Source organism: Borostomias antarcticus (genome assembly GCF_949987555.1).
Source record: "Borostomias antarcticus genome assembly, chromosome: 6".
NCBI lineage: Eukaryota > Metazoa > Chordata > Actinopteri > Stomiiformes > Stomiidae > Borostomias > Borostomias antarcticus.
This window is the reverse complement of record NC_140239.1, coordinates 21967706-22099361: the sequence shown is the minus strand read 5'-3', so window position 1 is coordinate 22099361 and position 131656 is coordinate 21967706. Positions and strand designations below refer to the sequence as shown.

Here is a 131656-nt window from a genome sequence, read left to right as displayed (position 1 = left end):
ATATTCAAAGCTGATAAGAATGAGAACCAGTCAAGACCCCACCACAAAATGAGGACCCAAGCCCTCAGCCCCCTCCCCGTCATGAGGTTTACCAGCGGGGCCAAAGGGCCCACACTGAGGTCATGCGCCAGCTATGAAGACACAAACAAGTAAGGTTCACATTTCTACCATTTTATTGTCTGTTGGTGGGTGACTGTGTGAGGTGTGTGAGTGCGTTTGTGAGTGAATGTTTGAGGTCCGTGAGTGTGGTAGTGAGTGACTGTGTGAGGTCCTTGAGTGTGGTAGTGAGTGACTGTGTGAGGTCCGTGAGTGTGGTAGTGAGTGACAGTGTGAGGTCCGTGACAGCATGTGTGAGGGAATGAAGTGCAGTAAGGATGTCCTGTTGGCTCTGGTGGTGTAGTGTGGTGACCTCCACCAACTGCTGCACAACTGCCCCACAACTGCCCCAATCCCTTCTGCCATTTCCCTCTGGGCCTCTAGGGTCATGAGCCTCCAGCACAGCGTCTGAGAGGAAGCCCAGCCCTCAGGGACCCTTGAGGCCTTGAGGCAGGGACGCTGGCAGCCGGAGGTGGAGGCGTGGGCGGTGGAGACAGAGACGGAGGCGCTGGAGATGGCACTGGAGGTGGAGGCCGGTGCGCTGGAGGTGGAGGCACTGGAGGTCGTGGCGCTGGTTGTAGAGGCTGCAACCGGCGGGGGCACGACCGTCAGGTCAAGGACCACTGCAGACTCCCCCTCCTCTGAGTCCCACCCCACGTCAGAGTCTGGAGAAACAATTTCAGTCATTTTCTTTGAGTTTGTCTGTTAACTTGATTATGCATTAAACATTTCATTGTGTAGCCATATTCAATTGATATGTTTTTCTGTTGGCAGCCAAATAAATGCTTAAGTGTGATTTACCGGGTAATTTAGATGAGAGTCTTAATTTCCCAGAGGGGAAAATGTTTAATGTGGTCTAACATTATGAAGTGGTCATCTGTGTTATCGTTCCCTGTTTTTGGTCCTAAATCAATCATAGCCTACCACAGAATGTGTGGAATGTTTGCTTTCCTCACAGCCACATAATACAGCATGTCCGTGTAGCCTACGCCAAATACAGGATGCACGAAACGTACAGTAGGCTACCTAAACTGTAGGAGCAATCAGACAAATGTAGGCTCGTACAAATAGCTTACCTTCCGAAGATGATTTTCTTTCCTCGCGTGGACCTCACCAACAAGCACATGCACCTCCGTCTCCGAAAAGTTTCTCTTCTTTCCGCGTTTTTCCATAAACGTATTTGTCTTTCCTATGCTCCACGCTATATTATGTTGGTTCCTTCCGGGTAACCACGTTGTGCACTGTCATAGTTTTGACCATATATGGTTGAATTTGGGCGTGGAGAGGGCGGAACACGAGGCGCGTGCACGTCCGCTGTCTTCTACGACACCGTGGGATCAAGGTTATTATAGTTAACGAAAACTAACTAAAAAACGAAAACTAGGTGTGAAAAACATTTTAGTTAACTGAAATAAAAATAAAAACTAGGCTTTACAAAAAAACGATAACTAACTAAAACTGTATTGTGTGTTTACAAAACTAACTAAAATAAACTAAAATTGTAGAGAAAATGTCCTTAGTTTTAGTCTTTTTCATTCCATACATAAGCCTAGTATTTTGGGTGGATATGAAATCTATCCTCCATTATTTCTTTAGCTGTGCCCCTGCGCAGAGTTAATCTGACGTTCGCCAGCTGGTTTGTTTTGCACAGTGTGAAACAACATGAGTTTACAAGATCAGGATGGTCTCACGAGGCTAGCGCAGAAAAAAACAAACTAAAACTAATACTGAAACTAATAAATACTAAACTAAAACTAAGCATTATCAAAAAATAAAAACTAAACTAGCAAATCTGCTTTAAAAACTAATTAAAACTAAACTGAAATTGAACACAAAGTTAAAACGATATAAAAATAAAAACTAATGAAAAAAGCAAAACTATTATAACCCTGCGTGGGATTTATCCATTGAGAAATCGGCACAGCAGCGTGTACGCCATGTTTGATAGATCCGAAAAGCGTGTAAATATTCTCGTCGTACGCGGCAGTCCGCCCTTTTCTCGTTTTCGTCGTACGCCCTCTTTTACACCTGAATTTACACGCTCTTTGATAAATGAGGCCCCAGTGCTCTAACCACTGAGCTAAAGTTGGGGGACAATAGAGTCGGGGGGGGGGGGTTTATGGCTTCATCCTCCATCACCAAAGTGTTTACATGTTGATGTATATCAAATAATTTAAAAAACATTATACTTCTATTTTTACATACATTTATGTGACAGGTAGGGCGCTAGGACCCAGTAGGGAGCGCTGGTTAGGAGAGGCTAGCGCCCTACTGGTCACATTTATGAGAGAAATCCCAGGTTCCCGGTTCGAGTCCCACCGATGCCAGAAATTTGTTTACACTTAACTGATTATTAACATTATATTAGTTATGTATTAATACTTATATAATTATGACTTATGTCCAGTGCTACACGTAGAATTCTGGTCTAGCATCTGTCCAACAACCTCTGCAAGGAGTGGCTCTGGGTCCAGCACTCGCAGCCATACAGGAGAACGGCCTCCATGGTGGATCACACACATAGGAATCACCGACTAATCACACACATAGGAATATCACCGATTAAATTCTTCCTCTGCATTTTCCCAAACCTAAACTGTCCTTCCACCCATAAAAGTTTGGAGGATGCAGCAGCACTCTACCATTTGAGCTAATCCCCCTGGATGTGGATGGAGCCCCACTCCACTCAACAGTGTTAAGAGGGTAGTTCTCCTTTTCACAGGGAGAGAGGGAGGGATGAGGAACACACATCACATACAAATGCAGGACTATTGCAGATGAAATTCTTCCTCTGCATTTCTTCCTCACAATCCTAAACTGTCCTTCCTCCTCAAAAAGCTTGGAGGATGCGGGCATCGATCCCGCTACCTCTCGCATGCTAAGCGAGCGCTCTACCATTTGAGCTAATCCCCCTGGATGAAGCCCGTCTCCCCTCAGCAGTGCTAAGAGGGTAGCTCTTTTCAACGTCTAAACTTGAATTTCTCCTTTTCACCGGAAGAGAGGGAGGGGGGGAGGTGTGGTACACACATCACATACAAATGCAGGACTATTACAGATGGAATTCTTCCTTTCTTCCTCCCAATACCAAACCGTCCTTCCTCCTCAAAAACCTTGGAGGATGCGGGCATCGATCCCGCTACCTCTCGCATGCTAAGCGAGCGCTCTACCATTTGAGCTAATCCCCCTGGATGGCGTCACACTCTCCTCAGCAGTATTAAGGGAGAAGTAAAGGGGAAAATCATGTTTAGCTCTGTTTTAAGGTTACTTATGATCATGTACAATGATTCAGATCAAAACGTTGACACAACTAGCACTTTTGAGAAAGTTGATATTTGCTCTACGACCGTTTAGGTCATACAATGGATGTGGGTGGGCACCTTAAAAAATCATTCAAAAACATGTTAAACTCTCGATTTCAAAGACAAGAAGCTCACCGAGGGGGTAATTGGTGTCCGTTGGTGTTCTGACATCAAATTCGCCGGAAAGTATGAATCCTGTAGGGTTTTATTGATCATTTTATGAAATCCATTGACTTGTATTGACGCGACCGTTGTAGATGTGTAGATCAATCCGCATAGGGGATTCAGGAAGCGGAACTACTTACGGTAGCTATTGTTATTGTTTATGTTGCTAGGCTTCCTAGTTTGCGGAAGTTTACACACGTATGTGCTGCGACTAAATAGTTCTATGCTAAATATGTTAAAAAGCCTTTCCAGATGAACTAGAATCTTACTTTATGGCGAATTATATGTCAGTACGCTAACTAACACCTTGGTGAGTTTCTTTACATTACATTACATTATCAATCAATCAATCAATCAAAGCTTTATTTGTATAGCACATTTCATACCCAGAGGCAACACAATGCGCTTTACAGAGAACAAGGGAGGTGGGCATATGACCCACTCTCTACATACAGTATTCCAGAGGGAAGCAAAAAAAACAGTAATCACCCGGGGGCCAGATAAGTGAGCTGTAAACATTCTTCCCTGACCCTTCTCAACAAGGCGATCGAGCAAGCTCCAGGAGTATGTTTGTCTACCGGCTAAGAACATTTATAAAGCAATACATTACATTAAATTAAATTTCAGAGTAAGAGAGGCTAAAAAAGCATTATAGGAGCATCTTCTCTCTAAAACAAGTGACTAAGAGCATAATCTAGTGCTGAAGGCAAAGTGCAAGAATAGCAATCTAAAGTACAATGCAATACAATACAATACAATACAATACAATACAATAAGTGCTTAGGAGGGAGGATTGTTGTAGTACTTCTTGAAGAGATGAGTTTTGAGCCTGCGACGAAAGATGGGCAGCGACTCTGCTGTCCTGACACCAGTGGGCAGTTCATTCCACCACTGCGGGGCCAAGACAGAGAAGAGCCGTGACCGTGTCGATCGACCGCAGGGGCCTCGGAGTGACGGGGCAACCAGTCGCCCCGAGATAGCAGAGCGTAGCGGTCGGGAGGGGGTGTAGGGTTTGACCATGGCCTGGAGGTAGGAGGGGGCTGTTCCTTTCATTGCCCTGTAGGTTAGCGCCAGTTTTAAACTGGATGCGAGCCGCTACAGGGAGCCAGTGTACGGAACGGAGGAGGGAAGTTGTGTGGGAGAACTTGGGGTGGTTGAACACCAGGCGAGCAGCGGCTTTCTAGACAAGTTCCAGAGGTTTAATGGCTGAAGCTGGGGCCCCAGCGAGGAGGGAGTTGCAGTAGTCCAGGCGGGAGATGACCAGGGCCTGGATGAGTACCTGCGCCATTCCCGGGAGGAACAGCAGCTCAGTCTTGTCCAGATTGATCTTGAGGTGATGTGTCGTCATCCACTCCGAGATGTCAGCCAAGCACCCAGCTATGCGTGTCTCCACTTGTGTATCAGAAGGGGGAAATGACAGGACCAGTTGGGTGTCATCAGCATAGCAGTGATAGGAGAAGCCATGCGAGCGAATGACAGAGCCCAGAGATGTAATGTAGAGGGAAAAGGAGAGGACCTAGGACAGACCCTTGTGGAACCCCCATAGTCAGACTACGCGGTTCCGACATCGACCCTCTCCATGTCACCTGGTAGGAGCGGCCCGTCAGGTAGGATGCAAACAGGGAGTGTGCAGAGCCAGCGACGCCTTTCTCCTCGAGGGTGGAGAGGAGGATCTGGTGGTCTACCGTATCAAATGCTGCTGACAGGTCTAGGAGTATCAGGACAGAGGAGAGAGAGTTCGCTCTTGCGGCATGGAGTGACTCCGTCACTGCAAGGAGGGCGGACTCTGTCGAGTGGCCAGCCTTGAACCCGGACTGGTGGGGATCTAGGAGGTTGTTCTGGTGGAGGTACGAAGACAGTTGGTTAAAGATAGCACATTCAAGTGTTTTGGATAGAAAGGATAGAAGGGAAACTGGTCTGTAGTTTTTGACATCAAAGGGGTCGAGGGATGGTTTCTTTAGGAGGGGGGTGACTCTGGCAGTCTTGAAAGCGGAGGGAAAGCATCCTGATACAAGAGATGCGTTGATGAGTTGGGTTAGGAAGAGAAGGAGTTCGGATGCAACAGACTGAAGGAGAGTCGAGGGAACAGGGTCTAGGGAGCATGTGGTGGGGCGGTTAGATGTTACAAGGTTGAGGGCCTCGTTGGGGGAGAGGGGAGAAAAGTGGGATAAGGTGGGGCGTGGAGAGGAGGGGGGGAGCGGAGAGGGGAGAGAGGGTGAGGGTGAGGGTGGGGGGGTGAGGTTTGTGCACGGAGCGTTGACAGGGGGAGGGGGGAAAGAGGATCTGATATCGTTAACTTTCTTGTCAAAGAAGTTGGCGAAATCATCAGGGAGAAGGGAGGAGTCGGGAGTAGGAGGTGGGGGCTGTAGTAGTGAAGAGACGGTTTGTCTTTGAAATTGAGAGTTTAACATGTTTTTTGAATGATTTTTCACGGTGCCCACCCACATCCATTGTATGACCAAAACGGTGGTAGAGCAATTATCAGACTTTCTCAAAAGTGCTAGTTTTGTCAACTTTTTGATCTGAACCATTGTATATGATCATAAGTAACCTTAAAACAGGGCTAAACATGATTTTTCCCTTTACTACTCCTTTAAGAGGGTAGTTCTCTTCAACGTCTAAACTTGAATTTCTCCTTTTCACAGGAAGAGAGGGAGGGAGGGATGAGGAACACACATCACATACAAATGCAGGACTATTGCAGATGGAATTTTTCCTCTGCATTTCTTCCTCCCAATCCTAAACTGTCCTTCCTCCTCAAAAAGCTACCTCTCGCATGCTAAGCGAGCGCTCTACAATTTGAGCTAATCCCCCAGAATGGAGCCCTGCGTCACTCAGCAGTATGAAGAGGGTAGTTCTCAATGTCTGTAAACTTCCTTTGTTCCTTTTCACAGGGAGGGATGGGGAAAGGGAGAGAGGAACACATCACACACATAGGACTATAACTGATCAAATTCTTCCTCTGCATTTACTAAATTCAAAACTGTCTTTCCTCCCCAAAATGCTTGGAGGATGCGGGCATCGATCCCGCTACCTCTCGCATGCTAAGCGAGCGCTCTACCATTTGAGCTAATCCCCCTGGATAGAGCCCTGTGCCACTCAGCAGCTTGAACAGGGTAGTTCCTTCACAAAGTTGTAAAGTTCCTCTTCATAGAAAGCGAGGTGGGCGAACACTATGGAATACCAAATGTGCCAATATTAAATAAATAAATATCCCTTCATTATATAAATAATCATATGTATAAATACAGGAATATAAATAAATAAATAGGTAAATTGTGAAATCGCTAAATAATTAAATAAAATACAAACAATTAATATGAAATATTATTTCATAATGTATGTTTTATTTCATATTTCACATTTTATTTTCAAATTGCACTTTTTATTTATTTCATAATGGTACTTTTCCAAAGGACACTTTATTTCATAATGTCACATTTATTTATTTCATGTTGACTCTTTTCATAATGACTGCTTATTTATTTCATGTTGACTCTTTTCATAATGACTGCTTATTTATTTCATGTTGACTCTTTTCATAATGACACTCTTTTCATAATGACGTGCTTATCTGTCAATCAACGCGAATAGGGCTGGACCTATTTGCTGATTGGCTAATCCTCTGCAATTGATTACTCAGCCTGGGGCCTCATATATCACTGAGGTACGCCTTCTTTTACACGGTCTTTTCCGCGATTTCAGGCGTACGCCATTTTCCCCCTCCACAGCGCGACCTATCAAGCCAAAAGGGTGGATATTTAGTCGCCTTTCTACGCGCTTTTGTAGGACACCTCTCAACTTGTCGTACCGATTTACACGGGTTTCTACACCCTTTTTGAACACAGGGGGAACTGGCGACGCAGGTGGTGCGTCGGTGAATTAGCATACACCTCCCAAGCCCCCAGGATCAGCTTGGCGCATTGAAGCCACCATGGGCTTTCAGGCCAAGCCCGGTATTGCAAGTCATGTCACGGCATGCGGCCCAAGAACCCTTATTTCCCATGTTAGTGGATGATGATAGATAGGGCTAGAAAAGGAAAACAAAATTTTTCTGGGTATCATTCAGCATCAGAGACCAATCTTATCAATATAAACTTTTAATTCAAAAAGTTTTGGGGTTTTTGAAGCCACCAATACCTGTATCGAGCCATTTAAACATGTGCTGTGCACGAGCCTCGGGGACGCGCTGGTCGCGCGTTCGTGAGTCCTGCGAACTCGGGAAAGCACGTGACCATAGGAAGACCCGCCCTACTCTGCCTCTGATTGGATAGGAAGTCATGTAATGACGTCGCTAACATTTGCTATGCTTTAGCAATGAAGCTTATGATCATGCTAATCAGAACGTATGTCTATGATGCAAATGATCATGACATGTGGTTACTTTAGGACATCGTTGGAAAAGATCTAGAGGGTAAGTGGGTCAATGTTGAATAACTTAGCTAACATTATCTAATGTTACATTTCTTTATATTAACATCAACTATATTGATAGGCTAGGGAGCTATGCTAACGGTAGCTAATGCTAACGGCTTAGGGTTAACGTTAGTGAATGCTAACGTTACGTTCGGAGGTCTCAGATGTATTTCAATTTTAACAATGTTGAGCATGATCAATGTGACATTGTTCATACATTGATTACAGTCTGTAATCTTGTCTGGCATTATTTAGCTATAGTGGGCTGATGCTTGCTGCTGCTACTATAGCATTTGCCACATTATACATCAAATTAATCAAGCATAGTGTTATTACCTGAAGGCATTATTACCATTGCAAGTAAGCATGCCATGTATATGCCATGCCTGGAAATCAAATTAATAGTGTAATTATTCCCCATCATAGCTCATTGTACACTGATATAATCATTCTCCTTGCCTTTGCTAATACTCATCTCTTTTATCAAACTTTGTGCTAGGAAAGAAATCTGGCTGTGATTCGTCACTAGTGCTCATCCAGGCTGTTGTCATCTCCCGCCTGGACTCCTGCAACTCCCTACTTGCTGCCATCCTGCAGCGTTGGCCATCAGACTCCTGGAGAAAGCTGCTGCTGACCTGGTGTTCAACGGCCCCATGCTCTTCCACACAACTTCCCTACTCCTATATGTATAGTCTATATGTTTTTACGTGTTTCTTTACATGTCTTTACATGTGTATTTGTCAGGGTTTGTCTGTTAGTGATTGTCGTGTCCCCACTCTTGGCCTGCACCTTGACGTGGTGAGTGGGCTTTAAACCAAGCCAGGCCTTTTATAGTTGTGTTTTGTGTTTTTCTGTTTGCTTAAGTGTCTAATATTGAAGGTACAAAACCTTTAAAAAAAGAAAGAAAAAAGAAGCCCCTTCCTTCCCATAAAATTCCTGCGATTGTAACAGGTGTATTGATTCCACCACACTTGCCCACACTGGGTTCAAACCCGGGTCCTCTGACTTAGGAACGCACATGACCACCTTTCTAGAACACTGCCACCAGCTATCCCAATGAAAAGCTAGCGAATCAATTGTGCACATGGGCAGTACTAATACTGAGGACAGAGTTTAAACCAGTTCAACCAGATATTCACTGAGCCTGACGGGCACCTGCCAGCTAAAAAACCTAGTACTGTCACCCTCGACTTCTGCTGCGCCTGTATCCAGCCATAGGGGCTGATTATTTATAATGATGTTGATGAAGTTTAAAACCTTATTTACACATAGTGTTTGCTGTTTTAAAAGATAAATGCAGTGATATGAGGCGCCACCTATTGGTGAGGACAAAATCATTTTTTGACTGACTAGATGAGATAATGAATTCCTGATGTGCATAATGATGTCACTAAATCCCACTGTGATTGCTTTTTCAGTCAGTGAACAGGAAGCAGAGCAACCCCTCTCTGTTCGATCACCTGATAGAAGAACCTCCTAGGTGAGACCACACTACAGTACGTTGCTCCAGTAAACATATGAAGACCCAGCCGTATTTAAGCTGTCTTGTCTAATTTGAGCTGTCTTGTGAAGTCCCTGTTTTTCACATACTCCCCCCAACCCCCCCCCCCCACCTACAGATGTGTAGTGCTCTGATCTACAGTCCCCCAAGTACAGGCAAGACCCCAGTGGCGCGGGTGCAGACTAACGAGTGTAGGCAGGGAAACACAAAGGTGTCTATAAGGAAAGGAGCTGACGGCCTTAGCAAGTGGGTTGGTGAATCAGAACACATAATCAGCTCTGCCTTCTCTTTGACCAGGTTAGCCAATGGGGCAACTGTGGCGGTGGGGGGAGGGGGGTATAATTATTGGACAGGACACCTGACCATCATCCTCAGTGTTGACTGAGAGCTTGTGATGGCTGTTTGTTGGTCTCTCCCAAGGTCAACCTAATGAGACCCTCCTTCATCTTCTTCCACAAGATAGACCGGCTGGCCCCAGTATGCTCCAGCAGACAGGACCAGATACACAGGTGAGGCCTGTCTGTCACGGAGCCACCGCCTCGCTCCGCCTCTGATGTAACTCGGTTCTTCAGCTTGGCTGCGTACTTGATTGATGTTGCACATGGGCGATTGGAACTAAACTAACCTTGCGTTGCATTTGTCTCTCTCTCTCTGGCTCTATCGTGTCCACTCTGCTGGCGCTGATGGATGGGTTGGACAGTCAAGGGGAGCCAGTGGTCCAGTTCCTGTTCATGCTTGGTTGTTGCCTACTCACCTTCCCATCTCCTGCATCACCTGCCACCTGTCTCCACTCTGCCCAGCTGCACCTCATCCCTCATTACTCTTAGCATTAATACCAGTCAATTTCCCTTGGTTCTCTGTAAGATCATCCAGTCATCTACCAAGTCTGCTCAGCTCTTCTGTCTGCCATATTTTGGAGTTGTTTATTGAAATTGAGTTAAAGTAGTTTGTATGGGTCAAGCATCCTCCAGTTTGTATGACTCAAGATCTGTTTACTGCCATGTATATGGTTCACACATACTAGAAATTTGACTAGGGTTAAGGCATACACTGGTGACATGTTTTTAATTGTTTTGTGATCACTGTCTTTGTGATATTTTCTGATGACCAAGCCTTTGATCTAAGCAGAGCCTTAGCACATTATGGAGGAACCATGTCCCTTTCTTTTACCGATCCCTGAGAGCAAGACCTGTGAATGTCCTGAACAGTGTGGTGGCCACATTTGTTGGGAATTTGGGTGGAAACAGTGTGGAACATCATTGCATAGTTTGACTGCCATTTCATACCAACATTAAGAGAAAGTGGAGAAGTAGGCTATACCTAGAAAATACTATAGTTGTGCAATTCGTTTGTACAGTCTAGTAGTTACATGGTTAAAAATGGGCAAGCAATAACATTGGAGGGAAATGTATACTGACACTGATGATTGTTTCAGAAATGGTCTGAGACAAAATAATGAAATGTTATACATCAGTATTGTGAAACACTGAACATATTTTAATGACTGACAAGGAGAGAGGAAACAGTCCAAGTTAATCAATAATAACTAGGCTCACTATGAACAGTGTGTATTATTGGCTCTGTTCTGACATCAGTGCACAGTTCATTCCACCACTGTGAGGCCAGGACAGAAAAAAGCCATGGCCGTTACAATCTGCCGTAGGGGGGCTTGGAGCAACTGGGGAACCAATCACCTCAAGGCAGCAGAGCTTGACCACAGCCTGGAGGTCGGAGGGAGCTGTTCATTTGCCCTGTAGGCTTGAACCACAGTCCTAAACTGGATGGGACAGCGCAGGGAGCCAGTGCAGAGAACAGAGTAGGGAAGTTTTGTGGAAGAGCATGGGGCTGTTGAACACCAGGTCAGCAGCAGCTTTCTCCAGGAGTCTGATGGCCAACGCTGCAGGATGGCAGCAAGTAGGGAGTTGCAGGAGTCCAGGCGGGAGATGACAACAGCCTGGATGAGCACTAGCGACGAATCACAGCCAGATTTCTTTCCTAGCACAAAGTTTGATAAAAGAGATGAGTATTAGCAAAGGCAAGGAGAATGATTATATCAGTGTACAATGAGCTATGATGGGGAATAATTACACTATTAATTTGATTTCCAGGCATGGCATATACATGGCATGCTTACTTGCAATGGTAATAATGCCTTCAGGTAATAACACTATGCTTGATTAATTTGATGTATAATGTGGCAAATGCTATAGTAGCAGCAGCAAGCATCAGCCCACTATAGCTAAATAATGCCAGACAAGATTACAGACTGTAATCAATGTATGAACAATGTCACATTGATCATGCTCAACATTGTTAAAATTGAAATACATCTGAGACCTCCGAACGTAACGTTAGCATTCACTAACGTTAACCCTAAGCCGTTAGCATTAGCTACCGTTAGCATAGCTCCCTAGCCTATCAATATAGTTGATGTTAATATAAAGAAATGTAACATTAGATAATGTTAGCTAAGTTATTCAACATTGACCCACTTACCCTCTAGATCTTTTCCAACGATGTCCTAAAGTAACCACATGTCATGATCATTTGCATCATAGACATACGTTCTGATTAGCATGATCATAAGCTTCATTGCTAAAGCATAGCAAATGTTAGCGACGTCATTACATGACTTCCTATCCAATCAGAGGCAGAGTAGGGCGGGTCTTCCTATGGTCACGTGCTTTCCCGAGTTCGCAGGACTCACGAACGCGCGACCAGCGCGTCCCCGAGGCTCGTGCACAGCACATGTTTAAATGGCTCGATACAGGTATTGGTGGCTTCAAAAACCCCAAAACTTTTTGAATTAAAAGTTTATATTGATAAGATTGGTCTCTGATGCTGAATGATACCCAGAAAAATTTTGTTTTCCTTTTCTAGCCCTATCTATCATCATCCACTAACATGGGAAATAAGGGTTCTTGGGCCGCATGCCGTGACATGACTTGCAATACCGGGCTTTGGCCACTACGTCAAATGGCTTCATGCGCCGGTGAGCAACTTTCATTGAAATGAATAGGCAGCCATTTTCAATGCCGTCTCCAGTTATATTATACCTCCATGGCATACACTGTTTGATGGAGAGAAGAAGAGCGAGAGTTTATGGACGCACAATCATGTAAGCTAACAGCCCAATTCAGCACAAACATATATCGCAATGCAAGATCGTATCCTCTAACCGGCTCATTAATGGTCCGATATGGATTTGTTCCCCAAAATTAACCTATGCGCACACCTAATGCAGGCACTCCATCAAACGGCAATAATTGACCAATTAGATTGTCATTAATATGTGATCATGTGGACCTGTTTACTGTTTGGTAAGCATATAAATGACAGTCCTCCTGTGCGTAATGCGAGCCTAAATGAATTCGGCGCTACTCGGCCTGCTGGCCGAGATAGAACTCCAAAGAGGTGACGGCGATGGCGACTGCACCCACATATTGATAAGGGCACCATCAGTGAATGAATACGTCTATGTGAATCGCAAAAATGTGCACACTATAAATACCCAAATCATATGTGACGCCGACATGCTCATCACAAGTGTAGTGGCACGGTGGCCTGGCTCCACGCATGACTCATCCATCCTGGCGCACAGCAGGGTAGGGGCTAGACTGGAGGCAGGCGCTGCGCGTGACGGCTGGCTTGTTGGTGTGTGCATAGCCAAGATACATATTCTTTTTCTTCTTTACTTTAATCTTTATTAGCATTTTCCATCCATACAACGACAATACAATAAAACATAAAAACTTACAATAACAGCTTATGGGTACTTCCATCCATGCAGCTTTTTTCTCTTAATCAAATATTACAATTTCAATATAAGTGGTATCATCACACTTCCTTCTATAATCCATCCATTTTTCCCATCTCCCTTCAAACTTTCCTTCCTGCATCCTCAATGCATGCGTGAACTTCTCCCTAACATAAATCTCTTCCACAACACCCAGCCACTGCTCCTTGGTTGGGGGTTCCACCTTATACCAAGCCCTCGTTATTGTCTTTTTACTAGCAACCAATAGTACTTTCACTAGGTATCTGTCCCCTCCTTGTACATCATCCTGTGTTATGTTTGCCAAGATATATATTCGAAATGGAGAGTCAAGGGGTAGTGTTACTGTTAATTTGACACCCTCAGGAATCAGGATGACACTAGCCCTAAATGGCATCGTCAAAATCAAGAGGTAGGGCTAGTGTTAAGTCTAAGGGAAGAATTGGGATTCAGCCATTCTTACATTCAGTTCAATAACCATTCGGGATTATAAACGTTTTTTAAACTAAACTAATCAAAACATGCAACTATACAACAAACAATGTTTTACCTTGAAATGAGATTCTTTTCTCCCCCAGACCAGCTGCTCCAAGTTGGATTTTAACAGCTTTGCTGGTTATTTTGTCTGTTAAATGATCACTTAAACAAAAGAATACATGGGTGTAGCTGATTCGTGGAGCCTTTGGAGCTGGTGGCCTGATAGACGACAGCGGCGTAGAGGGCCTTCTATTGTACGGAGCAAACAGCCTCGCCACTTCAGCTTCAAAATGTGGGGGAAAAGACATTACAAGTTGTTATGATGATGTATTGGAGAAAAGGTGCAACATCTGTACAGTACTACTGGAGTTATGCATGGATACATTAGCCTAAATAGTGGCATGTAAAGATCCCATTTGAAAAGTGTTAGCTAGCGAGCCAAAGGTCCACACATCACAGCCTCACGTCAAACTCGTCTCCAAAAGCCAGACCTATCTAATGCTGCCACAGTGTAGACAGGGCTATGCAAAACTAACTTTCTAAAAAGTACATGATACGAATGTTCAATGAACAGGTCTAGACCAACCATTATATTGCTATGATGTAGTAGTATTTGTTGCTAGACTGTACCTTGAACAGGGGTTCTCGGGCTTGGAGCTGCAGCGGCCGTCGGACTACGGACAGCAGCAGAGGTCGTCTGTTCCAAGCGGTTGGCTAATTCCCGCAGTAAGTCTGGGGTTGATTTCTCAGCAGCCATACCCCCTCTTTCTTCTTCTGGTAATGGTGGATCGCAAAGTACACATTTATTAACATTTGTACATTCTAGAAATTAGATCATAATTAGCTAACGTTAGAGGCTGTGACCCCCTTAACTCCATGCTAGTCTCGCCTCCCAAACGTCAGTGACGTTAGCCTAGCTAGCTAACGTTAGCTCTCTAACCCCATGCACCATCCAGTCAAAATACAACATTTGATGCAACATATTGAACACGATGTTATATTATTTACCATTGGATTTCACAGGATGCTGCTTGTTAACCGAGTTATGTTAGACCGACACAGTTCACTTGCTTATTCGACAAGCGGGCCACGCAGGGTGGGGGGGGGGGCTTACCAGAAGTCGACTCGTCTCGGTGAGCTGTTGCTTTGGTCTGTACCATAGGTAACCATGACGACATTATGAAATGTCCTGTCATTATGAAAAGAGTCAACATGAAATAAATAAGCAGTCATTATGAAAAGAGTCAACATGAAATAAATAAGCAGTCATTATGAAAAGAGTCAACATGAAATAAATAAGCAGTCATTATGAAAAGAGTCAACATGAAATAAATAAGCAGTCATTATGAAAAGAGTCAACATGAAATAAATAAGCAGTCATTATGAAAAGAGTCAACATGAAATAAATAAGCAGTTGTTATGAAAAGAGTCAACATGAAATAAATAAATGTGACATTATGAAATAAAGTGTCCTTTGGAAAAGTACCATTATGAAATAAATAAAAAGTGCAATTTGAAAATAAAATGTGAAATATGAACTAAAACATACATTATGAAATAATATTTCATATTAATTGTTTGTATTTTATTTAATTATTTAGCGATTTCACAATTTACCTATTTATTTATTTATATTCCTGTATTTATACATATGATTATTTATATAATGAAGGGATATTTATTTATTTAATATTGGCACATTTGGTATTCCATAGAACACACATCACACACGCAGGAGCATGGATATATCGCAGGAGTCACTAAATTTCTCCTCTGCTTTTTCACAATACTAAAGTGTCCCTTCTTCCCAAAAAAGCTTGGAGGATGCGGGCATCGATCCCGCTACTTCTCGCATGCTAAGCGAGCGCTCTACCATTTGAGCTAATCCCCCAGATAACCTACTCCGATGCTCAGCAGTCTGAAAAGGTTGAGTGTGGCATGTGTTGCGCCTTTCTTTGCTATTGAAGTAAATGTCTTATTTAAAAAAAATAATATAGCCTGTAGAATATTTGGAATATTAGTAAATCTTATTGAATCATTTCCTGGGGACAAAACACAAAACACTTAAATAAAATTACAATAAATAGCCTACAGTCTCTTAAAGGCCATTGGCCATTTGTTAAAAATATATATTCTGAAGGTGGCCCCATCCCTTCACAGAATTTCATAAAAATCGGTTTGGTAGTGTTTGCGTAATAATAGCCAAAAAAAATGAATGGAGGTGAATGGCTGGCCATGTTTGGGCGGCCCGTGGACCCGACCTGTGCTTCGAATCTGCTCCAAAATGTAATGCGTTCCAAGTTGCAGTAGTGAATACATTCCAAGTTGCGTTCCAGTAGCTTTTGCGTAATCCTGCTGACAAACACACGCCACTGAAAACATTTATCTCGCCCTGTGCTGTCACGGAGGTAAATATTTAAAAAAAGTTACTACCGTGGGACGGGAAACCACAGCCGGAAAAAAGTAACCCGCCCAACGTGGGGCTCGAACCCACGACCCTGAGATTAAGAGTCTCATGCTCTACCGACTGAGCTAGCCGGGCGCTTCGAAAACAAGATTCTCAGGAATGTCAAATACTGAAATGACCAACAATGTTGGTTTACAATTCTATATCAATAGGACTTTAGGTTTATGGGGGTTTAGCCCCAAGGAAGTATTACTTGTGCGCTTGCTAATTTTGAGTTATACAACACCATTTTTGAGAGCATACAGTATACACTTGCCGATCATGCTAATGTGCCATATCCTCTCTCTATAAGATACATTAGGAAATTCCAAAGAATGTTATTTAATTACATAAATGATTATACTATACTGTAGATTGCTTCAATCAGAAAGTCTATTTTTTTCTGTAGTTTTGCTTTCAGTATACAATATAAGAACCTAAAAGAGAATTTCAAAGTCATAGTTAGGGATATAACAATAACCGGTATAATGATAAACCGTGATTAAATTTGATAAAATGTATCTCGATAAAATGATCATTAAAACTGTGTTTGATTGCCCCGCTTTTGAAAAACTCACTGTAAATACTGTCCAGCATCAGCCAAAGCTAGTCTCAAAGACACATTATTTTAGTGTTAATGCAAAAAAAGTGCAGTGCTAATTTTATACAAAAATTATTTCAGCGTGTGTATTGGTAGTTTTAGAAAATTTTCAGCACATTCTACATTACCGCGATAATAATACTGATAACCGTGATCATTTTGGTCACTATAATTATGATATGGATTTTTCACACCGTTACATTTCTACTCAGTGAAATTTGACTAACACAAATATGAACTTTTAGAAACTGCACTCCTGGCTGCATAAAAAAATGGGCCAGAAAAGGCTTCACAGTCTTGCAGTCATGTCAATTGAAAATGACATGCTCTGGCAGCTGAGTCACACAGTGATAGACCGATTTGCCACCCTTAAAAACAGAAGGTATTCTTTGATGCTTCCACCCACTAAGTACTCATCTCTCTCTCTCTCTCTCTCTCTCTCTCATGTACACAATTCCCAACACACTTATGAGGGATAACGATTTCCAAATTGACTATCTTTGATTTTAGTCTGGGCAGTTTGAAATTGATATTTGCATACAATACATGAGAGCTTTTGATGACTAGGAATTCTCTAGAGGCAAATTTGTAAAATCAGTGACAAAAAAAGCAAACACTAGGTTTGTTCTCCCTCTATCTCTGGATCAGTTTGCTCTTCCTCTCTATAGTATCTATTATCTCCAGCTCTGTCTCTGGGTCCGCTTGCTCTCTCCGACTCGAACACCTTCTGCCTCAGCCTCTCCTGCCCCAGTCTCTCCTTCTGCAGTCATTTAAGATAAATTCCAACATTGAATCATTATAACTGATCAAAACCCTGACGATTTATACCAAAATAAAATAAAAATCCACTCATTAGCTCCTAAGACCTATAGACCACTATATTCCTTCAGAATCTGCCGTCAGTCTCCTGCACTTCTCTCTCACCTGACTGTGGAATGGTGGAGCTGTCACCTCTCTGGAAGAATCTTCGTATATCCATCTGGTCAATATGAATTGATGGATATACCGGTAAAGTAGCGTTATGAGGGGCACTATGACATTTAGTTTTCACTGACATTAACTGTCTAAAATCAACAACATTCTATGGAGACAGACATTATTGTTTCGAAACACAAGCTTAGTCAAGGAAGACTCATCAAGCTTTTGTACCATTCTTGCTAATTCATCTAGCTAGCTGGCTATAACGTTAACTAGCTGTCATAACCTTTTGAGTTTAGGCATGCATCTCGACATTGCTAGCGTTATGTAGCCAGCTAACTGACCCCAGTCAACAGTGTTAACATAGCTTACAACAATATCCCCTACTATAACTACTTACAAACTCACTCTGTGTAAAGTTAGCATTAACTTTCACGGCTAAACTCGTGTGTGTGTCGTGTCACAATGCCGAGTGTTACGTTATTTGACAGAGCTAGAAGCGAGTAGAATACATGGATGTATTAATAGAACAGCAGAAAATATAGATAGATATATGGAGCAGCCTCTTCGCGAGCAGGGTCCTAGTGCCCCCGGGATTTACCTTCTGACGATAGGCTATTGTATGGGTCGAGACCATGGCCGTGTCCGAATTGCATACTACTTGCTATATAGTAGGCGAGATGCAGCATGCTGCATCAAAACTGTGCATACTGTATTTCGCCTACTATATAGTAGGTACTATATAGTAGGCGAAATCGGCGAAAAAATGGGCGTAAATGTAGCATAGTCCAGAGCATACTGTTCCGGAAGTCGAGAGGTGAAACGTCACTGGGCTGTGAGAAAAATAAAAAAAGATGGCGAACGAAGAGATCTCCGGGACCGCAGCGGGAGTTTTCAAATGTAAGTATTGACTTAATTTGTCGATGGAAAAATTATTTTTCCGGACAGATATCTTAGTTATAACGACACAGAGCTACAAATGCAGTTTTGTGTATATAGGTGGGGTAGAAATGACATTTCGAAAAAGAACGTCATGATAGCTAGCTGCTTGCATTGATCTCTGTGGTGGACGTTACGTTAGCTAGCTAGCCCAGTTAATGTTAATAGGCTGCTAACGTTACAGGTGTTCAGACGGCTCTTGCTCAAAACGTATTCATGTCAAATCTTAGATGTTTCTATAGCTAGAATCGAGAGAAACAGAGTAACATTTCCATGTAATATGACCATGATCGCTTAAGAAATGTGCAAGAAATGTCGAAATTGTGATGAGTTGTTAAATGGCTAACCTAAGCCACCGAGCCTAACGTTACTTGAAGTTGTTTAAACAATTGTCTGTTCATTCCATGATTTAAACGAGTTCAACTGTTCATATATCATATATTAATATTCATTGTCCCATAATACTTCTGGATGTATTACAGGGACCAACGACCACACCAGGGACGATGATCCTCTGGAGGACGGCTGCATGGGTGGCCCCCATCGCCTCTTCCAAGACCCCGTACCACTTCCACGAAGCGGCTGTGGCCTCCCCTCCCTCTGTGCTGACCCCAGTTCTGGGGCTCTTTAGGTCCTATGAGGTTAGATAACAGTTTTCTAGTGTCATACAAACTGTGAGTCCCTATCAATATCTTTGCTATCATGTAGCCTGTAGATCAAAATCACCTTGTACATGGCTACAAGGTTCTCTGCGTGCTTTATCCAGGCTGTCTCCGTCGTCCCCTGCAGCCCAGCTTCTAAGATGTAGGTCCTACATAAATCAATATCCAAAGTAAACAGGCCGCTGGATTGCTTCTGAACAACAATGCATACGTTAGTTAACTTACTCCAAGCCTTTCAGCGTGGTTTCTCTTCCCCGTAAACAGGGAAGAGTTGGCCGTCCTCCAGAGGGATGACCGGCTGATGTTGAATGGGGGAGAGAGAAGGCAGAGATGAAGGCTGAGTGGAGGGAGGAAAGGGGGTTGTTTAAGGAGAGGGAGGACCGGCTGATGTTGCTTCTAGAAGCCTCAGTCAAAAAAAACTGTTTTATCTTGTTCCATTATTGTTTTTGTTATTTTTTATTAAATGTATTTTCTTGAATTAAATTGGTGTTTGTGTGTCATTCCTTGTAATGTCTTCCCAGTCAAAGAACAAATGTCACTATACCTAAAACCAGTCATTAGAGTAAAAGAACATTCCTAATGGACATTGTAGTTTGCAATTAGGCATAAAAGACGGAACACATGTTGGTTCACAATGCTTCATTGGAATTATTCAGAGACGGTTATGAAAGCTTCAGTTTAATGTGTCTGACTAACGACTACTTGATAAGGGAGTTACATGTCCAAAGCGCTCTGCGTGTTGTAAGACCTTCCAAGTTACTGTACATGACCTGTAGACATATCAAGACAATGTGTCTGATGTGTAGATATTACACTTTGTTGAAATGTTAATACATCAAGAAGTAACCTTTACATGTATAATGGAAGAAACAACCATAAACATTTCTTGGATATTTTTATTACACAATGGTCTTCAAATATACTTTTGACTTGTTTATATTTGGTCAGATCATTAGCTTTCCTTGCAAAAGGTACTGACAGGAGAACGCTGATCTGTTGTCTCCCCCCCAAAAAATTAAACTGATTACTATGTACAGTGTTACACATACATTTAAACAAATGCCTCAAGGCTGCCTATAACCAACTGATCAGTGTTTAAAGCCTCAAGGCTGTCTATAAGGAACAAGGTAAAGCACACTCATGAACTGATAGACTGACTACTTATGGCAGGATGTGGGTAGTCGTGCTCACCAAGAGCTGGGATCCAGGCAGCTTGTGCTGGTGCTGCCGCTGCGAGACACTTTCTGAGGCCATCTCCAGGGTTGGGATGATCTGCAGCAGCAGGACCATGGCCCCCATCAAGGTCTTCAACCTTTAAATGGTTAAATGCAATTAGGCCTACTGTAAGTCGCTTAGCAGACACACAAAAGTGTCTGCTAAATAAATGACTAAGGTAATGCTGGCAAGATGACAAGACCATTGTAAAGGGTGAGTACTGAGAAAAGCTCTAAATGCAATGAATTATTATTATTGTTATTGCTATTATTAGCACCTCCATGGTCTTGCCCCATCCTCCTGACCATCACCAAGGTTCCTCTGTGTCGATTTTGACAATCTGAAGTCCCTCCTTGTGTCCAGCCGTCAAAATAGGTCCTCAGCAGGGACGTGGAGGTTGACTTGGTGAGGACCTCTGTCTTCCATGTGAGCCTACAGGGGGAATATTATTAGGGCAAACTTGAACTCATTTGTGCGTATGGCATATACTTGTCTTTACAATGTGATAATAGATAGATGTCATTATCTGTAGAGCTAAAATGTAACATTACAAAGCAGGCGTGTAGTGATGAGTAAACCCAGGTAAACTTAGTTACCCACCTCTTTAAAATGAGTTGAGTTTTATTGTTTTGCTTACCTGCCTCTCAGAATCTATTTAATATAACATCCCTGGTACAGATGTAACAGTATAGCTAGCCCCAAGCCAGCACATGCGGGGCTATCAACTAACCTAGCTAACTAGCGTAGCTAGCAAGCTAATGTTCAATATTTACCTCAACTACAAGCATGTCGAGAAGACCTCATGACGGCTCTTCTCCTTGCAGCGTTAACACGACTTCTCCTGGCGGCAGCAGCAGCCGCACATCCCATGACAGGAAAAGGCTACATTTTTGTGGATAATACACAAAATGATCACAGAAAACACCGGATAATTGTACCACAGCTTCGCGGGAGTAAACAGTATCGTATCCCGTCACTTCCGCTGGATGACTCGAGTAGCATGCTGTATTTTCTCGCATACTACACGCGTTTTGTGGAACAGTAGGTACTATATAGTATGCAGTATGCATACTATATAGTGCCTACTATATAGCATGTAGCAGGTAGTATGCAATTCGGACACGGCCCATGGATGTATTAACTGAACTGGATGCGGTGACTACGTTGACGCCTCGTTCTTGAGTGAAGCTTTTTTTTTTCCATCGACCCCTTTTGACATGCGCAGTTGTGTTTTTTTGCGTCACAGGCCTGCGCAGTTGTGCTTTTTAACCACGTGATTTGTTGACCCGGCCGTGTCCACGAAGTTTACACATTCATGTGGATGTTTAATGCGCGTTCACCGCTCCTCTCCCCACTGTATTGCGTGTCCCTGCATTAGCATTGTTAATGTTCCTGTAGGTGATGGTGCATGCATTTCGCAGCTTGGGCAGGGAAGCAGGGATTGAGAAAAGGACAGCATGGTGGTCAGCTAGGTCAAGACACTGTAGATCTGATGGGGTTGTACCAGTGGAGCACACAAGATCTAGTGTGTGGCCTTTGGTGTGGGTGGGACCTTTGATGTGCTGTGAGATGTTGAAGCAGTCCAATAATGACAGGAAACCAATGGCTGTGGAGCAGCTGGTATGTCCACATGGATATTGAAGTCCCCAAGCAGGAGTGTGGATGAGCACATAGTGCAGACAGTAATACAGACTAGTGCAGACAGTAAGACAAATTGTAGGGTACATCGTATGTTCACTAGAAATCAACGTGAATTGTGGGTATACGTGGGTTTGTAGTGGACTATATAGTGAATGCCTGTGTCCGAAATGCCTGCTACCTGCTATATAGCAGACGAGAAGTAGCATGCTACTTCAAAACTGTGCCTGCTACCTCTTGCCTGCTATTCTCGCCTGCTACCTCGCCTGCTATATTGGTGAAAAAAAACTGCGAAAAATGTAGCATAGTTCACAGAATGCTATTCCGGAACTACATCACTGTTCAGCTAAATTTTCATGGCCGACGCCGGTGACTGTCAGGCGGGGCAGAGCAAAGGAGTGTTTAAATGCAAGTATTGACTTAATTAGTCGATTAAATTTTTTTTTCTGTCAGATATCTTAGTTATAACGACACAGAGCTACAAATGCAGTTTCGTGTATATGTGGGGTAGAAATTAGATTTCGAGAACTAACAATGTTGTAGCTAACTAGTAGCCCTGTAGCCATGGAAACGCAACTTTACCGGCTAAGTTAGCCAGCCAGTGGAGCGGTCGTGTACGTAACGACGTAACCCACGCATTCCCGTCACCTGACTCGAGTAGCATGCTACATTTTCTCGCTTGCTATATCATTTTCGTGGAGTAGTAGGTACTAAGTAGCATGCTACTTCTCGCCTGCTATATAGCAGGTAGCAGGCATTTCGGACACGGCCAATGAAATTAACCGTTGAGAATTCGAACACTACAAAAAAAATGGCGGATGCCCTATATAGTGCACTATATAGGGAATAGGGAACGGTTTCAAACACAGCTAAAGTGAATGAGAAGCGTCAATGTTGAAGCCTGAAATACGTGTGAGTCGAGGGCTGTGTGACGTCAGAGAGCGCAACTGGGAGTACATCGATCTGGTATGAGTCAGTGGCGGTTCTAGAAAGTTTTACCTGGGGTGGCAAAAGGGTGGCATGCGGTTCCAGCAGGGGGGCAGAGGTTATCTCCTCCCCAAACACATTTCAACTTCAGAGATTTCAATTTCTGCATTCTCTGGTGACTTTTACGATATGAATCACATAATAAGATTGTAAAATCACCTTATCGAGCACTTAACCCAGTCCTTGCATGCAATAAAAACTTACAACAATTACAGTTTTATAGTTTTTAATAGAAATGATTTTCAGCTCCCATCATTCCCAGGACAGATGTGTTGTTTTCAGCCATTCTTTTGTATTCACCCCATGAAATCATTGCATCCACATGTGTCTGACTTAGCATGTACATTAAACCCACTATCCCTAAAAGTGGCCTTTTTCCAATTGGAATATCCATTTTCAGATGCGCAAATACTTTTAGGGGCATTTGAAGAGGCAAAATGTCTGCATACAAAGCAGTATGCTGCATCCTTGGATTGAGAATATTCCAGCCAGGGATGCTCTTTATACCACTCACTGTGGAAAGATGTTCTTGCCCCTCCTCATAAGGTTTGTGGAAAGGCGTTCAGATTTGGCTGCATCGGTCCATCAGGTCAGGTTTATATTTCGATACTTCTAAAATGAGAGAAAAGAAGCAATTAGGGCAATTAATTTACTACTGTATCAGTACTTACTAAACAATTCAACTGTCCTACTCAAATCCCATTCGCCCACTCACAGCCTAGTGTGAAGCACCTTGCATTAACTTCAACATCAGCCTAAACCATGCACAATTCTGAACATGTAGGCTACAGTAAGAACCAACACCACAGGCTACACTAGCCAATATCCGAGAACATGAAAGCCATGTTGTTATATAGAAATCTGTTAACAGTGAACTAATATACTGTACCATGAAGTCCAGCTGGACTTGTAGTATGGATCTGAGTGCCACTGCTCCTGTCGGTCTGTCCATCATTGTCCCTCTCTTCATCACTGTTCTGCTCTCCCCCTCTTTCTGAGTCACTTTCTTCTCTCTCAATGGCTCTGTCTCGGTCTCTGGTGTTTTGTTCTTCACAGTCATCACTCAGTTCTTCTTCATTGCTCATTCCTCCCTTACTCATGCTTTTCTCTTCCTTGACTGTTCTCCTGTCCCTTACTCTGCTCTTCACCTTTGTCTGACTCCCCTCCTCTCTTTGTTTTTTGGGGTTGAAAAAAGCTGGCTATATGTCACCACTTTTCAACTTCCTTTTCATTTTTGCATCTGCTGGACCTATAGTATTCAAGAAAGGGGGGGTTAAAGCCATGCCATACATTGTACTGGGTACTCGATTTATGAGCTAAGCTAGCAAGCTATGGCTGTAGCTTGGCAATAAGCAGTCAACTTTTGCTGTTGTAGATTTCGTGATTTTCTCTAAACACAGCACGCACACAGCGTCCTACCTATCCCCATCTCACTATGACAGCCTCATTATTGTCTCACTTGCTAACGTAACACCGGTACTGTGCTACTGACTGTAGCTAGCTACACAACTTTGTGTTGCAACTTGTTTCTGTGAGTTCCTACATCCCTTTTGTAACGTTTATTGACAAGAGCGCGCTGAGGACTGTGTCTCATTTGGTGCGCTAGCTAATAATTTAGTAGCCTACCATTTGACAACAGCGCACGCTGAGGGAAACGGTTGTCTCATTTCACTAGTGGTGCTAGCTAGCAAACGTTGATGTGAAGCTAGATACCCCCCGCCTCAGTATGTACACCAAAGAGTTTAGAATAACTACACCAGTCATGTGGTTGAGCACTTACATTTAACATTGTCAAACTTGACAGAACATTTGAATATTTTAAACATAGCAACAACAAACAAAGTATAGCTTGCTTACCTGTCACTCTGGAAATATCCTGTGGTAGTGAGGATCGCTCCCGTCACCGCGAAACGTTACGTTAGCCTAGTATTGTTGTGGTTTCGGCAGGTCAGTCAGGTGGGCGGGTACGGGTGCAACCAATTTTTTCTTTATTTAGGAGGGGGGGGGGGAAGTTAATTCTAAACTGGTGAGTAAAACGTTTACACGAACTACGGAGAAATATCACCAACATTTATAAGCTACATTTAAAAAAAGAAAGAAAAAAAAAGAAGATTCATTGCCTACAGTTAGGGTGTCAACTGGGGTGGCACACACCATTCCGTGCCACCCCGTAGAACCGCCACTGGTACGAGTTCACGGGTGGGAAGCATCCATGGTGGGAAGTTACGGGTTTTACTGCCATCCCAGTGCATTTTCACTTGTTGGAAAAACACGGGTTACGGGTTGCCTGGAACGCGCCATGACTATGAGACTGACGCTTGTAATTCCTGTCTCGCCACACCCTCCGGGCGCCTCGGTGGCGAGATATAAAAATTGAATGCACTTCTATAATGTCACTCCATAATAATCATAGAAACTGGAAAAATATTTGCCCCGAAACTGGCAAAACATTTGCCCCGTGTGAGGCTCGAACTCACGACCTTCAGATTATGAGACTGACGCGCTGCCTACTGCGCCAACGAGGCCTGTTACAGTTGGTAACATAATGTAATTTTCAATGTGCAACATTGTCCAATCAGTCATACTGATCGGCACAACAAAAAGTAATGGTTTCATGGCAAAAGCCGTCGGGCGCTGGTCAGAGGAGAGAAGGACGAGAATGGATAATCCACTGCAGAAGTACATGATTACCACAGAACTAAAGGCGGCCATCGTGAAGTGGGAAACCATTGCAATACAACAATGTATGAAAGGGAGGGATGAAGCAATGCTGACACCCAGTGGCAGTGAGTAGAATTACATGTAGTTTTACTCACTGCCACTGGGTGTCAGCATTGCTTCATCCCTCTGTGTCATACTTGGAGTGCCAGGCCTATCTGAACCCACATTAACCAGAGGCCATGATAACTTTAGGTTACTTGCCTGACCCCGGTTCTCTGATAACATAAGTGAAATGTTTCACCTATGGGATGCGCTGCGCAGATTTCTTGTAGGCCCCTACTGACAAACCCTTGAACAGTGCCCAAGAGGCAGCCATTCCCCGAGTAGAATGCGCCCTGAGGCCAGCTGGGGGATATATGCCTTTACACCCATAAATCATAGAAATGGCATCCATAATCCAGTGCGATAACCTCTGACTAGAAATAGGCTTCTCCACCCGAGGAGGAGCCCACGAGACAAGGAGCTGGGAGCTCTGTTTAATGGCACTGGTCCTATCCACGTACGTGCGTAACGCTCGTACAGGATATAGGCAATTGAGCCTCCGGTTCTCAGGCGAGGAGAAAGGAGGAGGTGGAAAGCCTGTAGCTCCATACGGGAGCGGACATGACTTTGGGCATGAACGCAGGATAAGACGCAGGTTAACCCTTAATAACTCAGTACCAAAATGTATGCACATTGGGCTGACAGATAGCCTAGTGCGTGCAGCTCACTCACACGTTTAGCTGCCCAGCTGGCATTTCAACGTTGATTCACAGGTGATTCAACGTCATGTGGCTATGTGAATCAACGTTGGATTAGGTTTTGATTTTGAAAGGTGAATTAACGTTGATATCGCGACGTGGTTCCAACATCTTACTCTTCAACATGGGTGAATTAAGGTCTTAAAATCACTGCTGAATATGTGTTGAATTTGAAAGGTGAATCAACTTTGAAAACTTTGTTTCAACGGCTTACTTTTCAACATGGGTAAATTAAGGTATTTGAGTCAACTTTGCATCACTGTTGAAACTGCAACTTTGTTTCAACTTCTTACTTTTCAATCGTGTAGCCACAGAGAACAAAGGCGTGAACTTTTGACAATTTTATTTTACATTAGAATCAAGATGCCTACAACAGCAGGCCTACAACAGCAAATGGGGTTGAATGGGGTTGCAACACTGACAACTGTGCAAATAGCAACATCAATCATTACATTACAGTCATTTAGCAGACGCTTTTATCCAAAGCGACTAACAATAATTGCATTTAACGTAGGAAGAGCCAATGTACTACTACTTGCCAGAACTCACAAGTGCATCTTCTTACTAAAACAAGTGACTAAGAGCATAATCTAGTGCTTAAGGCAAAGTGCCAGAATCGCAATCTAAAGTACAGTGCAATATAATATAATAAGTGCTTTATAGGTGGGAGGATTGTTGTAGTACTTCTTGAAGAGATGAGTTTTGAGCCTGCGACGAAAGATGGGCAGCGACTCTGCTGTCCTGACATCAGTGGGCAGTTCATTCCACCACTGCGGGGCCAGGACAGAGAAGAGCCGTGACCGTGTCGATCGACCGCAGGAGCCTCGGAGTGACGGGGCAACCAGTCGCCCTGAGGTAGCAGAGCGTAGCGGTCGTGAGGGGGTGTAGCGTTTGACCATGGCCTGGAGGTAGGAGGGGGCTGTTCCTTTCATTGCCCTGTAGGTTAGCGCCAGAGTTTTAAACTGGATGCGAGCCGCTACAGGGAGCAAGTGTAGGGAACGGAGGAGGGAAGTTGTGTGGGAGAATTTGGGGTGGTTGAACACCAGGCGAGCAGCAGCTTTCTGGACAAGTTCCAGAGGTTTAATGGCTGACGCCGGTGCCCCAGCGAGGAGGGAGTTGCAGTAGTCCAGGCGGGAGACAAGAATGTGAAAAATAAGTGTTTGTGGCACTGGCATGCACACACACAAACACATTTTGTGACATACTTCTACAGTATACAGCAATGCTACAGAAAAAGGCATTCACAGTCAATCTGCCGGCTGGTAACAGCTTTTAGCTTTCTAAACATACAACCTCTGCAGCACAATACAACCCAGGATGTAGCCCATGTTAAAACGCGAAAGCAAAACCAACTTAGTTAGCAAGCTAAACAATATATTAACCTTACAATCTACAAGTAGAGGCAAAAGTTGGACAACAAGGGAATGACTGGCACATTGCTTAGCTTGTATATAAGTAGATACTTGCTACGTCCAGCTAGTGCGAGACAAACATTACACACGATGCACCGCAACAAAATTTCGAAAGAAACTACGGTGTCCATAATAGGACATCCTCGGATGTGCACGAAAGGAAATTCGAATCTCATTCTTCTTCTTCCTTGGGTTTATGGCGGATCGCAAACAGCTTAAAGGTGCATACCGCCACCTACTGTATAAGAGTGTGCATCACCATGTCATCATCCTAGTGCTTACAGACTACAGTCTGCCCCACAACCGTGTGTCACCCAAGAAAGTAAATAGAGCCTTCCTGCCGATTCCTACCCCTCTCCCCTCCGTGCCCAGTAAACCCCTCAAAGTCCATTCCCGTCCTGCTTCTCTGACCTTATCCCGGAGTCTCTCTCTCTCTTCTTCATAGTTGGGACAGTGCAATAGAACATGTTCAGTGTTTTCTGCAGCTCCACAGTGCCCACACGTATCACTCCCCCTTTTCCCCAGTACAAACAAGGTGCCGTTCAGTCCCGTGTGATCAAACCTGAGTCTAGCCATGACGATTTCCTCCCTCCTGTTCTGTGCAGTGTAGTTCTTCACCATAACTGACTTCTGCACCCTGTGATACCCCCTCCCCTTCTGGTCTTCATCCCACCTCTTCTGCCAGAACTCAAATCCCTTCCTTCTAATCACCGCTTTCCCCTCTCCCTTCCCGAGCGGAACAGGCACCGAGATTACCTTAGTCAGCGCACCTTTCGCCAGTCTGTCTGCAGTCTCATTCCCTGTCACCCCCTCATGTGCCGGAACCCAACAAAACTGCACGTCTATCCCACCCCTGTGAAGCCTAAACAAACTGTGATACAATTCAATAAGTAGATCCTCTCTGATGGTCTGGGTGGACTGTATACTGTCCAGCACTGATTTGGAGTCCGTGCACACCACCACTCTATCAGGTCTGACCTCCTCCACCCACTGCAACCCAAGGATGACCGCCACCATTTCAGCCGTGTACACAGATAACATATCAGACAGCCGCTTGGAGAGACCCACTTCGAACCCCGGGACATACACTCCAACTCCCACTCTATCCAGTTCATCCTTTTACCCGTCAGTGTAGATCTCCACACACCCGTAGTAACTCGCACGCAGATACATGCCCGTGTTCACACCCACTTCACCCGGCAGCCATCCACGTTTTCTCTCCAGAACGCGCCTGTCCACGGTCACTTCAGGGAAGAGCCAAGGGGGCACCCAACTAACTGGGGCGGATCTAGTGAACTCTATCCCCTCCAGCCCATAGTCCCTCACTGTGGCTTCAATAGTTCACCCAAACCCAGTCCCCTGGAACCTATTGAATTCCCAGCAATCCCGCAACGTGAGCTTAGCAAGGTGGTCGTCCCCACACCCTTGCAGCCTAACCCAGTAGGCCAGCGCCAGTTTCTCCCGCCTGAGCTCCAGTGGCATTTCTCCACCTTCAATGAGCACCACATTATTGGGGGTAGATCTAATAGCTCCTAAACAGATCCGCAGAGCCCTGTATTGCAACCGATCCACTTTAAGCAACGTAGACTTAGCTGCCGCTGCATACACCACACCCCCATAGTCCAGAGCTGACCTCATCAGTACCCTATAGATGTCCAGCATTGACTGCGTTCCTGCCCCCCAGTCACACCCAGCCACAGCACGCAGTAGATTGATAACCTTTTTGCACTTGGTTTCCAAGTGGCGAATGTGTACTGCTTCGAATCTCATTCTTGTGCAAGCGCAAAATAAGGATTTGTGACCAATAAAATTTATTTATTGCAAAGATATATAAAGCAAAACCTTTGTTGGGCCACTTTTTACCCATATTGTGCATTTAAGGGCTATAAGGCAGGTTGAAGACATCATGTTGACGTTGTTGTACATCAACGTACAGATCTTCAACAGAATTTCAACGTTGATTTCTAAGTATTTTATCAACCTTTTTCAACCATTGAGCATTCAATATTGTTTCAAGGCTTAAATGACGACTGACATTAATCCAACTATATTTCTAAGTTGAAGGTCGGTCGTGTGCCAGCTGGGTGAGGACAGAGCTAACAACAGTTCTGTTTTAAAGGATAAGGAAACTGAATTTCATGTTTAGCCCTATTCCTGGCTTCCCTGGCATGTATCTGACTAGTACAGGTTAAAATATTTCTGTTTTGTGCAGTACAGAGTTCTGTGTCAATAACGTTGGCGCGCGCACCCTGGCTCGTTGCTAGCTATGGGCACACTCTAAAAACTCTAAAAAGTATGATAAGTGGATTTCAAGTTCAGGAATTACATGGTTTATGCTTACCAAGCTCTGAAGTTGTCCTGTAAACCATCTCGCCCATCATCCCAAAACCTTTGCGCAACAATCTTAGCTGGGCCAGACAACAAACTATTATTGGTATTCATAATTAACACAATACAGCCTATAATTCAAAAACAATGATGAAAGGAAACTTATAATTAAAATCCACGGCAGGACATAAACAAAAGAATAACATTTAGAAAGAAACAAAGACACATTAAACACCTACGTAACTCACCCAGCAACCGGTGTCCTTCCTTTTCCCTCTGGCTGGATGGTGGATCAAGGGAGAGCAGAGTGTTGTTGTTGTTGGTTCTTTCATCTCCCAGACAACCGGCTACTGGAAATCTGGCAGTTACGATTTACGGCAGTCGAAAAACAGTAATAAGTAATAAGATAAACAATACCTACCTGGATAATAGGTGCGCTTAACAAAACATACAAGACAGAGCCGAAACTCAACAGTAAACGACAAAACGACGAACAACCCCGTGCAGAGACAAGGAACACAAAGGACAAACAAAGGCCTACGTTAAAACAAAAAGCATATGCCTGCCCGGCTGAAACACCAGCCCCTTGGCTGGAAACTTTTGTAACTTCTAGTTACCCCAACCACCCGGGATAATGGGAAAAGACGTTTCACCCAGAAACACGGGTTGGGAAACCCAACCACTCCCGTAGCTACCGTAGGGACACACCCAACTATGCGGTTTAAATTTCACCTGCGACTGGCCAAAGGGGAGCTCACTCTGTGCTAACCTTGGAACATTCAACTCAAACCAAACCCAAACGTTATAACTACAGCCGACAAACAATCTAAACTGTACATCAACTGCAAGGGAGAAAATGAGTCACAAGACCAAAATTCCACTTCTTTGGAGGATAGTCCCGGTAAATGAAACAAGGACGAAGTCAAAGAAAAATGCTATATCACCAATCATACACCGCTATTGATGAATTACAACTCCTTAGATCGCCACCAACTGCCCCAGGGGTTTTGTTCTCACAACAACCCAGACCAACACAATCCAAAATGAAAACAAGGCAAATAGCCTACCACTCAAAACCATAAGAGGATTTGTTCAAAACATACCTGTGAGTTCAGGAAGCCAGTGGAAGAACAGGGGAAATAATCTCATTGTGCGCTCTGGCGCAAGAGAGAAGATTGGTTTTCCAAAAACCCACTAAGGATCCAGCACGTCTGCCGACCCATTCATCCACTCGAACCCGAAACAGCACAGAGTTCTCCCTATCCCATCCCCGTCGCCAATTGTAGTGGAAATAAATCTGATTGAAAGTAAAGGATTTGCCAAGGTTCGCTCAAAGAGGTTAAGTCTGATTTATTAAGAAAACATACGAGCGCAAGGACTTCAGGATAACGCACGTGAGTGGTTCATCCAACAGAAGTGAAACAGAAGGGTGTTGCGGGGTCTTATATTCAAGCAATACACAGGTATGACGCTTCCAGGGATTTGATTGGCTAACCCATCTGTACACGTCATAATAAATGGCAGACATCATCAACAATGGTCAAGATTTTAGACATGTGATCTTAGAAAGAGCGGTAAATCTTGAATATGTTTCAGGTAGGGACAATGGAACAAAGAAAGGTTACCCTAGGCCAGACTGAAAGTCTGGGGTGTGTCGACCTCCTGGAGAGGTCATCCTGTTATAAATGAGGTTAGCACAGCTAGGGGTTTTGCATGTGAAAGGTTGATGGAGGTAGAGTGAAACTACAATTACCTTACAGTGATCATGGATATGACACTTATGTTACAGTGATCATGGATTTGCAGGCAAGCCATGCAGGCATACACACCAAATTGCCTCCACAAATCGGTGTTGTTATGAATGGAACACTGCTAGGCTGCTAGAATGGGCGAAAGAATAGGCTGCTAGAATAAGCTAACCAGTTAGCTTATGGCAACAGCCACTCCTCAGTGGCTAGGTTAGCTGTAAATATTAGGCTAGCTAGCCACAAGAGGCTATAGCCATAACCTCCCCCTACTCTCTTCATGTGAATTGAAACTTAAATCTGACTCCACTCTTTGTTGGGTGCGCACGTGGAGGGGCAGATCGACCTAACACCGAGCAACACTGGTAACACTGACAACTGCGACAAGCCTACTCCAAGGACAGGTCCTACAACCGGCGAACCTGCCCCCAGGGCAGCACATAAAACTGGTGCCATATGCTATTGCACTGCCAGCGAGTTGTCCTTAGGGCCCTCTTGCTTCCCAAGTGGAGTACTGACACACATGCACAGCTCATCTGTGGGTTGAAATAGGCCTGCTAAACCGCAAGGACAGAAGGCAACTCCCTCTTGCACTGACTCACGGTCTTGCCAGTCCCAGCTTGAGTACCGTTTAGATAAAAACACAGACCAGCAACCCCAACTACCCAGAGAGACAGTGTGGTGACGGTGGGTGCCCGGGAACCTCTCAAGTCTCCCTCGTTTTCAGACAACCTGTACACATTACTGGTTAAAGTGATGCACACATGGGGGGTATCAGCTGACTCCGCTCAGACTGAGATCCCCTCAGGCTTGTCCCAATCACGCTTCTCCCATGCCCAAAGGGTAAAATGGGAGGAGCAAGTGGAGTCCCCCAGGGTCCTGGACGCTACTAAAAGGGTACAGACTCTACAGTCAAGCCGGAATGTCTGCACACCTTTCATCTTCTCCACATTTTATTACGTTACAGACTTATTCTACAATTGATTGAGTTCATTTTTGTCTCAAAATTCTGCACAAAATATCCCATAATGACTAAGTGAAAACAGGTTTTTAGACATCTGTGCTAATTTATTTAAAATCAAAAAGTAAAATATAATATTTACACAAGTGTGGACACCCTTTGATATGACACCCAAATCCAAACCCATTAACTGCAGACCTCAGAAACCAGATTGTGTCAAGGCTTAGATCTGGAGAAGGGTACGGAAAAATGTCTGAAGCTTTACAGGTCCCAAAGAGAACAGTGGCCACCATCATTCGTAAGTTTGGAACCACCAAGAATCTTCCTAGACCTGGCTGCCCGGCCAAACTGAGCAATCAAGGAAAACGGGCCTTGGCCAGGGAGGTGAGCAGGAACCCGAGGGTCACTCTGACAGAGCTCCACTGTATCCTTGTGGAGATGGGAGAACCTTTCAGACGATCAACTATCCAGGCAGCATTCCACCAATCAGGCCTCTATGGTAGAGTGGCCAGACGGAAGCCACTCCTTAGTAAAAGGCACATGACAGCCCACTTGGAGTTTAACAAAAGGCATCTAGAGGACTCAAACCATGAGAATCAAGATTCTCTGGTCTGATGAAACCAAAATTGAACTTTTTGGCCTGAATAACAAGCGTCATATCTGGAGGAAACCAGGCACCGCTCATCACTGGGCTACTACCATCCCTACAGTGACGCATGGCTGTGGCAGCATCATGATGTGGGGATGTTTTTCAGCCGTGGCAGGGCTCAACAATAACAGTTGCCCAATGGCCTGGGGCCAGTAAACAGCTACGTTGGGCATGTAAAAATATAACTCACTGGCCCGATTGAGCCAGTGGCATTTTTTCAATACTCAGCGTGTTTTCAAAAAAAAAAAAAAGACGTGTACACAGCGTAGTTTACTTTGAACATAAAAAGGTTTTTTTGCCTGATTTGATTTGGATGTGCCATTCCGCCAATCAAGATTGAGTAGCGCCTACAGAGTAGGCTATGTGACGTGTAGTGGTGACAGTCTTTCTCACAGAGTCAGACAACATGCCAACATGGAGGAGAATGCGAAATATGAGTTTGGGCCAGTAAAAAATGACTTTGGGCCAGTAGATTGGCAAGTGAAAAAAAACCTTAGCGTTGAGCCCTGCGTGGGAAAGAGGCAACTAGTCATGATGAATGCAGCTAAGTACACCGGGATCCCTGAAGAAAACATGTGTAGTAGTCTAGTCCAAGTACCACCTTTAACCTGTGTCTCCTCGAAGTCATTTCACAATGGTTGATTGACATGGTGAATGTTAATCTAGAGAGATGGGTGCTGACTTGCTGCTCTCTGCCTCTCCATCGTCACAGCGTGCTCCTGGCTTGTGCTGATAGAGAGAGATAGCGTTCCTCTCGCGGTACCCTGCTGGTATCCTGCCGCCTGAAACATCGCGAAGTTTCCTGCTGTTTTGTTGTGTGGCAGATATGAGTTTTTCAGGCAAGTCCAAGAAAGGTGGAGACTTCGGGATAACTTCCTGCCACACTAAAGGCTGAAACGACTGCTAAAGATATCTACGTTTGTCTGGCTATTAATCAGGCAAAGTCGAATGGCTACAAGACGAGCATAACTTGATTATCGGTCTTTATTTAGCAAAAAAACAACAAAAACACCTTGGCTTAGTAAATACACATAGCTAGCCTTCAATCTGCTAACTGGATAACGTAAGCAGCCGGATAGCTAGCTAGGACATTCCAAACATCCGACAGCGATACGGTGGGGCTACATTGAAGGACATCATGGGTGAGTTTTTCATTGTGGTTTATGTATGTTATGTGGCACTTTTAGCTACTGCGATTCTTCGCTCGAAAGACAGAGAATGGGGGCCTTGTTTCGGCGAGGGCGGTCCGGGTTGGAGCCCAATCCAATCGCCCAAGCAGGTTATCCATCCGGACGAAACCGAGTTGCTAGTTTTGCTTGCTAGCCTTCTAGCCAGTTAGCATGTTGTGGAATGGATCAAGCAGCTAGCTAGCGTGCCAGCATCGATCAAGCGTCAAATGTCATAGCTTTATTGATAACTGTGTTTTATATAGACTATTGCAAGCAAGATGATCAGTTAGCTAACTGGCGAGGCTAGACAGACAGTCCAGCTAATGTTAGGATAGGATCCGTGTTGGAAATGAGCTGTCAAGTTTCAACCACTAACGTTAGTTTCGGAAAGCATCTGAAACTGTTGGTTTGTAGCTTGCCAGCTTGCACAGTTACCCCAGACTGCAACTTCCAGCATCTTGCAACTTCTCTGATCAATGCAAACATCGTTCCTTTGGGTTGTTTTCTGTTAGCTAGCTGATTGCAAATGTAACGTTACTGTAATGAGAATGGGCGTAGCATTACTGTTTTTGACATCTTAATAGCAGTCCACTGACTCAACTTGTATGCTGTAAATATGCTATTTGGTTAAGACTAGAAACTCCTTTCCCCTCGTCGTGGTGACGCGGTAAAGGTAACTTAATGGGTGTAAATCGCAGTTACAGAGCCTGCAGAACTGTGGTTGGAGTGGTCGTGCATGTATTAGATTATTGGTGTGGATTCCTGCTATGTTGAGAAACTGGTTCTGGCCTAAGATGTCACTTTTTTAAGTGCTGTTTCAGACCAATGTTTTACTGTGCCTAGTGAGTTGATCAGTGAGGTATGTCTCTGCTCTCAGCTAACGGAAGCCACTGTTGTGTTTCAACTTGTTTTGAAGCCCTCTCTCTCATTCTGTGGCATCCTCACTTTCCTCATAGTACTTACATCAGTGGTTTGTCTGGAAACCCTTTAGGTGTTTTTCACCTCATATTAGTGTGAAGTTCTAGCTTGTCAGACAGTCTTCCTGCTTTTACTGCAGTAATCTGAATTTAATTGCTGTTTTCATTTCTCTATCTCTCTCTCTCCCTCTCTCTCTCTCTCTCTCTCCACACACACACACACACACACACACACACACACACACACACACACACACTCACTGTGTGCTCTGATGTTCTCTCTCATATCAAGCGACTGTGATCAGTGTGAAAGAATGTAGTTTTGAGTTTCCTCTTTGCTGAGGTGTGTGTGTGTGCAGTTCTGTGTGTGATGACTTGTAGGTATGCCACTCACTGGCAGGCAAGCCGTCTGCGTGGCCTTGGAGTTTTCCCCTCCAGCTCTCTCCTCCTCCTCCAATACATCATGTTGTCACAGTGTTGCGTAACTCACACACAGAAATGCAGCTCCACCAGGAAGCAGGGGCGGTCCTCTCTGCACAGCTCTGTATCGCCCTACCCTGATACACGCTCAGCCTTCAGTGACTTCCCAATACACCGTAACCTGAGGCAGTGTTCTGGCCGTCTGTGAACAACTACTGTGTACAGCCCAGCTATGTGCATCACATAATCGACTAGTCTTGCACAGACAGATAGACACTAGAGATGTGCGGGATAGTCGTTTTACGGCTATACAGTGTTGCTTAGGAAATACCTACACTACCTGACGAAGATCCGCCTGGGATCAAAATGTTGTTTCTATAATATATTAATATAGGCCGTTTAAACATGTACACGGAAATGAAACCATAAACCCTATATCACCAACAGGCAGACCGCGATCCGGATTCGGACACAGAAGCCGTCCAATCCGGACCTCGTCTTTAACCCGATAAATCAATGAGAATTTCTCCCTTTTGACGGAGCGTAGGCAACTAGTTTGAGCCTGCACAGTCTTTGTAGTATTTTACGGCATTTGTTTACTATCTCATGCGTCGCTAGCCAATCGAATCTGCATGTTCATTGCCTGACGTCACCCAGTCTACATGTGACAGCCTAGCTATCGTTAAAGGAAAATGCTCGTTTTTGACAACCTGGACCTTATTTACGACATATTATAAGAAGTTTGACTCACCGAGATCACTTTTGTGTTGTTCGGAGGCCTGTAGAAGAAATTTAAAATCCAGCGCGAGCCAGTATATCCATGTAATGGCGTCCGACGGGGCAACGGGAATGCAGTTTCTCAAAATCCATTTTCGGCCGCTAAACGGTTGTTTTCATCAATCAGATTGCATGAATCGACAGTTGAGATTCCTCTACGCGAGCCATTGTTGTTTTGGTTTTCAAATACGTGGTCTTTAGCCTCTGTAATATGATCTTTACACGCCTCTCCCCCACTTGCTCCAGCACGCATGCGCACAGGCCAGCGCGCAGACTGGCTATTCTCCCTCACATTCTCTGCGCTACGATCGTTGTTGGTGCCGAGAATATTGTCGTCGTCATTCGTCAGCAACAATCCGATCGTAGCGCAGAGAATGTGAGCCGGAGAATAGCCAGTCTGCGCGCTGGCCTGTGCGCATGCGTGCTGGAGCAAGTGGGGGAGAGGCGTGTAAAGATCATATTACTGGCCTGGCCTGGCCGTTGCGAATAGAAGAGCTTCACTCCCCGCCAGCAGGAGCTTTGGCCGCTGCTACCGCATCTCGGATAACCCGCTGAGTTCGTGGCTGCTATTTCACATTCGCCCTTGATCAATCCCAATACCGATCCATGGTAATAAAGAATCAATCGTTCAGATCGGCAGTGCTGCATGCATGTTACAACATCATTGTTAGCTTTATTAACATAGCCTACATTTATCTCTCTATGGTTAACGTTAGGCTATCCATTTTACACCAGTCGGCCATTCGATAGCTAGAAGCGGTCAACGCCAACGTTGACTGAAAACACCCAAACTCAGTGTATCGTTTCATCTTTATGCCTACACATCAACTCCTTTCCATTGTATGTGAATAAATTCCTGTTATTCTAAAAATATCCCATTTCTGTCCATTCCTGGAAAAGGCTAATAATTGCTGTCAAATGATCACTCCAGTTTATCACCGTATCCCGCTACCATTTCAACTATGCACAGGAGGTTGTCTTGTGGTCATTTTCATTAAAAAATGATTAGCCTGATCAGTTTGTTGTATGTATTAAGCCCTTTTTGAGCGGTGTGCTTTGACTACTCTCCTTTTTTGTGGTCATTTTCATTAACACATTTGATTAAACATCCGCACTGGCCTATGAACGGCTAAAGATTCCCCAGGCAGAACTGGTTGATGCTGCTAGGGAAAGGGATGTCTGGGGCTCCCTGCTGGAACTGCTGCCTCCGCGACCCGACCCCGGATAAGCGGATGACGATGGATGGTATTAAAAGACTTTAGCCGGGACCCCGTTGATGTTAGAATTAATAGGCTACCTTTATTTGTGGTACTTGAACTTGTGTCTGCGTTTCTGGCTTGCCATCATGGATGTATTGTTCATAGGCTATGTTTATCGGATGAGATGCAGTTGTCCGGGCAGGTCAGCTAATGTGATTTACGAATGGAAATACATGCTTGGGAATATTTAGACATTTCAAACTTCCTCTGTTAAGGTGGTGCTGGGGACAGCGCAGACGGCCTGCATGGCAGTAAATTATCAAAAATTAGGCAAAATCTATCTATGAAAATAACCTCAGATTGAAACATATTTTGTGGTGAATAAGGCGATATAGGCTTAATGTGTATTTATACGGAGATAAGATTCGATTGATTAAGGGCGAATGTGAAATAGCAGCCACGAACTCAGCGGGTTATCCGAGATGCGGTAGCAGCGGCCAAAGCTCCTGCTGGCGGGGAGTGAAGCTCTTCAACTCGCCGGTCACTGGCTCCCTGGAGGAATTTAGCCTGGCTGCAATAACGTTATCGCGAACGGAATGAATACCATCTACTAGCAAACAAAACATGTTCAGTTATATTTAACCTGTTAAAACTAAGATGCCTGGATGAAAAAATAATTTCTCCAATGGATATATTTGACAAAAACAGGTTAATATGCAAGCCGGTTTTCATTGCTAAATCAAAGCGGGGAGAGCCGAGAGAGCCGGGAACGTGCGTCTACATTTCACATAAAGGTGAACTTTTTCGTGGACGCGCGTCGGACAGAAAAGCACAACTGCGCAAGTACAAAAGTCACCGGAAGGCCATAAAAGCACAACTGCGCAAGTACAAAAGTAACCGGAAATAGTCAAATGACTACAAATTTGCCAAGATGGCGCGGTTCAAAAGGGCTTCATTGTTGATAGCGGTCAGTGAATGGAGTGGCTGTATCCAGTTCTATTAATACATCCATGAGTTGGACACTGCATGACCGGAAACGACAAACAAAGAGGGAAAGTGGGAGGGTGGGATGCCACAGGTAGACAGAAAAAAAGGTGTTAAAGCAGTTCAATTCTTAAAATGTGTTGAGATTGTTAACACAAAAGGGAAACTCAAGCTAGATTTTGTTTTATTTTTCTAAATTTAAGTTTTAAGTTTTAAGTTTAATTTCAGATGCACATTTTGAAAAGCTACTTTGCTTTTAAATGTAGACCTCATTTTACTCAAGTTTATAGTAGCCTACAGTACTTTTTATTTATAATCCCTCCTAAATTTGAAATCCCTCCTAAATGTGAAGTGTCAATAAACAGGTTGAAATATTGTTGAAATGTAGCCTACTTTATTTGATTTTAAAGTATGTTGGGGACCATACAACTGAAGTGAACAATATTTTAACTTCACATATTGCAAAGTAACATACAACAAATAATTTGATAGGAATATGCAAAGAAACAAATGTGTTGAGGGCATAAAAAATGCATGCATCAACACCGGACCCTGACTTGAGGCAATTTTGTCAAACTGCACCTCTTAGAACTTTACTTGATTACCCCTGCCATAAACGTTTAGGAAAAATCCCTAAACGAAAAAAAGAATAAAAATTGTTTTCTAACATTATAGTCTAAGTGAAGGCATCATCATTCACACTATATCGTCTGTCTATTCTTCACACGTAGTCTTTTTTACATGTCTTGGATATTAACAGACAAAGCCAATACCACGATAGAGGGGAGACGCGAAAAAAGTGGACAGAAATTGCTGCAGCCCTCGAAATGTAGGCTAGTCTTGCAAATAAAGACCCTGCAATATCCCAGTCTTTGCAAAATAGTATAGTCTGTGACTAAAAATTTGACACATTTGTCTTTAGATTTGAGAGGGTGTCAGACCCATAGTCTTTTCAAAGTCTTCTAGTGTATGGTAGGTTAACAGGAAAGTTATGACCCCACTTCGATCGTCTTGAAGGCAAGCAAGTATGTTTTCCTTGCGCACAATCTGGGCAGAATAGGCAAGGGAGAGCAGCCTTGTTTTTCGGCCATGTTCCGACTTAAAATAAATATGTTTAGACATGAATAGGCTATAGCCTATGAACGTCCATATAAAGTATGCTATTTATTTAAGTTTGTCACATTGTGCCACATTGTGCTTTTCTTGGGCTATTTTTTTTTTTTTTTTTTAATTGCTTAACAAACAGCAAATAGCTTCATGAAACGGAGACATTCTGCTTTGCTTAATTCTGTTTCAATAAAAGGTTTAGTTTAGATGAGATATTACCTTTGATCAGGGTTCGAAATTAACACCCTCCAAGCGCCAAATGCGGGTATATTTTTCATTTGGCGTGTATATTTTGGAAGCCACCCGACACTTTGGCAGGTGATGTTTTTTGTACATCAGCTCATACAGCGCAGTGAGCGCACACATGAATGAATGTGCTTGATAAGAGCACTGGGTGGATCTGCTTGTTGTTGTGCATCAAAAATGTTTGGGGGCCTATCCCTAGCCTGCAAGGTAAAGCTACTAGCCTACTAATTGGCGAACATTTCTGTTGTGTTAACAGGTGAACCTATGTACGTAAACTATTCACAGCAAGCAAACTTGTTGTCATTTAAAGCTATGCTACGTTAGCTGACTGGGACTGTCTCGTGACTAGCTAACGTTAGCTAGCTAATGAAGCTAACCATATTGTGCCAGACAGCCAAAACAAGCGTCACATATATTTGACATTGCTGGCTAGAATAACCAGTGTTGTGAAATACGTTTTAACAACTGGTCAGTTGATATTTTGCACAGCAATCGAGCAGGACAATACCATTAGGGTTAGTTTAGGTAGCTAGCAAAGTCAGCTTGCCCAGCTGGTATGGTTATAGGCTCATTCCTATGGAATAGCTTAGTAGTTTGTTATTTAACAATGGGTTGGCTACTCACTAGATCAATATTTTCAGTGCGGGACAGGACTACAACACCACCTGTGCTGTGGAACTGAAGAATCTGCTCTGACCACTGTTTTTATTCACCACCATATCATGTTATTATCCAGATTAAATGTACTGTATGTCTACGCGACACAAAAAGGCTTTACATGTTATTTTTTGGCTGAAAAAAGGTTTGGCGGGTACAATTTTTCATCTACCAGACATTTGGCTGGTGAGCTAAAAAGTTAATTTCGACCCCTGCCTTTGATTAGGGTTGAGCGATGTGTACTCAAATATGACATGATCTATATGACATCATGATGTGCACATTAGGGCTGGGATAAATTATTATTTTGGTAATCGACTAATCTAACGATTATTTTTTCGATTAGTCATTTGTTCCGGTCATGCCTTGAATCTCTGCTTTCTGTAGGCACTTCTCCTCTTCTGGCCTCTAGCTAGAGTATTCCTTCAATAATTCTCTTAATTGGTTATCTTATCTACAATCTACACCATCCATGAATTATGTTTTTAACTTTTAACCATTAAATGCAATATAAATTATCCCTTTTTACTATTTTCAGTCATGATATTTGATATTTATCATAATATTTATTGAAGCCTAATCATTTATTGTGCACTGAGAACCTGTGCTACAATCTTCTTTTGTTTACTTGTACTAAAAATAGGGAAAGATAAAAACAGAAAAATGTATTCAATATCTAAGGTATGCTAGAGTATTCCTTCTATAATTCACTGTGCTGCACTGTACTCTCCTACAATTACTTATCATAGAGAGTCTACCTACGTATTTTCAGCTTATGTAGCCTATTTATTTAGTTTAGTTAAAAACGACCACAAATCATCACTAGGAATTATGTGAAGTGTCGCCCTGTAAATATTGCATAGCGATACCTTGAGAATTCCATATTACTGTACCAACGTTACTCTACAGTACATAGGAGTTGGTGGAATGGGAGTTAACACAGCCCTCCTCCAGGATTCCAAGTCACAGCGCTATAGTCAAAATTAGCAACCCAGTATAAAACCTACACAACGCCGCTAGATTTGAAAACAGGAATTGTTTAGAGGACACTTTGAGCTACAAAGTAAGCTAAATTGTTATCACCAAACGTTGTCTGGTTGTATACATTTACAGTTTTTGTGACATTGTCGCCTCAGAGTGGGTGTTAATGTAGCCGCTTCCTAGCGTTCTCTAGGAGGCACCACGAGATGTTTGTTTTGCAAGCTTTATCATACGCTACACTTCACTAACTTAGCCTACATGGCTGTCTCCCGGCTTTCAAACCAGAGTTGACTTTCAAGGAGTGTAACTAGTCTGTATGATATCTGGCTAAATAAAATTAATAATACACCTGACCAGACCATAATAATACACAACTAAAAGGCCTATGTATGTATGCGTTACGTTACGATACGTTAGTTAGTTAGCTACTCGTCTATGCTGCTGTAACGTTACTCTCTGCAGCTGGCTTGGAATGGACACTCAGCTGCTGAGCTACTGAGATATATAACAATGTAGCCTACTACCTGCAGCCTGTAGTATAGGACAGACTAAGCTAGTAATGTTTGAAAGATAAAGAGGCATATAACTAAACTCACCCGTCCTCCAAAGAAATTACCCCTGTATGTTTCCTGTTCAAGTGTTCCCGCATTGTGGTGGTGCTGATATCCAACTGGTTTTTACATAGTTTGCATTGCACCGTCTCTTGTTTTCACTGAAGTACTCCCACACTTTTAATACCTTAGGTCGCACCTTTTTCTCCACGTCTTCACCCTCATTTTCTGTCTGTTCGGCATTAACGTTAGTCGTTTTGTCACCACCAGCGTTCATCATTAACGTTAGGTAGTAGGGCTGCTCGATTAATCGGATTTTGACCCCTCCCCCACCCCCCAAAGCCCCAAAACAAACACTTTAGTTCAGAGTGAGACGAGTTGTCAAGCGAGGCGCACGCATGCTCCTCTCGAACAAAACACGACAAGAAGAAGATTATGGCAGCAGAAAGAGAGCTGCTGGTGGACAAGAGAGCTAAAACATTGTCAGTGGTGTGGAAACACTATGGGTTCGTGGAGACAGATTTGGACCAAGTTGACACGGTGTGTAAAACTTGCTATGCAGTCGTAGCCGCCCCTCAAAGCAACACGACAAATCTTTTTAATCACCTGAAGTCGTCTCACAAAGTGGTCTATGACCAAGCAAAAAAAGAGCAAAAGGAGAAAGCCCTCTCATCACTGCAAAACAGTAATCTATTCAGGAAACCCTTTATAACGCGACCACATATTCCACCAGCTCCCGTAGACATAAAGAAATAACGCACGTCATCACATTCTTTATCGGTAAAGACCAGTGCCCAATCAACACCGTCAACAACCCCGGATTCAAGAAAATGGTGAATACTTTGGACAAGCTTTAAGCCTTGCCATCTCGTCACCATTTCAGTAGAGTTGCACTGCCTGCTCTGTGTAAAGAGTGTCGTGAGGCCGTTGAAAATGATGTGGCTACAGCCGAATATTTTGCCACTACAAGGGACCTCTGGCCAAGCCGCACCATGTAGCCGTACATTAGCCTCACACTACATTTTATTGACGTGGATTTCAACATTAAGATGAAATATATATCCATCTTTATTTATCAATTTTGGCACTTTTATTTATTTATCAAGGTCAAGGTTCACTATTTGTCTCCCATGGGAGAAATGTATCTAATCCAAAGAACATTGTTAAAAAGAAAAGCCACTGTCAACATTTAATAAATTAATTGTTATCAAAGTCAACGTATAATTTGATTTGTTAAGAAAAATGTAAGACTTTTGATTAAAAAAAAAAATCTATGAATAATCGTGTTAAATAATCGTGATCTCATTATCAATCAAAATAATCGTGATTATGATTTTTGCCATAATTGAGCAGCCCTATTAGGTAGCCTGCCTATTTACCAAATTAAAACGGAAAAACGGAATTTGGGAAAGAATAACACTCAATTCATAGTCTTGCCCCTCGGACCAGCCATCTATTTTTCTGTAGCCTAATGCTGGGCTCACACTACAGGATATTTAAAATCCTAACCAATTTCTAAATCGGGTTACATCACGCACATAAGGAGAATCTTAACAGATATTCTTCTTGCGCATCTCAAACAAGCACAAACAGCAAGATTTGAAAATAACGGCTCAGCACACACTACAGGATCTTATCGTGCCCGAGGGAGCAACGAACCACTGGTCTCGCCGTCTCACTTGTAAAGTCGGGACATAATAATCTTAAATATCAAACATGTTTGATATTATCGGGGCCGCCCCGATGGGTCTTCAAGCCGACCAGGAAGAATAAGATTGGATCTGTAAAACCCTCACATTACAAGATCATCTGGGCCGATCATCGGCCCCGACCAACGTTCCAGACCAGATTTTTCCTCCGATTGTCGGGAGGGGTGAATCGGGGATAAATTGGCCCAAAAATCCTGTAGTCTGAGCCCGGCATTAGGTTGAGGTTATGTCTGTCATAATGGCTTTTTATTGCAATGAAACAAGTAATATTTCTGATCATCAGATGAACGACCTGTATTCTATGGTAGCTAACTGGACTTATTGATGAAAAGCCATGTGGCAGTTTGCGTGGAGGAGGGTTGCAGTGTCATATTTGGCATGGAAAAAAGATAAGAAACCACACCTAATAATCAGGCTAATGCTATATTATTGTAACAGCGCAGTATTTATTTTGTATTAGGCTAATCATGGTGGGCTAAGTTTGATAAAATCGTGTAGAAAGATGGTAGAATCCGAAGGCGTATGCCTAGTCTTAATATGCTAATGGGTTGCCTCTAGCTCCAATTCGCTGTTCTAATTCTTCAAGAGGGACACAATATGGAAAATAACTAACAGGGACTAATTAATTGCACAAATATAATACCTACTGTTAATTTTGACATCCTAAGTGTTTAAAAAGTGTCCTGCGATTATTTTAACATGATGTAGCCTAACAATGTTTTCTCAACCATCGTATTTGGCTATTAAACATCAGCGATGGACGATGACATCGTTCATTGGCCCAACCTACCTTTGATAGGGAAATTAGGAAAATAGTTTTCAACAAAGGGGTATTGACCTTGTGCTGTTTGTGAGCAATTGTCACAAAGTACCCCCTTTTTATATTGGCAAACAAGACAAAGACCGAGTTACTTGATTAGCCTACCCTGCACAGCAAGTGCAACTGGGCTGCCGCTTTTATTGCATACAGACAGGTCTGTATAAAAAAATACGATACGACCAGTGTTAGACTAGTCATATAGTCGGTTTCAGAACCACCATCTAGTCGTCATTGAAAATAGTCACTGCGCACATCCCTAATAGACACTATAGACACACAAGACCAGGGTATTAGGAGTTGTTAGGCAACATGGGAGACATAACCAAGAAGGGAAGCTGTACAGCTTGTAGCCTGCCTGCCCTGTGTTATTGAGCACTGTGGAACACATCCCAAAGCATTTGATCTTCTCTCTGGTAGGAATATGGTACATGCATCATGTATAATGTGGTGTATCTATGTACGGAATTGAACCTGAGGGGTTGTGGTGCTTTGATTTCTGAGAGTGAGGCTGATTACGGCTAGCTACCAGCAGCAGTGTAGCTACAGTAGTTCTCTTGACACAGCAGCAGAGAGTAGGCTATGTTGTCATGAGGGAGATGCTCTTATGGGGAACTACAGTAAGCTGTAGGCAGAGGCCTGGGGGCATGACGGAACCTCAGTGAGATGTCGAGATGCTGTGGTCAGCACCAGTTGGTTAGCAAGGCAACAACATGTCTCACCGATGACCTGCAGTCTTTCTCTACTGAGTCACGCAGGTTGTCATGTGGTTTGAAACAACACAGTTTAGAATCAGAATTTGTTTATTGCCATGCAGTTTTTCAACGTACTAGGAATTTGCTTTTAGTCGTGGTGCATAACACGGAGACAACATTGTACAGGGTGCAAGGACGAGACAGTGCAAAGAGCAAATGCTAGTGCAAAAAAGGATAAGCTAAGAAAAAGAACAATGTAGTGTGCAAAAAGTAGTGCAGTCAGTGTACAGTGAGTATGCAGAGTGTAGTGTTTAGAGTACAACAAAGCTTCCTATCAGGCCTCCCCAGAACCAGGGCCCAGTGTCCCTCTGTCCACTTAAGCAGAAAGCCCCGAGAGTGGGGATTAGAATCAACTTTTTATGTGTGTGTGTGTGTGTGTGTGTGTGTGTGTGTGTGTGTGTGTGTGTGTGTGTGTGTGTGTGTGTGTGTGTGTGTGTGTGTGTGTGTGTGTGTGTGTGTGTGTGTGTGAGTGAGAGAGAGAGAGAGAGAGAGAGAGAGATACCAGGAGATCCATCCCATTGTGTGTGACCTCCTATGATGTAGGGCAGGCCACCAACACTAGCCCAGCAGACCCACTGACCCGGTTCACCACACACGCGCACAGACATGTAGCGTGACACTATGGAATTCGGCATCACTGAATCTAAATGAGGTCAGGAAGCTTGCCAGGAGCTTGTCAGCTCAGTGTTTTAGGCCTACTGTGAGTGTCGGTGCAGCTCGGTGATACAATCACCTCACAGTGCAGTAAGTGTCTGATACTGTGTGTGAAAGTTCTTCATTGCTTCCTTCAGAGGTCCAAACCGGGAGCTTTGGGAACAGTCGGTCAGTCAGTCAGTCGGTCAGTCGGTCAGTCAGTCAGTCAGTCAGTCAGTCAGTGAGTGAGTGAGTGAGTGAGTGAGAGAGACACACAGACAGACAGACAGACAGACAGACACACACACACACACACACACACACACACACACACACACACACACACACACACACACACACACACTTACTTGCTCCATAGCCCCAGGCTACTCTGGGACTGTGGTGGAGCTGGATTGAGGGAGGGAGCTGCACGGTGGGTGGATGGATGGTGTGTGTGGGGGGCGGCACCATCCACCCACCCGCCCCTCTCTCCCTTTATCCTGCCATCTTTCCATCTCCATCCCTCTATCCACCTATCCCTCCACACACCCCTCTCTCCCTCCATCCCGCCATCAATCCATCCAAACCTCCACCCCTCCATCCATCCACCCCTCCTGTCTGTCTGAGCAGCAAGGGGTATAATGGGGTTGTCCTAGTGTAGTATTGATTACTATGGTGTGTGGTATCATTGTTATGGGATTTTTCTGTTTGTGTGTGTGTATGTGTGTGTGCATGCGTGTGTGTATGTATGTGTTAAAGGAGTAGTAAAGGGAAAAATCATGTTTAGCCCTGTTTTAAGGTTACTTATGATCATATACAATGGTCAGATCAAAAAGTTGAAAGTCTGATAATTGCTCTGCCACTGTTTAGGTCATACAATGGATGTGGGTGGGCACCGTTAAAAATAATTCAAAAACATGTTAAACTCTCAATTTCAAAGACGAGAAGCTCACCGAGGGGGTAATTGGTGTCCGTTGGTGTTCTGATATTAAATTTGCCGCAAAGTATCCTGTAGGGTTTTATTGATCATTTTATGAAATCCATTGACTTGTATTGACGCGACCGTTGTAGATGTGTAGATCAATCCACAGAGGGGATTCAGGAAGCAGAACTACTTACGGTAGCTATTGTTATTGTTTATGTTGCTAGGCTACCTAGATTGCGGACGTTTACACACGTATGTGCTGCGACTAAATAGTTCTATGCTAAATATTTTAAAAAGCCTTTCCAGCAGGGCTGTACATTGCGACATATATGTCGCACGTGCTATGAAAAAAAATGTCTGCGATTAATTTATTTGCCCTGTAGCACGCGTGCGACAGACAGCGAGTTGCAGCGTTTTTTTCCGTGTTGAAGCCGGGAGGACGAGTGAGGTGAAATAAAGTGAGACGAGTGAGGTGAAATAAAGTGAGAGCAGTCAGGTAGGCTAGCCTATAGCTTCCCCTGGACCAATAAACTCTTTTCGGGCAAGTTCCTCATGCAGTTGTCTGATCGGACAAGTAAAAAATAGCCTATAGTTGAAGTGTGATAAATATGTAACGTTATCTAAAAAAAAATACAGTGTAGAAACACGACGTGGAGCTACACCCAGTAGCCTAGCCTATGTTTGAGCCGAAGCGGAGCCTCCTACGTAGCTTACGCGCTGCTGTTTGTCAGTCAGCAAGCATCATTTGTCAATGAATCAAAGCTTTGAAAGCTTTGATTGATTGAATGAGACGGCCCACACCACAAGCGCGAGTACAACATGCGAATCAGAGGCGCTGCCCTGACTGACTGACTGACTGACTGATTGAGCGACCGTCTTTTTGGCAGGCTGAACCAAATGTTTAATGGGTATCAAACTTTTTTTATTTTTATTAAATAAAACATTCTATCTATTATTCTCACCCCATAACAAAAAATTAAAGAAAGCATATTTCATGTAGGCTAAACATGCTGTTTCAGTATACTTTTCAATTATATGTCACAATTTTGTTATTTTCAGTCTTTAAAAGTCATATAGGAATACAGGAAACTAGGTCTCTGAAACTTTTTGGGGGGAGGACGCCCAGACCCCCGCTTTGGTATATAAATCCTCCTTATTTTGTCTGTCTTCAGATTGGCACCACCACACCAAGAGATCAATTCCACAAGAAACACTGGTTCCTTGTTCAGATCATAGAGAAAAACCCAAACAAACGAGCAAAGGAAAAAGATGTTGAAATTATTAATGAAAAAGAATATAACCCAAATCATGAAGACACCGCAAAATCAAAAGCCGGGAAAACCTAAAGATGCTTGTCTGAAAACATTATTGTGTTATTATGTTATTATTTCATATTGTGTACAGTAACATCCCTTTCCCGGTGGTTTTAAGTGATGAACTGCATAACTTGTGTTCAGTAGAGGTGATAATGGACATTTTATACCTGTGCTACAACTTTTTGGCTTTGTGCTACAGAACTATCAACTCCTGTAGCACCAGTGCTATGTGCTAAAAAAGTTGATGTACAGCCCTGCTTTCCAGATTAACTAGAATGGTTAATCTGGTTAATCATTTAATTAACCCATTGACCTGGTTAATCATACGATTCAGTTCTGTTCTGTCCATTCGTACTGCGAGCATCTTGAATTCAGACGTAGTCGTGTATGTGTTGTGTGGGTGTCCATCTGTGCATGTAGTATTCAAGGCTAGGGTCAAGCCCTGCAGTAGTGCAGTTGATATTTCACTACTGGAGTTAGGGCTGTGCAATATGGACAAAATCTTATATCACGATATGGGTCATTTCATATCTCAATTACGATATATATCACAATATAGTATGTTTTCTGTATTCTATGACAGAATTGTCTATACAGAATAACCACATGCCCCATGACTACCTTTATCCTGTGAACTAAATACAAATGAAAGGCACTTTCTTTTTTCTCCTTTTATTTGGAAGTGATGTTGAGCAGAACTGTCACAGATGAGAAAAGACATACTGTTGTAGTGCAGCCAGTAAATCAAAATATTAAATCAAAGTATTTACCAATATCAATATAAAAAATAAAAAACAGATATAAAACACTTTTTCAAATGTCAGAAGTCTCCAATAGTCAACCAATATTAAACAACATAAGTACAATGAATATAAAATATCAGAAGTGTGTGCCAGTCAGTCTGGGCCAGAGACCACAGAAGAGGCAGAGGTAGATTTAACAATAGGAGCACAGAGCTTGATTTTAACATACAAGAGGAGTTGCTGTCTGGAAGATTGAATAATTCTCCTCATATGAGTCTATCAAAACCTAACTTTGGAATAAGACACATTTTTCCACTAGATGCACACTTTATCAAAAGTCAATCTCTGTTTCAAGTTTCGGAAATCTCTAGTAGTGCAGCCAAAATAAGCAATATACATTATCAAAAGTGAACATCAAAAGTAAACATAACACTCTGTTTCAAGTACTAATAAAAGTGCAAAAAAAATAAATCTCCACCAAAACAATTCTGCTCCACCAATTTGTTTCACAGGTTGAGAGCTAGGAAGACAAGTTGATCCACTCTTTCTGGCTTAAGACATGACCTCTTACATGATGTAACTATGTTCCCACTAGCACTGAAGGCCCGCTCAGATGAGGAACTAGTGGCGGGGATTTACAAGTGCTTTTTGGCTAGCATGGCCACAAGTGGGAAGTTCACCTCATGCTGCTTCCACCATTGTAGAGGCTCGGTCTCCGAATCAGGGTCAGCTGTCTGGAGATACATGTTGAGCTCCATTTCAATGGACGCTCTGCTTGGTTGGGAGGCTCCTTGACCAGCCAGTGCTGCTTTCTTAAAGCAGCTGGCCAAAGTCTTCTTTGCCTTCTTTGTTGCATGGGGAAGCTCTGGTTCATCTCCAGCAGCTGTAGCGGTAGATGGAATGGAGACTTCTGGTGCTGCCCATGCATGTTCAGACACCAGGCTCTCCAGTTCTGCAGCAGCTCTGGTCTTCATGAAGTCGATCCTCTCTTTCTTTATGTAGGTGGTTTTGAACCGAGGGTCCACAAGTGTAGCCATGTCAAGCAGCTTCTCAGTGGTGTCGTCGTCATATTTTTCATTGAGATACTTCAGAATGCCCCCTTTGATGTTTGTGGTGAGCGGTGTGTCATCATCCTGAGACTTGAGGACTTGATTGTTGAAGGGGTGCAGTACAGGTTTCAAGAAGGATACGTTTACGTACTTCTCCCCAGACAAGGCATCTGTAAACTCCATGAGAGGGCTCAATGCCTTGTTCATGGACTCCAAAACGTCCATGTCCTGCCAGCTTGGGACCAGATGTCTTGCCTGAATCAGAGGGGAGAGGAAAGGCCTTAGTTTTATGAAGGGGTGAATCTAGACTGCAGTTCAACAGAATCAAAATATAGGATCAAAAAGAGCAGTATCCTGTACTCTTTAACAGTTTGGCACCAGGTTGCGATCAGATGTCTCACCTTCTTGTCTGCATGGAGGACCTGTACTGAACCTTTCGATCATCTGTTGCCGTGAGCTCCATCTGGTGGGGGTCTCAGTGATGAGATGATGAGTGTGAAAACCCAGGTCTGCTTGAACCTTGGCCAGATCACGTCTTCTCTTAAATGAATTTGAGAAGGCACTCACCACCTTTTTGCAGACCCCCACTGAGCTTTCCACAGCCTGCTGAGTGGGTGTTTTCAGACCTTTCACACTGTTCTCTGTTTAGATAAAAGGGGAAAGTATATGTATAATGTATGTTTTGACAACAATTCATTTTGACATGTGTTTTATTTATTATATTAATCATTGTTATTATTGTTATTAATTATTGTTATTTTTACAATAATAATTAACATTGCAATGTATTTTACTCACCAATGGCTAGCTGAAGATGGTGGCCAAAACACTGTAGCTGTTTCCATTCATTCAGTTCCAGTGCAGTGATGTTGTTTGTGGCATTATCCGTGGTGACGCAGACTAGCCGATCTTCGTGCAGCCCCCATGACTGAAGCGCTTCCCTTAGACCTTTGGCTATCATCACTCCTGTGTGGTTTTCTGGGAAGTAGGCCGTCTGTAAACAGCGTCTAGTCTTCTTTGATGAAGTGTATCGTTAAGCTCATGTAGGGCTGTATTGTAACTGGTTACACCATTTAACATTTACTTTAAAAATCAAATTTGTCAGGCATTTACATGGACACCCATGAAAGCTACCTAGTTGACCTAGCTACTTTCAAACATACTTTTTAATGTAAATACTTGTTTTATGATAAAGATCAATAATCAATGTTTTTCACTGGTTACACCATTTTCCACTTCATACCTGACCATACCCTAAAATGTCAAATTATCTCAATATTTCTAAGAGTTACTAGCCTTGACATGCAGCCATGAAGAGCAGACAGGGGTCCTTCTCTGTGATACATTTCCCACCAAAATTGTCTTCTTGTAAAGAAAAAAAAAATCCTTATATGGTGGTTACACCATCTAGACACTTATGTAAATTGACCTGACTGACATGATTCCCCGGATTATTTATAATATCCAGAACAATATAGTTCCACTTATTTTATTAACTTTAAAATAGTTCTTATGTAAGATTATGCCAAACTATTTTTTTTTTTTTTTTTTACTTTCACCTCTTTTGAGCAATTTGAATTTTTCTGTACTTACACCACTTAGACATTTTTGCCATTTTTACTCAATAATTCTCTCGAAATGAATTAAAACCACAACTTTTTAGGGCAGGTTGTCACAAAAGAATGTGTGCAATTAATCTTTACGTTTATTTTCAATTTTTAACCTAAAAAATGTAAACTTAACCAAAGGGGCACAAAAAACAAGCGTCACGTCTTTGACCCAAATACAGATCCTGTTGGATATAACGTTGCTTGATCTCCAGTTGAATAAAGTCATGTCAACAGCATCCAACATCCATTCCAATTGCGCATATCTTCTCCCAGGATCTCCTCATACAGCCCAAATATGTCCAAAGCTGCTGCTGCTAATCACTTGTTAGCGAAATCTCTGATCATCTGTTTGGATATTTTTGCAGTTTAAAATTAGGATAGAGGACACTACTAGTTGACCCTCAAGCAGAAACAAAACTTATGGCCAGTAGCTTTCTTTCAAGGAATTCCAAAATAGAATTCACGGAAAACAATTACACAAAAAAAAAAACTTTTTTAATTTTTATTTTCAACTCACTTGGCATTGGTCCGAATGGTATACTGTATACTGAAGTATGAAGTCTACTGAATCTGATATACAGAATAATATTTGGAGGGCCTATTTATCAGTTAATAAGTGATAATAATGGGCAACCTTAATCTAAATCTATGCAAGCAAAGACAGTGTCATCATATCGATACAATAATATGGGTAAGACCATTCTAAGAGGAAGTTTGTGTGTTTTTTCTATAGCTGGCTGGCCTTGACTACCGTTCAGCCATTGTTTACAAGTCAGGTGGTGTCTCATCCTGTACTGTAGTTTCTCGCTACTGACAGAGGAAATTACAGCCCTAGGATTGGAACCAGCCTGGGTTGTGGTGAGGGTTAGCCTATAGCCTAGCCCAGGGACCAGCCTGGGTGAATGGTGAGGACTAGCTTAGCCCGGGGACCTGCCTGGGTGAATGGTGTTGTGGTGAGGACTAGCCTAGTCCGGGGACCAGCCTTGGTGAATGGTGTTGTGGTGAGGGCTTATCCTAACCTAGAGGTTAGCACTGACGGCAGACTAGGAGGAAGCAGCTTTATCTAGAGTTCAGGAGGTTTGTGGCTGCTAGCTGCAAGAACAGTCATTAGGGAGCTTGTGTCTGTAATCCACCACCCGAACAGCCAATGTCTTGAACAGAGCATGTTTTCCCTGTGGTCCTTCTCTGAATGCACCTGGGGGCTGAGAGAGGACAGGCTGGCGGGGATGGAGCTGGCAGTCTATCCCCCCTGCCCGAGAACTGATCTCAGCCCTGGGACTCCAGACTGTAGACTTTGGATCAGGGGTTAAGGCTAAGCTGATCTTAGATCTGTGATTAGAGGCCTGCTCTGGTGTGTTGATCTCTACTCAGCTGTGCTGTGGTGCTGGGTTGATGATGTCATGAGAACAGAGCCAGGGCTGGGCTGTGCTGAGGCTACCGCTGCCTGCTGCCCGGTGTGGTTTGGTGCTGAACAGAACTGCTGTTCACCAGCTGGCACCCAAGCTAGTTAAGAGTTCTAACTGCACACAACTGGTGTGTGTGTCTGTAGTGTGAGTTTATGTGCTGCATGGTGTAGAGCAGTTTGCTGCACCCAGGTCTGGCCTGCATGTGTCATTATTCTTTGTGTTTATTCTGGTCTTAATAGCTTTGTGTAGTGCTGTGGACCCGTGTTTGTGTTCTGTATTTAGGCTGGATGTGAAGCCGAGCATTGGAGCACCTCTGGCTGAGTCATGTATTTAGGGCTAGGCTAGGTTATGCAATATAGTTGTTACAGAGTCTCAATAAATACAGGCTAGCTACACTCGGTTATAATCGCGGAGTGTACATCGGTCAGAATGCAGTCAAGTAGTCCTGTATTCCCCCAAGACTTGGGTTGAAAGATTGGTCTTAAGACAGCTGATTAAGTTGATGCTTTTAATGCAATGGTGTGTATGGTTCTGAAACGAACAATACAGGTCCGTGAGTAACAGCTCACTCAGAACAATGCAATAGGCTACAGCAACATAAAACCCGCAGATAAATAATATCAAATGATAAACACTCAGCTAACAGCTCCTAGTCATAAGGGCTAGTACATACTAGATGTTCTAGAACTCAAGTAATTATCCCAAAAAACAACTATGCTAAACATCACTTAACATGTAGCTAGCAACATACAAGGGCCATTGGGTGGCATTAGCAGCGATGTATTCCGGTAACGCTAGCCTACTAGTTATTAATACTGAATCACAATTATAACAGTGCAAGTATCTAGTAAGTAAATATTTCCACTTACATATCTCTGGACGCACACACAGCAATGAAGTGGCGATCAACTTTGAAATAATTCCGCATCCATAAACTTAATAGTTATACCCTCCGACAACTACTAGGCTATATCACACCGTCTTCTTGGACTAACATTACTCAGTGGAGCAGTGCCACCTAGTGATTGGGCCCCCAAACAGCCCATCCCATATAATCTTCAGAACAATAGTAGTCATATTTATAGAAGCAGACAGGCCGTCTTGACTAGTAGTAGCCAGTGGCATGTTCTCCACATAGCTGGCTACCTGAGCAAGTTCCCTAGGAGGAGGTTAACAGGCTATTAGTGTAGGACTACGCCTAGGCCAGGGTTTCCGTTAGAGAAAATTGGTACCGGTCGATGTGTCCGGGAAGATTAGACTTTTCTGGACAAACTGGAGAAATTCCGGTCATTATATTATAATATAATATTAGGCCTATTATAGGTGTTTGTAATTTGTCTTTGAACTCGAGTGTTTTTGAATGATCTTTCAAGGTGCCCACCCACACCCATTGTATGACCTAAACGGTGGTAGAGCAATTATCAGACTTTCTCAAAAGTGCTAGTTTTTTCAACGTTTTGATCTGAACCATTGTATATGATCATAAGTAACCTTAAAACAGGGCTAAACATGCATTTTCCCTTTACTACTCCTTTAAAAATGCTTGAATTTGCTTTTCAGACCATTCGGATATGTTTGCTTTTTAAATTTGCTTAAATTGTTTTATATTTTATTTTCAACCATGACAAACATGTATTACACAAGACAACAAGACAAACACAAAAAACGAGGGGGGGGGGGGGTCTCAGGGCCTCTACTACCTACATTGTGGTATACGTTATCAGCTTGGTGTAGTATGATATCAGTCATTTTCACCAAGATATTTTCTTACAATGTCCCAATGCCCACCCAGTCCTCTGTCAAAGTCCCCCAGCAGACTGGATGCTCTTTCCAAACATGCTGGTTTTTGCTCCTTCCAGTTCATAAAGATTTGTTTCTTGACATACAAAGTACACAGCCGGTTAACAGTAGCTCCAACGCCATCTGGTTTTTGACCCAGTATGCATATTATAGGACAAACAGGAAAGTTTAAATTATAGAGATCAGACATCGATGTTGTAGTGAGCCTCATTTTCTAAATGCCAACATACATCTTTATATTTGTTATCCATCTTTGATAAGTTACCAGGAGTAATATGCTCTATTCAGCATTTTGTACTGATCCTAAATCTCAAAACAAGGGTTTATGGTGTTCATGAGGGATTTTGTCTATGCACCTATGGATCCATTGAGCATGTTAGCGGTGACGGGCTATATCTCAAGAGTGCAAAGTTTGACGAAGCGTTGATATCGGCTGACATTCGTTTGTAGTGTAGCCTATATGAAAACTGCTGAACAACAACTTCACAGTCCACACTGCACTTCCTTGGATCCTGAGCAATACAGCTGCCGAATGTCAGCTTCATACAGTGCCCAGTTCTCAAGATAATCGTGCTGAAGACATAGAGGTTTGTAGCACAGTTACATTTATAATACAGGCAGATTCAGAATAAACCGAGTGTGTATTAGACCTATTTAACAATCTCTGCAGCCTAAGGTACAGACACGTCTTTGTTCCCAGATGGACTGGGCTGTACCTGTACGGCTGTGGTTGACTATCTTTGCCATCAATATGTAAATAACCACAGTCAACACAGATTGTGTGTGAGTGTGTGTGTGGATGTGTGAATGAGTGTGTGTTGCTGTAGCCAGCCTGTTACAGGTCTGAGCCTTGCAGGTCATTCATGCGGCAGACAACGGCCGGGTCTTTCCCCCTGGACTGTTCTGTTGTCTTGTGGTTGGCTGGAGATGACGACTAGAATAGCTGACATATAGCAGCCTGTTGTCCTAGTGACATGGTGATTGTGGGTCTGTGTTGTTGTAGTGACATGGTGATAGGGGGTCTGTATTGTTGTAGTAACATGGTGGTCTGGTCGTGCATGAGTCACATAATGGTGAGATATCAGTCCCAGTGAGGAGATGTCAGTCCCAGTGAGGAGATGTCAGTCCCAGTGAGGAGACATCAGTCCCAGTGAGGAGATACCAGTCGCAGTGAGGATATACCAGTCCCAGTGAGGAGATATCAGTCCCAGTGAGGAGATATCAGTCCCAGTGAGGAGATATCAGTCCCAGTGAGGAGATAACCAGTTCCAGTGAGGAGATACCAGTCCCAGTGAGGGGATACCAGTCCCAATGATGATATATCAGTCCCAGTGAGGATATATCAGTTCCAGTGAAGAGATACCAGTCCCAGTGAGGAGATACCAGTCCCAGTTTTCCCCTCATGGTTTCTAGGCCTCCTGTTTCATTCTATGAACCCATGTAGTCTGCAATTCACTGCCTCCAACTCCAATGTCACAGCCTGTTGTTTAAAACCTTAACGAGTCTAAAAGAGTTTACATTGAGTTTACATCTCCTCCCTGTAGAGGTGGTAGTGGAGTATGAGTACGACGCCCTCCATGAAGACGAGCTGAGCCTGCGGCTGGGCCAGGTCATCAGGAATGTCCGCAGGGTCGAGGAGGAGGGATGGATGGAGGGAGACCTCAACGGGAGGAGAGGACTCTTCCCAGACAACTTTGTCAAGGTGAGCCTCACCTGCCCTACACCTAGTTCCGATTCAAAGTCATATACAAAGGAGTGGCAGAGAAACACAGACAGACACACACACACACACACACACACCCACCCTAGGCTTGTCACGGTTGTTGGTGTTCCCAGGGTTATTCGGTGTTCGAACATACACCATGTATTCATCAAACTCAAACAAGTGTCTGAGATCTGCCCCTCCGCATGTGCACGCAGCATAGTGGAGTCTAGTGGAATCAGATTTCACTTTCAATTCACGTGAAGAGAGTAGGGAGAGGGGAGGGGGAGGTGATGGAAAGCCTCTCGAGGATAGCTAGCCTAGCTAAGATAGCCACTGAGGAGTGGCTGCTGCCATAAGTTAACTGGCTAGCTTATTCTAGCAGCCTATTCTCTCGCCTATTCTAGCAGCTTTCCGTTCATAACACCAATTTGCGAGGCAAATTGGCATTCTATGCCTCCACAGCTTGCCTGCAAATGCACGATCACAGTAGGGTAAGAACAAGATAAATGTTACACTCGGTCCTATGCTTTATAATCAGAATCAGAATTTGTTTATTGCCATGCCGTTTTTCAATATACTAGGAATTTGCTTCGGGCATGGTGCATATTCCTATTAGGTTATTTTGAAAAACGAAATAAATAAATTCTGATTATAAAGAAGCACAGGACCGAGTGTAATGTTGAAATATCTTACTGTGATCGAGCATTTGCCGGCCAGCCGTGGAATAGGGGTATGTGAGGGCATGAAATGTCGACCCCAGCCTGGTCCAAGCCCGTGGCATTCTGGCCCGGCCCTACCGTAGCCCGACGAGTTAAGAAATTACTTAGCTTGAGCCTGATTTAAGACCAAAGCCAATATTACACACAGCTACATTAGCCTACAATAAAAAATGCACAAAGCAATAACAGGGAATTACGTTCTCTTGGAAAATGAATCAGGCGAAACTGGGAAACAATGAGGTTGAAAATGTAATGAGAATACAAATACCGGGTGCAGTAACAGAGCAGTTAGCAGTTAGACTACATGTCCACAAACTGAAACATTAACGTCAGACTCACCAGCAAAACTATTTAACCTACAGTTAATTCCACTCATTCGTTCCGCTCATTTGTTCATTTACGTGCACTGTGCAGGAAAAGGATGGCAGCTACAGTAACATTGGCTAACTAGCTATCTAACGTAGCCAGCTCAGCTGTGTACATTCGGTCTAGCATGTTTTCACATCTCGCGCGCAGGAACGCTACATCACGTGTGTCTGTGTCACAGAGCCTGAGCGTGGCCCGAATCCTATGTATTTAAAAATCGTCCAGAGCCCAACCCTAATCTGTACATGGTGTCATGCCCCATTGGGCCCCGTTTGGGGTTGCAGGGCTCTACCGTGGAGACATACGATACCAAATTCAAATACACAACAGTGCTGTTCAACTTAAGGCAAAGGTCTAACGTTAAAGATTAAAGTAAGTGCTCTCTTGTAGGCTAGACGGTGTTACTGGTAATACCGGTGTTGTCATGGGTTTATTAATCGATGGGAAAAAATCCACACCGTGACATCCCTAACACACACACACATAGCTTGGCACAGCACACCACTACCTCAGTACAGCTCAGCTGGATCAGGGTAGGGGTCTTACCCATTGTGCCCAACGATGGCGATGGTCACGTGCTTAACATAGGCACCGAAAGGAAACTGGTGGAACTTTTATCCAAAGCGACTAACAATAATTGCATTTAACATCGGAAAAGCCATGTACTACTACTTGCCAGAACTCACAAGTGCATATCCTTTCTAAAACAAGTGACTAAGAGCATAATCTAGTGCTGAAGGCAAAGTGCACTCTTATTAAAAAATTATCCTCCTTTCTTTCTATCAATACCGCTCTCTCCCTCTCTTTCCCTCTCTCTCCTTCCCTCTCCACCCCCCTCTCTCTCCCTGACTCTCTCTCTCTCTCTCTCTGTGTCTCCTGGGTTTAGTCTAGAGATGTGATGATGTCACATGGCACACTCCCTGCCTGGCTGTAATCCCTGGTTGTGCGATAGGTAATCCATTAAGGATCCTGATCCTGTTGTGAGATAAGGAGGCTGTCTGGGTGACTTTTGCTCCCGGATGTAGTCTCTGTCTGTTTTTCCCTGGGTGGTTTACCAATGAGCTCTCCTGAGGAAGCTGTGTATGACGACTCGGTAAGACATGGTTACTGTAGTTAAACCAGGCATGTCATGAATGTGAGGTAGTGGGATTTGATATAATATTTGGTGTGTGATGGGCGGTGTTTTATTTAGCAGCTGTGCTGTGTGACCACTGGTGTGTGGGTGTGGGTGGAGGTGCAGGTTTGCTCTAGATTGCACCACAGATATCCCCTCAGACACAGAGAGGGAGAGGGAGAGAGAGACTCCCTCAGTGTCGGAAATGAGTGAGAACTTTGAGAATACTGTTTGAACAACAGAATTGTAGACTGTCAGGTAAGTGGTTGTTCTCGTTACGAAGCGTCGATATCGTGAGTAAGTCTCTGGAGAACTGCGAGTCAGCCGGCCAACCAATCTGGCCAAGGATGTGTCAGGATAGCTTAGCTGTTTTGGAAGTGGAGTGGACTCTAGCTGTGGGCAGCCAGCTACACACAAACAGATATACACACACGCAATCGTGTCTCGCACTCACACACGCACCCATACACACACACACACACACAATATCTATTTTCCTCTGCTGTGGAAATGCCCCGTCAGCGTGAGTGAACCAGGAAACGGATGGCGTGAGGGGTCAGTCTCAGGCTATCCCCACTGCTGTCACACACATACACACACACACACACACACACTGTGTGACTGAATAACCCAGCTGACATACTGTGTGCTACTTACCTCTGCACTGGCATGCATGACACCAGAACGGCCCTTTAGAGGCATCAAACATACACTTTGTGCCTATAGCTCTTCTATGAGCCAGTCAATCAGTATTATATGAGCCAAGTCAGTCTTCTCTATCCCAGCCAGGGAGCGATCCTCAGATTTTACAGTCAGCAGGTGGTAAATGGAATCAAATGCATTTGCGGTTGGTTCAGCATGTGATGGCTGAGGACAATGAATGTACAATCCTTGATTTAATGCCAGAAGCTCTTGTTGCCTTGGATTCTGTTTGTTTAGTGGAGTGGATTGCAGAATGAAGGGACACGCAGAGACGGAGGGAGAGCAAGAGAGATTCCAGAGTGCTTTTTCCAGCATTCCTGAGAGATTCTGGTGGAGTGAGTGAGAGAAGAGGACAGGACTCAGGCTGGCTGCTGTCCTGGGGCTGTCTGGAGGGGGGGGGGGGGGGGGGTACAGAGTAGTGGAGAACAGTCAGGGGGGAGGGGGGATAGCCTAGCTGGAGAGGAGAGGAGATGAGAGGAGGGGAAAGGAGATGTTTAGAGAGAGGGGGAGGGGGGTACAGAGTAGTGGGGAACAGTGTGTGTGTGTTTGTGTGTGTGTGATGAGAAGAGAGAGGGGCAGGTCTGAACATGAACAGAGACAGGCCCAGAGAGAACAGAGACAGGCCCAGAGAGAACAACACTCTCACCTTCCTGTGTAACTGACTCTGTAGGAGAGGTAGAGGGGCTCAGGGGGTAGAGGTACAGCATGGTGAATAAAGGGGGTAGGGGCAGATCTGTGTAAAACCATGTGCAAAACTGTTAACACTTACATAAAAATGCGTGATATGCATTAATGAATATGCAAGCTTGGGCATTTCTACATGACTGTGCAAAATAGTCGAAGGAGAAAATGCAAAGAGATTAATTTAGCATGTCTAGTGCTATTTACCAAGCCTGGAAGAAAGTATGGGACAGTTATTTGCATCTGTATTTTCATACGAATGGAGGTGCTAACCAGACATGCATTCAGAAAGATGACTGTTCTCATCGTCTCGAGAAGGGAGATGTCGGCAAAATATTTCCTACTCCTGTCAATGTTTTCGAAATATCAGAAACAGAAATAATTCAAAAATATCGCCTTTCCAGCAATGCCATCGCGGAGCCTAAAGAAGAAATTTTAGAGCTGAAACTACACCTCACAATACCAGCATTGCCCAAACTACATCACACAATGCCAGCACTGTCCCAACTGCACCACACAATACCAGCACTGCCCAAACAACAGCACACAATACCAGCACTGTCCAACTACATCATCATCGGGTCATCCACAGACGGGCCACACAATACCAGCACTGTCCAAACTGCACCACACAATGCCAGCACTGCCCAAACTACACCACACAATACCAGCACTGTCCTAACTGCACCACAAAATACCAGCACTGTCCAAACATCTTGCCACTGTTTTGTTGCCTCTGGACTGGTATCTGTCCCCGCGCCCAGTCCAGTTTTTCAGGTATTTTCTGTGTTTTGAATTCTGTGTTGTGCAGGATGGTGTGATTGATACCATGTATAGCATTTTACTCTCACTAACAATGGTATCAGACAAGACACTGCAAGATGTCTGGAAAGCTGATTTAATAACTTCAATATTCAATATCTCTTTATTGTCATGTATATGCTTCACACATACTAGGGATTTGACTAGGGTAAAGGCAAATGCTGTTATAGACGATATAGGGCAGGGTGCAGAACAGGACAGGACAGTGCAAAGCAGTACAAAAACAGTGCAAATACAAATTATGATATAATACTGTAAAAAATAAAAGGGATACTGTATACAAAACGGAGTGTGGTGAGTGTATGTGCAGTGTGTGTGCAGAATGTAGTGTGGTGGGTAAGTGGTGTTATGTAGGCTACAGTGCGTGCAGTGTATGTGCCGTTAAGGTATGTGGAGCAATCACAGGACGTGTGCCAGTGGTGCAAGGGGTATAGAGATAGTTTGGTGGGGATGTGGGGGTTCGTGGGAGGACACAAGCCTTGTTAGTGAGTCTGATGGTCGTGGGAAAGAAGCTGTTTTTGTGGCTTGTGGACCCGGTCCCGATGGCCCGCAGTCTCCTGCCAGAGGAGAATGGGTCAAAGAGACCATGTCCAGGATGGGAGGGGTCAGCTGCGATCCTAGTGGCCCGTTTCAGGGTCCTGGAGGCGTGCAGGTCCTGTAGAGATGGCAGTTTACAGCCGATCACCCTCTCAGAGGAGCAGATAATGTGCTGCAGTCTGCCCTTGTTTGGTAACACTTTACAATAAGGGTACATTAATAAGCATTAGTTAATGCATTATTAAGCATTAAGTAACAGTTAACTAATGTCTCTATTAACCATGTAACATTACTAATGTTATTTATGTTAAAGGGCAATGCTCGTTTTTGACAACCTGGACCTTATTTACGACATATTATAAGAAGTTTGACTCACCGAGATCACTTTGGTGTAGTTCGGAGGCCTGTAGAAGAAATTTAAAATCCAGCGCGAGCCAGTATATCCATGTAATGACGGTTGACGGGGCAACGAGAATGCAGTTTCTCAAAATCTATTTTCGGATAATTCACATTCTCTGCGCTACGATCGGATTGTTGCTGACGAATGACGACGACAATATTCTCGGCACCAACAAGGATCGTAGCGCAGAGAATGTGAGCCGGAGAATAGCCAGTCTGCGCGCTGGCCTGTGCGCATGCGTGCTGGAGCAAGTGGGGAAAGGCGTGTAAAGATCATATTACAGAGGCTAAAGACCCCGTATTTGAAAACCACTACAATGCCTCGCGTTGAGGAATCTCAACTGTCGATTCATCCAATCTGATTGATGAAAACAACCGTTTAGCGGCCGAAAATAGATTTTGAGAAACTGCATTCTCGTTGCCCCGACCTCCGTCATTACATGGATATACTGGCTCGCGCTGGATTTTAAATTTCTTCTACAGGCCTCCGAACTACACCAAAGTGATCTCGGTGAGTCAAACTTCTTATAATATGTCGTAAATAAGGTCCAGGTTGTCAAAAACGAGCATTGCCCTTTAACTAAGGTTAACTCACCTAACCCTAACCCTAACCTGAACTAACGTATTAATTAACATTAGTAACCTAACCTAACCCTAAATAAGCATTAGTTAACAGTTAACTAATGTTTTTTGTGACCCTTATTGTAAAGTGTGACCACTTGTTTTTTTGTCTGTTGCGGCTGAAAACCAGATGGTGATGGAGGAGGTGAGGATGGACTTGATGATGAAGGCGTAGAAGAGTACCATCATTGCTTATGTTGAATTTCTTCAGCTACATCCTCTGCTGTGCTTTTTTGGTGGTCCAACTTGAGGTCCCGGGAGATGGTGATGCCCAGGAAGCTGAAGGAGTCAACAGTGGTCACTGGGGTGTCATTCAGTGGGATTGGGGGTAGGGTGGTTGGATTCTTCCTAATGTCTACAATCATCTCCAGATTGTTTTGGCTGCACTAGGACAGCTGGTTGATCTCCCACCTGTAGGCAGACTCCTCGCCCTCGGAGATGAGACCGATGAAGGTGGTGTCGTCTGCAAACTTCAGGAGCTTAACAGACTGGTGGCTGGAGGTGCAGCTGTTTGTGTACAGGGAGAATAGTAGAGAGGAAAGAACAGCCTTGGGGGGAGCCTGTGCTGATGGTCCTGGAGTCAGAGACATGCTTGCCAGTTTCATGTGCTGCTTCCTGTCAGACAGGAAGTCTGTGATTCACCTGCAGATGGGGTCAGGCACGCACATCTGAGAGAGCATGCCCTCCAGAGCGAGTGGGAGGATTGTGTTGAAAGCCGAGCTGAAGTCCACAAACAGTATTCTGATGTAGGTGCCTGCAGACTGCTGGTGCTGGAGAATGAAGTGGAGGGCCACCCATGTTGACTCTGTCGTCCCCTGTTGGCTCTGTAGGCGAACTGCAGAGGGTCCAGGAGAGGTTCTGTGATGGATTTGAGATATCGCAGAACAAGGCGCTCGAAAACCTTCTTTGCTACGGGAGTCAGGGCGACGGGTCTGTCGTCTTTGAGGCCAATGATCTTTGCTTTCTTGGGGACGAGGATGGTGGTGGAGGTCTTGAAGCAGGCTGGAACATGCCCAACTATTCTTCTTTTTCAACAAAATAATTTCCAGAGCAGAGACAGTCTCCCTTTGTGCCGGGTGATGGCTAACGTGATGGATAGCTATCTAACTCCACAGACCACAGACACAGCTTCAGTTAGCTAGCTAATGTTAGCTAATGTAACATTACTGACAGCTAGGTAGCATAGCTAGATAGAATCCGATTACACTGGCTATTGATGGCTAGCTAGCTACCCTAATTACAGTACGCTACACTATATTGGTTTCTAGAATGATGCTGTTACTAAAGAGACTACAGCAACTGAAACGGATTGTACTGCTAAGTGCATGGATGATTGTCAGTCTGTTGCTTGGCTATACTACAGTGCTACATAGCAGTTCCAGTGAAGGGGCATAATGCTTGCTCGGCTCCGTATGATTCAACCAAGATTGCATGACTTATGACAACATTATGGAGGCATAATTTGATACAAGCAAGTTAATAAAGTAGGCTATTTATGTTTTTCATGTCATTCATGTTTATTATTTATTGGGCATAGAGAACAGTTCTTGTATCTTATTTGGGTGATAAACTCTCAGTAGACCATTCAGTTAAAGGGATCACTGAACTACTGCTTTAAAGTTATTTATTGGTAGGCTCTCAATCCTCTTATTTTACTCAATGGCCTTTGTGCCTTGGCATGTGGCCTTTGTACCCTAAAAAAATTAGTGACACTGAAGGCCAAATGGCCTTGCCCCTAAAATTACAAAATTCCTACCCTGCTCTTCACATTGTTCAGTGAGACTTCCATACCATTGTAACAGTGAAAAATGGATCATTAAGGGGTGTATCCCACTTGGACTGTCTGATCATTACTTTTTCTGGGAAACCATTGACTGGCAACTTTGTTGTGACACTGGAATTGTTTCCCTGTAGTAATTCTTAATTTTATGCATTTGAGAATTGCGGCGTTCTGTTTTTGCAACACATTTTTACGATAATGAATGGACAGGATTCTGTTAAAGCCTTTGCATGGTAAGAAATCAATTTAAAACATGCTGAACTCTCATTTTAATATGGTTGTTGGCACCTGACGTCATTCACACAATTACTATTTGTCACCTGCAATAAATAAATTAACACAATGCGATTTACCACGCTTGATTAGGCCTGCGTGCGTGTGTGTTTCTGTGGTCAGCAGGTGGAGCCCACATCCAGGTGTCAGTATGTTGATGTGTTGTCTACTATGACAGACTGTCTGGAATGTGTCTCCTCAGTTTCTTTCTACTGTTGTATCTGTATGACACAGGCCATGTATCAAATGGGTGGGGCCCACAGAATGGCTGAGTGCCACATGCAAGGTCTGGATCTGATCGTCTGTGGAAAAGAATAACAATCTACGATATTCTGTTCAGTTCTTTTCTGTCATAATCTGTTCTATCCCTCACCAATGGAGAACAGTTTTGCACATTCTGTAAGTAATGTTATTGGTCCTCCTCACTGCTGTCTTCTCTTTGTGGTCAGGAGTTGAGGAGAGAGTCCAAGGAGATGAAGGAGGAACAGAAGGAGGACTCCCAGCCCCAGAGGAGAGAGAAGGAGGAGCAGAAAGAGGACTCCCAACCACAGAGGAGAGAGAAGAGTGCGGGCAACGTGGCCAACCTGGTCCAGAGGATGAGCACCTATGGCATCCCGGCGGGGGGCTTCCAGCCCCACTCACAGCCACGCGCACCCAAGAAGAGTAAGGCACCTATATGTGTGTGTGTGTGTGTGTGTGTGTGTGGAAGGTAACCTTCTCACCCTTCATGGGTGTTGTCTCCAGAAGTGTATCATTGTCCAATGTCATCATCAATCATGTCTTTATTTGGGGTGGAATGTTTTAGGGTTAGGGTTACACTGGTGTGCATAGTGCTTATAGGGAGTATAGGTGTGTGTGTGTGTGTGTGTGTGTGTGAGAGAGAGAGAGAGAGAGAGTGAGAGAGTGAGAGAGAGAGTGAGAGAGAGAGAGTGAGTGAGTGAGTGAGTGAGTGAGTGAGTGAGTGAGGCATACAGAAGCCTACATGTTGTTATGAATTACACATGTATAAAAGCTTAATGGGAATCAAATAAAACATAAGTTCATGGATGCTATGACATTACCAATATTCTTTAGTCTTTATTTTCTCTGTTCCTCCCTGTGATAGTGTAACCCCAGAGGTTTAATGCTGTGTTGCTGTGTGAGGTGGAACTGCTCTCTGTTCACACATTCCCATCTCACTGTAAAGGTGTAATCAGTCAGCACTCCTCTGAATTGGTTCAGAAATAGCCTACATGATAAAGTGTGTGGGGGTGGATAGTCACCACCTGCTTGTTTATTTGCATGCCTGACAGCCTACGGCTGGCTGCTGGCTGTCAGTCAATCACAAAAGCCTTCTGGAAAATGTTGAACTTTTGTCACCCAGCAAATGACAGGGATTAGGTCTGAATATATTCATAAACATGATCTATGATACCGTGGCTCTGTATCATTCAATGTCTCCAAAATGTTGATGTGACTATGAAGCGGAGTACCGGCAGCAGCCATGTAGGGATCGTTTATGATTTGGTCTTAGCGATTTAGGAGTCCTCTTGACTACCCTTAACTGACTTGAGCTGGTTTTAGCGGTAAAGCCCTTTGTGAAATAGCCTACTCTTAGCCCCAAAAATGTCCTAAAATTAGGAGTGATAGGCCCATTATTTTTAGGAGTTTGTCCTAAATCAGCAAGTTATGATCTACTTTTAGCCTTAAAGGGAAAGTGTGGAAGTAAACAATCGGTTGACTGTGGAGTGTTTAAGTGAGTTTGGTAGTGGATGCTAGCCTGTACCATTGCATTGCGCTAGCATTAGCAAGACATGAATGCCCAAATGAGGGGCAGCAATGAAGCAGCTAAAAATTATCTCAACCAATCAACAACATAATGCTCAAGTTGTAAATGAGGCCCTATGTCCAAAATTCCAGACTATCCTTTAAAGATGTTTTGTGAATACGGGCCCTGACATTGACCTTGACCTTCTGACATTGTCACTGACTGCTGCTGTTCACCTCCCCCATATCTGAGCCCCAGTGGAATGTTCCGTGTGCAGCTGTGCTTGCTCAGAGGGGCGTGTCCTCTGACTGGATCACCTCGCTGAAAAATGTCCCAGAATTCCAGGCTGGGCGCGTTTTACACTTCCTGAATCCACTCTGCCCTCCGCAGGCTATCAAGGGTACAGGGTGATGTACACACATGCGCACTATGCACAACACCCCCCCCCCCACACACACCCACACACAAAACCTAAACAAACAAATGTGTTTGCAGAACACAGTCATGCTCACACACACTCCCAGTCAGGTAGCCGAGGTCCGTGCATGGCAGACTGGTATAACCCGTGTTACAAGGCTTCTCCCCGTCTCTGTTGTTGCAGAGCCTAAGAAGCGTCAGTGCAGAGCTCTGTTCGAGTACCTGCCTCAGAATGAGGATGAGCTGGAGCTGAAGATAGGCGACATCATAGACATCAACGAGGAGGTACAGTTCACTGATCTGCAAGGCTGTGTGGCTGTTTTACCTACTGTATGTGCTCTCTAATGTCTTCTGTCTGAGTGCCGGTTACTAGATATCATCCTTTCTGTGTTTTGTTGTTCCTGCAGTGTTGGAAGCTGTTGGAAGTATAGATGTAAGGTCTACTCTATACTTGGAGAAAATGCATAGTCATCATCATCCTCTGTATCTCTATGTTGCATAATAGTTTTTCTTAAAAATTGTTTCTTTGCATTGTGATCAACTGGCTGCTCTTCCTACTCTTTCTTACTTTAGATTTTGAGGAACAAACATCTGACTTTGGCATTTATTTAAAGAATAAAAATAAAGCAGACGGATATTGAAGGTGTTTTTGATTGGCAGGTTATTGATAGTGTCTCAGATTGACTGGTTATTGATAAGGTATCTAATTGGCTGGTCATTGACAGAGTCACGGATTGGCTGGTCATTGATAGTGTCTGATTGGCTGGTCTAGGTTGAGGAAGGCTGGTGGAGCGGAACCATGAACGGCAAGTCCGGACTCTTCCCTTCCAACTTCGTCAAAGAGGTGGAAACGGGCGAGGACGGAGAGATAAACGACGTTGCAGACGAAACAGGTGATTGGACCACAAACACAGCTGCACCAGTAGAGACACACAGGGATGACTGCTCTTCATGTAGACAGGAAACCGGTAGCTCAGATAGACGAGCCTCACTAATACAGCCACGCAGGTGTGTGACTGTTAAGTGGAACAAGTCAGAACAAGTTTTGCTGCTGAGTGTCTTAAGTTGTTGGCTAGACCTGCAGAGGCCTTTGTTTGTGTGAGAGTGTATTCTGTGCTTAGAGCATGATTTTGCTCACAGTGTGTTTGCCAAGCTATTCATGGTATTTCATGGTTGTGCTGGCTTGCATCCTCATCTTTGAATTGGATTCACCCCATCTCCTCCTCCTCCTCCCCTCTCAAATCCCCCCCTCCTCTTCCTCCCCTCTCCTCCTCTCCTCCACAGACGGTAGTGGTAAGGAGGCGCTGCCTCCCGCCACGTCCCCTCACTCCTCCCCGGGGAACGGGATCATCGCCCAGCCTAAGAAGATTCGGGGAATTGGCTTTGGAGACATCTTCAAGGAAGGATCGGTCAAGCTGAAGGCCCGACTTCCCAGCACCGATACAGAGGAGAAGAAAGACAAAGTAAATCTGGGACTGGAACTAGGGCTGGGGCTAGGCCTGGGACTGGGACTGGGACTAGGGCTTGGACTATGGTTGAGCTGGGGCTGTGACAGGGGCTCTTATAGTGTCCTTCGCTGACGGAATCAGCCATTGGAATTAAAACAACTTTTTGGTCAGACAAACGGCAGCTGATATTGAGTCGTGGTCCCATGTTACTGTTGGTCCACTGAAATATGCACTATGATGTTTAGTTAGTTTACTGGTAAGACACACACACACACACACAGTACACACTTTACACACTTGTTGCATATCCCTCAGTACTGCGCAGTGATGGTCTGATGCATGGATGAGTAATCATGGGTGCAGCTGCTAAACTAAAGTGTGTGTGTGTGTGTGTGTGTGTGTGCGTGTGTGTGTGCGTGTGTGTGTGCGTGCGTGCGTGCGTGCGTGCGTGCGCGCGTGTGCGCGCGCGTGTTATTTCTGGGCAGATGTAAAAGTGTAAGTGCGTAGGCCAGGGTGTACTTTTATTGGAGTTTTATTGTAGAGTTTTATTATAATTTTATTTATTATATTGGCTGACCTGGCTAGTTACGGAGGGGCAGATTCTACACAGACACTCCACTGCGTTGATTAATGTCCAGACTAAGACCAGATTGCATCACACACACAGATGTTTTCTATGGCCTTTTTGTGTGAATGGTGACTGCTTAGTAGCTCCCGGTATAATGCTGCACCTGTTGTGTCATTCTGTGTTTAAAAAAAACAACCTCACTGTCACTTTACCTGCCTACTCTTAACTCCTTCTGAAACTCCTCCCTTCTCTTTCTCTCTCTCACCCATTCCAGTGTCTCACACAGCTTAGCCTACATCTGCTCCTCTCTCATCTTCTACTCTCCTCTTCCTCCTCTCTCTCTTTCTCCTCTGTCTACCTCCTCTCTCTCCCTCCTCTTCCTCCTCTTCCTCCTCTCTCCCTCCTGTCTCTTCATAGCTTTAAAGGCATGTTCCACTACTCTCTGCCGATCCTCTATTTCCATATGATATCAATCCCCAACGTAGGGCTCAGATGTCAAAAATAACATTTTCCACTGATGGCACTGGTGCAGTTTTTTAATCCTTTAAACAGCTTATGATTGGTTCTGCTGTCTCCTTTATACGAATCCTTCACTATCAGTATCAGACACCATCACTATCACTGTCACACACCATCACTATCACCGTCAGACACCATCACTATCACTGTCAGACACCATCACTATCACTGTCAGTCACCATTACTTACATCACTTACAGTGTTTGGCACCATCAGTAAGCGGTGTTTGACTTTAGAGACCTACACCTCAGAAAGTCTGGAGACATCTCCATTGAAAATCGTCGCTAGAACGGCACCAAAAACCGACGCTACCTATCAGAGCTACTGCCTACATCTCCAATAGTGTGAAGGACCTTTCTTTACTGGAAATTATGTCCTCCAAACAAACTGTAGGAAAGACCGTCCTAAAGACTTAAGTTTTTTTTTACCAGTCTCTCAAATTGTTTCCACCCATTTTGTGCAACAAAACCTGGAAGAATGTCTTCAGTCTCTAGTTGAGCGCAGCGTTTATGAGTGAGTTTGTTTGACACCATCCAGTCCAGTCAATGTGACAACACATAGCTCCTGGTGCCGACCAATCGGAAGCTGCTGATCCATTCCAGCTCGGGCGTGGCTAATCTCTCATTGGTGGAGAACACCTGGGCATCTGTGCTGTGCCATCCAATCATGTCAGTAAATCCATCTGTGTTTTCGCTTCATTTTAGCCAATCCCATCATTACCATCCAGTGCAAAGCCCGCCCACCCCAGCCCGCCAGACTGCCAGCGAGCAGATGGGGACAGCAAAGCTAAAGGTGAGGGAGAGAAGGAGGCATCACGTGACGTCACTGTGGTCTGCTGCGGAGCACTGGCTGGTTCTCGCCATGCCTCTCTGTGTCTGTACAGTCTCGTCCATCTGGTTCATCTGGTGCCCATCCTTGTTACTGTACCTGGGGCTGGATTTTTGAATTAAGATTAAATTAAATCATCATAATCTGTGATAAGACCAGCGTTATGTCTGTGTTTGTTGGTCCCCAGTGAAAGAGTACTGTAAAGCCACCTTCGCCTTCGAGGCCACCAATGACGATGAGCTGACCCTGAAAGAGGGTGATGTCATCCAGATACTCAGTAAGGTAAGACCACCGGACCTCTGACCTGACCCTAATGTCTGTGCGTTTGGGCCTATCAGTGTTGTGACAATTCTGTTTCCGTCACTGCCCTCCGCCCACTAAATCATCCAGTCCGTCTGCTCATCCTGTCCGCCTGCTCATAAAATAACCATTGTCCAATCCCTGGCTACTGAGTTGCAATTTTACAATGGTGCGATTATCAAACAAACAAGGAAGTTGTTAGACCGTCATACTGTTTGGGGAGTTTGGATTATGTTAGATTACACATTGAAGATCTGAAATATTGTTTTGTGTGGAATTATGTATTGGAATTGAATACAATGGGAAAACCGTTTTGGAATATTCGTTTGGGATAACTACGTAGCGTTTTTGAATGGAGGATTACCGTGTGTAATACTGAAATGGAGAATCCATGAGCTAGACTTGACAGACCGCTAACTTGACTGACCCAAGAGCAGCGTAGGTCTCATTTTCATCCATGTGGAGCGTGCTAATTGAAACGGTATTTTTTATGTTATGTTTGGGTAATGTGATGGTTCATTGTTGGTGTTTTTTTTTAATGAACTGAATTAACTGAACGGAATCTGAATTCAATTATTGCTGGGACTCACAAACTGAACTAAAATGAACTGTATTGTTTGAAGTGACTCATTCACAGAATCAGAATATACTTGAATTGAACTGCATTTCTTGTCTCTGGTGTTGTGTTCTTGGTAGGTTGAAGCAATGCATTGGGTATATATTGATTTGGGTACCTTGGATGTATGAATGAGGGTTCATGAGATGAATATCCACCTCTGACTAAACCAAATACACAAATTTACCATCAAACCAGTGTTTGTACAGTGTGCTGGTGTCACTCCCAGACGCAGTCTTGAGTGGTGATGGTGTATCCCTGTACACGCTGGTTCCTGTCAGTATCTTCTCAGCGTGTAGCTGGATCCTTCTGACAGAGCTGGGGTCAGATGCTTCCTGTTAAGGCCTTATGGGTTATATTAGGGTTTAAGTAGTCCACCTGATCTCAGAACAGCTCTACCTGCACTGAGTCTTCTCAGTCTGTTGGAGCCCCCAGGGGGGGGGGGGGAGGTTGTAACAGGCTAGGTTGCATTGCTGGGGATCATCAATGTTGCACTGCCCTCTAGTGTTCATATTGGAGAACTGTTTGTGTGATTAGTCTGTTCTCATGTCCAATAAAGCATGGTCTTGTTTTCTAATCCTGAGGAGACCACTCCTGGCTAACCCAACAGGAGGACATGAAACTGCATACAGACCCTAACATTAACCCTAACCCTCCATCACAATACCACACAGATACTTGAGATATGAGCACCACTCCTCTTGTGTTTTTTGTGGTATAAATATGTGGTTGTTGTGTTTTCAGGACACAGGGGAGCCGGGTTGGTGGCGAGGGCAGATTGGAGGCCAGGAGGGCGTCTTCCCAGACAACTTTGTGACTGTGCTGTCGGATGCAGAGAAAGAGGTATGGCTTCACTGACAAAGGAAATGTGATATAAGGGTCTGTACGGAAATCGGTAATTCTACAAAACACAGGTAAGACACAGCATCAAAGCAATGGTGGTACTAAGCGCAAGGTGTAATGTCACACTCTAGTGGACTATTGTTGTAAGTCTTGGTTCATTCATTAATCAGGGTGCTGGAAATCCTTAAAGGAGTAGTAAAGAGAAAATGCATGTTTAGCCCTGTTTTAAGGTTACTTATGATTATATACAATGGTTCAGATCAAAACGTTGACAAAACTAGCACTTTTGAGAAAGTCTGATAATTGCTCTACCACCGTTTTGGTCATACAATGGATGTGGGTGGGCATCTTGAAAAATCATTCAAAAAACATGTTAAACTCTCAATTTCAAAGACAAGAAACTCACCGAGGTGTTGGCGTTCTGACATATAATTCGCCATTTAGTAAGATTCTAGTTCATCTGGAAAGGCTTTTTTAAATATTTAGCATAGAACTATTTAGTCACAGCACATACGTGTGTAAACTTCCACAAACTAGGTAGCCTAGCAACATAAACAATAACAATAGCTACCGTAAGTAGTTCCGCTTCCTGAATCTCCTCTGCGGATTGATCTACACATCTACAACGGTCGCTTCAATACAAGTCAATGGATTTGATAAAATAATCAATAAAACCCTACAGGATTCATACTTTGCGGCGAATTTGATGTCAGAACACCAACGGACACCAATTACCCCCTCAGTGAGCTTCTTGTCTTTGAAATCGAGAGTTTAACATGTTTTTGAATGATTTTTCAAGGTGCCCACCCACATCCATTGTATGACCTAAACGGTGGTAGAGCAATTATCAGACTTTCTCAAAAGTGCTAGTTTTGTAAATGTTTTGATGTGAACCATTGTATATGATCATAAGTAACCTTAAAATAGGGCTAAAGATGCATTTTCCCTTTACTACTCCTTTAAAAATGCTTGAATTTCATTATGGCGTTTTCAAGGTTTGAAAAGTGCTTGAATTTTGTATAAAGTACTGGAAACTCAATGAAATTGTAATAACTAGGCTACATTCATAATAAATCGCTATCTGACAGAATTTGTGTTTTAGAAGTAAAATAAGTCAGACTCTTTTCCTCCTAATTGCTTTCACACAAAATAAAGACGAGTCCTCTCGAGCATCTTCACGCTACGTACGTACCTGTATGTGATTTGGCTTGACTTGTGATCCGTAGTGTTTTTTTTATGTGGTGCCTGATGACTGCGAGCTGGACAGACAGACTAGGCCGACAACATGCCGGGAGGTTGGTGTCTTAATGACCGCTGGCTTGATGAAGACAAATACAAGCTGTCTTCGTCACTGTCATAGTTTCAGTGTTTTGAAATACATGGAAAGGAATGGATGACTAGGCTATGCTAGGCTAGGCTATGCATCACCGCATAACGTCAGACCTGGTGAATTCACAGGCTAGTGATAGTCGATTTTCGAGAGGGAGGTGATACATTAGTACTAGTATTGTATGTAAATTATGGCATGTTTCTTTATGGAATATGCAACTGCATAATACAAAGTGTTTGATTTGGTATACATTTTAAGGCTCAAGGAGCTCATTGACTGCCTACCTCAAAGACTTCTCTTATTTTGCCCATTTTCAGTAAATCCTTTATTGAAATTGAAGTTTTGTCTGGTGGTTGAAGTGATTGCTTTAGATTGGCTCAGCCAGGCGATATAGGATGCTAAGTCTTTTGTTTATAGCTGAATAGCATCTGATTTAATGTGATGTGTGAGAAGTGAAATTATCATTTTGAGTAAACATTTAATTTACCACAGCCGCGTTAGGTGCTGGAAAAACATGAAACTGCACCTGGAAAATGCTTGAAAAGTGCTTGAAGTTCGCTTAGGAAAAAGTGTAAGAACCCTGATTAATAATACTGGTAGTATGCTGCTTGTCACTAAACTTTTTTGACATGTCCTTTCAGACTCCCACGTCAAGAGGATCAGTCAAACTGTCTCCCAAACAGGAGCCTGAAGAGGTGAGCTGTCCAAATGCTTGTTAGTTACACCTGCCTTCATTTTTTTCTTTCTTTCTTTGTCATACAGCAAGTACACTCCAACACACACATGCAATGGGAAACACGCACGCACGCACTGGAGGTCTCTGACTTTGACCTATCCTGTGCTGTCCTTCCTCTGAGGGCAGCTTTTTGTATGTTTTTATATTGTTCTTTTTGCATGTTTTTATATTTGTTATATTGTGCACACTCCACAAAGAAAAGGCCCGGGAGGTACACCCCACCTACAACCCTGGGGAGAACTCGACATTCAGATCTGCCCTCTTTCACTGTGAAGGAAGGAGAGAGCCCGCCTGAAGGTGGTGCAGAGGAGAATGTCCACATTAAACACGCTCAGAGAGCTGAAATAGCTCTTCTGCAAAATCTCTGAAAAGAAGAAAAATGTTCTTCTGCTAAACATAGACTTAGCCTGTGTGGCCCATTCCAAGACTGCACATGTAATGTTTTCAGCGGCGTGTGTTTGTTTGTTCGTATGTTAGCAGGATTACGAAAAACGAACAGACCGATTTTTGTAGCATCGTCCAACTTAGAACCCATTAAATCTTTAATCATGGGGCGGTACCACGAGCCGCCCAAACACAGCCGGCCCTTCCCTGCCATTCATTTTTTGGACCAGGATTACACAAAAACAACCGACCGATTTTCATGGAACTCAGTGGAGGAGTTAGCATTGGTTAACTTATAAGCCATTCATTTCTGGAGCGGGTCAGAGTCATGGGGCGGTTCCACAAGCCGTTTCTTGGTTTGTCTGTTTGTTAGCAGGATTACGAAAAAACTACCAGACTGATTTTCATGAAACTCAAAGGAGGGGTGTAGCATGGGCCAACTAAGAGCTCATTACATTTTGGAGGGGATCGGAATCACGAGGCGGGTACATGAGCCTTCTAACCACGGCCGGCCATTCATCTCCATTCATTTCTTAGACCAGGTTTATGCTAAAACTACCACACTGATTTTCATGAAACTCTGTGGAGGGGTGTAGCATGGGTCAATTAACAACCCATTAGATTCTGGAGTGGATCGGAATCACGGGGCGCAAGCCGCCCAAACACGATTGGCCGGCCATTCACCTGCATTCATTGTCAATAGAGGGAATTGAAACTGCCATATCTCAATATGGGAAGGTCACAGAGACACAGAGTTAGGACTGGCATAAAGCTCTCAACCTAACGAATGCAGCAATACCAAACATATGCTTGCATACACGTGTATGTGCACAGAGCCATGTATTTGTGGGCGGAGGTCTGTGTTCTCTGAGCACCATTTCTAGTTTTATTTGAAGCTTGGAGCTATATGTGTACTTTCCTTGAAGGTACACAACATTGTGGTGGAAAAACACACACACACACACACAGTGTGTTGTTCTGCTGCGTCATAGTCATAGGAATCCTTGCCTTACTGAGGGCAGAGGGTGAAGTGCTGTCTGCTTGCTCCCAGCGTCAGTGAGCAGGTTCCACCACAATGGCGCTGAATGTGGCTCTTTGTCTGGCCAGGGCTCAGCCACTGGGGATGGGATGAGCACAGATTCATATGACACCAGGCTAACTGATAAACCCTGTTGAGACTGCCACCTACCAGGAGAACATCCAGTAACCTCCCTCTGGCTCTGTGGAAACACCCAGTAACCTCCCGGGTCTTCATGGAAACACTCAGTAACCTCCCTCTGTTTTCATGGAAACACACAGTAACCACCCTCTGTTTCTGTGGAAACATTCAGTTATCTCAAGTAGTAGTAGTTGTGGTAGTACTAGTACAGTAATAGTAACAGTAGTAGTCCACCAGTCCACAGTAGTCCACCTACTTGTCCTCTTTCTCCCTCTCTCTCCTCTTCCACCCCTTCCTCCACCTCCTCCTCCTCCCTCTCTCTCCTCTCCCTTTCCTCGTCCTCCTCCACCTCCCTCTCCTCCCCCTCTTTCTCCTCTCCTCCTCCTCTTCCTCTCACAGTCAACAACTGAAAACCGGTCTGCTGTAAACTGTGACTCATTGTGTGTTTGTGTCAGGCCAAGGATCTGTTTGTCTATCCTAAACTAGGCCACTGCAGCTAGCTTTCCCAGCCAGATGGTTTGTTTCAAACGGAGTGAAACAACATGAGCTCGCAAGATCAGGATGGCCTCTCAAAGCTTGTATCAAGGCACAGGAAGGGTAAGAAAAAAAGCAGCATTGAAGGTCTCAATGAGCACAGTGGTAAATGGAAGAAGGTCCCAAAGATCATTCGTAAATGGAGGAAGTTTGAAACCACCAGGACTCTTCTTAGAGCTGGCCACCCAGCCAAACTGAGCAATCAGGGGAGGTGGGAGGGAGGTGACCAAGAACCCGATGGTCACTCTGACAGAGCTCCAGCATTCCTCTGTGGAGGTGGGAGAACCTTCCAAAAGGACAACCATCTCTGCAGCACTCCACCAATCAGGCCTTTATGGTAGAATGGCCAGACTGAAGCCTCTCCTCAGTAAATGGCACATGACAGCCCGCTTGGAGTTTACAAAAAAGGCTCCTAAAGGACTCTCAGACCATGAGAAACAAAATTCTCAGGTCTGATGAAACCAAGATTGAACTCTTTGGCCTGAATGCCAAGCATCATGTCTGGAGGAAACCAGGCACCATTCATCACCTGGCCAATAGCATCCCTACAGTGAAACATGTTGCTGGCAGCATCATGTTGTGGGGATGTTTTTCAGTGGCAGGAACTGGGATACTAGTCAGGATCAAGGGAAACATGAATGTACAGAGAGATCCTTGATGAAAACCTGCTCAAGAGCGCTCAGGACCTCAGATTTGGGTGAAGGTTCACCTTCCAACAGGACAATGACCCTAAGCACACAGCCAAGATGATAAAGGAGTGGCTTTGGGACAAGTCTGTGAATGTCCTTGAGTGGCCCAGCCAGAGCCCAGATTTGAACCCGATTGAACATCTCTGGAGAGACCTTAAAATGGCTGTGCACCGATGCTCCCAATCCAACCTGGAAGGAGGAAGACACTGCCCAACCAGGTCCAGCTTGGCTTATGTGCGTGGTTGGCTTGTTTCTGTTCAGGACTGGTAGAACGGAAGCTAGTCATGCCACTGAAATAGCTGTGAATTTAAATTACATTAAATAATGTCTGATAAATTAAGATAGGTCTTGTCGCCTGAACACATCAGTTTCAATGCTTCCAATGCTAATCCAGCACAATAAGAGTTGGATAGCCAGTTAGCTCATGAGCTCACAACAACTAGCAGCAGCTTCCATAACATTAATGGTAGCAGTCAGTGGCTAAAGCAGTTACACTGATTCCTCTAATGTTAGCTATTTTGCTGCAATTGGTTCAACTTCTGATTCTGGACAAAGGTAAGGGATAAAAATATTGGAGTGAAAGGATGAACATGTGCAGGTTTGGGGTATAGTCCCATAAAGTTATCCCCATCGGGGCCTTGAACCCCGGTCTCTGGGTGGGAGTCCTATGCTCTCATTACTACTCTACTTGTGCCGTGGAGATCGGCAGGTTGGTTTTGGTGTCCTTCTTCCAGTCCCTAGTGTGGGTTGGGGTTAGAATAAGGGTTGGGGTTGGGGCAGGATCTGACCTATAAGGCAAGGGGTAAAGGTCGGAGTGAAAGGATGAACATGTGGAGGTTTGGGGTATAGTCCCATAAAATCATCCCCACTGGGGCCTTGAACCCTGATCTCCCGCGTGGGAGTCCATTGCTTTCACCGCTACTCTACTTGTGCAGTGGAGATCGGTGGGTTGATTTTCATGTCCATCTTTATTTTGGTATGCTGGGACTACTGCCTCTTGTGGTGCCAACAGAGAAATACAGGTCAACATTTAACGGAAGGAGGGAGGGAGTGATAACTGGACAAACACTATCCTAAGTGCGCTGGCTTACAGCCATGCACAAAAATAGGTGTCAAGCTTGTAGCATCATACCCAAGAAGACTTTAGGCTGTAATTGCTGTGAAAGGTGCTTCAGCAAAGTATTGAGTAAAGGACAAAAATATGATGTTCAAATAGTGTCATTTTATTATAAATTTGTAAAACACTTTTTCCAATTTGTCATCATGGGGTATTGTGTGCAGAATTTTGAGGGGAAAAAATGAATTTAATCAATTTTGGAATAAGACTGTAACATAAAAAAATGTGGAAAAAGTGAAGGGATCTGAATACTTTCCGGATGCACTGTACATTGGGTATGTCATTAAGGCTCACCTATTAAGAAGCCTTTGCCTCGACATTTGAAACACTTTCCATATTTTTATTTTCTTTCTTCGATCTCTAGTTTGTCATTGGTTCATCTGTTAGTAATTTAGATTATAATAAAACGTCTCTTACACACCTGAATTGCGTCTCAGTGACAGGTGCGTAGGTGAGTATGTAAAGCAAAGAAACGGAAACACCCACACAGTGTCTTCACTTGAAGTTACAACAGATAATAAATGTCAGAGGAGTTTTTTTTTTTTACTCTTCATGAATTTGTTCAGCAGGTTCTACTTTCCTGTCCTTTAAAATGTACTGTAGTTGACCTACTTTTCTTTCTTGCTTGTTTTCTGTTTCAGAGACCGAAGAAGCCGCCTCCACCATCAAAAAGCCTGGGTGAGGACTGTCATTACCAACGTGTGATCACCTGACCTGGTTCCAAACCACCATTACTTTGACATGGTCTCCTCTCCTCGCCTGCACTGATCTGAGAGCACAGGATAGATGACAGTGATGTCTTGGAGATCTGCCAGGCCATGGTTGGTTCATTAAGGCTCTGTGCCATGCAGATGAAGGGAGGGGAATGGACAAGGAGAGGAGACTGAAGTTCTCTTCTAAGCAACAGGAACTAATGCTGCAAAAAACAGGTTTCCGCCGGGAACACTCTTATTGATCCAGTGTTTCCCTGTGGGATCATCCAGCCATGCAGTGCATTGGTTAGCGTAGCCGTCACTATGGTGATATTCATCAGGGGATCTGTGATTGATTGAGGGGGGATGTGTTGTCAGTAACTCAGGCTGTTGGGACAAGCCCAGAGCAGAAGTGTTGCTGATGAGTTTGTTGTTTATCATTATTCTTATTCACTCTCTTTCTCATCAGGCAATGGGCCATGGGGGTTAAATAGCCGGAAGAATTCAGAAGGCTGACAGGTTCTGATGGCACACAAATGGCTTTTGGACCAGACTTCTGGGATTTCACAGTAGGGCCTGGCCAATGAGCAAAGGCTTAGAACTCCAGTGGAGAGGAGGCATCGTGTGTGTTTTACTGTTTGTGTTTACAGGGGGCTTAATCAGCATGTAACTAATGCATGCTCTGGTTTGCTGTGTTGATTGAGCTGCTGCACCAGCCTGGACTTGACCATCAGGGCAACCAACCAAACAGCCGTGTCAAATTCTAATTTCTTTCTGATTTCATCTTGAGATCAATTTGATAATTCAGTCCAGACAGAGTAGAAGCCGGGCTTGACTGAGAGCCAGCGTCAACATTGTTGTGATAAACACAAGTGTTCAGCCTCCCTCCACCTCTCCTCCTAGCTCTACACTGTGGTCTTTAGCTATTTGGGCTGCTTCCCAGGGTCCCACTCGTAAGTCTACACTGTAGATGATGAAGCTGCTTTAAATTCTTACTCCAGCTTCATACAGTGTGTGGATGATTGGACTGCTGTACTATCTCTCAGCTGTAGGGTATTAAGCCTGCTTCCCTGTAGACCTTGTGTTCCAGGCTGCTGAGACAGCGGTGGTCCGCATGGCACACTTTCAGGTATTTATACTGCTGTGAGAAGATCTGGTAGAGCTCTGTACTGTCAGGTCTTTTCAGATTGTACTTCCATCTGGCCTCAGTATTTCTGGAAACATGTTTTCTCTCTCTCTTTCTTTCTCTCTGTCTCGCTTTCCTTCTCTTTCTGGGGCGGCAATGTAGTTCAGGAGGTAGAGTGTTCGGCTGGGGATTGCAAGGTCCCGGTTCGTTCCCAGCTCCTGATATTGTGTCGAAGTGTCCTTGAGCAAGACAGAAAGCCTCACCTTGTTTCCTCCAAACATATTTCCGGTCGATCTTTGTTTAATCTGACCACAGAACTTTCCTCCATAAGGCCTTTTTTTCCATGTGATCAGCAGCAAACTTAATACAAGCCTTAAGGTGCTGCTTTTGGAGCAAGGGCTTCCTTCTTGCACGGCAGCCTCTCAGCCCATGGCGATGTAAAACACCCTTGACTGTGGATACTGATACCTGTATTCCAGCAACTTCTAATTCATTGCAGACCTGCTTTTTGGTGGTCCACGGTTGACTCTTGACCATCCTGACCAATTTTCTCTCAACAGCAGGTGATAGCTTGCATTTTCTTCCTGATCGTGGCAGTGACACAACTGTACCATGCACTTTATACTTACAATTGTTTGCAAAGTTGATCTTGGGACCTGTAGCTGTTTTGAAATGGCTCCAAGTGACTTTCCACTTTTTCAGATCCCTGCTGAGCTCCTTTGACTTTCCCATTGTAGCGGTTGTGGCTTAGTCTAATGATTGTATCAAATGAGCCCTATTTAAATGTGCGCAGAGAAGTCACCAGCTGTAGTCAATCGTAATCACTCACAAGAAGTTAATGGCCCGGCCCCGTACAGACTACACAATATTTTTGTCTTCTACGATGGTCACCATGTCAGATTAGGTGATCACAGTTGCATAAATTCTTGCCATGTCGTGGCCGGGACACTGGCAACACTATACAAATGTCCGCAACAAATCATCGTATGCGGTCTTTCCGGCCCATGCGCATCATTGCATGAGTTCAGGTAGTTTAGTCAGGAAATTGTCAGTCATGGAAGAGGTATTGTATGCACCATATTCAAGCTTATTTATTCTCGGAATTAGGGTGGCGGGGTGTTTTGCCAAATCTCCCTGGCAGAATCTGACTCCCCTTCACTATCTTTGAGTTATCTTTTGACTGCCAAAACCATGATATGTAGGCTACCATAACTAGGTTATATCTGCCTTATTAAAACTACAGTTGATACAGTTGAAGTATTAAGTATTTGTCTGGGATTCATCCCTTTATATCTACCGACTCAGTAGACTACTATCCAGTGAAATGCGAGGAGGGATAAATAATATGACTTTATATGAATGTAGGCCTGTTACTTGTAAACTATTATGTAGGTTCCTATTCCAAGTGTTCTTGTTGTTTATTATCGTTTATTATCGGATGTTACAGCAGTAGCTAGCCATAGGTTCGCATTGCAGTGTGGTCCTCTTAAAACCTAAAATAGCCTAGCTTTTTGTGACAAGTTGCACCTCTTGTGATGTCCTGGTCTTTGCCGAGTGATAGAAACTGTAAACACTAGAGGCCATGCCACATCACTCTCACAGAAAAAACAAGAGTTGTAGAAATTATTGGAAACTCAAGACTGCAATGACATACATGTTCTTGACAAGTGTATGTAAACTTTTGACCACAACTGTAAATACTTTGCACATGAAATTAAAAACACTTAAAACATTTAAAACATTTAATATATATATATATATATATATATATATATATATATATATATATATATATATTAAATGTTTTAAATATATATATATATATATATATTCATATATTCATATTAATGTATCACATTTACCACAAAGGTGTACTGAGCACTTCTTTCAGCTCTGGTGCTATCTTGTGAGAAAACATTCAGACTGAGCACACAGTTTCCCATAGTGGTATTCTGCAGGCTTGTTTGGTTGAGATTGAAAGCAGCAGCATCATCACGTCACGTATCGCGCCCCCCATCTGCACTCACACACTCTTGTAGAGCACTACTTAGATTTAGCACTTTGAAATGTGTGTGTGTGCATGTCTGTGCACTTGCACTCTTGTGCAGACAGGAAACCGCTTGCATACTTTAGTCTTCATGTGTTTAGTTAGTTGCTTGAGCAGTATTTTGTCTGTGTGTGTGTGTACTCTCTCCACATTTCTAACCAGGGGGAAATGTTTCGTTTTTTAGCTCCCAAACCAGAGGTCCCAAATGCCGATAAGAAGCCCCAGCAGCCCCGGCCTGAGGACAGAGGTAAGAAACTCCCTCCTGACTGCTCTACTTCCTCCCTGCCTCCATCCTCTCACATCATACAAGTGCAATAAGCAGTGAAATGTGTTTCTGTTAGCTCCTATGTTGTGTACACACTAAGCAATGTAGAAAGGTAAAACGCTAAAAAGAAACAATGCAATATATAGTAAAATACAAGATACAAAATATATACATATACATGAAAGCAATGATATGCTGGTCGAGTTGAATTAGTGTATGTATGGGTCTGATTCATATGTATATTTTGACAGAATGTATATTCTACCGAGTATAAATACAAGATGCTTTTGTGCTGAGTTTACTGGTAGCTACTGAGTTTAATCCTGATGGTTTGAGGGAAGAAACTCCTTCTGAGCTTTGAGCACATGGTGCCTCCTTCATGATCTATGCAGAGAGAAGATGCTGTTTTCCATGTGGCTGGAATCCTTCAAGATTCTCCTGACTGTAGTTGCCGCTATTCAGATTTTTAGAGCCCTACAAGAGATACTCATTGTGTTCATTTTCAACATCAACTTTTAGCAAAATAACAATGACATAGGGACTATAATGAAAGTCAGCAGTGAGCAAAATATAAATGACATACTTTTATATTTTAATGTAGAAAATATGAGTATAAGCGGGATAATACACTTCAAGGTTTGCTGTTATCGGGGAAAAAAAGCACTTTGCGAAGGAAAACTCTGCTGCGCCTCGTGGGGTAATCAGCCCCTGCACCCCATGTCATGCAATGTTTTTCGTTAACAACACACCTCGTTGTGTATTATTCATTACTAACAGTATGCTTCTAAGGATCCAACTCTATTGTGAAGGAACCTCATGTCACTGTTTGAGTCAGACAATGCTTTTTATGTAGGCTTGTGGTGTGTGTGTGTGTGTGTGTGTGTCTGTCTGTGTGTGTGTGCAAACAAATCTGGTGCAAGCATCTTGCAAGTCACCACTTTGCAGTGAGTACAATGTGTGCATTATGTGTGAATGCAGTATTGTGTGAAACCAAAGCATTATAAACACTGTGAAACATTTAATCTAGACCTATTTATGTATTTATTTGTTTACTTTATTCATAGGCTTATCAGGTAAATGAATGAGAGAATAGTATTCTGTTCTCATTTGCAGTGATGACCTAAGCTGACTTTGCCAGACCCAATTTTGTAAAAATGCGAAGGGTCTGGAAATGCCTCTGAACGCAATTGAATAGACCTACAACCAATCAGAGCAAAGAAATATGGGCCAGTCTTAATGTCATTGTATCAAGTGGGTAGTCGTTGTATCAAACCCCATATTAGCTAAACGGTTGTGATTGGCACGACCAATATCTGGTCGGGTTTGACTCAGTACAGTGTACAATCACAGTAAAATATTGCTGCCGGCTCCAAGATGTGCTCAATTACAGATAAGTTACACATACACAATTTACATATTACACAATCAAATTACACATCTATACAACAAAAAGAGAACAGATATGCATACGTGCAGATGCCCGCTCTATAATATCAGGAGAATTCACCCTTTCCTCACCCCCTCCTACTGTACCTCCAGGCCATGGTCAAACCCTACACCCCCTCCCAACCACTACGGTATGCTACAGTACCTTGGGGCGACTGGTTGCCCTGTCACTCTGAGGCCCCTGCAGTCAATCGACACACGGACACAGCTCTTTTCTGTCCTGGCCCCGAAGTGGTCGAATGAACTGCCCACTGACGTCAGGACAGTAGAGTCGCTGCCCATCTTTCGCCACAAGCTCAACACTCACCTCTCCAAGAAGTACTACTATGATCCTCTCTCTTAACCACCTATTGTATTTTTAGCTTTCCATTCTTGCACTTTGCCTTCAGCACTAGATTATGCTCTAGTCACTTGTTTTAGAAAGGAGATGCACTTGTAAGTTCTGGCAAGTAGTAGTACATTGGCTTTTCCTACGTTAAATGCAATTGTTGTAAGTCACGCGCGGCACGGTGGCGCAGTACTTAGCACTGTGGCCTCATAGCAAGAGGGTCTCCGGGCCTTTCTGTGCAGTTTGCATGTTCTCCCTGTGTTTGCAAGGGTTTCCTCCCAAAAGAACCCAACATGAAAAACATGCAGAAGAGCAGATGCTCTTCAGTCGGGTCCCTGACCAAGACCTGGACTGAGAATGTGGACTTGGTCCCCGGGCACTATGAATGATGGCTCTTGGCTGCCCCTGGAGGAGGACAGCATTGGATGGGATAAATGCAGGGAACACTTCCACCGACGACCCTGATTGCATGTGTGTGTTGTGTGATGTGTCGCCACTCGTGTGTGTAATTGTGTGTCATTGCCGTGTAATGAATTAATGACGCCTAGAGGTCCTGTAATTAAAATTATAATTATATTATAATTATTATTACAGCTTTCACTTGTTGATGCACAGAGTAGCCGTCGTGATTGATGTCAGCAGCTGACGTTGATGGCGTGTTTGATGACAATTTTGACGTTAAACTCTGGAATCCTGGAATTTCCGATACAAAATGAATGCAGCATAGTCTAGAAAACATATACCATGTGTAGAAATCAACATGCACACTCCAAAATGTTTGTGGGGCTGGGAGTAAGATCCCCTTAGATACATTTTTCAAATGAAAAATTTCATACTCCTGCACACTTTTCTTTGCTTTATATCTGTCATGTCATCACATTTGGTGATGGACTGGTTTAACCCTATCCCTGGACTAGAGATAACTGAATGTGACAGAATATCAGTGAGGCAAAATCTACAATATATCTGTAAATAAATCTTAGCAGAGCATGTTTACTGAGCTCTGTCAGAACTCCATCTTATCCACTGGTGATCGTATCCTGATGCCTGTAGGCTGGGAGTGCCACTGCAGCAGTCATTCCATTCAGTATGTCCTTCACGCCCACTGAGGATGAATATTGACGGTGACAGGTCTCACACACACAAGTTCTATCTAGGTTTTTCTGTTCAATAAATGAGAAAACGCTCCAATGGCTTCTTACACACTGACCTTTACGTCTGCAGAAAGGGCTCGTCAACACACACACACACACAAGGGTCCCTCATGTGAGTGAAAACCTGGCTTGACATCAAAAATGCTCCATAGGGTCTCTCCCTCTCAGAGTTGATGCCATCAGCTGCAAATAGGCAGTAGAAAATATTGTAATTGCCCTGCTATAGTATTATTGAGTCACACCATTAGGTTGTTTGTTTCTCTGGTTAATCCAGTGTTGCACTTGGGGAGATTAGGTCTGGGTGAGTTTGATACAGTATGGCTGTGAAGCGGTGGGTTGATAACACCGGTTTACTGGATGTTTTGTGGACTGAAATAGGTTGTCATTCCTTATGTTCCTGCCATCTACACGTCCAATAATGTTCAGTTCTGCGTTAGGATTAAAAACAAACGGCCGCTGTGGTCCAGTTCTGCTTGGAAGCAATTTACCCACCATAGACAAACATCCCTTTTGACAGAGAGCATGTGCAGAAAGAACGCAGCCAGCTGTTTCATCGTTTACATGATACTTGATCGGTTTATGAAAAGGTCTAAACTACCCCTCTGCAACCCACTGAAATATTAATCCGTTTATGCATGTTTATTCAGATTGAGGTGTTTATATGGAGCATTTTTATTCAGTTTGGGCCTTTAAACCTGTTAATCGGATTATTAGGCTCCATTTAAACATGCCTAGTGTAAAGGTTAGGACCAGTCTCATTTGCAGTAGACTGTCTATCTTTGTTTAGACAGAGCATATACTAATGCACCTGCAGAATTATATGACAACCTTTTTTTAAATCAAACTTTTTTTGGGAAACATCACTAGGGAGGTTTAGAAATGTAAATAATCCATCCAGACCGATATCTATCTTTCTTACCCTTATTTTACTGTATACTGTATATTTATTGTGTTATTTGTACCTTGTTAATTTGTACAAGTCTTTCTGTTATTGAGCATAATCTTGGAGTGGGCAGCAACATTTCACTGTGACTACACGTATGTTATGTGACAAAGAAATCTTGGGATTATGGGATGCGTACACTGAACTCTCAACCAACTTCTGGAGCGCAATTATCAACACCTGCTTAGAGTCGTGAAATCAAGGAGTTCACGTGGAGCATATATGAAGATGGTTTCTCCCTGAAAGTAGTGATGATGATGATGGAGATGTTGTCTGCCTGGCCTGAGTGTCTCTGGCTGTCCCACTACAGGGGACCAGAAGCCTGGTAAGCCTGCTGCCCCGGTGGTGCCCCCCAAGAAGCCAGTACCTCCACCTGGCAAGGGACGGCCCGGCAGCCTGCCCCCCAAACGCCCTGACAAGCCCCTCGCCCCCTCCTCAGGAACCAGGTCAGTCACTTCCCCCTCCCTCCATCCGTCTGTCGTCCACCCATCCATCCAGCCATCTGTCCATCCATCGATCCACACCGTTCACGTGTATCCTTCTATAATCCTTACTTCTATCTATTTATCCATCCATTGAGTCATTCACCTACCTATCTTGATATACACTTCACCATCCATAGACACCTTTATATCTTTATATACACTTCACCACCCATAAAGTCTCCTTTATATCTTTAAATACACTTCAACATCCATCTATTCACACACCCGTTGCTGATGATACGTGTTACTCAGGTGTCAGCTAATGATGAACCCTAAACCTAACCCTCAGAGTCTAAAGTTTGCTGCTACATCCATCTTTTTTGCTTTTCTCTCTCTCTCTCTCTCTCTCCTTCTCTGTCTCTCCACTCTCACAGACACAATGGTGAGGTGCCTTCATCGCGACCAAAGTCAGACTTGGAGCCAACGTTACCCAGCAAGCCAAAGACCTTGTCTGGAGACTGGGGAGAGAGGGCCTTGGACATGGGTATGTACTGTATGGAGGCTATCTGTAGACTACATGGGTATATACTGCATGGAGGCAGTCTGTAGACTACATGGGTATGTAGGCAGTCTGTACACTACATGTGTATGTACTGCATGGCGACGGTCTGTAGACTATATGGGTATGTACTGCACAAGGGCTGGGTATTGGTAAGGGCCTCATGATACGTATCACGATACATGGGTCACGATACGTATCACGATACATTGTGATACGATACAATACATATTGCGATACATTGCGATACACTACATAATTTACTGAACATAATAAAATACAGCTGAAAATACAATTCCATCCCTTGTTCCCTGGAGGTGATCCTGAGGGCGGAGGGAATGTAAGGACATTTAAGATCAAATTAAAACATGAATAATGTACAGTGTACTGAATTTTATCTTTAATTTTCTTCATCAATCTACATCTATTCCTCTACGGAAGAGCATTAGGGCCAACAACAGATTATTTTTTTTAAGCTTCTGAGTTTAAAGTCAGAATTTCTGACTTTAAAGTCAGAATTTTTTAATTTAAAGTCAGAATTTCTGAGAAAAAAGTCAGAAATAACTTCTGAGATTAAAGTCAGAATTTCTGAGAAAAAACTTGGAAGCTTAAAAAAAAACTCTGTTGTTGGCCCTAATGCTCTTCTGTAATTTCCTGTCTTGTTCTGTATATTTCTTGTTCTTTGTTTTTTTTCTTCTGTATCGATACTGTACCGTGGAAAATCGCTACAGTAACACATGAAAAAATATTGCGATGTATTGCTGTAGCGATTTTATTGCACAGCCCTATACTGCATGGGGGTGGTCTGTAGACTACATGGGTACTGTATATACTGTATGGAGGCAGTCTGTAGATTACACGGGTAAGTACTATATGGAGGCAGTCTGTAGACTACATGGGTATGTAGGAAGTCTGTTGACTACATGGGTATGTACTGTATGGAGGCAATCTGTAGATTACAGGGCATCTGACACCCACACAGTGAGCTAGTCCTCGGCACGGGAACAGGAAATGGCAACCGATTACAACTGGTAAAGAGTAGAATATGGACGATATGGAGTTTAGTTTCACTCACATAATACATGTATGGTTTGTGGATCCTACCCTGAAGCGCACCATTTTGATTTGCGCACCAAGTTTTTAACATGATTGATTTTATAGATAACTGAAATAATACCTTTGCGATCTGTTGTAAATCAATGAATCAATCACTTTACTTAACGAAAAGGCCAGTTATTAACCCTTTCAGGACAGGCTAAATATAGAGAAGCTGTGTGATTTTGGTGGGATCTGATATTTCTGATGATGACATTTCATAAACTTAACACACACAGATCTAATGTCCATTGGCAGAGTGTTCCATAGCCTTGGCGCTGCCACCAAGAAGGCTCGGTCCCCTCTGCTGACCATGTTTGACCGGGGCATGTTTAAAAGTCTCTGGTCACCTGATCTCAGGGTCCTTGATGTTGAGGTGTATTGTATGAGTTCTGTGATTTGGCGAATCTGGAGCAAGAACATTGAGTGCTTTATATACAAACAGGAGGGTTTTGAACTGTACTCTCTGTCACACCGGGAGCCAGTGGAGGGAGGCCAGGACTGGAGAGATGTGTGTGGTGCCCTTCAGTAGCCTGGCCGCGGCATTCTGCACCAGCTGGAGGCGAGAGATGGTTTCCTCTGAGATCCCGGTGTACAGAGAGTTACAGTAGTCCAGTCTGGAGAACACAGGCAGGATGATGAGTCTGTGGAGGTCTTGGAAGGAGAGGAAGGGCTTGATCTTGGTGATGAGGCGGAGTTGGAAAAAGCACGATTTCACCACTGTGCTCACCTGTCTGCTGAACCTCAGGTCAGGGTCGAACACCACTCCCAGGTTCCTGACCTGAGGCTTCAACAGGGTTATGTAAGGATGTCAATAGTCTAGCAAATCTAAGATCTAAATAGCAAAGATGTTATCACAATCCCCCCTAACTTCAGTTCTGCTGGGGAAGGGCAACTAGATAAAGACAAATGGACCACCTGAAAAAGACAAAAGAAAGGTGCTAGTAAATTTACAAGCAAGTTCGCATTGTTTTCCCCGTTAGAAAACATGGCCATGGACATCCGCACTAGTGTAATCCAGGCCTGAGAGTGAAGGAGAAAGAATGTTGAGAGAGAGGGAGAGAGAGAGGCGAGAGTGAAGGACAAGTATAGAATGTTGAGAGAGAGTAAGTAATACAGTAAGTATGTATGGTAAAGCCTTGTCCTAGCAGATGCCTCTGAAAGTGACAAAGGAGCTACTAACAGGACAGGCTGACCAGTGACCACAGGTGGTCAGAGTCCAGGAACATGGAAAGTCTCTCCTCACTCTACTCCAACTTACACTGCCGAACGACACCAACGTTGTTATCTAACATCCAGGGAACACGCACGCAACACACGCACGCGCGCACACACACACACACACACACACACACACACACACACACACACACACACACACACACACACACACACACACACTTACTATCTCTGTCTCTCAATCTCTCTCTTTCTCAGTCTCTTTCTGTTGACCTGATGCATTTTGATGACCTATCTCTGTCTCTCTATCTATTTCTCTGTAGACCTTATGAGTTTTGACGACCTGTCCTCCGTCTCGGAGAAGCTCTCCCACCCCACCGCCAATAGACCAAAGATGCCTGGCAGGAGGCTTCCTGCCCAGTTTGGAGGACACTCTGTGAGTGGACACACACATACACACAGTACATGTACACAGGTCTGAGTTGTGACTGACCTGTACGTCATCCTGAAGAAGTCCTCAAGAACACCCTCCATGAAGACCAGATGGACAGGTCAGGGTCAGCCTGGGGTGATGGACTGACTGGACAAGACTGTCAAAATTCCAGACAGGCCTGCTCTGATTGTGTGTGTGTGCGTGTGTGTGCGTGCGTGCGTGCGTGCGTGCGTGCGCGTCTAAAAACCACACTATGTTGTAAATGACATTAGATCAGATCTGACTGTATTGTCCATCTGAGGACATACATGTTCCACAAAGCTCTGCTTCCAGATGTACTTTAACCTTCAACCCTAACCCTCTTCTGACAGCCCAGCAAGGAGGTGAACGTGGAGAAGACTTTCAGGATGGAGGAGGAGGAGGGAGCCAAACCAAAGCTGACAGACACCAGAAAGGTAAGCTATAAAATGAAGCCAGACAGGTAACCCAGCAACGCTGCTTTAATCGGGCCTCTGGCCATCTACCTGTTCAAAGTGAGAGAGATCAATAGGTCCACTATGAAGAGGAAGGGAGGGTGGGTGGGGGGGAGAGATATGGGAGGGAGAGAGGAAGAGAGAGAGGGAGAAAGGGAGGGGGGAAGAACAGAGAGAGGGATGGCCATGCAGTTCCAGATAGCAGCAGTACACCTCTCCGACTTTGAGAGAGACGGAGACGGAGAGAGAATTCTATGCACTGCATGAGAGGGAGGGGGGTGGGGGAGATATGAAGGGAATGTTATGTAGAAGCACAGCATTAGGATGCAGAAGGGTCACCCACAGCTAACCTATAGCTAGCCATTACAAAGACACAGGCTATCCCAGTTGGCAAGAAGTCGTTGAAAAGACGACTTTGCCAGACGTCTAAAAAACATAGGGATTTGATTCAAATTGATCAAAGGGCGTCTTTTTAAGGTCGTTGAAAAGGCATCTTTTACAGATCTTTGCCAGATGTCTAAATTTGGTTCGAAATTTTCTTGAAAAGGCGTTGAAAAGATATATATGTGTGTGTATATATATATATATATATATATATATATATATAGAGAGAGAGAGAGAGAGAGAGAGAGAGAGAGAGAGACAAGCTTACAATTGTATTCCCATAATAAAACACATTTTTTAAAGATTCGCGACTACGAATTGTTTTCGGAGAATAGGCAGGCACCGCGGCTGCAGTCACATTCCACAAACAAGGCAGAGAGCACAGAGATACAATGATCACGGATGAGTTCAGCCCTGACAAAGTGTTTGTTTTGCTATGCTTTCCAGGTTAAACGACACATTTTCTCTGTGCACATTTTCTCTGTACCCAATCAGCAGTGTTCCAACACACCGTTTAATGTTTGCTACATTTTGTCAGGGCTGAAGTTCAACTCGCCCCAAACCTCCAAGCCTTTACTCTGATTGGCCGCGCCAGGACTTGAATGTGAAGACAAGCCAGCCGAATACCTTGTACATAGCCGCTAATCAATAGCCGCTAATAAAATCTTTCTGAAGGCACCTGCTGCCGGCCAAAAACCTGCCAAAAAAAACACTGAAAAAAGAAACCACCTTTCACCAGAAGCACTGCGCGATAATGACAGGGAGTATGAAAAACCCCGAAAGAGAGCTTTCCAGCCTCACTGGCTAGGGTATGATGAGGAGAAGGGAGAAGTATTTTGCAAGCTTTGCCGATCTACAGTATGCCAGCGTATGCAGACAAGTGAGTGAAAACATTAGACAGCTCTTAAGTGAAATAGCTAGCTAACTAGCCTTTTGCTGTTAAATGTACTAAAATGTACCATAATAAACATTGACTTTACATGTACTTGTATCACGTCATTCTTCTGAGGCATGATGATGAGATCAACCACTTGTAGAAGCACTCTTCACTCAGTGACAAACCACTGATATCTGATTCTATAAAATGCTTGCCGCTTAAGCGTTAGCTAAATTTGGCTATATATTCCAGGCTAGTGATACAACATTGGGGCCAGTAACTTTTAAAATCCACTGGCCTTAGAAATATGCCAAAAGGCATCTTTTTAAGGCTGTTGAAAAGACATCTTGAATTCAAACTAATTTCGACCATCAATTAATGATATTTTTTTTATTATGATATCATCCTATCATCATTTGATTCTCAAAATAAGACAAGTACAAAATACAAAACCATGCATTCAAATTGTTTGGAGAATAATAAATAGCCTTCAAAACATTTAAAAGAAAATACCTTTAAAAAGTAGACAGAAAACAGGGCCACTAGGGAAGTATATGTAACTGAGTGAAATGTGGAGTAGCTGGTGAAATTCACTCCTCAAAGACGGACGCCCCTATTGACGCAACTGTCGGCGTGTCTGCCTCACATCTATCTATCAAGCGGAACAGTTTGTCAAACATGAATCCCACCCTTAAAGGCCCTACGAGGAGTTTCGGGAAGCGGAAGTGTTTTCTGCCCAAAAAGACCACATTTCCCATGAGCCTCCCTGCGCACTGTTGTAAACCTTAGCTACCTGAGCGGGTGTTTTGAAGAGGGAACGATGGCCACCGACGAGGTAATTACATATGTATTACTAGTAACGTTACTTTTGACAATATATAACGGTCATATTTACTCGCGCTGTCTCTGTCGGCGGCGTAGGCTACTGCAGTAAATCGTTTCGTCATTCCAAGGACGTTCTGGACGACCCGACCACAAAATAATAATCTAAAGATTCACCCACATTAAAATGAGACTGTTTCGTAACCAAAAATAAACTCCTCAGGGTACCTTTAACCCCTTAACATGGGTAGAACTGTTGAACACAACGCAGATGAGGGTATGATGGTTACAATGGTGCTGTGACCCGGATGTCCAGTGGTGTGGAGTGAGTTTAGAGGAGTGAGTTTAACCAAGTGAAACGTGGAGAAGCTGGTGAAACTCACTCCTCAGAGGAGCGCTGACAAGCCTCCAAGAGGGACTTCCCTATTGACGCATGAAGATAAGATTACTGCAACATGATGCTCTCAAAATATTGATAGGCCTGACACTTAAAAGATCACTGCAAGATGCAAATTAAGAGTCTCACAAGACATAAAAATTAATACAAATCAATACAAATTCAAAGGTTAAGAGTCTCATATTTTAGGACCACTGCAAATAAGCCAACGGCTAAAATCCATATACACACACACACACATAGCACAACAGCATTTAAAACATTTTTTTTTTCTTTGAAAAATGCTATATGCTAGTAAACAGATATAGCATATAGCATAATTAAAATCAATCCAACAGAGCACACCTATTTTGGGTTGATATACCACGTTTAAAGTGGTCTGCCACGGCACACAATATCTCATGGTCTGTGGTCTTGCTGTCCCTCTTTTGAACAGCATCTGCAATGATAAAGAAAAACATTTTTAATCAACCATAGCCTAATCCTGATATGTATCTACAATTTATCTAAAGAGAAAATGGCAATCTACAGTACCTGCACACTTAATGCTGCACTTGCAAGACAGGAACTGATAACTACAATCAAATGACTCGACCTGTTCAGTGCTCTTACCATCTCTGAAAGTTGAGAGTCCTGCACCTGTGCCTTGTCTGGAAGAGGAGTTTCCAGAAAATGAGCCCAGGGACGACTGAGAGTGAGAAGTGGGGCATCTTCTATCACTTCCATGGCCTGATTGGTGACAGGAAGAGTTGGAGTGCTCTCTTACATCTGGACTGCCCTGTGACAGGGAGACAGAAACATGCTTGAAGTCATAAAATATACAGCCCCCATCTTAAAAACAACAAACCAAAAGCAAGCTACTGAAGAATAAGCTCTTGATGCACTTACCACATCTACAAGACAAATATTTCCCGAAGATTAACCCAAGGACGATTGAGAGGGAGAAGTGGGGAGTGTCTTCTCTCACTTCCATGGTGTGATAGGTGTAGTTGGAGCACTCTCTTATACAGCTGGACTGCACTGTGACAGGGAGACAGGAAAATGCTTAGTACTACTACAAATTATCTTTCTTACTCAAGCTCTGGATTTACACCACTCTCTGTGTGTGTTTAACTACCTGTGTCACTGAAAAGCTAGCGATTGACCGGGCAGTATTTATACTGAGGAGTGAGTTTAACCAATCCAACTGGCAGCTGAGCTGTAAGAGAGTGTCCATAGCAGTTTCTGGACAAGCAACACTTTTTAGGGGTCAAGCACCGAAGGTGCGTAGAACCCTATTGTAATTGTTTGTATTCTTATTATTTTCCTTGACGCCCTCGAATAACTGTTGAAGTCCTCCACCAAAAATGTTGTAACTCGGCATGTCGCAACTACAGACCATGAGTAACTACGCCACAAAGACTCACCATGATTCGCCCATAGGTCACGCTATAATAAGCAATTTAGCGTACAATGCTGCCATGTCCGCCCCGATTGACGAAAATGTATGACACTTGGTAGACATACGTCATTCCTCATGAGGAGCAACTTTGCCATATGCCATAGTCTCCGCCATGATGGATTTGACGGCAGGTTGAAAATTTGGCAAAACCTACAAAAAGTTTCTTCTCATAAACTTTAAATCTGATTGGACTGAAATTTCTCAGGTATGTTTAGGGTGCATGTCTCCCTATATGGTGTTAACAGCTAAGTCCAATCCAAGATGGCAGAGAAACTGGCATTCAAAAATTACATTCAAAAAAATAAATTGGGCCACAAAGTTCAAGTGCTTATAATTTTGCACGCCAATAATCTAGGGAGATTAAACTCACTGGATTTGAAGAAGGCATTACCATGTTGCACCACGTCGAAGCAGTTGCGTGACTTTAGCACTTACATGGTCAGTAGCCTACACACACTGGTGGTGGGGGTGCAGGCGGGACGGGAGTACATTATGCATTATGTGCAAAGCCATGCCCATCACGCTTTCGTTGATGTTATAACTTAAATGTGCTGTAATAGTATGGCCTGTTGATGGGCTTGTTGCTGCGCGCGCTCGTTGCTGTGCTCATTCGCTGCTGTGCATGCTCCTTGCGGCTCTCATTCGTTGCTGCGTGCACTCCTTGCTGCGTGCTCTCATTGCAGTGTGGTCGTTGCAGCCTGGTTGCTTGAAGCTTGACCTTGTATAGCCGCTTACGGCTTGAATTTGAATTTGATGAGGACAGTAGAGAAGTCACTATTTTAGAAGCAGGTTGTACATTCGATCAGTCTGGAAGAGGCATTCCTTACCAAAGTTTTAAAGTACCAACTGCTCAAAGATGCTATTATACAACATACATCTACAACAAATGTAAATTACTGGTGTTTATATTTGGAAGCCTAGGTAATGTCCACAGGCTAGTTGTGAGGGGCCAAGGCATTGGCAAAATTCTCTTCGATATCTGTGATACTTGGCAGTTGCCACATATGGAGGAGGTGCTGCTTCCTGTATCCATAGACTGAGATTGGAAACTTATGTCGTTGAGATTTCCAAAGCTTGTGCATCTATTATTGTTTGTGTTCAAGGATTTCTTGTCAAATGTGACCACAAATATTAAAACGTATGACGTAGCGTAATGTCTGTCAATGTTTTCTCAAAGACCTCTCTCTGTCTCTGTCTCCCCACAGCCTTCCATGTCTACTCTCTCCCATTCCACTCCCGTCCAGAAACCCAGCCCGGCCAGCACAGAGCCCAAGCCCAGCCCTGCCACGCCCCCCAGCCCTGCGCCGGCCCCCAGCTCTGTGCCAGCTCCCAGCCCTGCACTGGCCCCTAGTCCCACCCCCAGCTCTGCGCCGGCCCCCAGCCCTAGCATGGAGCCTGCATCCCAGGCTGAACCTGAAGACCAGGGGGTCCAGCTGGAGGAGCTCCGAGCCCAGATGAAAGAAATGCTGCTCTCGGTGGAGCTGCTGAAGACCCATCAGATGTAACTAGCATTCTCATAGTCCTCTAGCGTTCCTCTAGTCCTCTAGTTTTCCTCTAGACCTCTAGTGTTCCCCTAGTCCTCTAGCGCTCCCCTAGTCCTCTAGCATTCCCCTAGTCTAGCGTTCCACTAGTTCTCTATTGTTCCTCTAATTCTCTAGCGTTCCCCTAGTTCTCTAGCGTTCCCCTAGTCCTCTAGCGTTCTCCTAGTCCTCTAGCGCTCCTCTAGTCCTCTAGCGTTCCCCTAGTCCTCTAGCGTTCCTCTAGTCCTCTAGCGCTCCCCTAGTCCTCTAGCGCTCCTCTAGTCCTCTAGCACTCCTCTAGTCCTCTAGCACTCCTCTAGTCCGCTAGCGTTCTCCTAGCCCTCTAGCGTTCTCCTAGCCCTCTAGCATTCTCGTAGTCCTCTAGCATTCCCATAGTTCTCTAGCGTTCCTCTAGTTCTCTAGCATTCCCCTAGTCCTCTAGCATTTTCCAAGTCCTCTAGTGTTCCTCTAGTCCTCTAGCGTTCCTCTAGTGTTCCCCTAGTTCTCTAGCGTTCCCCTAGTCCTCTAGCATTTTCCAAGTCTTCTAGTGTTCCTCCAGTCCTCTAGCGTTCCTCTAATCCACTAGTGTTCCTCTAATCCTCTAGTGTCCCCCTAGTCCTAGTGATACATTATAACACCACAACCTTCTAAACTTTGAAATTGTGTTTGCTTCCTGACATGTGTTGCAGCTCTGACAGACAATGTGTTTGTGTGTCTGTGTGTGTGTGTGTGTGTGTGTGTGTGTGTGTGTGTGTGTGTGTGTGTGTGCGTGCGCGTGTGTGCGTGCGCAGGAGAGAGATCGCAGAGCTGAGAGGAGAACTGGATGAGGAGAAGTTAAAACGAGTGGCCCTACAGGTACATCTACAGCTGACACACACGCACACACATACACACACACACACACATGCACACACTCACGGCACAGAACACACGTGTTTCCCAGCTGAATGCACACACCCTTCACACACCTTCCTTCAAAAACACCATTTACACCCAAAAGCACGCCATTCCGAAAGCCACGACAGGCTATTCTCACGACCAAGTTATTTATGCCAAAACAAATGATGCGCATGGACAGGGGAGTGGTCGTCTGCACATTCAATCGCTTGGCACATTGGATAGCTTATCGGTCATATTGTCCTGTAAAATACTACTTTAAATCAGAAGCCATCTCAAGTTCATGATCCTTGAGATCAATGGGCCTCATTCACCAATATCTTCTTAAGTTCTGTTCTTAAATTTCTTCCTAAGAACGTTTCTAAGGAAAGCTCCCGTCTGATTCACAACGTGTTCGTAAACCGCTGGAAGAGTTCGCACCTGCCTTCTCTTAATGGCGAATCTCGTGGTTTTTCAAGTTCCAAGCTTGTGGCCGCTCACATGAATTAGCATAGGTAAACACCCCGCCAGCCCCATATAAGGATATGCAACTACAGGGTCGTGCGCAGATGTCACTTCTCTGAATGAATACTGGTCATTCGCGCACTCGACTCGTCAGCTTTTCGATAGCATAATGGTTTCGGTGGGGTTGTAGGTGCGTTAGCAAGTCAGAGGACTGCATATCGAATCCAGCGTGGGCAATCAAAATCCGATTTTATTCTGCCAAGTAGGCTAGGCCTCCTACTACGAGGAATTTGCCTTGGTGCATAAACATAGCGAGGCAGAAGAGTGAAAAATGTCAACGTGATAGAATACAATATACAATAGCCTACAGACTACAAAAATGTAGGCTATATAGCCTACACAGCTGTCAACGCTAGCCGTTGACAAAAGAGGTACCCTATCTGATCTTATCTACATACTGTATAGAAATGGTCCTTATTGTGTCATTTGTAAATTGAGTATTAGAGTTTATCTGTAATGACCATAACCTTGGAGCTGGCAGCAACATTTCACTGTGACTGGACATTAGGCTGCATGTGACAAATAAAGGAATCGTGAATGTTTAATCTTGAGGAGAGATATGCAGGCCAGACCAGCACGTTGGTGCCATAATAGGGACAACAGCACTGTTGGGTGTGCGCACCGCTGGCGATATGGATACAGACACCAGGGACGCGGACTACCACCCTCTCCGCAGCAGACTCTCCGTCTAGTGAACTAACACACATCCAACTGTAGAATTGAGGTGACCGCCAATTGATGACATGGTCATGGATTTGTTGGTAGGCTATTATATATAGGCGTATACAGCGAAATCTCACGGTGCTTTTGCAGAACGGTCAAAAAATTAAAACACAACACATTAATTTACATCAAAATCACAAATTATTAAAACACAATGTAAGTATTTTATTGACATCTTCAAGACTGATCAACACGAATAACAAGCAATTCGGAGCGAAATGATTTAAACAATGACATATCGGATATTCTGACGCACACAATGGAAATTATGGTTATAATTAGGACACGTTGTTGGGAATTATGCAAATATAATTGTATTTCAATCATATATCATCCAACTGTAGAATTGAGCTGACCACAATCACCATTTTTGCATAGTCTACATTTCCGCACTCAAATGGCCTACTTGCGACTGCTATTCAGTGTTCGTATATTCTATTCTTAGCTGAGAACAAATCCCAGATGAGAAACCATTGGTGAATGCCAGAATTTTCTTAGAAACGGCGTAAGTACAGTTTAAGAAGAAATGCTTCTTAAGAACTTCTCTACTTCGTTGGTGAATGAGGCCCATTGTGCATATCTGTCATTTTATTATTTATTGTCGTTGGATTTTCTGAGTTTTAAATAAAAGTTTGAATGAATGAATGTAGGACATGATTCTATGATTTCAGGGAACCGTGACTTCAGCATTAGATTTAGCCTACCCTCAAGTCACTTGTTAAGAAAGGAGATGCACTTGTTAAGTTCTGGCGAGTAGTGGTTCAATGACTATATGTTAAATGCAATTATTCTAAGTCACTTTGGATAAAGACTGTAATGTAAATGGCTGACTGTAATGTCCCTCGATTAGCACATTAATGGAATCCGCCACAGGTCATGACATGGAACAATCATTCGATTAGTACTTTGGCAATATATTCAAGGTTGAATGTGTGTAATAAGGCCGTGTGTAATAGTGCCTTCGTTGGGTTGGTTGAACCTCCTCATCTGGAGGGTCATTGATGCCCTGCGGAAGCAGCAGAACCTCACTGATCTCCAGAGGATGACATTTCAGGCTGGACATTTACCACCGTCTAAAAAGCCCTGTTACCGTGCCGGTCAAGAGTGCCTAGTGAGGATGGCCATTTGCACATTCCTTCAACCTGCAGCATTAAATAGACTACTTCATGCTGGAAGACTTCATTGATTGTCTGTCACACAATGTGCCTTCATTTTTTGCACATGTCTGTCCATCATTTTGACGTCCCATCAAATTTTCATTGAAAATAGCCTAAACTATCTAATGCTTGGACATAGACATCTGTTGTTTTTACATTACATATTTACAAGAGAAAATTTTAATTAGAAAACTATTTGACTGTGCAGCCAACCCATTGTACAGGCTATTTCAATTCCTTTTATAAAAAATATTAATAAAACAGTCGGCTGCAATCTTCCTGGCCTCCTTCCTGGCCCTGCACAACTCCAGGACCCTGAAGCAGACTAGGAAGATTGCAGCCGACACCTCCCACCCCGGACACAGTCTCTTCGTGCCACTCCCTCCAGGCAGGAGGCTGCGGTCCATCCAGTCTCCATAGCGTGTGCTCACATCGTGTCCCAGCCTTGCGCTCCTCCAGCTGAATTCACTTCCCATTCATAAAACCAATGCCACGCCCCCATTTGTGTGTCATCAGCCTGTCCCTACACTCACGTACAAGTCCACTAATATTAACAAACTAAGCTTAATCAAAATATGAAAACTAACCCTAACCAAAATATGAACATAAACTAATCTAGGGCTGCCCCCTCAAAGTCGACAAGTTGAATCATCAGTCGTAGACCCTTGAGTCTTTAAGTCGAGCAGTCGTTTTTTTGCTCCACTGTCAAGATGCACCAGTGGGCTAAGACCCCTCACTTGCCATGTGATTTATAGGACAGGCCAATAATTCGTTTTAGACCTACAGTAGGCTATTACTATAGCTATTTGTTGTGCAGTAAAAGGAGGCTTACGACTGATATAGTGGAAAAAATATTTTTTCCCATAGAGCTCTAACGTCCGTGAAAATGCTTTAGTGACAGCCAAAACATGTCCTTGTTGACTGCTGCAAAACGCAGAGCCTATTCGCGCATGCTTTGAAATGTGCAGTTGAGGAGACTATCGTCAAATCGCCCAACCGTAGGCTATGGGAAACACTGCATAAAAGCAAGGGGGCATCCGAAGTAGATGGACAATGTGGGCTAGATGATGCATGTTTAGCAAGAAAAATAGGCGTCTTTTATTGTGCTGCCTGTGAGTTTTAGTTTAAAGTTTGACAGCTGTTCCGACTCCTGCGGTCTCCCCTCAGCCTAGGCATACAGCTTGAAGAGGATAATCTGATCCAACTCACAAAATTCAGTGTCAGGTACAGCCCTATACTAATCTTAACCGAAAATACGCTAAGCTAAATCATATCGTAACACACACACACACACACACACCGTGCTACTGTCCATGTGTAGCCATGCCCGCTGCACTGTGCTGAATCCTGCTGTAAGGACAGACTCAGGTATTCAAACTCCACATCTCTGATATTCTAAGGTTATCACTGAATATCACCTGGAGCCTCGAGTCTGGAGAATGGATTAGGTTCAGCATAATATCTTTTATTACAAATGAGATGTAGAGACTAGAAGGTGACCCACTGTTTGCCTGTGTGTATGTGTGTGTGTGTGACTGTTCGTTCGTGCGTGCGTGTATCTGTGTGTGTTTGTGCCTGTGTGTGTCTGTCAGGTGGAGCTAGAGAAACTGAAGAGGACAGTTCAATCCACGTGAATATCGGCATCTTCCACCCAATCAGCAGGGAGCGTCACACCGCCTGTTGTCATAGCAGCTGGACAAAGACCCACAGGTGGAGGATGAGAGACTCCTCCCACAATCCTTCTAGTTATCACAAACCTATTCCACATTTGTAAGATTACATCTTTTGCACATATAAAGGTTTTTCTAGCTATAAAAATGTGTTAAGTAATTAAGAGGCAGATGTTAATGTCTTTTGTTATGTTTGTTTTAGTTTTCTTGCCAACGCAAAATGATCTGAGGCCTTAATTACTACTGTGCTGGACTGGCAGCCCCCTCCTTGCCTGCCCCCTCCTGTCCTGTCCTGCCCCGCCCACTCCTGTCCTGTCCTGGGTTCCTTGGGGAGGGGAAGGGCTGCTCTCTATACTACTGACCCTGTATAAAGAAAGAGGATGATTCCTTTCGTTTTCTTATTTTTTACGACTTGCAAGTAGTTGATTTTAAAAAGACAAATAATGATTTCAGTTCCAGGGACCTCATAGTCGTCTCTGCAGATCATAAAGAATGATATGTTATTATGCCTTGTTGCTACAGCGCTGATGTACTCCATTGCTGTATCACCTGGGAGAAATATGCTTTTTGTTGTTGTTTGTTTTTGTTTGTTTTCTAACATTCCTATCCAGGGTAACACTACCGTGCCTGTTTAAATGATTTTCCAGTTGTTGATATTGGGAGCTACCATGTATCTGATGCTTGCAGACTTGCAGCATTAAAAGCCTGACCAGCCTAGTCAGATTTTATAGAAGGCTCTATTTCTTTACTCGTACAAGTCACGTCAAATAGTTCCTACAGAAAGTGGGAGTGCTGATCTCTGCAAAGGTGTATAATATATATAGACCCTATATTTAGTATCAGAAAATACAGCCAATAGTTATCTACTTGAACAGAAGAGACATGGTTTCACACCACCGCATGGCCTGTGGCTTGCTCCTGGCTGGTCAGTGATGTTGCACTGTACGCCAGACGTTCTCCACCCTCCTCTCAACACCGTGCAGCTCTTTCAAAAGACAAAATCATGTGTGCTTCAAAGAGAAAGCTTTCTCTTTTCAACATTCAAGATAAAACCTGTAATCTTACACGGCCGTGACTTCTGTCTGTCTGTGTGTCTGCTCATCTCTCGTCTGTTGCTGCTCTCCTGAAGCCGGGACAGAGCCAGCTGACTGGACCCTGGCGCGCCATCATGCTCACCCAGTAACATCTGCTATGTCCCAGTCCTGCCATGGCTCTGAGAGAGAGAGCAGAGAGATGTCTACTCAGCTAACTATGCACACACAGTCCAGGCCCCTGGTCCCAGTCCGTGGTCTGGTGGGAAGGTGTGGTCTGGCTGGGTACCTATGCACCGTTGTGTTCTGCCCTGAGCCCTAGCTACAGCTGGCCCTGTCTCTACAGCCAGCAGACAGCTACAGCTGCCCCACCATGTTTATTGTTAGCTGTGTGTGTGTGTGTGTGTCAAGTTATTAATCGAGTAACACTGTCATGGTTATCAGGCCTTACAGAGTAGTGATGGAGGATGGTAGGAGAATCAGAGGACGGTAGTGATGGTTGATGGTACAGTACATGTCCTAGAATACAGCTCAGACAAATCATGAAGATACACTTTGGAAGGACTTTCCCCTTGGGGTTAGGGTTATACGCTTGTAATGGATTGGAGGGATGTGCATGCCCCTCAAGCCAACGTTGGAATGGATTTGAGGCAGAGAATGGGAGCTTCTGATGTTTGTTTTTTTGTACTCCGCGTGGTTGGAGGGATTTTGTCCTACTTCCCAGATCCAGGCGATAGTGGACAGGCTTGCTTCTCTGTTCTAGAGGTTAGCTGATTATTGCATCTCACCTATCTCTCTCTCTCTCTCTCTCTCTCTCTCTCTCTCTCTCTCTCTCTATATATATATATATATTTATATATATATATACACTGATCTCACAAATATCTTATCCAGCAAGAAAATATGATCCTTCTGCACCAGTACACCCGTGTGTGTATGTGTACCTTCCTCAGGCATCCAGTCTTAGGAGAGAACATTCCTGATCAGGGAACTGTGTGTGTGTGTGTTAGTGTGTGTGTGTTAGAGGGTCTGTGCGTCTTGAATGTTTATATGAGGATGGATTCTAGTGTTGGCCTTGACAACCAGTAAGCTCTCTGACTTGATGCAAGACAATTTCCTGTTGTTCCCTGAAGCAATAAGATTCAGAAATGTCTTATGCCTAAATGTCTTATGCCTCCATGTTTCTCATGGCTTAACGTTGAGGTTGAGCAAAAAGATAAGCAGTCGGAAAAAATAGCTGTTCATATGAGTCATTGGTATGCTATAACAGTACATTCCCCTGTTTGAGATTAAAGGAGGTTGGGTGCACATTTAACATCTTTCCAAGTGATCTTGTTTACATGTGCTGTAAAAAATAAATTGCATGAACTGAGATTCTTTCCTAAATGAATAAATATCATCTTTATTTACAGTCATGTGTGTCTTTATGGTTTGTGCTATGTTACGGGTTTGAGTGTACAGTATACTGTAGGTTGTCATCACCAGTTTGAAATCATCAAAGTCAGCTTTATTTGTCTCACACTTCATCATACAGGGGTGCGTTTCCCAGATTCACCGAACTTTTTCGCGCTACGACGCTTCTCAAGGTATACCTTGGCGAAGGGACAGTTTTTCCTACGAGTGTTTCCCAGACTATCCCTTAGTGGGCACCTGAAGATACATCGTTAGGTCCATCCCAAGATACAGATATATCGTTAGAGGTGCTGTCCCTTGGCGCGGTGCTGCAGTGGCAGTGCGCCGAGAGGCAGAGCACCGTGCCTTCCCTCACCCCGGAGGAGGAGAAGGCCCTATCGATCATCGGCCTCACAGCCTCTCAAGGCATCACTGGTGGCCATGATTTGGAGTCTGGAGAGGGCCCCTCCAACATCCAGCCCTCAGCTGAGTCACCCCAGCCCTCAGCTGAATCACCCCAAGCCTCCCAGTCCTCTGGAGAGGAGACCCCAGCGTGGTCAGACCGCTCCACCCCGTCGACACGCTCTCCCCCCACCCCCCACACACCCCATGACGTCCCCCCCCCGCCCCCCGTGAGAGGCAGCTGAACACCACGGATGCGAGGTGCGACTGCAGCGAGGAGCTCCTGGAGGTGTAGAGGCAGAGGCTGGGTGTGCAGCGTGAGAGGCTGGACCTGCAGAACAGGCAGCAGGCCCTAGCAGAGGCACAGTTTGTGTGGCCCTCCATATCAGTGCCCATCTTTCTGCCAACTCCAGGTAGGCTCCATATCAGTGCCCATCTTTCTGCCAACTCCAGGTAGGCTCCATATCAGTGCCCATCTTTCTGCCAACTCCAGGTAGGCTAAGTGTGTATTTTTTATACTCTGTCTATTCCCACACTGCATGCATTCCATTCAATGTCATTATGTCGCTAATTGAACTTTCCTCCCTTGCAGATGATGCAGATGCCTGAGACACACTGCACACACTCACTACATATAAACATACTTGCCACACACTGCCCACCCACCACAGTACACTGCGCACACACATTACATACACTCACCACACCACTCATCCTTCCTACATATTGCTACCTTGTCGTGGTGGGAAGGCTTGTGTGCCTCCATGCCCATGAAGGCTATATTGGTGGGGGGTCACCCCCCAGCAGGTTCAACCATGGCCATTCGTAAAGTCACAGAAATGACGTGCCAATATAATACGTGCTGTCTTAATTATTTTATTTCAGTCTAAATATTACCAAAAAGGAAGCTATGCACACATTACATACACTCACCACACCACTCATCCTTCCTACGTGTTGCTACCTTGTCGTGGTGGGAAGGCTAGTGTGCCTCCATGACCATGAAGGCTATATTGGTGGGGGGTCACCCCCCAGCAGGTTCAACCATGCCGGGCAGGTTCAGGGTAGAGGCCAGATGAAAAGCAACAACTGGCCCTCCAGGTTGGGGGTTGGGCATGGGTCTAACAACCCCACCCCAGAAAAAGACAGCCTGTTACAGGACAAAAGTCTGAAGAACAAACCTGCCCATGTTTTTTCCCAACCAATATTAAACAAGTTCCCTTTATCCTGTATATTTGTCCTTTCTTGCCACATTACAACAGTAGAGGTTTTGAAGAAGGCACACAATATAACAAACAGCATTTGTAAGATCACTAAATACTGTGAATCCGTTAGCGAAGTACACTATAAGGACACTATTGGGCCACCTACACATTACACCTATAGCAACTTTCATGACATCCCATTCTAAATGAATAGGCATCATATGGAGTTAGTCCCCCCTGTGCAGCTATAACAGCCTCCACTGTTCTGGGAAGGCTTTCTACAATATTCTGGAGCGTGTGTGAGGATATTTGACTATTCATCTAGATGGCCTCATAGGATTAATCAATTCGCCAGGATATCTGTCTGACAATAAAGACAGCCAGAAAAGTCATGTCATCAAATTATCCCTTTACATAAGAAAATGTTATTGTTCACAGAGTGGATTATATTAGGCTATGGATAGTCCCTATATGTTGCTTGGCTCAATATTTTTTTTTAAAAACAACATTCCCATGATGTGTTCTGTAGGCTCCATAACATTATTTTCATAATTCAAGTTAATTGTATTTTGTGTACACTAATGATGTGAATCGCGCAGGTAGGATAGATAGATGTGCGCTGTATTGCAACTCTCCTTTTTAAAAGTGTAATTAGGTGGGCTAGCTTGCAGAAGCTAGCCCAACTTGTGATATTCCCACTCTTTCTTTCTTTCTTTCTTTCTTTCTTTCTTTCTTTCTTTCTTTCTTTCTTTCTTTCTTTCTTTCTTTCTTTCTTTCTTTCTTTCTTTCTTTCTTTCTTATTATTCTCCCCACTTTTTTGAACCTTAACTAGTTCTTCATACTTTGTGCTAGAAACATCATTCAAACTTTAAAATGTTCATGACGTTCAGCTCTTGAACAGATCCATTCAGATTTTTGATATTTTTTAGTTGTTTTTTTTTTATTTAACTTTTAAAACTATTTTTTGTCTCATTGAAACTGCTTGAAACTGCTTTTGGAATGTTCAGAAACTTTATGTTTTTAGAGTGGTGGCAGCAGTTGCTTTGAAAATATTCACACATTTTGTAAACTGCTGGCACTCCTACAGTTTTGACGGCTCACACACATATTATATATCAAAATGTTCACACAACTGTGCTGATTTGTACAATGTAAGTATCTAAGCAGTGTGACTTATAGTTTTCACTGTATGACGATTTGTTCGGCAACTGCGCTCCTCATTGAAACGTATGGCAACGCACTCTAGCTTTTGAGTTGATCATTTTGCATTTTTATCCTTTTTCTAACTTGTCGCCATGGCTACAGTTTTTAAGCTGCACAGACATATTATACATGAAAATGTTCAGCAAGTTCCCAGGATTCCTACGGTGTCCTTATCTAAGCTGTAATATATATACTTTTTGAGAGAGAGCTGTCTGAATCCAGCATGCCTTTACATTGAAGTGAATGAAGGGCTGCTCGTGTCAGTTGGGATTTGAATTTGGGGACACGAGCAGGATCTCTTTGGCCATTGCTAACTGATTCACCCATCGGTAAGTACACAGCCTTGTAACAACTTTCACAAAGAGCATGATTCATTAACATTATACCAATTATCAATAGCTAGCCTAGCTAAAAGTAACCAACTTTTTAAAATAATGACTGTTATGATAATAAAATTGGTAAGCTCAAGACACAACGGTACCTTATAGAATTAAGTTATGCCAACCATAGCCAGCAACCGATAGCTAGCTAGCTGACTGAGCACTTTGTACCATGGAAATTATTGGATAACTGATATCTCTAAATACCTAGTTTGATACCATTAATGTAAAGAAATAAAAAGTGTCTAACTTTAGAGGTGGTGTGGACACATCGCCCACTCAAACCAGTTAGCTAGCTAGCACAATCTAACGTTAGCTATGCTATGGCTCCACTGCCTAGCAATGGCCAGCAACATCATTGACAGCCTGCTGTTTTCATGGCTCACTTTACATTGAATGTCGACAGCTATTATGCTTTCGCTCATTGAACAACGATGCCCTAGTTCAGTTGCAAGTAGAACGTTATAGTCTAAAGCTAATTTACTCTTCCCCTAAATGTTTAGTGGAAAAACTTTAGTTATATCTGATTTAAGCCAGCGTGTAGCTACAGCAGCGTTAGCTCTGATCCTATTAGCCGTCTAGCCCTGATAACATTATGCAGGAATTAGAATTAATCAGGTGCAAACTGTGCTGTAAGATTTCCTAAGCGATAGCTTACCAGAACTGTTGTGAGTGTGCTGTGTTGTATAGGCCAATAGGCAACGTTACGAAGTCAAAGTTGGTTATAAGTCACCCAGCTGGCACACGACCGACCTTCAACATTGAAATATAGTTGGATTAATGTCAGTCATCATTTCAACCTTGAAACAATATTGAATGCTCAATGGTTGAAAAAGGTTGATAAAATACTTATAAATCAACGTTGAAATTCTGTTGAAGATCTGTACGTTGATGTACGTCAAAATCAACATGATGTCTTCAACCTGCCTTATAGCCCTTTAACGCACAATATGGGTAAAAAGTGGCCCAACGAAGGTTTTGCTTTATATATCTTTGCAATAAATTAATCTTATTGGTCACAAATCCTTATTTTGCGCTTGCACAAAGAATGAGATTCAAATTTCCTTTCATGGACATCCGAGGATGTCCTATTATGGACACCGTAGTTTCTTTGGCAATGTTGGTGCAGTGTATCGTGTGTAATGTTTGTCTCCATGGATGTATTGTTTGTCTTGCACTAGCTGGACATAGCTAGTATCTACTTCTATACAAGCTGAGCAATGTGCCAGTCATTCCCTTGTTGTTCAACTTTTGCCGCTACTTGTAGATGGAAAGGTTAATATATTGTTTAGCTTGTTGGTTTTGTGTTGAATGAATGATGAATCGCTAGTTGTGCTTTCATAGAGCGTAGGCCTGTTGTGGTTTTTCACATGCCTCTGTAATATGATCTTTAGAAACGTCTTTCGAAACCAAATAGTAAGCACAACTAGCGATTCATAAAGACAGATTGATGAAAACAACCGTTTCGCGGCAGAAAATAGATTTTTAGAAACTGCATTCTCGGTACCCCGACCACCGCCATTACATGGATATACTGGCTCGCGCTGGATTTTAAATTTCTTCTAGGCTACATGCCTCCGAACTACACCAAAGTGATCTTGGTGAGTCAAATTTCTTATAAAATGTCGTAAATAAGGTCCAGGGTGTCAAAAACGACCATTGTCCTTTAAGAAGGTTCTGGGAAACGAATCGCCACCTAGAGGTGGACCTAACGACGTTCTTACGTTCTTACGATGCACGTAGCGCTACGATGCCTTAACGAAGGCCCACTGCTGCCCTCTACTGTGCCCTTGGGAGCATAACCCGTTCTAGCCATAATGAACCTACTGAAAAGTGATAAATGCTCATGAATATCTCAATTGCAAGTGAATAAAACAATATAATATCCCAGTACCTAAACAATGCAAAAACAAAGCAAAACAAGTTGATGGGGGGTGTCTCACAATGTCCCTAACCTGACTATAGTCCCACAATTAGCATTGATTGTCTATGGTCTCCGGCTGCATGCATGCTACTGAATACAGAATTATATATATATATATATATATATATATATATATATATATATATATATATATATATATAATAGCCATATATATTAGCCCAGTTCTGATACCCGTTGGAGCAATCAGTAATTGTCCATTTAGTCCATTGTAGGCAGCTGGAACACTGTAAAATTAGCCAAAATACAATTTAATTAAAAATTCAGCCCTGTCACGATCTGTCCGGGACCCCTGCGGTTACCCGTGCCAAATATGAATGCTGTCAGGCCGATTAAAAACCAGATAAAATGTAGGTGAGGTGAGGTTCTTGCTCTTCGAGTTATTTGCAACAACTTTCTCTCAAGTATTGATAAAGTCTGATGACAGAAGGTATGATCAACTCTAAGGAGCATTTTCAGTAGACTATAGTGACTGAGCCCTAACACACCCTCCTGGTGAGTTCCACAACTCTTCTGGCTCCTTCCCTGCGTTCGCCCCCTAGCAATCTCCTTTCTGAACATTTCAACCTCCCAGCTGTCGGTATCCCGCTGTGTCCCGATAATCTGGTGAGTGAGAGCCTACACCGTGGGTGAGAGTCGGTGATGAAGAGCAGTGCTACATTAGCCCTTCTATATGCTATAATGAATAGGTGCGTATTATGCAAACATAGTAGTGTACGTATAGTGTACTAATATAGCCCACTGTCTGCATTAATTGGGCTCAGACTTCTCGGATACGACTCGGGCACTACGACTGGCAGTCAGAAGAGGTCTAAACCTCCGGGTTTTCACGCGTCTTATCACCGTATTTATGGGTTTGAGGGACAGCCCTGGAGAATATGCTGCAATGTTCCTGTTCATCTAATGCAATAGAAATTGCATATCTGAAATTAGGTGATGAAAGCACATAAGCCGGCTATGTGAACTTACGCAATGACCAAGTCGTCGATTTCCTCGCAGCGGTAGTTTGGAGGCGCGCATCGAAAGCTGTTGGTCCTGTCAAGAGAACATCGATACGAGAATTTCTCACCAATTATCAGTTGCTCCGTCTGCACTAGTAGGCCTATTCCTGAAAGTGTTGTCACTGGAACGTTGAAGAAATTGGAATCTAATGACTGAAGGATGGATGAATGAACATTCATAAAGGCAAGCACTTTTATTTTTTTGTTTTGTTTGTTTAACAAAAATGGGACCAAATGTTAGGCCTGCCTTAACAGTAGCCTAGATATAAGGCTATTGTAACATCATAGCCTAGGAACTTTAGATGAATGTTCTAGATTGCGAGTCATGTCAAGAGTGGGCTATTTTGCGCAGTAGGCTAGGCCTAAAAGTTAATGATGGCATGCATGATTCTCAGACCTGCAATTTCATGCTATCTCGATTCTCAACTGAATTCACTTAATGGATTGAAACTCAACAGTAGGCTACGTATTGCACTGTCAGGCGGGGACCTACAAGTAAAGGCTCCCAAATACAGTAGGACCCCACTCATCCGAACTTCAGAGATCCGAACCTCGCGGTCTACCGGACAGGCTTAAAAAACGTTGTTTTTTTTTAGCCTGCTATCTGGTTACTGGTGGGATTTTCAATACAGTACTGTACCCTACTGTGAATAAAAACAGAACTGTATGTAGACCTACATGTTGCCTGTAGGTTGTAGCCTACTGTCACGTTTCATTTCTTCTAATGTCGAGCATAAAACGCAAACGAGTCTGCTGCGCGAGAGCTGCATTCTTGGTAGCCAGAAAGCGCGTCAGCAACCTGAAGCAGAGGAGCATAGCCTACTAGACCTACTGTATTTGTTAAATAATAGCCTACAGCCTAGGCCACGTTAGCCTACATCGGTTGTTTTAGAGACTTTCTTTTAGGCTACAATAGCCTAAGACACGACAACTTGTCTGTCATTTCATTTATTTATTTATTGATTATAATTTGCTGTAATTGTTCTAATGTTGGGTTGTTTTTAGGCTATACCATTTTGTTCTGCGAATACAGTAGCCTATCGATGCAGCGTAGCCTACGCCTCATTTGAGAATAAAGTAGCCTACTGTAGGCTATTTGATCAAAGCACGCACTCAAGTGGAAATTCGGTTATTTTATTCTAGGCTACTGTATGTCTATTATAGGCTAGGCTGTATGAGTTTAGTTGGCTATTTGATTGCAATTTTGATGCATTTTCACAAGTAATTAAGGGTATTTATCGGTCTATTATGAGTCTATATGAAACAAGTATACCACTTATTGAATTTGGTGCATTTTAACATAAGTTTCAGTCATCCGGACATTTCAGAGATACGAACGACCTTCGGTCCCGTTGGGTTCGGATAAGTGGGGTCCTACTGTAGACGCATACGCGGACAGCTGCGGACACCGCGGACGCGCAGGGGTTCTCTTTATTACCTCCGCCCCGGCGAGAGGTAAAGTTTTTGGTGGCGTGTGTTTGTTACCTCCACCCCGCAACAGCTGGGCGAGAGGTAATATTTTTGGTGGCGTGTGTTTATTAGTTTGTTTATTACCACTGCCCCAGTGACAGCGCAGGGCGAGAGCTAATGTTTTTGGTGGCATGTGTTTGTTACCTCCATCCCACAACAGCTGGGCGAGAGGTAATATTTTTGGTGGTATCTGTTTATTAGTTTGTTTATTAGCCTACCACTGCTTTATGTTTAGCTGTAAAACTTTTTTGTTTAATAGGCGCTACAGAATCCAACTTTGGTGGTTACTAAGTCTATCATTACGTGATGGCCCCACTGGAGTTGATAGACTGTTTGTGTTCATTTTTTCTCTAAAACTATCAGGTACTGCAGAGGTAAGATAACGTTTCTTGATAATGCGTTCAGTACTACTTTTGTACTACACCAGTCCACTTCCGGCTTTAGGCCTGGACCTGGGTCCAGTCCCCCTTCCCCTCACCCTAACCCGGGTCCGAATCCTTTTCCTACCCCCACCCTACCCCCGACCCCTGCCTCTACCTGGACCCAGGCTCACTCACACACACACAGACATACACCAGTCCTGGGCTCAGATCCCCTCACCCTAACCTGGGTCTGTATCCTTTTCCTACCCCCACCCTACCCCAACCTAGGGATGTAACGATAACCGGTATAATGATAAACCGTTATTACATTTAATTAAATTTATCGTGATAATTGTATCATAAAAACCGTGCTTGATTTCCCCGCTTTTCAAAAACTCACTGTAAATACTGTCCAGCATCAACCAAAGCTAGCAAAGTCTAATTTATCTTAACATATAAGATTATTAATGAGGAAAGTTTTGGTAGGGACCTGACATTCAGAATCACCACTGAAATAACTTCCAGAGAAAGGGACTGGCTCGCCTGACTGGTAGGCCTGTATGGTATATTCACTGGAACGGATATCGATTTTTCACGTTGGATCCACCTGACTGTTTCCTTATGGTAATAGGAGTGCGGTGAGAGATAATGCGCTGAATGGCATATTCAGATGGGCAAACTTTGTTTATAGAAGTATAAATGTCGCTATTATGTCAGGTCTCCGTGTCGGTCGGGGAATCCAGGTCTTTGGTGATGGAGCACTGGTGAAATGGACCTGGTGTAGCTGTGGGTACAGAAGGTTTATGTTGAGCAGTAGGCTGGTGAGACACGGTGGACTCGCATCAGATCCCGGGCGAGGTTCAGGACCAGGACTTGAGCTATAGCCCAATAGACACAGACAGCATGCGTGCCTGTTAGGGTGTAAGCCGTCCCTGGCAAAGAGGTCCCCACGGTCCCAGAAGGTGGTGAAGTTCTCCGCAAAAGGGATGTTCATGCGGCAGCAGTATCCCTTTAGCCAGAAGTGGAGATTGGGGATGATCTTTGGTCAGCGAAGTGACAATGGAATTGATGTCCCGAACCTTGTCTCCTGGGAAGCAGTAGGTCTTGGCCTTCAGGACTACAACATGGCACACCATGGAGGGGCCCACAATGAGTACTGAGGGGGGGGGGGGCTGGACAGGCGTGGAGGGCTCTGCGTTGGGCCTCTTGTCCTGGCGACGTCTCAAGGGTGGTTGCTCCGGGGCCGCAGGGCAAGAGGTCGCTTAGGGGCAGGGGGAGGGGGATGGGGAGTGATGATTCACAGGGCGATGACCAGGGGGAGATCCGGGCAGTCTGACGGGGGCTGGGGGCTGTTCTTGGTTTCGAGTGGCAGGAATGGACCGTGCAGGTTGAGGGGTGAAAATTACGGTCTCTCGGGGTGTGGTGAGGTGCTTACTTACCTAGCAAGGCCAGCGGGGTTGGGAGGGGGGTCCGATAACCACAAATTGTGTGCCATCAATGACAAATAAAATACACATGGAAGAGTAATATGCATGGTCCTTTATTGTATAAGGATACATCAAAGCAAATAAAACAAATAGGCAAGTAAGTAAACTGGCACTGAAAACGGAGTCACAAAGTGCTGTAGGCCTACAAGATAGAAAGCACAGAATCAAAGCATACCACACAACCTAGATAAATTAGATTAAGATAGATAGATAGATACTGTAGATCGATAGATAGATAGATAGATAGATAGATAGATAGATAGATAGATAGATAGATAGAAAAAACACTACAGAGTAGTAGCGTAAAAAGAACAGGAACTACAGTATATACATCCATACTGTATGTACAGCATATGTACAGTATTGAATAGATAAAATAAAAAATATGTACATACAACCTAAGAATAAATGTACATTTACAAAGGTATGCATACAATACACCCTGCATGTATGCACAATGAAATACATGTGCATGCAATACAAATCCATACACCACTAATGAATATAGACATTAATATACTGTAGCCTATGCAGTAGCCCACCTGTATATACACACATACAAATAAAGAAAAAATAAACACTGTATTAAGCACACTAGTTTACCCACATTCAGTACAGGCATGCGTAATGTACTGTAGGAATAAACACAAACAATAGGCTGTAATAGGCCCAAGTCAACTGAAATAATGTAAAACATATTGGTTTCTGACCACTCACATTTGCAATTTCAACTGATTGACAATCCAATCCAATCCATCAATGGACAGCTGTTAATTTTGGGGGATGTTAGTTGAAGGGGACCTATTAACATCATCGTATGTACTGTGCAGTAGTGGCTACATAGACATTATGAATGGAATTATCATACAATGACGAGGCATCGCCAAGCAACATTTTCAGCGTGACACTTCACAGAATTCATAGTGATGATTTGAGGTTGCTCTTATACAACTCAATATGCACATAAGCTGAAGATATGAATGTAGACTCTATGATATGTAATTGTAGGAGAGTCAGTTACTTTTCCATTGCAGTTTAAAAAGACTCTAGTAGCCAACAAGGTCGAAATCAGTTTTGGCACAGCTTGACCCCTCTCTAGGGTTGGCGTTAATAGATCCCCCTATGCTAACAACTCCTTGGATTGTAATTATGACGGTTTCAGTCGGTTTCAGTGGAGTGGTTAGCGAGTGTAGGCTATTTATGGGCTAGCCTACTTACGCATTCAGTCAGTCAGCAATTGTTTGCCACCCTCACTCCCTCTGTTTGAATATGCTTGCCGTATTTCCTTTCTTTATAATGAGGTGTTTGACCATCTCATACGCCTCCGCCAACTCTTTATGAGGTGTTTGACCTTCTCATACACCTCTGTCAAAAACTCTATGAAGTGTTGGGCAACCTCATACGCCTCCGTCATAAGCTCATTATGAGGTGTTTGACGGCCTTATCGCGTCGTCATGGTGGCCATGGTGAATTTGGGATCTGCATCAGTGAATCAGTGATCGTTCACAAGGTCTGTTTGAGGAAGCTGTGTGCGCGCACTTCACAGGATTAGTTGCACCTGGCTTCACTTAGTTGCAGCTGCCATATCCTGGTTTGGCCTTTGTGCAACCAATTAAGCCAGGCCGCTCTTGTTGACTCACATGACTGACCACATGATCAATGAATCATCCAATGGTAATGAATATCCCTTTGTTAGATAACAGCAGGTGTGTGTGCTGTAGCATCACCTCAGCTCTAAAAACAGATTGTTGTGCAGTTGAACAGGAAGATAGGCAGAACTGAACACAAACTCAAATCTGTAAACTGCATTTAAGTCTTATACTTCAACTGTTGGTACATGTGCGTATGAAAACCATGTTCAACTGATGGTACATGTGCGTATGAAAACCATGTTCAACTGTTGGTACATGTGCGTATGAAAACCATGTTCAACTGTTGGTACATGTGCATATGAAAACCATGTTCAACTGTTGGTACATGTGTGTACTTCACACTCTTACCCTAACCCGGGTGTGAAAAAGGAACGTATATGTAGTTCTGTATCATTATTCATGAGTTGAGTGTGTTAAAGCAAAGTTAAATAATTCCTGATTACAGTAAACCCTATAGACTTAGAATATAGTTACAGAAGGACCAGGTCCTATATATTAAATCATTAAATCTAAATTTGTATGACAAATACTCTAGGAAAACATGGCTAGTGGTCAGTGATCTGCAAACCACCACGTTTCAAGTGTGTCTGGTTTTAGCATAATGAAGTGTTGCATACAACAGAGAAAATTTGCTCATGGTTTTTTTACATAGTAGTTAGCAGTGCTGTTGCAGTATAATCTTTATGGCTTTATGTGAGTCTGGCTATTCTCCGTCTGTAGGCTACACTCGCGGCTCACATTCTCTACGCTACGATCGACTTCCATCATATTCTAAGTAATCTTCTATATCCTCAAAATCTGATAAATGTTCAGCCATATTGCACACAATATTCCAGGCACCAACAAGCCGATCGTAGCGTAGAGAATGTGAGCCGCGAGTGAAGCCTACAGATGGAGAATAGCCAGTCTGCACGCTGCGCATGCGTGCTGGAGCAAGTGGGGAAGCTTTATTTAGTTTCTAAAGACGTTTCTAAAGATCATATTACAGAGGCATGTGAAAACCACAACAAGCCCTCGCTCTATGGAAGCACAACTAGCGATTCATAAAAATAGATGAAAACAACTGTTTCGAAAACAACTGTTTTTTATGAATAATTTTTTTAGAAGCTGCATTCTCGGTGCCCCATCCGCCGCCATTATATGGATATACTTGGCTCGCACTGGATTTTAAATTTCTTCTACAGGCCTCCGAATTACACCAAAGTTATCTGGGTGAGTCAAACGTCTTATAATATGCCGTAAATAAGGTCCAGGTTGTCAAAAAAGAGCCTTCTCCTTTAAATTTTACGGAAGCAATTTTGTAAATTCCAAGATGGCGGCCACATAGACATCTGGGCAAATGGAAACATTGGACCTCATTCCTGAACGCAGTTAAGAAGAAGTTAAGAAGAAATGTCTTCTTAACTCCACTTACGAAGTTCCCGGGACAATTCTGGCATTCCTGAATGGTTTCTTATCTCGGATTTGTTCTTATCTAAGAACAGGATTTAAGAACGCGGAAATGCAATCGTAGGTAGGCCAGATTGGAGTGCGCCCGTTCACAAGGGCTGAATTTATGAGAAATCCGAGGTGAATGCATTCACATCAATTCTACAGACATCCTAGGCTTCAATAATAATCATAATCATAAATACGAGGATATTTGTATCATTTCCAATTACGTTTCACATTCATGATTCTACAAGGCATCGCGGTGTCCTAAAATAAATAAAAGCACTACACAAACACTGCAAATGGAAGTGAATTAATAAATAAGCACTAAACTCAGTCGCTATACTCAGACTCAGCACAACAGCATCTTATATTCCATAGTCGTCAGAATGGACACATCTACATTCTGTAAATATGTGAATATCCATAACTAAAATATATCATATGGTCCTACATAAGGGCCTATCAAGATCCATAAACTCATGCATTTAACTAAACTGTAGGCTACAATTCAATCTGCTCTCAGCACATCCCATCCCTTTCATGTAGGCTATACTTTATATTTTGCATATTGTATTAAAAGTCCATATATACCGTCTTGTTTTCTTTTGTTATTTTGTATTGGTTTGTTTCATCTTGCTTAAGCTTAGTGTGCACGTTATAAGAGCCAGCGGAGAAACATCTCACTGCTCATTTTACTGGTATGTTGCATGTGATGAATAAAACGTCGAATTTGCACGTGACCTTGAACATCAAGCATGTCAATTGGGAACGTCTACACTTTTTCCACGCTGTCTGGGGATTTTGTGTGCACATGACCCTGTAGTAAGGAGCTGGTCGGCCGTTTATGTATGCAAATTCAGGTGTACGAGAATGCGCATTCAACTTAAGAAGGGGAGCACAGCTGAGAACACTTTGGCGGTTTAGGAACACATTTCCACCCATTCATGAATCCGGCGAGGATCTTTCTTAGGGTTGGTCTTACGAAGTTTGTAGGAAGACATTTAAGAAGACGCTTAAGAAAATGTTCAGGAATGAGGACCATTGATTTTCTGACTCCTTATACAATACCCAATACCCAAAAATGTATAGTTTTGCAAATCCCCCCAAAATTTCAGTTAATGAAAACATAATGACTACTGACCTGACTACTAGGCGGCAGCCGGCTACCACCAGGACTGTGGAGGTGTGGATGAGAGAGGCTGTGCCGAACCTACAGGACTGTCTGCAGTCCATGGATTGGGGCTTGTTCACAGAGGACTACAAGGAGGATGTGGATGGTCTCTGTTACTGCACAACACACTACATCAGGTTTCTGCAAGGAATGCATCATACTGTACCCACCAAAGAGGTACGCTGCATCTCCAACTTAAACCCATGGATTAATAAGGACATTAAAGCTCTACTCAACAGGAAAAAGAGGGCCTTCATGGCTAAGGACAGAGAAGACGCCAGGTCAGTCCAGAAGGAACTGAAGAGGGAGCTGAGGAGGGACAAAAAGAGCTACAGAGAGAGGGTAAAGAGTAAACTTGAGCTGAACAGTACCAAGGAAGTGTGGATGAAGGGGATGAAGGGAATCACAGTGCTGGGTACATCAGGCCCAACTGTGGGGGGGAGTCAAAAACATGGCAATGAGCTTAACCAGTTTAAAAAAAAAAAAACTTTTAACAAGTTTGACGCAGCTCCCACCCCTGTGAAGCTAGAAGGCAGCCCAACCCCCCACCCCAACCCACTAGACCATTCATAACAGAGAGTGAGGTAAGGGGTGAACTCCAAAGGCTACGAATCAAAAAGGCCTCTGGCCCTGATGGAATTAGCCCCAGGGTGCTCAAGGAGTATGCGGCACAGCTGGCTGGCATGTTCCAACACCTGCGCTATACAAATAAAGCTTTGATTGATTGATATTCAACCTCTCCCTGAGGCTGAAGAAGGTGCCACAGCTGTGGACGACCTCCTGCATCGTTCCAGTGCCCAAAAAAGAATGTCCCATCGTCATCAGTGACTACAGGCCAGTGGCTCTGAAGTCTTAAGTCATGAAGGTAATCGAGAGACTGTAGTTTACTGCAGTTTGCGTACCAGGCCCGAATCAGTGTGGACAATGCCATCATCTACTTACTCCACAGAGTAAGAGATCTGGAGGGTTCAGGAAGTTCAGTAACAGTCATGTTCTTTGACTTTTCCAATCCTGTCATCTTTCCTGTTCACCCTCTACACCTCTGACTTCAGCCACAACTCTGGAGTGTGCCACCTCCAGAGGTTCTCAAACAACTCCTCTATTGTGGGCTTCATCAAGGCAGATGATGAGGAGGTGTACATTGACGTGGTCAGGAGATTCGTTGAATGGTCTGAGGAGAACCAGTTCCAATTCAACATCAGCAAGACCAAGGAACTGGTGGTGGACTTCAGAAGGAACAAGAAGCCTCTAGCCCCCATCACCATCCAAGGGGAGGAAGTTGAGATGGTGGACTCATACAAGTTCCTAGGAGTGTACCTGAACAACAAACTGGACAGGACTAACAACACTGAGGCCCTCTACAGGAAAGGACAGAGCAGATTATTCTTCCTCAGGAGACTCAGGACCTTCAATGTGTGTAGCAGGCTGCTGTGGATGTTCTACCAGTCTGTTGTAGCCAGCAAACTGTTCTTTGCTGCCTCCTGCTGGACAGGCAGCATCAAGTCTTTGGAGTAAAACAAGCTGAGCAAGCTGATGAGGAGGGCAGACTCTGTTGTGGGGCAACAACTGGACAACCTGGAGTCTGTGGTGGAGAGGAGGATGAGGGACAAACTGAGGTTTTATTCTAGACAATCCCTCCAATCCCCTCTGTGATGAGTTGTGGCAGATGGGGAACACTTTCAGCCACAGGCTTATCCAACCCAGGTGCAATATGGAGCGGTTCAAATGTTCATTTGTGCCAGTGGCCATCAGACTGTGTAACAGTGCCTGAGTGTTCCGAGTGTTGTGGAGGTGTGCATGTGTGTATACTGTGTATTAGCAGATATATCTACACAGTCTGTATGTATGTACTGTATGTATGTACAATATGTACTGTATGTATGTATGTATGTATGTACTGTATGTATGTACAATATGTACTGTATGTATGTATGTATGTGTAATCCTAGACATACAGTATATGTAAAATATATGTAGCCTACTGTACATACATACAGTACATCCAGTCTATAATATATATATTTATTTTATTATATATTATACATATGTTGTACATATTAATGTATATTGTCCCTGTTCTTCTTCTTTTATGCGACTACAGTCTACTCTGTATCTAGTGTCTTTTTTCCAACCTTGATGTAATTCCACTGCTGAAACACCAAATTTCTCCCTAGGGGATCAATAAAGTATATATTTTTTCTTATCGTATGTTATAGGCTAACATATGTCGATCATGTCCTGTGTATTATAGCCTATGTATATTATTATGTCTGTATAGTTTGATATGTTACTTTTTTGCTTCTTTTATGTTTGACTGTATGTATTCATTGAAAAGACTTGCACCAAAGAATTTCACTCACTTCTATTCTGTAGATGTGATGTGACAATAAACTAACATGAATTTGAACATGATCTTAAAAATACATTGTACATGGCCTCCTTTATGAATGAACATTGGAGAAAGCGAATTGAGAGTTAAACAAAAATAAGAGTCCCCTCTGCCAGCTGATCCTGAAGCTCTGCCCACAAACACAAAGGCTTCAATAGAAACACCAATCAGTCTGGCCCAACCAAATCATCTCAAAACAAAAAGTTAACAAAATGATATCAAATACTGGAATGAAATCACCAAACCACAAGGTAAATTAGAATTCTATTGGACCCTAAACAGAGTACACAGTGGCAGGATACCGCCACTGACCGCCGTGACTGATAGAAAACTGAAAAACATTGAGAATGTACAGACTGAATAGTGTTTTATGTCAGATGTTCTGATCAGAAATGTAAAAAGGTTTGAAAAAGTGTGCACATCCAAATGCGATAAACTCTGCTGGACAGAATTGAAAAGATAGAATCCACACACTTGATATGCTCCCATATATGCTCATGCTAACATTTATTTCCACCTCGCAATGACGCTTCGGGTGCAAGCCCTTCCAATTAACTGTATTGGTAAGAAAAGTACACATGGACACACAGAAGGCTGTTGAATGCACTTTCTGAATGTGATTGCTGGTGAGGACAAAAACCATGTCCTTTGAGGCAAACAGCAATTCAGTCTGCTTTCTTTCCAAGCCATCATTGCAACAGCGACTGGACTCAAAATTACAGTGATGCATTGAAGTGCTTTGAATTCCACTGCAATTTTGTATGCTCTGCTGTGCCTCCCAGTCCTCCTCTGCCAAAGCCAATTGGATTTCACCGATTACAGGGTCATTGTGTGTTTGTGTGGCGGGGGGTCTGTGTGCAATTGGAATTGGTTCAATGTACAGTATGATGTGTGACATGTGTTTATATGTGTATGAAATGTATGTGTACATTTCTTTGTCCGTATGTGTCGATCATATGGTGTGTGTGTGTAAGAGAGAACTGTCCATGGTGTGTAATGGATTTACCAAGATTCGCTCAAAAGGTTAAGTCTGGTTTATTGAGAAAACATACGAGCGCAAGAACTTCCGGACAAACACATGAGTGGTATCCCAAAGAAGTGTTGCCTCTTGGTCAGCGCGGCCTTTATTCTCAAGCAAAACACAGGTATGGCGCTTTGAGGATGTGATTGGCTAACCCATTGTACGTCATATGAAATGGCAGGCGTGGTCGAGAATACAGACACGTGACATGAGAAAAGGCAGTAATTTCTTGGAGACAAAGGGACAAAGGATGGTTATTCTGGAGTAGACAGATTTCTAGGTGTGTGGACCTCCTGGAGGTCATCCTGTCATGAATTAGGTTAACACAGCTACAGTATGTGAACGGTTGAGGGAGGTGGTGAATTACAAAAGGAGAGAGAGGACAAAGGTTTAAGGTGTTTGGAATAGCAAAAGGCAGGGGACTGGATCAATAGATTTTAAGAACAAAAGCTGAGATCTGAAAGGTCTTGAGGCCAGTTGTAAATTCTATGACAGGTGACTAATCAAATAATATCAGGTCAAATATTTGATTAAATGTCTATCTTAGCAGTCAGTTTAATAGGCATACCATGTCTTCAACGGTCTGCAGGCCAACCACATCTCTAATGTCCCATAATGTTGCATCATACGTGTGTGATTGGTGTCCGTCACTGTGAGGAAGTCACGCTGCCCTGTGATTGGTTCACACCCTAGGAAGCAGCTGACACTCTGAAGCATGGCTCTGCTGGAGAACGAGACATCGCCTTGCCCTGACTACCTGCCCCACTACCGCTTGCAGGGGGACCCCTTCACCTCTCGCCTCTCCAAGGAGGCCGACATCGTAGCTGCCTTCTACATCTGTATCATAGGTATCACCACTTATTACCTCCGCCCTGGACGAAGTCGATGTTTTCGGCTATGTTTGTCTACTAGTTACCCAGCTAGGGCTGAGTATTGGCAAGGACTAGAGATGCACGACCCACTTTTTTTCAGTTCCAATCTGATTCCGATACCAGAATTTGGATGTCTGCTGATACCGATCCAATACTGATACCAGCGGTGGGGGGGGGGGGGTGTTCTCGTGGACCCTGTAGTCTACAGAGACCAGACAGCACAGAATGATTGACATTGATTGTAGGCCTACCTTATTGCTTTTATAATACGGGTCGCCAGTGAAAGTATAAATAGTAAACAAAGATTGTATGAGCCATATTTCATTTTTTGTTATTTGCAATGGTTCCTCTCCACCACTAGGTGGCTCTATACCAAGCCCCCAGGATTCGAAATCTAAAGTGAAGGCCTATTGAACCGCGCCATCTTGGCTAGATTTGTAGTCATTTGGCTATTTCCGGTGACTTTTGTACTTGCGCAGTTGAGCTTTTCTGTCCGACGCGCGTCCACGAAAAAGTTCACCTTTATGTGAAATGTAGACGCATGTTCTCGGCTCTCCCCGCTTTGATTTAGCAATGAAAACCGGCTTGCATATTAACCTGTTTTTGTCAAATATATCCATTGGAGAAATTATTTTTTCATCCAGTCATCTTAGTTTTAACAGGTTAAATATAACTGAAAGTGTTTTGTTTGCTAGTAGATGGTATTCATTCCGTTCGCGATAACGTTATTGCAGCCAGGCTAAATTCCTCCAGGGAGCCAGTGACCGGCGAGTTGAAGAGCTTCACTCCCCGCCAGCAGGAGCTTTGGCCGCTGCTACCGCATCTCGGATAACCCGCTGAGTTCGTGGCTGCTATTTCACATTCGCCCTTGATCAATCCCAATACCGATCCATGGTAATAATGAATCAATCGTTTAGATCGGCAGTGCTGCATGCATGTTACAACATCATTGTTAGCTTTATTAACATAACCATAGCCTACATTTATCTCTCTAACGTTAGGCTATCCATTTTACATTTTATTGGGTTTATTGCCTGTTGATGATGCAGAAAGGCATGAAATATGGTACAAAGCTAAAATGTTGAATGTCAATGAGTTTATTGCTGTTACAAGACAATGGTTAATTGAAACTCAAGTTTGCCCTACTGGCGGGCAGGTTCAAACTGAAACACAAACGGTTCAAAAGGTTGTTGGCAATACTGAAAAAGAAATTGAAATTGATGCCTGCAATAAAAGGGATAAAAATTAAGAATCTCAGAATGGATCTGCTGATGGAAAGGATGAAGAGGAGGATCTGATCCAACCTCATGACAGCGTTTCAAATGTTCATTCAAACCCCTCTAGTAGGCGGTCAAGTCACCGCGGCTCAAAAGCCAGTACAAGTTCTTCTTCAAGCAGCAAATCCTCCACTGCTTCTGAACGGATTAAAGCCGAGGCGGAAAGGGCGGCGCTCTTGGCTCTTGCTGCTGCTTTAAAGAATAAGCATGCTTTGGAGGAGCAGGAATACATCTTAAGGAGACAAAAGGAGCAGCTTGAGCTGGACACTGAGATAGCTGTTGCTACTGCTAAGCTAACAGTGCTACAGGGCGGTGGCAGCGCCAGTGTCACATCTAAGCAATCTGATGGAATGGAGTCTTACATCAGGAAAGGGGCTAAACCGAAGTTCCAGCCCACCTCTCTCAATCCGGATGCCACAAAATTTGTGCTTCAGCCCTCACAGCCACATGTGTCTCTCCATCCAATGCAAGGCAATGCTCCACCATTGGTGAGGAAACCACCATTAGTAAGGGGAACAGCTGTCATTCCAACCTCTTTACCTCCTCATATGATGTCACCATCAAAGCCAACTGTCATTCAAGGCTCTCAACATCCTCAAGGCCAGAATCAAACAGCAGGATATCTCTACAGTCTGCTGCAACAACAGAATAACATAACATCACTCCTTGTTCAAATGCAAACGTCACAGTTGCTGCCACACCGGGAAGTCCCAACTTATGATGGAGATCCTCACTTGTGCAACTTGCAGTGGTGCAAGTAATATGTGATATACAGTAACTAGAGCTCTCTTTCTCGCTCTCATTCTCTCACACTCTCTCTCTCCTGTCTCCTCACCAGGTATCATGTCGGCGACAGGGAATGGCTATGTCATCTACATGTCCATCAAACGCAAGACCAAGTTAAAGCCCCCCGAACTCATGATGGTCAACCTGGCCTTCTTTGACTTTGGCATATCAGGTAAATGGATCATAGTACTGTACTGTGTGTTTTATTTTACAAAATTTTACAAAAGACACTCTCAGTGCTGTGCTATTGAAGTTCAATGTGTCATACAATCTGAAATGCCTGGATAATTCTGCTGGATGGGAGGAGGTGGGGTATTAATCCTGGATTCAAAAGCAGTCACTCAGCCTCAGAGGCTGTCAGTTTCACAGCTGGAATGACAACTGACCAACCGTGCATTACAGAAAGTACATTTATCAGCCCCACTTTAGAAGTAGAGCTTATAAATGCTATAAGTTAACATAAATGTTTCACAAAGCATCTGTAACTGTAGGCCTATATCATGTTTTATAAAGGGTTCATATTGGATTATGTGACATTGACAGCAAATTTAAAGAATGACACAGTAGATACTTCGAGACACATTTATTGAGTGTTAAAAGGCTTAATGAAGCCTTTATAATCTGCACATCTAAAGTGGGACAGATTGTACATTCTGTAATGCATGGTTGGTCAGTCATCATTATGTCCTATGCTAGACGCTCAAAAGAATGCTAGCTAGATTCTGTAGGCTGAGAGGAATCCAATGATGTCCACATACTGATATTTGGTCGATTTTACTGACTGCTGGATCCACGAGAAGATGACCAATGGGCATTAACAATTTAAACACATCGGTTGCAAGTGGGATACTCAGATGAATGGGAGTCAAGAGGGGCGGTTATTCTCTGTGCCTATAACAGGACGAAATCAACTCGAAACACTGACTGCATGTTTGGTCTTGCTGGATTCTGTGGGATGAGACAATAATAACAACTAGAAAGTACATTTCCTGGAGAAAATGTGAGGTGGGCTAGCTGCTGCAGCTGTATGTAACAGCTACTGCTAGAACTACTACGGACCATGCAATCTCCATGCACCCACCGGTGAAGACCGTGCGTCTCTAGCCCACTCAGGGGCTGAGTTGTGGGGTCTGTGGCGTGGACAGTGGCATGGTGGTGAGACTCCGCCCCCTCAGGTCAGAGCTGGTCGAGGACAGTGTACCCCTCTCCGCGCCACCTACCCGCCTTCACCAGTGAAGACTGTGTGTCTCTAGCCACCTCAGAGGCTGTGTTGTGAGGTCCGTGGCATGGATAGTGGCGTGATGGCGAGACTCCGCCCCCTCCGGTCAGAGCAGGTCGGGGGCAGTGCACTGACATCCGGGCAATCTCCATGCACCCAACAGTGAAGACCGTGTGTCTGTAGCTCACTCAGGGGCTGAGATGTGGGGACAGTGGCGTGGATAGTGGCGTTGTGACAAGACTCCGCCCCCTCGGGTCAGAGCCGGTCTAGGACAGCGTACTGCTCCCCGGACCACCCACATGCACCCAACCGGGAAAACTGCGTCTTTAGCCAACTCAGGGTCTGAGATGTGGGGACGGTGGCGTGGATAGTGGCGTGGTGGCGAGACTCCGCCCCCTCAGGTCAGTTTCAAAACTGTAGGAGTGCCAGCAGTTTACAAATTGTGTGAATATTTTCAAAGCAACTGCTGCCACCACTCTAAAAACATAACATTTCTGAACATTCCAAAAGCATTTCAAGCAGTTTCAATAGGACAAAAAAATGTTTTAAAATGTAAATTTCTTAAAAACTATAAAAAATATCAAAAATCTGAATGGATCCGTTCAAGAGCTGAACGTCATGAACATTTTAAAGTTTGAATGAAGTTTCTAGGACAAAGTATGAAGAACTAGTTAAGGTTCAAAAAAGCGGGGAGAATAATAATAACTAGAAAGTACATTTCCTGGAGAAAATGTGAGGTGGGCTAGCTGCTGCAGCTGTATGTAACAGCTACTGCTAGAAATACTACGGACCAGGCAATCTCCATGCACCCACCGGCGAAGACCGTGCGTCTCTAGCCCACTCAGGGGCTGAGTTGTGGGGTCTGTGGCGTGGACAGTGGCATGGTGGTGAGACTCCACCCCCTCAGGTCAGATCTGGTCGAGGACAGTGTACCCCTCTCCGGGCCACATACCCGCCCGCACCGGTGAAGACCATGTGTCTCTAGCCCAATCAGGGGCTGAGTTGTGGGGCCCGTGGCGTGGTGGTGAGACTCCGCCCCCTCAGGTCAGAGCTGGTCGAGGACAGTGTACCCCTCTCCGGGCCACCTATCTGCCCGCACCGGTGAAGACCATGTGTCTCTAGACCACTCGGGCTGAGTTGTGGGGCCGTGGCGTGGATAGTGGCGTGGGGGTGAGACTCCGCCCCCTCAGGTCAGAGCCAGTCAGGGACAGTGTAGCCCTCTCCGGGCCACCTACCTGACTCAACCGGTGCAGACCGTGTGTCTCTAGCCCACTCAGGGGCTGAGTTGTGGGGCCCGTGGCGTGGATAGTGGCGTGCTGGTTAGGCCCCGCCCCCTTGGGTCACAGCTAGTCGCGGACAGTACAGTGACCTCTGGGCAATTTCAATGCATCCACCAATGAAGACTGTGTCTCTAGCCCACTCAAGAGTTGAGTTGTGGGGCCCGTGGCGTGGATAGTGGCGTGGTGATGAGACTCCACCCCCTCAGGTCAGAGCCAGTCGGGGACAGTGTACCCCTCTCCGGGCCACCTACCTGACTCCACCATGAAGACCTCCGGGCAGTCTCCTTGCACCCACTGGTGAAGACTGTGTGTCTCTAGCTCAATCAGGGGCTGAGTTGTGGGGACTGTGGCGTGGTGGCGAGACCACCACGCCACCACGAAGAGAAAGAAAGAAAGAAAGAAAGAAACAAGGAAGGATGGAAGGAAGGATGGAAGGAAGGAAGAAAGGATGGAAGGAAGGAAGGATGGAAGGATGGAAGGATGGAAGGATGGATGGAAGGATGGAAGGAAGGATGGAAGGAAGGATGGAAGGAAGCAAGGATGGAAGGAAGCAAGGATGGAAGGATGGAAGGATGGAAGGAAGGATGCAAGGAAGGAAGGAAGGAGGGAAGGAAGGATGGATGGATGAAAGAAAGATACAAAGTAAGAAAGATGGATGGATGGATGGATGAAAGAAAGAAAGAAAGATGGATGGATGGATGGATGGATGGATGGATGGATGGATGAACGAAAGAAAGAAAGAAAGAAAGAAAGAAAGAAAGATGGATGGATGGATGGATGGATGGATGGATGGATGAAAGAAGGATGGATGGAAGAAAGAAAGAAAGAAAGAAAGAAAGAAAGAAAGAAAGAAAGAAAGAAAGAAGGATGGATGGATGGATGAAAGAAAGAAAGAAAGAAAGAAAGAAAGAAAGAAAGATGGATGGATGGATGGATGGATGGATGGATGGATGGATGAAAGAAAGAAAGAAAGAAAAGGATGGAAGGATGGAAGGATGGAAGGAAGGAAGGATGGAAGGAAGGAAGGATGGAAGGAATGAAGGAAGGAAAGAAAGGAAGGATGGAAGGAAGGAAAGGAAGGAAGGAAGGATGGATGGATGGAAGGAAGGAAGGAAGGATGGAAGGAAGGAAAGAAGGAAGGATGGAAGGATGGATGGAAAGGAAGGAAGGAAGGAAGGAAGGAAGGAAGGAAGGAAGGAAGGAAAGAAGGAAGGAAGGAAGGAAGGAAGGAAGGAAGGAAGGAAGGAAGGATGGAAGGAAGGAAGGGAAGAAAGGAAGGATGGATGGAGGGAAGGAAGGAAGGAAAGAAGGATGGAAGGAAGGAAGTGAATGAATGAATATGAATGCTACCACAATAGTCATAAAAGGGTGCCTGTACAGAGAGCCTGCACGTGTCCCCAAATTCAAATCCCAACTGACACTGTGAGCATCCTCTCATTCACTTCAATGGAAAGGCATGTCCGATTCAGACAGCTCTCTCTCAAAAAGTATAAATGTCACAGCCTAGATATTGACACCGTAGGAATCCTGAGAAAATGCTGAACATTTTAGGCTATGATATGTCCGTGTAGCTTAAATACTGTAGGCATGGCGACGAGTTAGAAAAAGGGTAAAAATGCAAAATTAGCTCAAAAGGTAGAGTGTGTGGGCCCATACGTTTCAATGGAGAGCGCAGTTGCCGAACAAATCGTCATACAGCGAAAACTATAAGTCACACGGCTTAGATACTTACATTGTACGAATCAGCACAGTTATGGGAACGTTTCGATATATAATATGTGTATGAGCTGTTAAAACTGTAGGCATAGCGACAAGTTAGAAAAAGAGTAAAAATGCAAAATTAGCAGCTCAAAAGCTAGAGTGTGTTGCCATACGTTTCAATGAGGAGCGCAGTTGCCGAACAAATCGTCATACAGCGAAAACTATAAGTCATACGGCTTAGATACTTACATTGTACGAATCAGCACAGTTGTGTGAATGTTTTGATGTATAATATGTGTGTGAGCTTTCAAAACTGTAGGAGTGCCAGCAGTTTACAAAATGTGTGAATATTTTCAAAGCAACTGCTGCCACCACTCTAAAAACATAAAATTTCTGAACATTCCAAAAGCATTTCAAGCAGTTTCAATAGGACAAAAAAATGTTTTAAAAGTTAAATTTCTTAAAAACTATAAAAAATATCAAAAATCTGAATGGATCCGTTCAAGAGCTGAACGTCATGAACATTTTAAAGTTTGAATGAAGTTTCTAGCACAAAGTATGAAGAACTAGTTAACGTCCAAAAAAGCGGGGAGAATAATAAAGAAAGAAAGAAAGAAAGAAAGAAAGAAAGAAATAGTGGGAATATCACAAGTTGGGCTAGCTTCTGCAAGCTAGCCCACCTAATAAAGAAAGAAAGAAAGAAAGAAAGAAAGAAAGAAAGAAAGAAAGAAAGAAAGAAATAGTGGGAATATCACAAGTTGGGCTAGCTTCTGCAAGCTAGCCCACCTAATAATAATAATACATCAAACGTGTAAAGTGCTTTTCATAGTACTCAAAGTTGCTTTACATTACACAATACAATACATAGCTATATTAAATCAGAAATAGGGTTAGAGACAAAGAAAATTAGTTAAAAACAAACAGCAAAAGGGGGGGGGTTAGATGGGGAAAGCAAGTGTGAAAAGGTGAGTTTTGAGCACAGTTTTACAAGAAGAAAGTGTGGGGGAGGTTTTGATGTGGGAGGGTAGTGAATTCCACAGGGTGGGGGCAGCGACTGAGAAAGCCCGGTCACCCCAGGTCCGGCGCTTTGTCTTGGGAACTTGCAGCAGGTTGGCAGTAGCGGACCTGAGGGATCGGCAGGGGACGTGGTGGTGGAGGAGAACAGCAAGGTAGGGAGGGGCTAGGTTGTTGAGGGCCTTGTAGGTGGTGAGCAGAAGTCGATTCTGTGTTTGACTGGTAGCCAGTGAAGCTCATGGAGGACTGGTGTGATGTGTTCTCTGGCGCGGGCCGGGTACTGGTGAGAAGGCAAGCGGCGGAGTTTTGAACATACTGTAGTTTGTTGATGACTTTGGTGGTGGTACCGTAGAGAAGACTGTTGCAGTAGTCGAGCCTGGATGTGATAAATGCGTGGATGAGTGTCTCTGCAGTGGTGAAGGACAGGTTGTGGTGGAGACGTGCAATGTTTCAAAGGTGGAAAAAGGCTGTCTTAGTAATTTGGTTGACATGGGGGAGGAAGGAGAGAGTGGGGTCCAGGATAACTCCAAGGTTACGTACTTTGGTGGAGGGGGTGATGACGGAGCCGTCAATGTTAATGGAAAAGTTCTGAGCGGAGTGGGTGAGGGAGTCAGGACCAATGATAAGTACTTCGGATTTGTTGGAGTTGAGTTTAAGAAAGTTAGTTTGCATCCAGGTCCTAATGTCAGTCAGGCAGTTGGAGAGGGTTGAAAGGGTGGTAGCGGTGATGGTTTTGGAAGGGAGGTAGAGCTGTGTGTCATCGGCGTAACAGGGAAACCGGAGACCGTGGTGATGGAGGATCTGACCAAGAGGGAGTTTGTAAAGGATGAAGAGGAGGGGACCAAGCACAGAGCCCTGAGGGACACCGTGGATGAGGGGCGCTGTGGTTGATTGGCAGTGGTTGATGGAGATGAATTGATGTCTGTCAGAGAGGTAAGATCGGAGCCAGGAGAGGGCGGTGCCAGTGATGCCGAGGGTGGATTGGAGGCGTGAGATGAGAATGGAGTGATTGATAGTGTCAACGGCAACACTGAGGTCGAGGAGGATGAGGATATTGAGGGAACCGGTGTCAGAGGATAGCAGAAGGTCATTGGTTACTTTGAGGAGGGCAGTCTCTGTGCTGTGTTTGGAGCGGAAACCGGATTGGAATAGCTAGAGTAGAGACAAATCCAACAATGTCCTCTGAGACAAATCCAACGATGTTGTCTCTATGTCCCTGACCGTTAGCTTGGCGAATAGAGTGGGATACGCACCCAACTGAATGGGAGTACTTATAGTCGTTACATACAGCAGATAAAATGTCAACAACTGTACATGATAGCAACATGCATCATGGGTGTGGGACACATATTTATGACAAGGTGTCAGGGTCTTCTGAGTGTCTATAACTGTAATATATACTTGTATCTCTGAGTACTAAATAAAGGTTATGAATGAATGAATGAATGTCTGGTAGTCTATAGGGAAAAATCATGTAAAAGAGGCTCTTGTCTATGGGAACTGGAAGCTGGTATGAGGGGAGAAGTTTGCATCATATCAAGTCACAATGTCACATCTATAGCATACTTTACCTTCTCATTCTTATCAAGATTACTTTGTAGATTGAAGTCATATGCTATCTCTCTCTCTTTTTCGGTGTGTGTATATGTATGTGTGTACGCCTGTGTACCTGTTTGTTTTGTTGTTTGTTCATTTGTGTGTGTGTGTGTGTGTGTATGTGTGTGTGCGCGTGCCTGCATACCTGTGTGTGTGTGTGTGTATGGGCATCTGTGTGTATGTCTGTGTATATGCCTGTGTACCTATCTGCGTGTGTGTCTCCTGAAGTGACCGGAAAGCCGTTCTTCATGGTGTCCAGTTTCTCACACCGCTGGCTGTTCGGCTGGGAGGGCTGTCGGTTCTACGGCTGGGCGGGCTTCTTCTTCGGCTGCGGCAGCCTGATCACCATGACCATGGTCAGCCTCGACCGCTACCTCAAGATCTGCCACCTTCGATACGGTATGATGCCACAATGGCGCTACAGCGGGGGTCACACTGAACACACAATGCCATGGCGGGATCACACTGAACACACGATGCCATGGCGGGATCACACTGAACACACAATGCCATGGCGGGATCACACTGAACACACAATGCCATGGCGCGGGGTCTCACTGAACACTTCATGCCATGGCGGGATCACACTGAACACACGATGCCATGGCGCGGGGTCACACTGAACACATGGCTCAAGAGACGGTTTTGCGGCTTCAGAGTGGATTTTGTTTGTTTTGTAACTGCCTACTTTAGAACATTGTTTAAACAAGTTTCTTACACTAGGCCTTAAGTCTGGACAACTGGCCCTCAGTCACATAGACTCGTTTTACTGTAATTGAAAACCTTCATAGACATCATTTATATTATTGACAGAGCATTATTCTATCTCAATATTAAGGGAAAGAGATTAATATTAACCTTATCAGCTATCAAACTGAATTAATTCTATAACTAGTATATCTCACTGTGTGTGTGCGCGCATGTGTTTGTGTCTGTGTGTGTGCGTGTGTGTCCTCAGGTACATGGCTGAAGAGGCGCCATGCCTTCCTGTGCCTGCTGTGTGTGTGGCTGTATGCTGGATTTTGGGCCACCATGCCCCTGGCTGGCTGGGGGAGCTACGCCCCAGAGCCCTTCGGCACCTCCTGCACGCTGGACTGGTGGCTGGCCCAGGCCTCCGTATCCGGGCAGACGTTCGTCATTACCATCCTCTTCTTCTGCCTCATCTTCCCCTCTGGCATCATTGTCTTCTCATACGTTAAGATCATCTTCAGGGTCAAGTCCTCCGCCAAAGAGATCTCCCACTTTGACACCTGCAATAAGAACTCCCACAACCTGGAGATGAAGTTGACCAAAGTAGGACGCGTGCGTGTGTACAGACAGTATGTGTGCGTGTGTGTCTGTGCATGTGTGTGTGTGTGTGTATGTATGTGTATGTGTGCATGTATGCGTATGTTTA

General features: G+C 43.9%; 2 protein-coding genes across 3 annotated transcripts in view; both read left to right on the top strand.

Moving 5' to 3' along the window:
- The first annotated feature begins 34621 nt into the window (after positions 1-34621).
- Positions 34622-103367, top strand: cd2ap (CD2-associated protein). 2 transcript variants are annotated; one of them, XM_084439952.1, is made up of 20 exons: positions 34622-34833; positions 57007-57164; positions 65631-65844; positions 67530-67630; positions 68118-68238; positions 68630-68808; positions 70585-70672; positions 70896-70990; positions 72369-72467; positions 73694-73762; positions 74439-74492; positions 79058-79094; positions 82466-82528; positions 86728-86863; positions 87277-87386; positions 89999-90111; positions 90480-90563; positions 95708-96003; positions 96814-96877; positions 100896-103367. In XM_084439952.1, exons 1-20 carry the CDS (start codon positions 34830-34832, stop codon positions 100935-100937), a joined length of 2127 nt encoding a protein of 708 aa, XP_084296078.1. In that variant the 5' UTR covers positions 34622-34829; the 3' UTR covers positions 100938-103367. The 2 variants fall into 2 exon arrangements, with proteins under 2 accessions (XP_084296078.1, XP_084296079.1); XM_084439953.1 differs by lacking the exon at positions 73694-73762.
- Positions 103368-121230: 17863 nt separating this feature from the next.
- Positions 121231-131656, top strand: part of opn5 (opsin 5) — a gene marked incomplete at both ends in the record, with an annotated part of 11199 nt that continues 773 nt past the window's right edge. Inside the window, 4 exons of the mRNA XM_084439383.1 lie at positions 121231-121363; positions 123503-123622; positions 130489-130659; positions 131219-131553. Of these exons, the coding sequence (XP_084295509.1) occupies positions 121231-121363; positions 123503-123622; positions 130489-130659; positions 131219-131553 (759 nt within the window). The remainder of the gene's footprint in view (positions 121364-123502; positions 123623-130488; positions 130660-131218; positions 131554-131656) is intronic.

What these genes read in the sequence shown, in the direction of transcription:
- cd2ap (XM_084439952.1), top strand. An exon ending in TCATCCAGATACTCAGTAAG is followed by an intron (nt 70,991 to 72,368) that starts GTAAGACCACCG and finishes TTGTGTTTTCAG; the next exon opens with GACACAGGGGAGCCGGGTTG. An exon ending in GGCCGACAACATGCCGGGAG is followed by an intron (nt 73,763 to 74,438) that starts GTTGGTGTCTTA and finishes ATGTCCTTTCAG; the next exon opens with ACTCCCACGTCAAGAGGATC.